The 144,179-nt window shown below is 40.5% G+C and overlaps 2 long non-coding RNA genes and 1 other non-coding gene across 4 annotated transcripts; 1 reads left to right on the top strand and 2 right to left on the bottom strand.

The window, feature by feature from the left end:
* The first annotated feature begins 17,891 nt into the window (after positions 1-17,891).
* On the top strand, positions 17,892-17,964 carry TRNAK-UUU. The gene has a single exon. It is a non-coding gene; the product is annotated as a tRNA-Lys (tRNA).
* Positions 17,965-87,391: 69,427 nt separating this feature from the next.
* LOC123581517 lies at positions 87,392-118,857 on the bottom strand. The gene is made up of 2 exons (XR_006703781.1): positions 118,688-118,857; positions 87,392-87,731 (listed from the first exon to the last, which is right to left on the bottom strand). It is a non-coding gene; the product is annotated as an uncharacterized LOC123581517 (long non-coding RNA).
* A 15,429-nt stretch (positions 118,858-134,286) lies between these two features.
* LOC123581516 lies at positions 134,287-139,776 on the bottom strand. Of its 2 annotated transcripts, none has more exons than XR_006703780.1 (3): positions 138,571-139,776; positions 137,275-137,487; positions 134,287-135,870 (listed from the first exon to the last, which is right to left on the bottom strand). It is a non-coding gene; the product is annotated as an uncharacterized LOC123581516 (long non-coding RNA). The 2 variants fall into 2 exon arrangements; XR_006703779.1 differs by lacking the exon at positions 138,571-139,776 and adding an exon at positions 138,067-138,562.
* Positions 139,777-144,179: the final 4,403 nt, after the last annotated feature.

Raw genomic sequence — 144,179 nt, 5'->3', positions numbered from 1 at the left:
AACCCAGTGCAGAGCACTGCTCTGACAGCATGGGGCCTGCTTGGGATTCTCTCCCTCTCTGTCTCTGCCTCTCTCCCACCGGTGTGCTCTCTCTCTCTCTCTCTCTGTCTCTCTAAATAAATAAACATTTTAAAAAATAAAATAAAAAATGACCAAAACTCACTAAAATTTAACAGTTTAAGATTGGAGAGATAATATAGTATTAATGTAATGATATTAAGTATTGAAAGTAGAAGCTAAATGATAATTTTAAATTTGATAACACAGAAAGCAAATACCAAAACGTACTCTTGAGAGTACATTCACACACACACACACAGACACACACACATGCATGTAACAACAATAATCTGAGTTTACAGTTGCAAAAAATATTAGCCAAACCTCAGGGATTAATCACATGAGTATTTCTTATAATTAATAATAGCTTAACATTAAGTCATGGGAATAACATAAAAATCAAAATCAATAGTTTTCTTGTGTAGAATCACAAATCAGTTTGAAGATGATCTGGGAAATATTTTATTCATATTATTAATAAAAATATCCAGCCCAACAAAAATGTCCAAATCACACAAAAGGACACAATAAAACTTGGATAAGACATTTTAAAACGGCAAAAAGAGGAGAGCCATATTCTGTTCCTAGGTAAAAATATTGGGTTTTATAGATGTCCATTCTTCTTAATTGAATAATAGTAATTGAATATTATTTATTCACCAGAAATAATAAATATGACAACAGTTTGAAGTCCATATAAGTACATATATATAGTTAAAATCCTAACTCATTTTTATATGCTACAATTAATTCTAAACTAATATAAAATGAGAAATTCTGAAGGAACCAGGTTAAAAAAAAAAGAAAGTAGGTACATGATCTGAGGTACATGAGGCCTTTTATGGGAAAAAAAAGAAAGAAACAAAGAAACAAAGAAGGAAAAAAAGAAAGAGAAAAGGGAAAGGGGAAGGGAAGGGAAGGGAAGGGAAGGGAAGGGAAGGGAAGGGAAGGGAAGAAAACGACAACCACAAAGTAAATAAAATAATTATAATAAAATTGAAATATTTTAACCAAAAAACATTATGTTTCACATATATTATAAACTGAATGTAAAACACACAAAAAAAGCTTGGGAAAATATTTGGAACTAATATTAAGCTTAATACTTTAATATTTTATATATTCTTATAAAAAATTTTTAAAGTTTCTTAGGTGAAAATGGGGCAAAAAAAAACAGACATGAAGAACAAATTTTAAATACCCCAAATTCATACAGAAACAAATTTAATCCCATACAAAATGTACACAAATTTAGCAGGTACCATTCTTTGCCTGTCATATTAGTATAGATTAAAAAGACCTGGTATGGTAGACATGCAAGTGAATAAAGAGTCTTGCACACCACCTAAGTGAGTTGCAAATGGTTTATTTGGGGAGCTAATTGACATTGCTCATACAAGGCTTTAAATGTGCTTAGACTGTTGCCCTGGTAATTCTACCAAGAAAAAAAAATCATCCTGACAAATAATCAGAACGATGTAAATATATTCATGTTGCAGAGCAGGTGCTGATGAGTTGGGTCATCATTGTCAGGGGCAATAAGTAAATAAATAAATAAATAAATAGTCATGAGTAATACTGTGCCAGGATCAAGTATTTAAAAAACAACAACAAGTTTTATTGATGTATAATTGATATACAAGTACTGCACATAGTTAATGTATACAATTTGATGAGGTTGAATATAAGCAAATACCCACAATAGCATCACCACAATCAAGAGAGTAGATACATCCAAAGCAACAAAAATCAGGATCTAGAGACATATCAGCACTCCCATGTTCACTGCAAAATTATCTATAATAGCCAAGATATGGGAACAACTCAAGTGTCCATTGACCAGTGAGTAGATAAAGCAAACATCATGCATGTGTATGTGTGTATATATATGAATATATATCATAAATAATATATCATGAATAATATATATTCATATATATGAATATTAATCTATTACTCAGTCTTAAAAAAAGGAAATCCTGCCATTTGTGACAACAGGATTGAACCTGGACAACATTATGCTAAATGAAATAAGCCAGTCACAGGGGCGCCTGGGTGGCTCAGTCGGTTAAGCGGCCGACTTGGGCTCAGGTCGTGATCTCACGGTCCGTGGGTTCGAGCCCTGCGTCAGGCTCTGTGCTGAAAGCTCAGAGCCTGGAGCCTGTTTCAGATTCTGTGTCTCCTTCTCTCTGACCCTCCCCCGTTCATGCTCTGTCTCTGTCTCAAAAATAAATAAATGTTAAAAAAAAAAAAATTTAAAAAAAAAAAAAGAAGCCAGTCACAGAAGGACAAACAGTGCATGATTTCACTTAGATTAAGTATTTAAAATGATCAAATTAATAGAAGCAGAGAATATAATAGTGGCTGTCAGAGCCTGGGAGATGGGGAAATGGGGAGTTGTTCAATGGGTATAAAGTTTCAGCTATGTGAGATGGGTAAGTTCTAGAGATCTGCTGGGCAGCACGGTACCTAGAGTTAACAATACGGTACTATATGATACTGTGAACTCTGAGATCAAGTACTATCCAAGAGGCAATCTCCATTGCTTAAAGAAGAGGATTTTTTGGTGCCCTTGAATGCTGTGTTCAAATGTGAAATCTAAGGAGGAGAAGCAGCGACAGGAGTTTCTCTCCACCCCCACCCCAGTAAGGCAGCATACTAAGTGTTGTACTTGGGGCAACTGAAAAGAGAAGGGAAAAAGGAACCTTGGGGAAGAGTAGGCACTGTCTTTCTTTAAGATGGAGTGTAACTGGAAACAGCCTCTAGCCAAGGTCAAGGTCAAGAGTAATAGAATCCTGGCAAAATGTGCTAGTTTATCTTCCCCCAATGAACTGCTGCCAAACAATATACACAGTGTCGCCCAGCGCCAGAGAGTGTCTGATGCATCTCCAGAGTATTTATGAGGACTTCTGTTTTGAAGATAGTTTCTTAGGTAACAAAGTAAAAACATGTATGGATGAACTCTCATTTATCAGCGCCCTGGCTTCCTGTAAAAACTAAACAGCAAGAATTCTGATATTTTCTCCTGAGCAAAGCAAGTTCTTGAAAGGGACAAATGGGATGGGGGTGAGGGGAGGTCCTTTGAAGATGGTGTATGCCCCACGACTCAGCAAAAGCCTGGCATCTGTGTATTCAGATGCCTTGACCCCCTGTTTCTAGGCCCAGCTCTAGTAAAGAGATTACAGCAGCTGTAGGCCAAGAGGAAGCTGTTTGTTATGGTGCGTGAAGCCCCCTGGTTGGGGAGTGAGCACTATTTTACTGTGCCTACTCAAATCGCCTTTCGATATCCCACCATTACATGCTTCTCAAAACTTCGTTCAGCTGCTCTGATGGCTGGAAGCTGTTAGACTAGAAATTCTAGATGTCAGTTAAACTAGAAATTCTTTGATTTTTAAAACAACCCCTTTCGTTGTGTAACATGAACTGGTCCCATGTTTCCATAGACTGATTTTTGTCAGCAAGGAATGACCAGAAAATTGCCCCAGAATCAATGAGAATGCTTATGGGGAGCAATCCAGAACATGGGGGACTCTGACATGGGCATCCAGGAGGCAGAGTCAGGAGGTGCCAACAGAAGCATTTTCTGGGTGGCTTGAGATATTTAATACAGAGAAATGTTTTCTACTAAGATGCCAAAAATTTTTCGTGTTTTAATGTTTAAAAGTATATGCTTTTATAATAAAGTAATACATCTTTAACCGATAACATGCAATTAGAGTAGAAAGATTCCACTTCATAAAGATACAAAATCCAGTCTAAAAATGTAAAGATAACAGTTATATTTTAGACTATTACTTTTTAGGTGTTTTGAAAGAAATATATGTTCTAGACAAAGAAATTGAGAACATACAAATAGCATTAAAAAATAATTAATCTTAATACCACCACCAAGCAATAAAAGTTGTTATTGCTTTCCTAAATATTGTTTTGGTCTAACACAGACATCCCTCATGATAGAGTGCTTTAATAAAATTGTACGTAATTATTCTATCACTGCCATTTTTATTAGTCACATCCTTAAAATTTTTGAAAACATCATTTTTAAATTCAGTAGTATATTGCATTTTATTAATATTCCATAATACTGTGGGTACCCATGAAACAAACAAAAATGAACAGCTTTGGGCTCCTGACCTCGTTATTCGAAGTGGGAATTCCCAGAGGTTTTGTGGCCATTATGAAAGTGCGGAAAATGAGTCTTAAACGGTCCTTAAAATTAATCCTTAATTTTAAAAATTAAAAATCCTTAAAAATTAATGGATTTTTCTCTAGACAGAAGACCCAAAGGCAGCTAATCAACTACTTCCCCTCCCCCGCCCCACCCCCCCACCCCCCCACCCCCCCACGCCCCCACCCCCCACCCAACCACACCCCTGCCCACCATTCAGGTTGTGCTTAGATACCTTTGTAAAGGGTCCTCAAGGCAACCACTGTGCACAAAATCTGAGAAGGGTCATTCTTGTCTATCGAGCCGACAGGCCAGTTATCTATGGATGGAAAAATAGGGGAGACTGCAGGTGGGTTTCAGGATTAGCAGTCACGGCTTGAACTGCTTGATTCTGTCACACGCTCTGGGCTTAGCATTTCTACCTGCTCCTGTGTTCCTGAGTTGGGCTCTAAGGGACATGCTTGCTGAGAGAAAGTCCACATTTGGAAGCCATTTGCTTTTACAAAATGTTTACTGTTCCTGCCCCTGACAGTTATTGCTGGAGTCATTACTGATGGCATACAGAGAGAGGAGGGTTTCGGGGAACTGACATGTGGAAATGTATTTGTATGAGGGGACAGAGACAGGAAACAAATGTGTATCTGCCACTAGCATTATTTTACCTATTCTGAAATATTGGCTTTCTCATCACATCCCATAATTTGAGTTTTACAAAGAAGCAGCCATAGACAGTACTCTGTTTCCCCAATAAAGATAAAAATGTCCTTTTTTTTCCCCTTCTCTGAGTAGTTCTCCAACTATAACACATTTACAATTGCTAGTAACAATCCCAAACTGATTATTGCTTCTCAGATTGCTCATGATGTGTAAGGTGTTTTGATGATGGGAAACCATTGGTTTATGTACTATCAAGAAAACCAATGACACAGAGCTTTTTAAAAATTCCCTTCTTTTTATTTGTACCATCTAAGTGGACCTCCTTTGAGATATAATTTATGTATCTTTTTAATTAACGTAAAGTAAAACTGACCTTTTTGGATTAGACACTTCTATTGTTTGCCACATTTACATATTTGTGTAACCATTATCACAATCAGGATACAGAACACCTCCATCACCCCAAAAAGCTCCCTCGCGCTGCCCCTTTTCAGTCATTCCGTCCCTCACACACCCAGTCTCTGGCAATCATGATAGTTTTGCCTTTTCTAGAATGTCATATAGATAGAATTATACAGTATGTCTGTCATCTTTGAGACTGACTTCTTTGACTCATCATTATGCCTTTGAAATTCATCCATATTGTTGTGCATATCAATAGTTTGTTCTGTTTTTCTTTTTTCTTTTTTTCTTTGGAAGAGCAGCACTCTGTTGATTGGATATGCTAGAGGTTGTCATCCATTCACTGTAAAGGACATTTCCGGCTTTCTGAGATCATGAAGAAAGCTGCTGTAACATTTATATGCAGATTTTTGTGCGAACATAAGTTTTCAATATTCCCGTGTAAATGCCCTGTGTTGGGATTACAAGTTCACACTAATGCATGTTGATAAAAAAACAAAACAAAACAAAACAAAACAAAACAAAACAAAAACCTGCCAAACTGTTGTCCAGAGTGCATGTACAATTTTGTATTCCTACTAGTAAGATATAAAATTCCAGTTGTTACTCATATTATCCAGCACTTATTCTCAGGTATTTTTAAAATTATTTTAGACATATTCATAGGTGTGTATCTCATCTTTGTTTTAATTTGTATTCCATAATGAGTACTGATGTTAAGTAGCTTTTCTTTTTTAGTGTTTATCTGCCATTGATATAATCTATTTTGTGAAGTCTTGCCCATTTTTTAGTTGGGGAGTTTATTTTCTTAGTGTTGAGTTCTGAGAGTTCTTTGTATGTTATGGATATAAGTCATTGGTTGGATATATGATTCCCAAATATTTTCTCCCAGTCTATGACTTCACTTTTCATTCTCTTAACAGTCTTTCTCAAAGCAACATTTTAAATTTTGATGAAGTCCAACTTGACCAACTGTTTCTTTTATTGATTGTGCTATTTTGTATCATGTTTAAGAGATCTTTACCCAATCCCAGGTATCTAAGATTTTTGCTTATATTGTCATCTAAAAGTTTGAAAGCTGTACATTTTATATTCATTTAGGGTTCATTCTGAGTTAATTTCCACAGAAAAATACCTTGCGTTTTATTTATTTATTTATTTATTTTTTGCATTGGGCTGTTGTTTCAATACCATTTTGTTGAAAAGATTATTCTTTTTTCAATTTAATTTTTGTGGTTTTTTTTCTTGGTCAAAAAGTGAATGAACATATTGGTGAGGCTCTCTTTCTGTACTCTTTATTATATTCCATTGAGTTATATGTCTACACTTTTACCAATTTAGATTATTGCAACATTAGAGTAAATCTTATAATTGGATAACATCAATACTCCAAATTTCTTCTTTTCAAAACTGTTTTGGCTATTGTAATTCTTGTGCCTTACCATATAAATTTTAAAAAATATCAATACAAAAATATTTCTCACTTTTCTTGGAGTAATCATAAAACTATTCCTAAATTTGAAGAGAATTGATGTCTTAACTATATTGGGTCTTTCAATCCACAAATGTCTTCCAAGTATTTAGGTGTTTGATTTCCTTCATCAGTGGTTAGGATTTCTCAGTATGCAGATCTTATTCATGTTTTGTTTAAGTTGTACCTACTTTTTGTTGGTAGTGGTGGTGTGGGGGAAGGCATTGCAAATGATATCACAATTTTTATGTTGAATTCCCATTATTCATTGCTATATATGGAAACAGGATTGATTTTTGTGTGTTGTCCTTGTGCTCTGTGACTTTGTTATACCCACCTATTAGTTATATCAACTGGTTTATTTTATTTTATTTTATTTTTTGGTATATTCCTTGGGATTTCCTATGTAAATAATCACATCTTACACAAAAAAAAACAGTTTTATTTCTTTATTTCCAATATGTAGGATTCTTGTTTTTTTTCTTGCCTTATTACACTGGCTAAGACTTCTAGTACTATTTTCAATACAAAGAGTGAGAGTAATTATTTTTGCCTTTGCTTTCTTCCAATTTTAGTGGGAAAAGCATTCAGTCTTTTACCTTAAATGAGTTATGTTGCTTGTACCTTTTTGGTCTAAGAAGGAGTTTATGTAAGATTTTCAGGCAACAACCAGGATTTTTATTTCTTCAGAAACTTGTCCTTAAATGGTCTTGTAAGTGAGGCAATGAGGCGTGGCAGTCGTTCAGTCATTCTAATGAGAATAACAGCCAAATTCATATATGGGCCAGCAAGAACAACTGCCACTATGGCTGTCTGGCTTACAATGACTGTAAGACACCATGAATTTTAAGATGAATTCTGATTTTAGAAATATTAAAAGATAAATAATGTATATCTTGGAGATGGTAATATGTAGTAGTTTTTATAATATACTTTTTTTTTTTTTAAAGTTTTTATTTATTTTTGGGACAGAGAGAGACAGAGCATGAACGGGGGAGGGGCAGAGAGAGAGGGAGACACAGAATCGGAAACAGGCTCCAGGCTCTGAGCCATCAGCCCAGAGCCCGACGCGGGGCTCGAACTCACGGACCGCGAGATCGTGACCTGGCTGAAGTCGGACGCTTAACCGACTGCGCCACCCAGGTGCCCCTATAATATACTTTTAAAAACTCAACCTTATTTCATGAACAATTTCTCGGATTATAAAAACTGTTTATACTTATATTATTTTAATAGTGCCTAATATTTCCTCATAAAGAGTGATCAAAATTTATTTAATCAGTCTCATCTATTGAAACTTTATTTTGTTTTCAACTTTTACTATTATAAGTGATATACTGATAAGCATTTTTAGCATTTGGATTTTACGTTTACAATTATATGCCTGTGAGATTCAACTACAAGTGGATTTGATCAAAGGATAGTTTGTCTAATTTTTAGCTAATTGTCCTTCCAAGGGTATGGTTTTGTACCAGCAGAGAGTCAAATGATCCCTGAGAAAATGAGTCAGTGTTGATAATATAAACTTGTATTCCAAGGAGAACTTTGGTTGCCACATCATGGGACATGAGGTACAATTTAAATGATCAGAATCATTTTTTGTTCATCTGCTCAAGAGTCAAGTACAGGCAGGGGATTATTCTTTATTTTCAAATAAAACTTGCTGGTAAGATGAGAAAAAAATCAATTTCAAAATAATCTTCTTGTTAAAATATTTCCCCGGAGGGGCTACTGCTTACAAATTGTAAGCTAAAATGGGATGTTTACTGGATGAAGCATGAGGATTTTTATATCTAACACAGAGCAAAGTAATTTAATAGAAAAAAAAAGATGCATTTTTTAGTTATACAACAATTTTAAAATTTGTATTTTTACTCAAATTTGTAAACCAAAATATTCCATTAACTCCATTCCATCACTGTATGGATAACTACAGGAAAATCTGTTAACATGTCTTGGATAAGAATATCAGTTGTATTGAAGTTAGAACAAATATGTGTTGCAATACAATTTGCTCCAATGTTTAGCTTAACTTAGAAACAGAAAATGTTAACACAGTAATTTCAAATTGTTGATACTGGTTTGTATTTTGGGGACCAGCACTGAAATTGATATAAACAAAAAGTACTTACATTGGATTTTTAATTTATTCTGTCTTGTGGTTCAAGCTGCTGACTGTTTAAATGAGGAAGTAAGAGGGAAGAGATTAGGAATAAGTGACAGCCACATTTATGCATTTCGTAGTAAGTATAATTATAAATTACATGGAAATTAAATAAAGAAATGTACACATTTTTAGAACGGGAAACATACACAGATGCAATGTGGTGTAGAGAAAGACTTGGATTGAGTTAGGAATCTGACACTTACAAACTGTGTGACCTAACATGTTTTCCTCTCTGAAACAGGATATCTGGCTAAGTTCCAAATTTGTGAAAATCAATAGATAATTGGTTGGAAAGTCTCTACTTTGAAGTGTTTTTTTTTTATACAATTATAGACAAGTGAAGTATTATTAATGAAGGGCAAGAATATTCATCATTACTACTTACAATGTGACCTTGAGAAAATAATTTAACCTTTACAAGCCCTGTTCTTTTATCTGGAAGATTAATATTTACCCCAGAAAGGTATTTTGAAGGCCAAATGAAATAATTTCGCAAAAGTGTAAATGATGCAGCATATAGAAACAGATTAGGATACTTTCAGACACATTTTCATAAGAGGTACCTTTATTTAGTTGGCCTAGGGTCGTGACTTGCAAATATTGGCTAACCTCTTCTCCATAGCAATTCTGGAAAGCATTTATCAGTTTAGATTTTACAAAGATCACCAAAGGATGATTGGAGAAGATCCAGAACTCTGTTGGGGAATGTGTTCCAAGAACCATGGAAGCAGTCTAAAGAGGTAAAATACATGTATATATACCACATTTATAGATGTTATTCATTCCATGAGGTGACATTAATAGCCAATCTCTCATACCAAGCAGAAATGAAGTTTTTAGAAAAAAGGCTTCAGTTGTGTTTATGTCCTCATCCACATGTAGATAATTTTCTATTACTGAGTACTTCTTTAACATCTAGAGATATTCATAATATTCCATGCTAGTTACTTTATTGGTCATGACTATTCTCTTCATTCTGGATGATCTTGTTTGTACTGATTAAATGATTGGCCAGTTGTCCAAAATTCTGTTTGTAATTGCCCTGCGTCTATTTTTTTTTCAGCGTAGCCTCATTCCCTTATTTCTAAAACTCTCTTTGTTCCCATCCTAATACAATACCCCACAGAACCTACAAATGCAAGCAATGTAATATGCTTCATTCTGCCCTGCTGCAACTGTGTTTGAATGGGTAGCGTGGGTAAGGGGACAGGGGTTTTGTTGACTTCCATGTATTTTGGTTAGAAGAAAAGAAGATGTCTTAGGAACCCTTAGGGCCCTCTCAACTCCAGAGCCCTCTACTTCAGGGTTACATCTAACATCAGACAAATACCCCTGCAGTTATATCTCCTCGTTGCCTCATTTAACCTTTTAATCTCCATGCATAAGTGACTTACAAAAGCACTTTGTAAATTAAAATTCAGTAGACAAGAATGAATTGAGTTGTGATTATAGTTTTAAAATCGGACCCTGTCTCTGTTTCATCTAGGACCTTAAGGTAAAAAATGCCACCTCCATTCTGAAGGAAAATGGGAGGCAACCTAAACAAAACTACCTCTGGGCTACATGAAAGAATGTTAGCCTGAGTTTGACTTTAGTCTTGCCTCAAGAGTCCACCTTTAGGGTAAGGAAGCTCAGCAGACAGAGGCTGGAGGTTTTCTTACAGAGGTTCTTTTGCTATGTATGGTTGGACATTTTAATTAATGAAATAATACAGTTTGGTGACTAGCAGAAAACTGAGAAACTTTCATTAATAGGAAGTGACCAGGAATTCATGGGCTGTGTCATATTTCATGAAAGGTATGAGGAAGAATAACTCTGAAGAGCAGATATGACTGGACCAAGGATGGGTAGAGGTAACACAGTGGTTTCTGATTAGCACATTCATGTCCCACTGGTTCAAAGCCATTGCTTTGAGCACCAAGAGCTCTAAATGATGACTGATGAGCAATAACAAGACACAGACTCAAATGTTCCTGTCTTCTTTCTCCTCCATGGAACAGAGCTCTCATGACCCTAAGACCAATGGTTAATATTGAGCAAGATTGATTAGGATAATTGTGACAAAGATATCTGTGGATGGTACTTCAGCAAATGAGCGACAGGAAATGAACCTATTGCCCTCACCTTCAGGAAATCCTCCTTTGTATGGTTGTCCACATTTGATTTTTAAAAAACTATTTGTTGGTCTCAGAGAAAACATTTCTTTTGAAATGATTTCACAAATACCAAGGTCAAGACCTCGGTTAGACAGAGGAAAAACTTCCCAAACCCCAAGGGAACATTCCTCCTAGGGTTGTGATTTCTGTTGAAGAAAGGGAGGTGTCTGAGATAAGCAGAGCAGACTGTGCTGGAAGAAAACAAACATGTTTGTTGTTCCCCTGGTGAATGTATCTCCTAATATAGTCCTGGACCTTGAGAACTCTGGCTGCCCCTGCCCTGGCAGAGAAACTCAGAGCTCTGTCCTTTGGAGCCCTGATAACTGTGCCCAGTGAGAATCCCCAAGCTGACACAAATCCTCCCAGAGAAGAAGGATGGCTCCAAATGGATTGGTATAGGAGCAGTGCATTGTGGGTTTTAGATGGTTTAGGAACTGTACACTCTCACATCACTGCAGAGGTTGAATTGAATGGATGGTCACCTCACTGCAGACTCTTTACCCCAGGACTCTAAAGAGGAAAAGCTCACGACATTGAGATGCCTTCCTCAAGACTGCTCTTGACTTAAATTAACCATAGGCAGTATTCACCGTCCGTGGACCATTTGCCAAAGGTGAGGCTTTGCTGGGCACTGGTAATGAAAGATCAATACAAACAACCAATGGTATAGCGAGAACAGGGCAGAGATAGCAATAAAAGTGGGCGGAGTCTGTAGAGAATTTAAATACAGTAATAGAACAAATTAAAAAGAGGTCTACTTTTGATGATCACTGTGCACCAACAATTCTAAATAATATCAGTGATAAAATACTCCTCCCTGAAAAAAAGTTTCATTGCTCTAAATTGTAAACAATTGTTGCAAGTACTACAGGATTTTATTTAGATACTGATAGTGAATATATAATAATACATTCATAATGAATTATTATTCATAATATTGATTATTTTACATATTATATATTATATAGGTTTATATAATATATTTATATCTGTTCATATATAAGTATTTGTTTATAAACTATTAATATTAATGTATGTTAACTTAAATATTATATATTCTACAAATAAACATAACATTTTACAGTAAATATATATTAAATAATATATCATATAAAATCTCATATATGTGTATATATCAGCTTCAAATGTGTTCATTTTCATTAGTTTTCCTTTACTAAGCATTCTATATAGATTCACTCAGAGAACTGCCAGTTGTAAGTTGATCCTTACACACATATACTCAGCTACATGTGTTTGTTTCAAAAATGCATGCTTCATGGCTCATAATTGCTAGAACTCATTTTAGGTATAATTTGTGCCCATATACTCTGTGATACTAGGTATTCTTGTGTTTAAATAGTATTTTTGAAATAAACAATGATGACATTATGATTTTTGAAGTCAAAGAAACAGAATTAGAGTGATTTCTGTGACTGCTTGAATTTTTTATTTCTTTTTAAAATATAAGAAATATAAATATTTAAATTTTTCTTTTTTTTTAACTTTTCATTTTTTTATTTTGAGAGTGCATGAGTATGAGCGGGTTAAGGACAGAGGGAGAGAGAGAGAGAGAGAGAGAGAGAATCCCAAGCAGGCTTTGCACTGTCGGCACAGAGCCCAACACAGGGCTTGATCCCACGAACCATGAGATCATGACCTGAGCCAAAATCAAGAGTCTGACACTTAACCAACTGAGCTACCCAGGCGCCCCTAAATTTTGCTTTTTAGTTACTGGACAATTACTTAAGTAAAATGTTCTTATATCAGACTGTAACAAAGAATCAAAGTTCAAATGGCTAGGTAAATTTAATAGCCATTAAATAAACAGTTGTGCATGTTTTTTTTCTTTTTTTGAACTATACCATTAGTTTTATTTTTATGAATTATTATATATGTGAATGAAATATGTTTGTCACTATCTTTTGGTCCTTATTTTTTTTTTTTTTACTGTAAATGAAACTAATTTTCTCATGTAAACAAAATGGGTGTAAAAATATGATCTTCTGGAGGCACCTGGGTGGCTCAGTCAGTTGAGCGTCCAACTTCAGCTCAGGTCACGATCTTGTTGTTCACGAGTTCAAGCACCACGTTGGGCTCTGTGCTGACAGCTCAGAGCCTGGAGCCTATTTCAGATTCTGTGTCTTCCTCTCTCTCTCTGTCCCTCCCCTGCTCACGCTCTATCTCTCTCTCTCTCTCTCTCAAAAAATAAATAAACATTAAAAAAGAAAAAAAATGATTTTCTGTCTGTCTCAAATACACTAGGTATACCAGTGACCACAGTATTATTAACAAAAACAAGTATTTACTAAGCAGCTACTATGTGTCAGGTACTGTTCTAGGGCTACACATAAAGCAGTGAACAAAACAGGGGTTTGCTGAGCTTATATTCTATCAGAGAAAAAATAAACAATAAATAAAATAGCCAAAAATTGTATAATAATGTATGGAAATGATAAGTGCTTTGGAAAACAAGTAAGGCAGGGGAAGTTTGTCAATATCTGCTTTGGGAGATGCTATATTTTTAAACAGGATGGTCAGAGTAACTTCAATGAGAAGCTGTCATTTGCACAAAGACTTGAAAGAGATAACAGTGAGACACATTCTTATCCTCAGGGACTTCATGGGTCAGTGTCTTGGATGTCATCTCATTTGCCAACCTCACCATTGTTTACTATAGAGACAAATTAATTCTGGTCCTTGGATATGGCTTAATTGAACAAAACATAGACCTGTTTAATATAATTTCACTACTTTTTAACTGGAAAATAAGAATGTTTATATTTGAGAAAGTTACAATAATCTGGATCTGTTGTGGTAAATAACAATAAATATTTTATTAGAAAAATATTTAGTGAATACCTACTCTCTACAGCACATTTTGGTAAGCATTGCTTGCATCTAACATGAACAAAATTCAGTCCCTGTTTTCAAATAGTCACACAAAAGGATAAACTCTAACGAAGGTGCTGGGGAAGTAGTGCCATATACCATATAAAAAGTGTTCAAGTACTGTGAGTAGTTGGGGGAAGGCAAGGTTAAGCCTGCCAGCGTGGCATCAGAGAAAGCAATGGTATTTAGACAGACTTGGAAACACATGTAGAATTGGGATAAGCAGAGATAAGTGCTGTGGAGCCCATTTGAGCTAAGGCACAGAGGTCAGAATCTGTAAGACGTTGGGATAATCATCTGTGGGTTTCCATCTGAGATTGAGACACTCAAGTAAGCAAGAAGATTTGAGAGAAGCAAGGACTCTTGCCAGACAGAATGCTGGGGTTAGGACTGGAAAAGGTGGATTAAATCAAAGGAGTGGGGGGGAGGGAGTTGATTACATGGTTTATTACACATAGACATACTTTTGCCTAATGATGAAGCCAGAGCATGGCCATGCTCAAGACTGGCTGAAATAGGCCATGCTTAAGGGCCAGAAGATTTAAGGAGACTGAGAACCAATGGGTGGGAGGAGTGAACCATCAATGTGAGGTCTGATTTAGTGAAGAGGATAGACAGTAGGGGAAGACTGTTCCTGACACTGATGTGGGTGAGAACATTGCAAACATGTACCAATCTTAGTATTAGAGAGTGGTGAGAGTGGGGAAATATTTAACTAATGGCTCCTTATAGTGTAGACTACAGCCCAGCTTCCGTCTCCATTTTTAGTAGGCTATATACTTCTATCGTGTTGACTGGGGTGGGGAGGGAGTTGGGTGAATGGTGACAAATGGGGCAGCATACACTGTTCATGGTGTCAGATTTAGTAAATGTAATATTCAGTTGGGCAGCACCAGCAGTTAAGTGCCAATTGACTAAGTGCAAAAACTACCAAGATGTTGTGTGTGTCTCCTTTATGTACGTATGGTTCAAAGTCAAATGACAAAGGATGTGTTTTATAAAACCAAAATAGAAAACTAGACATTCACAATAAATATGACCCTCTAGGGAAACCCCAGGGGACCTCCAAACAGGGCAGTGTTTACATAAGAGACCATAGAGGCCCTGCCCTACATCTTCTGGAAGGAAGATGTGTAAGAAGGAACTATTTCTGAGCACTCGAACACATTCCCTTGACAACACATGCTAAAAGCTTTCCCCAAACACATTGTTCTTCTTCCAGGGCCATTTAAATTTTGTAATTCTCTTGTCCAGCTGAATAATATCATTTAAGGAAGAAAAAGCAGGGACTTTTGAGCTAAGAACAGATGTACCAACAACCAGACTCTAAGCCAACCCTTTGTAAATTGGTAAGGAAGAACCATCTTATTTGCAAAAAGACCATGTATTGAGAAGTGAATAATCTGGTGAAGCATTCATTTTACTTAATGTTTGGATGCCTCATTATTACTTCTAGGCTCTCTCAAAATAGTTTTTAAAAACAACCACAACCAAGTTAGAAGAAGGTGTCATATTATGAAAAAAAAAATAAAACCACACAGCAGTGACATTGAAAACTAAAACACCAGTTGGCATGTTCAGAGACCTCAGAGTATGTAGTTGAAGGAGAATCCTCTTTGGTGCCAGCTCTTTATCACACACACACACACACACACACACACACACACACACCTGTTTCCCCCTCCTTCCTCCTTCATAAAACATGTACTATAAGTGAACTGTCCTCAGTAGAAGCAGAAATGACTTTTGGAATCTAATAGGGAGTCTCAAAACCTTCTCAATGATTTTTGTCTTTGATGTTGGGATTAACACTCCAAATATTAAAAGTGTAACATTTTCCCTAATGCTGGTTCAGAATAGGAGCGAGCTCCCTAGGGAAGTCCTAAAGATCCATTTTTGGAAGAGAATGTCTGTGTTTATATTTCCAGTGTATAAAACATGTACCAATCACTTGGCCTCAGAACATGTTTACAGAGGAGAAAAACACCCACAAAACAAATAAACTGCTGCTTGCACAGTCTGAGCTGACAATCCTTGGCTCTCCTCCTTCAGGGCACTATTTTTCCCTGCCTGATGGATTCACTGTCCTGGTCAAGGACTTTCTGTGGAACATCCATTCTTATAACCAAACTTTGGTTCAGATTCCCTCCTGTCTGATATGCTGACACCCAGTTGAAATTATGCAAAAAACTGTTCTTACTGATTAGGGCTCCTGACTAATTAACCGACCACAAGTACTTCACCTTGGGGCGGCATCTCACATCCCAGGCAGTATGGACTATTTCCTGAGTCTGTCCTCCAGGGAGAGGTGGAAACACTGGTATCATGATCCCAGTTCTTGACCTGGGCTGCTGTTCAAGTTAGCAGAGACTTGAATTAGCAATTCCTATTCTGATGCAGTTTCTCCAGAGGAACATGGCCTTTGGAAACCAATTTACCTATTTTGTCAATAAACTCCAGTCCTACTTTTTGGGTGCTGAGGAACAGATCATTGAGGGGTGCATTAGCTGGTCCCTTCAGCAGCTAGTTTGTTCATGAAAAACAAAAGAAAACTGAAGTCATGCGTATCGGCATGAAATCTGGTAAGAAAGAGATCAGGAGCCAGAGGACTAAAGGTGTGAATGTGAGGAAGCCAGGTTTGCAGGAAGAGTGTGAGGATGAGTAGCAGAGGGGTCTGAGTCATAAACAGGGAAAAATGAGGAAGCCTGTTCCCTGGGTCACTCCTATGTCTCTAATGCAGCTCTGAACTTTTCATTAACTAAAGCTAGGTTTTGGAGCTCCTAAAATGCAGCAATCAGCAAGTCCCCAAATAATTAGCAAGAAGTTATGCTTTGTGAAAACCTGTCACCTCCATGCTTTGTTTGGAAAACGTCATGTGTGGACTCTACCAGCTAAGTAGTTTCGTGTGAATTCGTATTTCTGCAGCATTTAAGATCATATCTCTTCTCTAGTCGTTGTTGGACATGTCATTAATTTTGAATAATGGCTGTTTAGGACCATTCAAAATCAAGCACATTGACTCATATAGTGGGGACTCCAGAAGTATTTGTTGAATGAATTCATCAATTAAAATACCTTCTGATGCTAGAGAGGAGTCCTGTGTAAATGGTGGGGGCACTCACCAATGTCTTCATGTATTTTCTTCCTATTTTCTATAGAAATATGTAGGTGTACGTGTATATCCTGAGTGTTGGTTTGGCCTATTACGCTCAGGTGTTTGTGAATTTACCATTCATTGCCAACTTGGACTTGCATTCCACGTGGTCCTGCTCAACTGATAAGTTACCCGCAAGAAGTCGTTCCCTAAGGCTCTTTCTTTCCATTTCCATGGGTTCCATTGGAATGTCATCATTCTAAATCAGATAGAAAGGCTTTTAAATCCTAGTCTTCTCCAAAATTCTTCTCCCATTAGAATTTAAGTCCCATGAAGACAAGAGTGATATCTGTCATTTCTATTACTCTACCCTAAACTTAACCTAGTGCTTTACATTTGATAGGTGCTTAATAATTTTTATAATTTAACAGCAGTTAATATATAAATAGTTAATATTATTTGTTGAATGAATAAAGGAATAAATTAATCAATGCCCTTGTCAAACACATCTCAGTTGAACCTTTAAAACTACTTCCCTACACACTAAGGAATTGACATCCTAGATCTTATGTTCATTCCCTTGCTATATTTTTATTGCGTCTCGATATATTTTTTAAACGTCCTTTAAAGACGTCCTAAAAAATATATTAAAGATGTCATTTGCTTTTATTTAATTTTATATTATTAAGGGGAATCCCTACTGTCATATATTGTTGTAGTTCACCTTTTTGGACTACTGTATAAAAGGGCTTTGCCCATACTTTGTCCATTTTTCTGTTGATAGGTATCCAGGATTTTGCTGTTAAAAATAAGGCTGCTGTCATGGCACTTAAGTGGCTCAGTTGGAAGAGCATGAGACTTTTGATCTCAGGGTCATGAGTTCAAGCCCCACGTTGGGTGTAAAGATCGCTTAACCAAATAAACTTAAAAAAAAAGATTGTTTTGAACATTCAATATACGCTTCCTCTTGTACATGTGCAAGAGTGTCGTTAGTGCATATCTGAGACTGAATTTATAGTGCCATAGGATATATGAAGAAGGTAATGCAAAACCATTTTCCAAAGTGGCTGCACCAGTTTATAATCTCATCAGCAAAGTTAAAGAAATTCTATTGATTCATCCTTTCAAACACCTGGAAATGTCACATATGTTTTTAAATGTATCCATTGTAAGAAGTATCTGGCTGCTATATGATACCTCATGGGATCTCGATTAGCATTCCCTTGATCACTAATGATATTGATCACTTCTTCATATGTTTACTGGTCAGGGAATCCATTTCTGTGTTAACATTTCCTGTCAGAATTTCCATGATGTGCAGGGTTGTGGTTCTTTTTTGCTGCTTCTTTTTCAAAAGTTGTCCCATCCCAATTAGTCACTTGTGAGCCAGAGATCATGAAAAGACTCTTTAGTTCCTGTATCATATGTAACAGTCCCTCAGGCCCTGTCACTCTCAGCTTGATATTCTAAGGCTGACGAACAAGCATGTGGTGACTTAACATGTTTCATCTGTAAAATGGGCAGGATTACAAAGCAAGCATGGTCTGTATCGAATGGCATTTCTGTAAGCACTTTGCCTATTTGTAGTTTGCTCTTCCCTCAATGCTAGGCTCTTAGGTTATGTTTCTCTCATCCCTAAGTCTGTCTCTAACTTGGTCTGTATCAAATTCCTTCCGGCTCATTATTTCAAGTTTTGACTGTTAGAAAATAATTAATAATATTATGATAGCTATAATAGTAATACTTCCTAAAAATTACTGGGTATTTAATATGTGCCAAAGATTGTGCTAAGCATGTTGTAGATGTTACTTCATTTAATCCTTATAACCACTCTACACAGTGGATACTGTTACTATTCTTATTTATGTCTATCCTATAGAACAGTGATCAGCAAACTTTATCTGTAAAGGGGCAAATTGTAAGTATTGTAGGCCTTAAGGTTATTGGTCTATACCGTTACTCAATGCTGCCACCGTGGTGTGAAAGCAGACACATATAGTATGAAAATGAATGTTACACTAAAGCTATTCACAAAACCAGGCCATGGCACAGATTTGGCTTGTGGGCCCTAGCTTGTCTACCTCACCTAGAATGCTGTTGTGTATGCAAGAGTGAGAGCCACATCTCAAAATTGCCATCAGAGCTGGAAGCTTACCTCAGGAACTGACATGATTTTGTAGAACCTTTTGCTTCAATAAATACTCTTCCTTCAAATTTAGTGAATATTTGTTAAGTACTCAGGGTGTGCTAAGCATTAAGCCAGGTGTCATAGACACAGAAATCAATTAAGTCATATCCGCTGCCTTCTATGTTCAAAGGCTAGTGACAGGAAGATCAGGTAGACAAACATGGAACCCAGCAAGTCCCAAATAGAAGTGCATAACCAGTGCCATGAGACACAGAATGGTGACTCCATCCGACCACGGCCATCATATGTCATCTACTATGTCCCACATGCTGTGATAACCCCTGGAAATCAAAGTGCAGTACAGAAGACAGACACAGCTTCTACTCTCATGTACTGACAGTCTAGTGACAAAACTCTGTTTAAGCAAATAATTTAATAAATATTTACAAGTGTGCAAAATGCTAAGAAGTACTAAGTACTAGGAGAGCATATGAATATGTGCAATCTGGGAACAGGGAATTTGTCTTGTATGACTGGATTATGAGGTGGTGGGACATGAATGGAAAGGTGAATTGGGGCCAGACCAAAAGAGTTTGAACACCAAGTTAAGGAATATGGACTTCATTCTGGAGCCACCTGGTAGGCATCAAAGGTTATTGAACAGGTGAATGACAAGATTAGTCCTTTTGAAAGAACACTCTGGCAACCATATGTAATGTGCAAGTAGAGAGAGCCAAGGCCAACAGTCTCAGCCTCATCATAGCCTTAGGGGGAAACCATTATTAATGAATGGATAAATGTGGCAGGAAAGAAGACACTGGCAGCAGTAAGGCCATTTAATAAACTCAAAGTGAGAAGTGAATACTCTCTGTACAGGTTTTAAATATTTTTAATTAATAGCATATTAATTTTCTGTGTAATTTTTGATATGGCAGCACATTGTTAGTTATCTGTAAATATTATCATTAGCCAAAATACACTGGGATAAACCTTTAATCTTTCAAATATTAAACACAATACCTGCTATTTATTCACCAGTTATTTTTCTGAGAATCTACTTTCTGTAAGTATCATCCGAGGGCCAAATGATCATAAGTCAATGTGAGAATGGATTGCAAGGAAGTGGCATCCACATGTGTGAGATTTCTCCTATGATACGCCAATTTGTGGCTCTGGGCCAAGTGCTTTAGAAAAAAGATGCCAGTCATGTATTTCCCCTGCTCTGTAAGAATGTATAATCCAAGAGATTCCTAATGGCAGTTTTCTCATTCAGTGGCTTCACCGTAGATTGGATCATCCAGACTCCCCTGGCAGCGACACTGGACTCTTCTTTTTCTACCCATAGTTATCGAGTCCAGTTAAGGCTCTGTTCAACTGTATCTCAGCTTTCATCTTTCCCTTCCTCTGTCATGACTACAGTCCCAAAGGATTAATAAGTTTTGCATGTCAGAAAAAAAGAGATGGTGAGAGATATGATAGTCTTGACAAGGGCAGTGGCTTCCGGATGCAAGGTCTTGGCCCAAGCAACACCAAAGCTGTCATCTGCCTGGTGGCACCAAAGCTTCATTGCTGATCTGTAGCAAAGCAGGAATCCCCTCTGGGAGTCAAAATATTTCACGGGTGGAAAAGCAGATGCAAGAGCTGTGAACAACAGAAAGTCTCGCCGGGCCACATCCAGGAAAGAGATGGTGACTGTGAGTGAGGAGAGGGTTACAGGTCTCCTGGGGCTCTCTCCATGCACACACATACATGAACTGGGTATCCACAGAAACACCTTCCTAACTGAAGGGCACCTGATCACTTCTGCAGCAGACGCTGGTTTTAATATCTGTGTCCTAATTTATTTGACATCTGCAGAACATCCAAAGAAAATATTCAAGTACGGGATGGGCAATCCGGCTGCTTTCTGAGTTCATCAAATATCTCACACTCCTTTTTCAAATGTTTTCAGTTTTGCAAAACTCAAAATGCATTTTGCCAAACATGTTCTCTGTTAATGTTTATTTAGAAGGGAATTTAATCCGTATGCTGCTGATGCATTTACACTTAACTCATCAAAATGTTTTACTAGAGTCATTTGATGTCCAAGAAACCTTTTGAGTCTTTTTTATAAGCCTCTTCAAGCCCATTTCGCTTCGAAACAGGAAGTCGCCTGTTACTAACCATAAACGAATACAATCCCTGGAGGATTTGGTTTCACTTAAGACGCTGAGAGACCACAAGTTCTCAGCCTCCCCCGAACTCTACAGAAAAGATTTTCTCCCAAACTTACTGAGAATGTGCCATGCACAGATGAGGTGCTGTTATTATTTTCCAAAACAAAATCCTTTATGAAGAGGCATCTTTCATGCAGCTCCTGGGAAAGACAGTTAGCAAAGCAGAGCGCTAAATCATTGGCTTTGCAGGCTGCACCTGGTAAATGTAACTGTCTCCTGTGATCCACTTACCATTCAGAGCTCATTTGCTAGTATTAATAGAACAAATAAAATGGAACGGGAGATAAAGATGCCGGGATAGTGATTTCTTGCTTCAGGAAGACCTTCCTGGGTTACAGACCAATACAATGTTCCCAACGATGAGCCAGGGAACCGAAGCTGATATAAACACAGAATCCAAGCCACAGAACATGACTTGTTTAAGGCTTAATTCTGTGAAGTAAGGCAGGAAACAAGATTTATCCTTCTGGGAAACTTTTGGCATTTGCCTCTAGCTGGGTCTGATTACTCTCTGCCGTCCTCACCATCCATTACAGCTATCTGAAGGAAATCAATTTTTTGCCCAAACTAAGGCAAAAGAGAAATGTCTCCATCAGAGTCCCATGGAAATCCTTCTGTTTGACGTGGCATTAAACAACCAAGAGTGAGTGACCCTGTTGCTGAGAGGATCGCCGTTGCTATCTTAGGCCATTTGGCTGTGAAGGGGGGTGAAATTAGTTGGGTGAACGCCATTCTACAAACATAATAAAAGTAAATTACTACACTTAATAATTGAATCTTAAACTTGTCACTATGGCGAACTCTAAATGATTCCAAGAGCCTTCACTGGGACTTGGCAAGAGTGGTGGGTGCTGGAGGTCAGTTTTCATGCATGAAATCCAGCTTAGGTTATAACTGCACGGGCTACAGAGTAAATGTTCAAAGGATGAATGGGCCATTGAGAAGTAAATCAGACTCCTTGAGACTCTGAAATGAGTCCTGGAAGGTTTCAAGCCATCAGTTTGGTAGTCTACCAATAGAATTGGCTGTTAATACAAGAAAATTTGAGGTTGTTAATACTAGGCTTTTTTTTTAAACCCGTGTGTGTGTGTGTGTGTGTGTGTGTGTGTGCACCACACACGCATGCACATGTCTGTTTATGTATCTACAAGAGTTTGGTTTTTTAATGTGTCTTTATTCCATGTTACCTTAATTGTTTTAGGTGTACATTGATTGGGCAGTAAAACTGTGTGACTTGGTCCTTGGCCCACGAGCTGGCACAAGGCTGGAGTGTTGACACTGGGGGGACTGTTCAGACTCTGACCCGACCAGGAGACATTTCATTTAACATCTGGCTTTGCTTACTTGTCCTAAATATTAAATTAGTGGACTGTTAATATCAGACCATTTCATTAGTTCAATTTTTTTTCTCTCTTTAGAATCATATTTAAAGGCCACTTATTTCAAGCCCTCTCTTAGTATCACTGCCTCTGAATTTGATGTGCATAAAAACCTTCAAAAGGACTCAAGCAAAAGAATTACCAAAGCAACAAAGTCACAAACCTAGCAGGGTTTTTTTTTTTCTATTTTTAGTGAGATTGGGAAAAACAAATTAATTCATTATTCAAATTGAAGAGGTAAAAATGTTTATATCCAAATACTAGCTTACTGCTAATAATTCAAAAGGCCCTGAGAAGTTGCCCGATCAGGTAGCTTACGTACCTGAATATGCTGGCCAGAAATAAAAAGTTTACATTTTTTATTCATTCTGCTCTCATGAATTATTTTTCAAACCAGGTCTAAATAGTCATGATTGCCTAACTATTTGAGATAAGATCACTTTTGCTTCAGAGATAGGCATATACATATTTATTGATTCAGTGCCAGTCTACTCTTGCCAGAATAAGTCATGGAGAATCACGCCTCATGAGAGAAATGGCCTCAACTGACAGACTCTGTTACTGTCTTACCCAGCTCATCACCACGCACATACTCATGATACTTCAGTGGATCAGTTTCAGAAAGCATGTAAGTGCCTTGTATCATGGCCTATATGGTATATATTTCATTACTTGAGTATGAATTATTAGAAAATGACGCCTTTATTTTTGGTGTGTCTTCTTTTTTTCTAGAAGAATCCACAGTCCACTATGGACCACTAGCAGTTCACACTTGAACGTGTCATTTTTGTCCCTGTATCCACTATTCCTCCTAAGCCCTCAGTTTTTGTTCATGGTACAAAGATACTATGAACTTCCAAGGCTCCCAATCTGAAAGTGAACAAATAATGCCCATTGCACAGTACCTTGAGTCCAAACATACATGCTATGGCCCATTCGATATTTCCCTTTGTGTAGTGGCTGGAATAACTCAGGCAGAGTTTCTTCTGAATGTCTCACTGGCACTACATGTGCGGGAACTTTAATATGTATTATGATTGTGGATGTACGTGTAGAGATACATGTGTGTAGCATTCTGTACTTCAAGAATAGTGAGTATAAACACACTCAAAGAAGCAAACCAAAGTCATCAACAAAAATAAAAATAATAACCAAGTTTTATTTAGGGCTTTGTGTTTTCACATATTCAGTTCCAATCAGTGCTCATGAAATCCTTATGATTTTTTTTCTCTTTTGTCCTCTCTTCCTTCTCTTCTTTTTTTATTTCTTTTTCTTCTTTTGCTTCTCATCCTTACTATTTTACACTTTGCCAAATACTTGGAGGTGAAGATTACTTAGGCCGTGCAGAGTGAAGCTTGATGCCAAATATGTGCAATTTAGGGTCAAGCTCTTTTCACCAAAGCCACACCCGAAGGTTTTGCCACCATTGTCGAGAAGCCAGTCTAATGAAATTCACCCTTTGTATGCAGGCACACATATAGGTCCTGTGTATAACAGCTGTGAGGGAAAACAAAGTCGGTATCTACTTTGACTGAATAAAGACAGATTCTATAAAGACATTTCATACTACTATGCAACCATGGCAGCTTTTAGGATGAAGTGAAGCATGGAGGGCATGAAGTTTAAGGACACACTCACTCTCAGGGTCGTACAAGAGCAAGGTCCACAAGCGAGGGTAAAAGCCTGCTTAAATTTTCCCTCTGGGCACATCACTTGTTTCATACTAGCCCTGGCCCTGCATGCAGCAATTAACATGTGCTGATCACCTTGCCTTAGTTCCACAGAAATTAAAACAAATCAGTAAGTGACTTATTAAACATTTACCATGTGCTATAAGTTGTGGGGAAGGCGAAAACATTTCCAATTATATTGCAGAATCCTGTACTGGAAGAAAATGTTAATCCAACGATAAAGATAAGAAATACACAGGGGGAACAATCAAATCTGACATATTGTCAACTTTATAAAATATGGTCACATGATGTCACAGATGGTGGCTTCAGTATGGTGGGAAATAGGGGACATTACTGAAGCTGCCCTAAAGGATAAGCTCTTGTGCTATAACTCATATATGAGTGGGTGAGGCAGGGCCCTGCTGGGGAGACCACAGGACTCCGAGCAAAGGCTGATTGATGTTGGCCGTAGGAAGCCATTTATGTGTTTGAACAGGGGAGCAACGTGCAGAAAGCTCTGTGATGGATTATGCATCATTTTGCTGGAGTGGGTCAGGGTGATGGATGAATGGTAGGTCCATCCAAAATAAGAATATTGTTTTAAAATGGGGCATATTAGTTTAAAATTTATTTTAAAGTGATCTCTGCTGCAAAGTGGTTTTTGATCTGTTACAGGGAAATTGAAGTTGGAAGAAAGGAAACAGTAGAAGTTGAAATGTCCAAATCAGGCATCTTATTTATACCATTTTGTCACATTCCTATTTCTCCTGAAGTTGGCTTCATGATGCACTTACCGTTGTTGTTGGCTCCAAACTTCCTATTGTCTGACCCACAACGCTGGCTACTCTATCATGTACTGCCTAGATCACTGAGCAGTCTGTGTGGGTGACTCTGGTCTTCCAGACTAGATTGCAAGCCCTGCAAGGTCAGGGCTCAGAGCTCATTCTGGAATGTTCTGTCTCTGTAGACTCTGGCAGCAACTGGGTACATGGAAAACAGTTAAGAAGGGTTTCACAGCTGTCTGTTTTGGAGGAAAGACGTGGAAAGAAATTGAACTTGATTACCCAATGTGGAAAGGTCTGCATTTGTTGTACTTTGCAATGCTTGGACTGACCTGAATGAAATTTCCAATGGCTAATTTCATTTCTAATCCTTACATGAGCCAGAAAACTCCACCTGCGAGGGAACAGTTTTTCATTGCCTTTCTTTTGAAAATGGTGAGCACCCCATTTCCTGTCAACAGGAGCTGCAGTAATGAGCAGGAATTGGTTACTTCTATGACAGTGGTAGTTGCTTAGGAAGGAGGCCCAGGACTCAGCTTCTGTAAAAGTTCTTGGCTTAGGGTCAAACCAGAATGAGCAATGCAAGACCCACATGTTTCTTGATAGACAGATATCTGAGCTGAGGACGCTGAGGCCCAAGACAAGTTTACCAAGAAGGTAGAATTATGTAACCCTGTCACTCAACAGGGCTTCTTTCCAGTTCAAGGCACCTTGGGACTAAACACTACACATAGCAACAAAACAAACTGACCGTGTACACTCTTTGCATTGTTAAATGGAACACGGTCCCCATATTGATGCATAAATCACCAAAAGTGCAATGGAGTGATGCCTCATTTATTTACCACCACTAGGAAATAGACAATTTATTATAGATGATATTCCAAATACCTAAGGCCTGTGACTTTAAGTGCCAAAACTTTAAAAAAATGCCAACCATGTATGATGAAAATCCTTCTAAACATTCCCTCCTTTTTTTTAATGTTTATTTGTTTATTTTGAGAGAGAGAGAGAGAGAGAAAGGGGGGGGCGCGAGGGGCACAGACAGTGAGAGAGAGAGAAGCTCAAGTAGGCTTCATGCTCAGTGCAGAGCCCAACACAAGGCTCGATCTCACAACTGGGAGACCATGACCTGAGCCAAAATCAAGAGTCAGCCACTTAACTGACTGAGCTACCCAGGTTCCCCTAAACATTCCCTACTGTCTTAAACACTATATTCAGAATATAATTTGACCTTCCGTATGTTTGAAGAAAAATGGTAGAACAAGGAGTGTCCGGGTGCACGGCTAGATCAGATGACTAGCCAGGAGAAACAAAGTGCTTCTAAACTCAGTCTACTTCTTTTTACTTTGAGAGGAATTATTGGTGGACCAAAGGGGTAGCTTAGACATCACTAGGGGGAAACGGAAACCTAGCTGTAGAGCAGGTGATGGGAATATGCTGCTGCTGAATATATTTACATATAAATCACCTGACTCCGATCAGCTATGTGTCGTAGTAATAAGACAATATAAAAATGAGGTGTCTGAAATTCTGTACACGGTCTTTTTTTTTTTTTAATTTTTTTTTCAACGTTTATTTATTTTTGGGACAGAGAGAGACAGAGCATGAACGGGGGAGGGGCAGAGAGAGAGGGAGACACAGAATCGGAAACAGGCTCCAGGCTCTGAGCCATCAGCCCAGAGCCTGACGCGGGGCTCGAACTCACGGACCGCGAGATCGTGACCTGGCTGAAGTCGGACGCTTAACCGACTGCGCCACACGGTCTTTAAGGAGATCGTGGAAGTCAAGAGAAGTGCCAAAACACTGGAAATGGAATAAGTGAGCTTAATATCAATATAAACTGAAATTCTAGAAAGCGATATTTCTAAACACACAGATAAGGAGACTCATCCTTAGTTTTTCTTTTTGTCTCTCATCCCATATCTGACAAACTCATGAATCCTGTCAGCTTTATCTGCATAATATGTTATACAGTTTGGCCACACCCTGCCTCTTCACTAACTCTTCCATTGTCCAAGCCACTACTGTGTTTCAACAGGGGCGGTAGATGGAATTATTGGCCCAAGTCATCACTTCTCTCTGTGTACACACATTTGCCATGGCATCCTGGTGGGAAAAATCGATTTCCCTGCCCCTTGACTTTGATCCCCATTGTATGCTCCCCAAGAATGAAGGCACAGGCTTGAAATGTGCCTGTATAGCAGAGTTTTATTTCTGGTCTTTGCCATCCCATTAAGAATAGCTTCCCCAAGCTCACTGGTGCCTTCTCACCTTGTGGCAGATAAAGCATCCATGGAGCAGACTGAGGAAGGCACTAAGAATAGCCAGACCCACAACTTGAACAGAGCTGCCAACCCCAACACAGTTTAGTCAGCCAAACCCTAGATAACCTGCAGATTCTTGAGAAACAATGCTGTTGTTTCAAGCCATTGCATTGTGGGATTACTTATTACACAGCATTACCATGACCATAGCTTACTGACTCAAGGGGATCATTGCATTGTCCATTAGCATCTTACCTTCCTTCTCCTGCTTTAGTCTTTTGTCAACACAGAAGTCAGAATGACCTGCTAAAATGAAACTCAGATCACATCTTCCTCTGGTCAAAAGTGTCCAGTCATTATAATGCCCTACAATGCCCTGCACAATCTTTCTAATCTCATTTGCTTTTCTCCCTCTTCTGAACATTACTGCAGGGACCCTGGCCTCCTTGTTCTTCCTCCAAAATGCCAGCCTTTAGCAGAGATTGTCTCCACCATAATTCTGTAATTCAGTTCTCACAAACCATTGTTAGTGCAGCCAAATTGAAAAGAAATCATACAAAAGGTATGAGACACCAACTTGACCAATAATTATACACTTCATAAAAAATACATAAGAAAAGGAAAATGTCCTTTTACTGGGAGAAATCCAAAATGCCATGTGGCTCTTTGCCAACAATAACCAAACACAACATACCTCCAACTACACACAAGTTGATTGCATGTCTAGGTGGCTCCTGTGTTCTTTCTCCTATGTGGAAACTACTCTTGGATGCCAATCCAGAATCAAGGTTAACTGTTCTTTATTATTAATTAAGGTTCTTCTGTGGTAAACTTCTTAATCCTTGTACATCTGAAAGTGCCTTTATTTTGCCTTCCCAATAACATCGTAACTTACCTAGTTATAGATTTCTAGGTTCATAATTTTCTATCAGAATTTTAAAGATAACTCTCCATTGAGTTTTGGAAATATAGCGTCTATCTTCTGTATCTTTAAATATTTGATTTATTAACTATTTTTATCCTCTGATATTGTATGAGTATGCTTCTTGGTTGAAACCTAGGTCATTAATTTTTCTCCGCAGTTTATACTTTATATAGGGATTTTAAATTTTAAAATGATATTGTTAATTATTGATAAATGACTTAAATTTTTGGTAACATTATTAAAGCTTTTTTTATTATTTACAGTAAACTGTTCTGCCATGCATGAAGTTTATGCTTTTATTTACAATTATTCTATTTTTGTATTTCTATTCCCCCCTCTGGTCTTAGCTTTTCAGTGATTCTTTTTTTTTTTTTTTTTCCAACGTTTATTTATTTTTGGGACAGAGAGAGACAGAGCATGAACGGGGGAGGGGCAGAGAGAGAGGGAGACACAGAATCGGAAACAAGCTCCAGGCTCTGAGCCATCAGCCCAGAGCCCGACGCGGGGCTCGAACTCACGGACCGCGAGATCGTGTCCTGGCTGAAGTCGGACGCTTAACCGACTGCGCCACCCAGGCGCCCCAGTGATTCTTTTTCATGCTGGTAGTTTCCCACATATATTGGGTGATTCCTGGCTGTATCTTCCTCCTTGTATATGAGAGTCTCTGTTTGCCCAATCGTCTATACTACTGTTTCTGTTTAGTGCCACTGGAATCTGATATGGTCAAGGGAAGACAGGATGTTCTGAAGGAAGGGTGTGTCAGTAGGGCTGCCAGCATAAGGTTCCCATTTGTAATAGATTTCCTGGGAGTTGGGAGTAATGGAGGGAAAATTCAGCACAGCATTGAAACAAACACAATCCCCGAACATTCTTATTTGAAATTTTCAGTTCCTCAGTTGCACAAACACAAATAATGTTTCATAGAATGTCATTCTGCCTGGTCTCTTAGTAGGCACTGATTACTGGACCAGTTGGCCCTATTTCCCTGCTGAGGTCCCATGCCTCCAACCTCCCTCCTCTCGGGTTTCTTATAGCCATTGAGACTTCCTGAACTTCAGAAATTGAAGGGAAATTTCCCCAATCCTGATCATCACACAGAATGATTGATTCCTTTGTTTTCCTGTCTTATGAAGGGACAGGAAAGTAGGTGGGTGAGTGGGTAGCTCACTCTTGATATATAAAAATGTATATTTTAAAGGTGATTTCTAAAAATTGAGTATTCCTAGTAAATGGACTATTTTTTTCATGTTTGAGTCATCTACCTCTTGAATGTATGTATAGAATAGCCTTCTCTGGCTTTCTGTTACAGATTTTAAATCTAAAGGATTTCTCAAACCTTTATCTATTGATGTCCTCAAGTCTCTCTTAGTGATTAAGAACAGCAGCTTTATAGGGCACCTGGGTGTCTTTGGCTCAGGTCATGATCTCATGGTTCGAGGGTTTGAGTCCTGTGTTGGGGTCTGTGCTGACAGCTTGGAGCCTGGAGCCTGCTTCAGATTCTGTGTCTCCCTGTCTCTTTGCCCCTCCCACTTGCGCGCTCTCTCTCTCAAAAATAAACATTTAAAAAATATTTTTAAAAAACTTCAGCTTTAGAGGCAGAGTATAGTGGACTTGAATCTCAGACCTGCCACGAACTAGTTATGTGACCTTGCACAAATGTATGCTTCAGTTTCCTCATCTATGAGTTGAAAAACAAACAAAACCCCCCAAAACCACTATCGTGTCTATTTCAGGCTTTTCGTGAAGACGAAGTATGAAATTGAATGCAAACTTTTAAGTAGTGATTAGAATATGATAATTTTCCACAAAATGTAGTTGTCATTATTTCTTTATGTGACCAAAGGCGGCAGCGGGGGGGTGGGGGGGAAGGAGTATATTACCATCTCAATAAATGCTAAATGATTTTGAATCATTTTAACTTAAGAGAATCAGTACCATAAAACATGAAAAGGAGTACTTTCCTAACCTGACAACCATCACTGCCCCTAATAGTGAAAACCTAGATATCATCTGTTAAACTTAGGACAAAACATGCATACATGTTCTGCTTCCTTATTAGTCTAATGGTTGTAGGGCTCATGGCTATTACTGCAAGATACGGAATAGAAGTGGAAATAAGATTATAATTATTTTCATAAGATATAATTTCACAACTAGAAAAACCCAAAAAGAATATTAAAGGACACCTTTTAATAAAAGTTCAATAAAGTGCTTAGACACTAAAAATAATCAGCAAGAAAATACAATGAAAAAAAATAAAAGCCATTCAAAACCATCAAAAAAATTCAAAATCCAAAACATTTAGAACAAAGATTAAACATAGCTTCAAAACATAGACAATTTTAATAAAGTCCTAAGACTTCTTAGGAAGATTTTTAGACAGCTTAGTGACCTTTAGAGGCAACCCAGAGCCCTAGGGTTCTGAAGATACTGTGGACTAAAGTCAAAGCACGGTTCCATCAACTTACTGCTGAATGATGATGGCAAAGCTGTGTAATTTTTTTTATGCCTGAACTGGAGTCTCTGTGAAAGGGCCATAGGAACAGCATATGCCTCATAAGTTTGTTGTATGGATTAAATGTGATCTATCGGTAAATGCAAAACCTGGCAGCCCATAGGCACTCAAGAGTTATAACTAGAGTTATTTTGTCATTATGATTGCCACTGATATTGTTACAATTACTCTCGACTTCAGGTGTAGATTTTACAGTCCTATGCACAACTCTAGAAGGATTTTTCAAGGAATAGTACTGGAAATTTTATTTAAAATTCATAAAATATCTACTTAAATCGTGGAATCACTGACTACATCATAGCTAATTGAAAACAGAGTAAATAATCAAATTGTAAGAATTTAAATGAAAATGAGATAGGCTTCTCTACAGCTTAATAATTGTGTACTTAACATACAGAATTTAAAACAAAGGTACAACTAGGAAAAATATTTGCAACTCCATATGATAAATAATTTAATGTCTTTATAAATAAAGATTTTGTTCCATTTATATTACTGTACAATGTAAGAAAGTAACTCACACAAGAGACCATATGAATGTCTGAAAAGTAGTTTAATTGTATCAGTTTTACTAACAAACAAAGAAATACAAATCAACAAATAATCCTATTTCCTTCATTCCAAATTAAATAATAACAATGATGAAAAGGAGGAAGAAAAGGAGGAAACTCTGCAGGTGGTGGTGTGATAAAATGGAAGTAATCACATCCTGTTGCTCTGAATAGATATTAATTACAATGATATGTTGTTAAATTTACAACATATAGCAATATTCTTAAATGTTCATTCTGCTCATTTTACTTCTGAGACTATACCCTGTCCCAACATTATAATCAGAATTACAGATGATACAGAGTATACAAAAATAGAAAATAAAGCATTATTTATAGACATAAGAAGAATTTGGATATGGGGATATTACTAAGTAAATTGCAGTTTGTTTACATTATTCAGCCTCTTAAATGTTATTTAGAGAGTTTTAGAAATACTTTCATCATATTTTTGTTATAGAAATAAGGTGCCATAGCATTTATACATTATGATTTCAAATGGATAAGTATTCCAGAAAAAAATAACTGAATGTGTTATCCTTAACACCTCTTCTGCTGTTATGTATATTTTAAAAAATTCAGTTCTTTTATTTATTTATTTTTTACTTAATCGTGGCCAAACAAAACAAAACAAAACAAAACAAAACAAAATAAAACAAAACAGAAAACACTTATAACATCAGATTTACCACTTTAAGCATTTTTAAGCATACAGGTCAGCGGTGTTAAGTATATTCACATTGTTGGGCAGCAGATCTCCAGAATTTTTTCATTCTGCAAAACTGAAACTGTGGCCATTGAGCAGCCACTCCTTGCTTCCCTCCACCCCCCAGCCACTGGTAACCAGCATTCTCCTTTCGGTTTCATGAATTTGACCATGTTAATACCTCATATAAGTGGAATAATGCAGTATTTGTCTTTTGTGACTGACTTACTTTCACTTACATAATGTCCTTAAGATTCATCCATATTGTAGCAGGTGACAGGATTTCTTTCCTTTTTAATGCTGAGAAATATTCCATTGTATGTATAGGCCACATTTTATCTGTTCATTCGTCAGTGGACATTTGGATTGCTTCCACCTAGTGACTCCTATGAATAATGTTTTCCATGAACAGGGTGCACAAATATCTCCCTGGGATATATACCCAGAAGCAGGATTGCTGGATCACATGGTAGTTCTATTTTTTTAATTTTTGAAGCACCACCATACTGTTTCCCATAGAATTCTACTATTTTACAATCCTGCCAGCAATACATAAGGGGTTCCAATCTCTCCACATGTTTGCTAACATTTTCTTTTCTTTTCCTTTCTTCTCTTTTTGTATTAGCTATTCTAATAGATGTGATATGGCATCTCATTGTGGTCTTGATTTGCATTTCTCTACTGAGTTTTCATGTTGAATATATTTTCATAATCTTGTTGACTCCTCTATGTTATTTTTTAACTTGCCTCCACCTTTGTGACATTAGCATGAGCAAAGAATTCTTTTTACAGGTCCCCAAATCGCCATTTGTGAAATAAGGAGGTTAGGTTATCTAATCCCATCGATGACTTTTTTTCATAAAGAAAATAATCTTTTCTCATCTCCTCCAATGTTGTAAAGGTAGTTGCATTTATAGATCTCCTAAATTTTGGAATTATTTTGAGAACAGGTGGATGGGCAAATTAATGATCTGGTGGTGGGTTTTTTTTCCAGCATTTCTTCTTTATGTAACATTTTTAGAGCTCCATCACTATGACAAGCATTGGATCAGGGGTCACAAATACAAAGATAATGCAATCTGGACCTTGCCTTCTTAAGTTACAAGTTTGGAGAGGCAAGCTTATAAATAAATAATTACAATGCAACTGTGAAGTTGATATGATACATGTATAAATAAGGTTCACTGGTGTTACAAAGGAGCAGACATCTGCTTCCAAGATGCTAAAAAAGTGAAGACTCATCTAATAGTGGGAAAAGCGTCATAATAGTTCTCCCCCAGACCTTGGTGTTTACAAAATCCATGGCATTGAAATTTAGTGAGAAGAAATTTAATATTCACTAGCAAAGACAAAGCAGAATTTCCATGAGCATTTAACCATTATATATTTTTTTTAAAACTAACCAATGGCTAAAATGTTTTCCATTCAATCAAATGGTATTTTAGAAATTGTGGTCTACACAAAGGATGTCTCTTGCTGGGCAGAGTAATATAATACATTCTGTGTGGAGTAGGAAACTTTAATGATATATGCAGTTTTGTTATTAAAACTGAGTTATATATTTTGCTCTGCTCTGGAAAATTGTGACCCAGTATAACATATCTTCACATTGTTTATAACTTGAGGAAAATCAACATTTTGGGTTCCCAGTTCACACAGTAGGAATTACATTTGTTTTGGCCAAATATAATTTATATAACTGCAAGGAACAATAAAACATGAACTCTACAGTGTTTTCTTACCTAAAAATAATATAGACCTTGTAAAATTGAAGAGATTATTATTATAAAGGAAAAGACAGTAACTTAAAAGGCCGGAGCTCATTTTACAACACTCTTTAATGCCTGTGCAAATAGGCAGACACCTGTGTCCCCATTTTCCTTGACCCTAGCCACAGGAGTGACATTCCACGCGGTAATAAATAACCTTGCAAGTAACACTTTGAAATATAATTTGCTTGAACAAACCCAGTTCTTCTATGTTCAGAAGTCATTTTTAAAGGGACTTCTTAAAATGACTCAGTATTCTTTGTTCCCCTGTGTACAAACATCTTCCCAATGTAACAAAAACATCTGGTTCATCTTGTTCAAAATGTTCTAGTTAGTGAATGGGGACATTGTGGATTTAAGAACTGGAATTGAGTGACTGAATGAACTGATCAATCAATCAATCAATCAATGATTGGGCATTTATCTTTAAAGTCAACTAGCCTAGACAGAAATTGTATAGGCTAGCTCAATATCCTACTATAAACCATGGTTCCGTTACAGTGTGATTTCCTTTGAGGAGATATGTTCAAGGGTCATATTGAATGTATATTATAAAATTGCTGATTGCCAAAATAAATCAGACAGCTAGAAAAATAATGACATTTGGGGGGCAAGTACTGTGCTCAAGAATCTAGTCCAGTGTATTTTATTTAATCCTCTGAAGTCTAAACAATTCCATGAAGTTGGCAGACTTATCACTATCTTACATGGGAAGAAACGAAGGCTCACAAATCTTAAGTGATGTGTTTCACATGACATAGCCAAGTACATGATAGAGTTGATCCTAGACCATGAGTCTTCTGATTCTGCGTACTGCTGTCTTTCCACTTCACCACTTATGACTCAGCTGGGTGAGGACTCTAGGCTAGTACAAGTCACAGCATAATCAGGTGGCAGATGGGGCTCATTTCCCTACTAAATGACACCTATCTACTCTTGCAATTCTTAACCTGTCCTCGAGGCTCACAACTTTTCTTCTCTTACAGAGCAGATTTTTCTGCCCTGAGATTTGCTTTGATTTCACATTATTTTTAATTTTCAGTGTAACTTTTGACTTTGTCTTTCAAGTCTTAATATCTGTCTCAAACTGGGATTTGAATTGTACTTAATAGTATTAGGGTTTCTAATTCTATTTTTTTCTGAAGCAATTCATTCTTAATGCTTATTTAGTCTTAAGGAATCCTTAATGACAGATACTCAGATTTCTCAGAAGCCAACAGAGAGTCCATTTTCCTTTAAAAAAGTTTGCAGCCTCTGCAGGCATTGAATCATCTGGCTTGAAGCCAGGCACTAGAGGGTGCTTTAGAAATATTATTTGATGATGAACTCGGATGTTGTTCACTTGCTTTTCAGAAATCATTCTTGTAAATCATGGCTTTGAAAACTTGTCAGCATTTCGTTCTTTCTTTTGTGGATTTCTTCAAAGTGAGAAGGAATGCTTGAAAAGTAAACATTCAACAGCCATAACTGCATCCCAAGGAGTGTGGAATAAGAAAATATTATAGATCCTTATAGATACATAAATATTTCTGGGAGATAAAAAGAGAACCCTGTGGATAACCCACAAAGAGCCTACTGGAACTTTATCAGTCAGCTGGGCTTTGTCAGAATGAAGTGGGTTTGTGAGGGGGCCAGGGCAACATGTGTTTCTCTCTATTCCACACCCTTCTATTTTGGAAGCTTGCTGTAAGCATAACCCCTCACATTTGTATGAAACTTCTCTTTCTTTCTCTCTTTTTTCCAACAGACACTTTTACATATATTATCTCTCCCGTGATATTTACAACAACCTGTGTGGTAAGCTTTACTATTTGTATTCTTCAAATTAAAAAACCCGGAAATTTAAGGAAAATAATTAACTTGCTCAGATCCATAAGGCTAAGTGGCAGAATCAGACTTTAATTATAGATTTCTCCCAGCATATACAGGGAGTCAACCCATTCTTCTTCCTTTATACTGTTAACATTACCATATTTCCATATTGTTAACAAAACTGTATTTCTTTCCTTCTTCCTTCAGACTTCGTCAGATGTATTTCCCCCCTCTTCATTCTTTTTATTTCCTTTTTAATGTCTTCATATCTTAAATTAAAATAAAATTCAAAACAATGAAAACCAGAGGTCATGAAATATAAACAAGGACCTGTATACCTCCCCTGCCCTCGAAAACCCATATAAGCTCGTAGGAGAGTTTAAAAAGTCCCGTGGAAGCTACACTATGGAGCATAATGAGGTAGATCCATGAATGTAGTATACTATGTGGTCTTGAACTTCAGAGGAGACAGAACTCTGACTGGGATGTCATAAATAGTTTCTTAGGAAAAAGAGATGTCTTTCTTCTAGACCTTGAAAGAGAGCAGTATTCCCAAAAAGCACTCCAAACCAGGAAATAGCAAACACACAGTTGGCAAACCTCAAGGCTTTTGCAGAAAACAATAATATTCAATTTATTGGAGGATCACTTGCCTGAGGAGGACCAGGGGAAGAGGAGGCTGGCAAGCAAGCTTTTAACCAGGTTCTAGAGCAGTTGTATCCAACAGAACTTTCCTAGATGGTGTAAATGTTTTATAACCAGTGTTGTCTGATAGGGTAGCCATTGGCCACATGTGGCTATTGAGCACTTGAGAAGTGGTTGGTGTGACTAAGAAATTGAAAATTTAGTTTAATTTGATTTTAATTAATTTTTCATTTTAATTTAAAAGCCACATATGACTAACTGGGCTACCATTTTGGACAGAGCAATTCTAGGGGCCTTGAGTGATACACTGAGTTCTAGGTTTACCCAGGCAAAACTGACACTTGCTGACTGAAGGAGAGAGATGGGTTGAGAGAATGTAGAGAGGCTGAGAAAAAAAAAGTAAGAGGTGGAAGAATTGAAAGTTGAGTCAAAGGACACATCAGGTTGTAATTGCTATATCTGTGAGCCACAGAATTCAAAATGCAATTCTTATACTCATTTTGTTTGAATAATAAAATTTTTTCTCCACCAAATTTATAAACTCCTCCAATGTCAAAATTATGGCCATTCTTTAATCTCTTAACAATATCTAGCAGCCTGCACCCTGTCTTACACAAAATATGCTGTGCATGTGATATTTTTTGACAAAACTCAAGCATAGATATGTGTTAATATGATATAGTTAAATTAAATATCCATTATATAAATTGGATGAAAGATAAGAATGGTGGTAGTTAACATACAGTTACTTAAACACAACATATATAACCAGATAAGACTTTAAAAAATGTATTGGCTTGTGTGTGTGTGCATGCGTGCGTGTGCATGCATTGGTTTATTTCTCCCTAATCTTTCTTTATCTCTAAAGCACTTGGAATTTAAAAACCCAAACATGGTTTATCATACTCATTATCTGTATTCTTTTAAACCCCATAGGAAATAATATTCTTGTTTCAGCTTCATTAGATTCTTAAATTATGGATAAATTGCTCTGCAAAACAAACCAGTGTCCATTCCTTCATTCAATGGCTGAAAGGATTATTAAAACAAAAACAGCAAACTGGGCTCTCCAAGGCTGTAAGGAGTTGATCCCCCAAAGATTTAAGATCAAAATATCAAAATCACAAGTAAAAACTGGTGCTAGAGTTGGTAATGGTTTTCCTATAATACTTTGCAAAAAAGAAAAGAACGAAACTAGAGGGCCACAGCGGTGCAACACCATAGACTCAACTACATATATATATATATATATATATATATACTTTTTAAATCACAAATGGACTCATTATGTGGCTGCCTTCTCACATTAGTCTTAAATATTTTTTTGCTGGTGAATCTTCACACGTTGACATTTTGGAGCTGAATGGCCACCAAGTAACCTTCCTGTGCACTGTGTTATGAACCAATGTTCACCAGGTGACCTGGTCTCTCCTATCCAAGGATGTGAGAAAAATGTGCAAAGTTTCAGAAAGAAGGACTGGGAAGTCAGTAAGTTTTTCCTTAAAATTCATCCAAAAGTTTGGGACACCTGGGTGGCTCAGTCAGTTGGGCGTCTGACTTCGGCTCGGGTCATGATCTTGCATTCTGTGAGTTCGGGCCCTGTATCCGGCCCTGGGCTGACAGCTCAGAGCCTGGAGCCTGTTTCAGATTCTGTGTCTCCTCCTCTCTCTCTGCCCCTCCCCCCACTAGTGCTCTGTCTCTCTTGCTCTCAAAAATAAATAAAACATTTTAAAAAATCATTCAGAAGTAGTGTTGGCCAGCCACGCATGATATAGATGGGGTGGGTTTCTCCAATTCTCCAGGGAAGGGCTTCTGTGTTCTGCCTCCCCCAAAGCCTCATTTTGGAGACATTCTTTGCACCTGTGGCTCTTGCCAAACTCTCCTGCCCACCTTTTTAGACCTGAAAGGAGAGTGAGGATCAGCTGATGAGGTCACCAGAGTACCTTGGAGATAGAACTCTGGAGATTGGACTCCTAGGCCTTCTTGTCTCACAATTAAAATACTTGAATCTATAGAGATACTGTTTTCCAGCATCTTAATCTCATCCAAATTTTCTAACGTTTCTTTGGAATTTGGGCAGCAGAAACATTGAAAGGGTTTTAGCCCCCAAATTCTGTTATAATTTTATTGTTTGTGTTTTTAACCTTGTGTTTGAGTTTCTTTACAAAATACATAAATAAATAAAACGGCCAAATGTGGAATCAGTGTCTTTTACTATACATTTACTTGAATTCAGGCCATTTGCTATATAAACCTGAGGAAAACAGTGCAGTTATCAGTAGCAATGTGTTAGTGGATGCTGGCATTGTTCCTCCAGTCACAGAATCCCAAGATCTTAAAATTGAAATTGACCTTAAAGGAAGCCACCTTTTATCATTCTTACAAATGACTGTACTTTTGCAAGTATTAAATGCCTGGAATCAGAAATGGGAAGAATGTTCCTTCATATTCTCCTTTCCCCCGCCCCTACCAAATCTCCCAAGTAGCCAAGTCTCTGGTATGTATCAGAGGAACAAGCAATTTTCAGAGTGAAGTCAAGTGAAAAGTATGCAGATGGCAGTGTAAACGTTAGGAGCGTTTTGGGGAAAATATGCCAACTATGTGCTGTTTTGCTATAGTAAGTATAGAACCATTTCTCTGATGCCATGGACAAGATCCTCGCCAAGTAGAATACCCTATTTATAACCCTATCAAGAAGAGGAAATAGTGCCAGGAACGAGATAAAGCTATTAGCTGTATTAACAAAAATACTTAAAAGCATTTTGTATTTGAAAATAAATGTTAGTGGTGAAGGAAAAAAAATAGAAGTAGTTGTAGATCTGGGTGTTGAAACCTGTTGCAAGACCATTAGTTAGTCATCATCTTATCTTCACTGCCATGTCTGCCAACTTGCCTGTTTGAAGTTGTAAATGGAGCTCATAAATGGACTCTTTGGGAGATATGCAGAAAATAAACAATTCCTCTTATTCAGTAAATAGTTAAGAAATCTCCCTGGACTCACATGGTTTTTTTTTTTTTTTTTCCCTCCTGTTGGCACCATTGATTCAGTGCCCATCTGGGACGTCCTCCTGATCTGTCTTGAAGCTGCCAGTCTTTTCAATGCAAGACTGTAATCCCAGAGGTGGGAAAAATAGATTGAGTCCAAAGGAGTGTCATGAGCATGCAGAGGCTGGTCACAAGGATGTCACACTGGGAAGGGCCTGGTAGCTAACCTGCACCTGCCAGCATCAGGACCTGGGCCATGAGCTGCCACCCCACCTCATTCCCTCCTTCCCAGTACCCTGAGGAACAGCATGTTGAATAAGTGAGAGGCTAAGGGAATGCTTGGGCTGATTCGAGGGCTGGCTTCCTTTGCCTTCTATATTGTATCAGTGAAACTTGGGATATGCCACGCTGTTCTCTATTGTAAGGACCTGACAAGCATTAGGATCCAATTCCTTTTGTTTTGTCACTTTCTCTTCTCCACCTACTCACGTAACTTGGTAAAGTACAAAGGCTGTACGATTTGAATGAAGTTAGGTTTAAATCCTGGCTCTTGTGCTAGGTCTCTGTCTCTGAAGGAAAACCAAAACAAACCATTTAACTTATCTAAGCTTCATTTTTTTTAATTGTTTTTTTTAACGTTTTATTTAATTTTGAGACAGGGAGAGACAGAGCATGAACAGGGGAGGGTCAGAGAGAGGGAGACACAGAATCAGAAGCAGGCTCCAGGCTCTGAGCTGTCAGCACAGAGCCCGACGCGGGGCTCGAACTCACCAACCACGAGATCATGACCCGAGCCGAAGTCGGCTGCTTAACCGACTGAGCCACCCAGGCGCTCCTTCATTTTTTTTTTTTTAATATTTATTTGTTTTTCAGAGAGACAGAGCACAAGTGGGGGAGGGGAAGAGAGGGAGACACAGAATCTGAAGCAGGCTCCAGGCTCTGAGTTGTCAGCACAGAGCCCGACGCGGGGCTCGAACTCACAGACTATGAGATCATGACCTGAGCTAAAGTCAGACACTCAACCGACTGAGCCACCCAGACACCCCTAAGCCTTATTTCTTTTCCACTGATGGCACCCACCTTGCTGGTTTGTTGTGAGGTTTAGCCGAGGCGATATATGGAATGCTTAGCACTGTTTATAACACATGGTAGGCAATAAATGTTAATTTCCCACAGGTAGAGGCAATACTATGGATACTCCAATCTATTAGTGATTTATTAATTTTATTTAATAATATAGTTCAAAGGTGCCTGGGTGGCTCAGTTGATTAAGCATCCGACTCTTGATTTCAGGTCAGGTCATGATCTCAGTGTCATTAGATCAAGCCCCACATTAGGCTCAGCGCTGGGCGTGGAGCCTGCTGAAGATTCTCTCTCTCCCTCTACCCCTCCCCCTCACTCACTCTTGCTCTCTCTAGAAATAAAATAAAAAGTAATAATATAATAATATAATTCATTTATCGTTATATTAGATAGTTATATAAAATATACCCTGTAAGTATCTACTTAGGAAAATAATCTAATTATTAACCCTCTATTTATCAAATTATATAATTTTATAAATAATTATATGTACTTATTTAGATAAAATTGCCACTTATATATTATGTATTATATATTCTATATGTACATTTTACAGATATCACACATTTATTATGTTTTATATGTCATCTATTATATTATGGTTTGTATTATATATTATGAATGGGTATCATGTATATGTCCTATATCATGTCTCATGTTTTATATACTGTATAATATATTAATACGTATTAATTATTAATTTATATTTATATAAATTATATAGTTATATTAAATTTTATCATTTCATTTATATAGACAATTGAATATATAAAATGATACAGTAGTTATATCACTAGTATTTCATATAAAGTATAAAATAGATTATAATAAATGGATTTTATATTATTAAAATGTAAAAGCCTAATTCAAATAATACTCTCTATGTGCTATTATGTAAATATAAATGTAAACATACTCAGACAAAAATAATTATTACATAATTGTCAGTGTACTCGGGCCACAGTTTTCTCATGGTTAAGAATTACCACAAAGGGAAGTCAACTATCAGGGAAAGACATTGTGTTTCAGAGTAAGAAAAGTATAAATCCAGGCCCAGCCAGGTGTGGGAGCCTGGGCATGAAATTAACCTCTCTGCATCCCTGTTTCTCTATTCTCACAAAAAGAAGGGGGCTCACAGACTTAGATCGAAATCATGTATGGAAAGTGCACAACACAGCCTCTAGCACATAAGTAATCAATGTTGGATATCATTCTTCATATCACTGTTGAAATTAATTTTTATTAAAAACTAATGATCATTGTTGTTTTCAATGGAAGTCTTAGAAATACATTTAAGAAACAGCCGCTCACCTACCAGGGTTTCTCCATACAGAGCTGGCTACTGAGTGTTCTGTTTTGCTTGGGCCTCATTTGGAGAGCAGGGCCAGTTGCCCTCACTTTTGAGTGGTTGGAGAATATTCAAACTGATATCCCTTGTGGGGTAAGATCTTGGGGACAAATATTTCTTCTATTTCAAGGTTTCTTAAATTTCACATGTGATTTAAAAAGCAAATAAGCCCCTTAATTGCTTCGTTAAGCTAGTCAACACTAATTAAGAAAAGTCAAGAGTAAAAATATTAGAAACTGCTGTGCTTGACTTTTCGCCTCCTCTCTTTCTTCCAGAATATGTCTTGCTTTGCTGAAGAAAGGGAGTTTGTGCTTTTCCGTGATGGAACCCACTCTGACCTCCTCGGTCAGAGTTTGAAACTGAGCTCTAGTCTTTTGGGGTTCGATTCTGTTTATTACTGGTGAAACATGATTTCCCAATCCCATGAAAAAAAAATGCCTAAAATGCCTTGAAAGTAGTGCAGGGGGGTAACCCGAACTATTTTGATGAGTTAGAATTCAACAGGCTGGAAACCTCCTCTTCTCCTCTGGCACAGCCCGGGGGCTTCAGAACAGGGCCGCTGGGGGTTCTATTAACTCAGTCCTGACTAGTTCCATGATATCAGGAGTGTCCATTCTGCTTGGTGAAGCATGACAGTGAGCCTCTACCTGTGATCAGCGTATTTCTGGGGGTTCAGGGACCTGCCACTCAGGAGGTAGCTCGGGCCGAGACTGGGAGCTCTATGGTGAGTGTGTGAGTGTGTGCACATGTGTCTGCATGTGTATGCACGTATGTGTATCCTATACAGTAAGGATATTCTACTTCTCTGCAAGACAAATGGAACTTGAATCCGGCCTTTTGCTCTTACTCAGACTTTGGGACAGTTACTTCTTTTAGCTCTGCTGAGTCTCAGAAGAAAAGTAATTTTTGTTACGGATTTTTCTAGAACTAACTAGGCCATCTCCCTTGTTACATCAGCTCTTGGAATCTCTCAGATCCAGAGAGAATGATAAAGTAAATCCAGCCATCTACCTTAAATTTTCTTTCTTATAGTAAATAGCTGCTATAAAATGAGCACTTACTCTGTACCAAATTCCATGTAGGCATTTTATAACCTCAGCCATATTTAACTCACAATAACTGCTTGAGGTGCATTTGTTATTCTCATCAATTGATGAAACCATTAGGGCTAAGAGAAATAAAGAAAAGGCTCAAGAGTTGGTAGGCGGTTGAGTGGGGATTAGAACCCAGAGCCACATACTGCAAACTCAAGGTGATTTTACCTTTACCTCATCCTATTCAAAAGGTTCTTGTTGTGATCCTCTGAGTAGACAAGCAATTCTTTCTGGTCTTAAATGAAAAGAACCCAGGTTCCTCCTTGTTCTGAAAATGTTACTTAGCACAGTATCCCTGCTAAGCTTGCTCTGTGTGCAAACATCCCCTGTGGCTCCAAGGTTGACTTTCCCCACAGCCTTCAGGACCTCAGAACATGTGGAACCCTTTAGAGGAATTTGGGCTGCTTACAGGAATCTGCTAGAAGAGCAGAAAGTGTGATGGATTCAGGGATTAGACTCAGAAGGAATTTTACCTATATTCTCCCTTGTGCGAGGGAGACCAGGACTGAGTTATTTAGGATTGCAGGTGAATTCCTCTAGGTGCATCAGCACTCGCAGATGGCTTCTCTCATTGGAACTGAGTGAGTGGAAAGAATAAGGTCTTTGCCTTCCATGGCAAACTCAAGAGATTCAAATTTTTAAGACTCAAATAGCTATTTGTAAGGCACTAAAGGCATTCTGGGAGTCAACTGCATGGGCCCATTGAAGGAACAAAAGCTTCATGAAGAGGCCCTCAGTGAATGTTGTCAGGGGTCTGGTCCACAAGCTCCAAAATGGTTCTATTAGCTCAGTACTGACTTGTTCCATGATATCAGGAGTGTCCATGGGTGTCTGCCTGTGACAGGTGTACTTCTGGGCATTGAGAGACCTGTCATTCAGTAGACTCCTAGATGCTTAATATCCACCCCAGTTTCCTTGAGACCCAGGACTACTGGACAAGGACCAGCTATAGGTTCCCTGCATAGTGAGTATGAGCCAGCTGATAACTCCCTAGGCTTGGACTGAGGAAGACAAAATCTTCAGGATGGGGATGGGGGAAGAGTCTGTAGCTCTGATGCCTCACACAAATGTCCATTCTCTTTAGAAAACAAATTACCTCTGGCCAGGAACTGTATGAAGATAAACTAAGGCACAAAGTGTGCACAATTTAAAAGACTATAACATTTGTGCAACTAATGACTTTAATTAAAACAAGCAAATAAAGGAACAAACAAACCTTACATATTTCCTTCTATTTCTTGATGTTCTGAAGATCTACAGCAACTGATTATAAGCCTAAAAAATTTTATCAAGTAGTTATCAAATTATTCCCATAAAGAGTATGAGCTAGTGTCATGAGATTCTTTCTCAAGAAGATCTTTAATGAGAGTAAAATGAGGCCTTAAAAATAACAAACAGTTTCTGAAATTTCTCTGGGGCCTCCGTTGCTCCAACTACTTACAAATCAAGGACAAAAAAATCAAGCGTAAGCAGAAAGAATGCATGATAAATGTTCAGGGGATGGGAGCATGCCACACGAGTGGACCTAAGGAAATGGGTGTGTGAGGCTGTATTACAGACTTGCTCATAGCTCAGAAGGTGATCTCTGCAATACCATCTACTAGTCAGGTAAAAAATACAGGGTCTGGTAAGTATAAAGCAGAATACCAATACCCCAGATAAATGAACCAAGCTCGTCACAGAGCTAGCTGGCTGTGGTTCGGGGCGGGGGGGGGGGGGGCTGGGACACTGAACAAAATGAGGGTTCATAACTAAGAAGTATGTAAGGGTAGATCTCAGTCCTAAGGACAACTGCAGAGTGGCAGAGATATCAGCAGGATTGAGCCAACCATCTGGGCAGCACCAAGCCTCAGACCTCATTGTGACCAAAATGATTAGAATCTAGTGAGCGTGCCTGGCCACCAAACCAGTCAGTAGATCCCAACAAGGATGCATGATATTCTGAGCTCCGTTGCCCCAAATATTGAAGAGGTTGAAGGCTTCTGACAACCTCTGTCATGAGTAGGACTGGTTTGGGTCCTGGCTATTCTTAAGACCCCTTGAGGTTCAGAGGACTAAATCCTAAGAGTCTGGAGAGTAAAGAAAACCATAGAATGGAAGATTTTCTACATTAGCAGTCTGGAAGGTCATCACTCTCAGAATCTTTTCTTGGAGGCTCTCCCAAAAGGAGAATGACCTCATTCTGCAAGCAGAAGGTGATCAAAATACAGGCCTATGAAGGAGCTAGTGTGAAAAGGAATTTATGTGAGAACACCTGCCAACTGGCCAACTGAAATGAGTGGGTCAAATCTCAGCTACAGCTCTTGATGGGCAGGTGAGACCAGCAGGCACCTGACCAGGAAAGCCAAAGATGTTGACATTTTTGAGTCCAAAAAGGCTTCCACACACTACACTGAAGTGTGTCCCTGGAAGTGCCCTCAGAGATAGCCCCAGAAGACCCCTTCTTTCCCACATGAAGTCCTGGGAAAGCCATCGTGGTTCTCTTCTTGTGTTTCTTCCAACCTGTTCCAATGACTTCACTCTCCCCACAGACTCTCAAATTAGGGCCTATTTTCCACACTTCAGGCCTCTAATCAGAGCCTTCTCTTTGCCTGAAATGCCCTCCACTCTTTCTACTCCCCTCAGGGCTTTGAACTAAAACTTACCTTTCTCCCTATCAGGATTACTTTAGTTTGCAGTGACTTTTCCTGGCTCTAATATCTGAATCATGTATTAAGTAACCACTGTTTAATACAGTTTCCTAGAAATCCCATGGACAAGGGTCAGATTCACATTAAGCTACAGATTAAAGGGCGGGAAGAGCCCCTTACAGATGTCTACCTCGCCCCACCATTTCCCTCTGTAAAGGTGAGCAGGCAGAAGTCCAGAAGGGAGAAGTGATTTCCTCAAGGTCACTGGGGAACTACTAGCAATGGAAGGAAAATCTGTATCTCCTGACTCTCAAGCCAGGATGTCTTCCATGACTTTCTCTTGCCTAAGTAGTTCAACTGGAGATCCAACCCAGCAAATACCACATTTTCAGAGAAATTACAAGGGACGGGTCAGGGCTCTCTCCTGATGTTCTGGCAGCTATGAACCTTGCTAAAGAGCCTTGTTTTTGTAACTCTGACTAAATCATAAAATTTCTGAATAAGGAGGAAGAGGCTAGGGCTGGGTGAGCCTACCTCTAAGGCACTGCAAGCCCTCCCAGGAGGTAAGAGAAGGAGATCCATTATATTAACCTTGAGATTTCCTCCCATGTTCCCTTTATGGCCTCCTTTACCTCATGTCGAGTTCTGGGATATGAATGTGCTCAGGGGTAGGGAAGGCGGTAATCCCCAGGGCCTTGCTCTATAAACTTCATTTCCTCCCTTTATTGCACTTAACTGCCCGTGAACTCTATTAATATTTTGCAAATTGAGATCCCTAAAACACATGTTACTGTTAATTTTAACCTCATGCTAACTAGGATGTGGTCAAATTTTCACAACAAATTCCAAGGATATTTTGATATGCCTTGGAAAATGCATTTAAAGGTGGCCCTGGATTTTTTTTTTTGTAAATCCACACATTTTCTTTCAACTCCTGCTGGAGGCAGGAATAGACTCAGTTACGATGCAGGAGTGGCAGAAAGAAGCATCTACCAGACCAAAAGGCGAGTTAGAGAATCCTATATTTCTGAGTTTGCCATAGTAAAAAATCTGATGTGCCCTTACTCAACAGAATGAGTGCATCCTTTGCACACAGGATCATTTTTCTTATAAACACTTTACCATTCCTAAACACAGTTCTTCCCTTAAGGTTCAGCTATGGAAAATAATACAATGACTTCTATTAATAATTGGATACATTTTTTTCTATTTTTAACAGTTTTTATTTCCCCAAATGATTCCCCATTTTCTCTCAATCATGACCCTGAGTTGAGGTTCATTGAAATCTTACTCAAAATGAGAAGGTGGTGTGTATAGTGACAGCATTATTTATATCCTCACAACCAACTCTGAGACAAGTGAGGGAGAGCAGGGCCACTCAAGAGAAGAATGTCCAACTTTCTCTTCTTCCTGCTCGTCCACAGCGGCCAAGATCACACCTGGGCCTAGAGGAGAGAGCTTCCTCTCTCATACGTATACTACTGACTCATTCTCCACCCTCCTCTGTTCTCTCACTTCCATTTTCCCCCACCCTCTAGCACTAACACAGTGGGTGACATTCTCAATATGTAAGTGCCAACTTCTCCCAATATCTTCAATAAATATTTAGTTATTTAGGGAAGACAGCATCTCCAGAGGAAAAAGGAAATATTCTTCCTGAAGGACCAGTGACTAGTGAGCTAATTAATAAACAGGACAAAAGTGTGGTTACATTCGACCAGGCACCAATGAACATGGCACAGATTTTATTCATCAAATTGTACTTTGCCAAAATGGGAGGGTGGAAGTATTCTGGATTAAAGAATGGAGTCAAGAGTTTGCAAACTTTTCAGTTTCAGAAAGCCTTTATGCACTTAGAAATTATAGAGGACATCAGTTTTTAATTGAAGTATAATTGACATATTATATTAGTTTCAGGTACACACAGGACTTCAAAATTTAATGTAGATCTTATCTATGAATATTTACATATTAGAAACTAAAACTGAGAAAACTTTCAATGTTTATTAGTCTATTTTAAAATAATAATAAACTCATATTTTGATATAAATACCTTTTTATGAAAATTACTATAAGTTTTAAAAAGCAATTAATGAGAATAAGCAAATGTCTTTAATGTTTAGTTTCATAGAAGGCTGATCTAACTGCTTCTGCATTCAATCAGTTGTCATATCACATATCATGTAGCCTATGGAAAACTCTATGTTCATGAAAGACCATACATTACTTAGTATATCTGTGCCTCAGTTTCTTTATCATTTCAATGGATAGAATAATAACACTTACTTGTCTGATAGTATAAGAATTAAATTACTTTGTATTGTAAACTGTTTGGAACAATATGTGGCACATTGCCAACAATACCATTGTTATTAGCATTTACTCTGCTGAACCACTCCCTGAATGAAGAAGGACCTGTGTGGTGACCCTCCAAGTCTGGATGGAGGAACACCTGAGACTTAGTAAGCACTGCACTAGGGGTGAACTCAGCATCCCTCTCTCTGTATCTTCTATAATTTCATAGAGTGGGATAGAGCACTCAGGCTTTTACTTGTTAAGTGTTGATGTAGGTTTGGACCAGTGGTTCTGAGGCTTCTTAGGCTTGAGGCTATCAGACTGATCTATATGGGATTAAGCAATAGAGACATATCCATAGAATCCTTCTCATAATCTTCAAGGTATTGAGTTCGATGAGACCTCAAGGGCAATTTGGTTTTACTTCCCTCCAGCCACAGGAATTTCCTGCGCTCTGTCTCTAGTGTTTATTCTACAGCCTTGGGTAGGGCACTTTCAAGGATTTAGAGGTCACCTAAATCAGATGTTCCCTCAACTGATAGCACATCAGAAGTTTACAGACCTTAGTCTTGCTTCTTGAGAGCCAGTCAAGAGCCATCTCTTCTCTAAATCTCCTCATTTTCCTTATGTGGGCCATTTCTCTAGTAATAGGGTTTACTATTACAGAAGCAGGAATGAATAAGGGTGACAGCCAAGGCTTTGAAAATAGATACTCTCAGACTTGAAGATGAGCTGTATGACTTTAAGCAAGTTACTTAACTACTCTGAGCTTTGGTTTCCTCAGCTTAATCATAAGGGTTAATGGGAATATTATCTCACAGGTTTAACAGAAGGTTGTATGAGATAATGCACTTAAAGGGCCTCCCATGATGCCCAACATAGCAAGTGTGGGCTTGACTTAAGACTAGTACCTACAAACAGAGCCTAAATGGGGATTTGAATGCTTTTAGGGGATAGAGAATGAGGGGAACAGGATTTAACAAGAGGGGAACTGAGCAAGGCCATGGTTTCAACTGGAGTCTACCTTCAGCCTGATCCCACAGTGAAATGTGGGTGAATTGCACCAGAGTCCCATCTTAAGACAATGGAACTTGGTGTATTTGTACTTCTGTATCAACAAGTCATTGGGTGAGGCATGAAAGATGGGGATGAGAGGTGGGTAGGTAGAGGAGATGCATAACATCCTTGAGGACATTATGTCTCCCAGGGAATAGGACATAATTCTCTAAGGAAGGGAGAGGGAATGAAAAATGGGTGCATTGGGCTAGGAAAAGGGATCCTGGTAGGCATTAGCAGCATCGACCTCCCTTCACCCTCCAGCCTGCTCACAAGCCCAGGCTTCTCACGTTATGATCAGTTCTTCCAGGTGTAGCTTCTCTAAGATTCTGGTGGATCACAACTTCCAGAGGAAGCATATTAGAGAGAGTTAGTCGGACTAACTCCAGTTCTTGCACTGCAGTGCGTCCTAGAAATAAGTGAGACTCCATCTCCCTAGAACACAAGGCTTCTGGATCCATCCCCGCCCTTCACTTGGTTAGTACTTACTTATACCTGCCTATGTGGGTTGCCTGGTGTGTTAACCCATCTCTGAGGGTCTGAGTCCTGGATCACCATGCCTTTAAACTTGTACATTTATGAAGCACTGGGAATAGCAGAACCAAGAGTGGCTGGCTAGTGGATGACATGTAGCCACGTGCACCAGCTTCCCCTTTGCGAAACACCAGCCCTTCACCTTAGGTAGGAGTTGGTTACAACTGCCAGTGTATATAACTCCTTTGTTTAATAGCCTACTGGCACAGTGGGCCAAAGTGACTCAGCAGTAGTCATAGCTTTCAGTTAATAAGAGTCCTATGTTTTAGAGTCTAAAGCTTCAGGGACCAGAAGCATCAATTCCCCAAGCAGTTGACTAGGAGCACCACTGAGTGGGCACCCAAAGAGTTCACTACGGGATTCAATAATAATAGTCCCTTTCTCTTTGGAGAGGGCCAGATCCCACCTTGGAGTCCCAGTACAGTGACTGGCCAGTGCACAGAAGCCCGGGGAAGGCTGCTCCAGAGCCGGCTGTGTTAGTGCATGAGGCTCTACTCCCAACTGACAGAGCTCTGTGATAGCCCACGGCTGTGCGGGGCCCTGCACCCTGGGCTCCCTCAGCTGAAGTCAGCAGCCCCAGAGTGTCTCAAACCTGCTGCTGGCCTCAAAGCTCAACTAGCTTGGCCCAGGCCCCACATCCCTGTAGGACACCCAGGGCTTCAAAGGAGCAGCCTCCTCCTCCCAAACGCTTCTTGCCAAAGCACAGCTGAGGCAGGCTCGAAGCTAAATATTTGGATTGAGTGGGAGGGAGAGTCCAGTCCCTCCAAGGGGTATTTTACCCAGGCCATCAGGAGACAACCAGCTCACAGCACAGGCATGCTGGGCCCCACGGCCCTGGAAAGCAATGGGATTGCTGTGCAGTCAGCTGGATGATATGCCTGCAAGCCTGGCAGAAGGAACAGCTCCGCCAAGTGCATAGCACTCCCCAGCCTTCTTCATGTCATTTCACCCCCTTAACAACCTCGGGAAGCTGCAGGGTGGAGTAGCTCTGCCCTCCTGCGTGCAGAAATTGAACACCTGCCAACAAGAGAAAATGACCTTCTCAAGGCTGCACACTGAAGAAGAGCTGGAGACTGGACTCTGCCTTAGGCCTTCAGCAGGCAGGTTCTACCCCTTTCTTAGCAATCAAGGCTGCCTGCTTAGTAATGACAATGTCCAGAGTAAGCACACATAGGAGGTAGAAAGAACATAGAAATTAGAGACAAAAGCGTTCACCCTTTGTCAGTTCTGTGACCCCAGACCTGTTACAATGGACTTTATTGAGCCTCATTGTCATCTGGAAACTGTAGGCAATAATGGAATCCCTCCCCCTCCCCCATCACTGGACCACACTGAGGACCATCTGAGTACATATATGTATATTGTTTCAAATGTTTATTTTTGAGGTAGAGAGGGGGGAGCGGCAGAGAAAAAGGGGGAAAGAGGATCTGAAGCAGGCTCCACACTGATACCAGAGAGCCTGATGCAGGGCTCAAACTCATGGGGCTCAGGGTTCAAACTCACAAACCCTTAGATCATACGCATGAGATCACGGCCTGACCCAAAGTTGGACACTCAACCAACTGAGCCATCCAGGTGCTCCCACCTGAGTGTATTTTACCTTTTGCACATTGCATGGACCCTATACCAAGATGGCAATGATGATTGTGCTGAAGAAAATGGTCATCACAACCTGAAGGAAATTGGAGATGGAAGTTATCTTAGACATCATCTTGTCTATCCCCTTCATTTTATAAATGTAAAAACTAGTTTGCTTAAGTTGACCCAGGAGCATGGTAGCAAAGCCAGGCTTAGATCTTCCAGGCCTGGGTGGTATCATTACTCTTTTTTTTCTCTTAATGTTCCCAAACACTTAGAGACTACAGCATTTGTTCTCTGTCATGTAGATGGAACAGATGATTTGTCCCAAGTTTATGGACAAGGAAATGTGACACCAGGGTTACAGGAATGACCTCAAATGGCATGGCAAATAGCTAGTGGCCTGGGGTCTCACTGTTTATTTGCCCAAAGATATGTCATTAAAAAAACTACTCAATCAAATATTTGCCATCCAAATGTTAGAAGGTCCCTCTGTACAGCTCTCCTACCCATTACATGGACTTCTCATTATAACAATCCTAACTGGTGGGAAACTACCTCTGCCTCATAAGCGTCTGTGTAGCCCTCCTCAGACAAATTATTCAATTGTTAAACATCCCTGACTTCAACTAAAATTTCAAACATCTTACGGTGTGCAGGGTACTAATTGTATTGGTTGTTAGAAAGGTCTCCCGTGGGTTGGAACACAATCTGCCTCTCTGCGGCTGGCAGTCATCTTTTGGTCAGACTGTAATGCAACTTCCCTGTGTGACTTTTTGCTATGGAACTTGGCAAAGTTAACCATTCCCTTTTTCTTGATACTCTGTCTTCCTTGTCTCCTGGTAATCAGGCTCCTGCTTCCTCCATTATACCCCCAGCTGATTATTTTTAGCCTCTTTCACTGGCTAGTCTTCTTCTTTCCTACCTCTTAGATAGCAGTGTTCCAGAGAGTGCTGATTCACAGCCTCAGAGACTCAATTCCCAAATAATAAATTGGCTCAGACCTGCCTGTCTACTGAGCATCAGACCTGTACAGCAAACAGCACGAAGACATCTCCATTTGGATGTCCCACAGGCATCTCAAATTTGGCATATCTAAAGCTGAACTTCTTTCCTCTGATCCCTGGGAAACCTCCTTTCAATCCTGTATGCCTTATAATTCCCTTTCCAAACCAAAACCTTAGACATCATCTTATCCCCCACTTCCTTTGTACATGTTCTACCTCCTCAGTTTTCCAAACCCACACAACCTCTTGAACCTATCTTTCCCTCTACCCCCACTCCTACTTAGTCCTGACCCCATCTTCGTTCCCCTAGAGTATGTGACAGCCCTCCAGCTTCCAGCTCAGCCTCCTTATAATTAACACAACACCACTCAGGTGATCTTTCTAAAATGTGATATGTTTGGTCATGCTTTCCCTGTTAAAAACCAGTCAATGGCATTCCATCATCAAAGGATAGTGTCCAAATTTTATATCATGAGCTAAGGAGCCCTGACAATCTGGCTTTTGCATTTCCATTTGCTCCCCAAAGTCCTCTGGGGCCCTCTTGCACTAAAGTTGGATCATTTCCTTAAATATGCTGTGTTCTGTCTAACCTCTGACCCTTATCAAAGTCCATTTTCCTTCCAAAGGATACATTTAATTATCTTCTGCTTCATGAAGAAGCATCTCCTTTGAGAAGTCAACACCCATCCTCTCTCCTCTGATGACATAGTTCTCCGTGGCACCATCCTATATAATAAGGCTAGTTACCATGTGTCTCCTCTACCTGGTAGATGATGACATCTTCATGGCATACCATTTTTTATTAATCTCTCTGCCTTCTATTGCTTAGGACAGGCTTGGGACAGTGTAGATGCTCAAAGATTATTTGTCAAGTGAATTAGTAAAATGAATAAATGGATGATTGTATCCATTGCCTCTGCATTATTTTAGCCTCTCTAAGCTTACCCCAAAATGCGTAGCCAAAATTGTTCATAGCTACCCAGCCAACTGAACCAGCTCTTTATGATTTAAATCTAACTGGAAAGATCTTTCCATTGACAATAAGCAGTTCAATGAAGATAGGAGTGACAAGGAGAAAATTAAATACAAAAACATTTTTGAAAATAATCATATCTTCTCTTCAATGACCCCCAGCTCCCCAATATGTCATGTCCAGAAGGGATTGCAGTCCCTGCTCTTTCCATCCCTACTGCAAACATAGAAGTTGGTGACAGCATATTTTTCTATCTTTTCCATTCTGCTTCCTGATAGTTCCTTCTCTCTGTGTTGCCTAATTCATCATCAGTGGATGCCACCTGCTTGCAGGAGCTGTTTCTGTCTTTATTGCTATTCAGGGCTTTAGATTTTTTAAAAAAAAATTATGTTTATTTATTTTTGAGAGAGAAAGAAAGAGACAGAGTGTGAATGTGGGAGAGGGAGAGAGGGATGCACAGAATTCAAAGCAGGCTCCAGGCTCTGAGCTGTTAGCACAGAGCCCAACGGGGGGCTCGAACTCACAAACTGCAAGATCATGACCTGAGCCAAAGTCAGCCTCTCAACCGACTGAGCCACCCAGGAGCCCCCAGGGCTTCATATTTATTTCCAAACTAGTTGATAACCAGCTAGAAGTTGGGAGAGAGTGACTTTATGCATTATACTGTTTTCTGGCCTACAGAAATTTTCAGAAAGTATACCAAGGGCGGGGGGAGCTTGAATTACATTTGAATTAGTTTTGGCAGATTTTTCTAGTTGGATTATTTTTATGTTGCCGTAGCTATCTCTGCTGACTATGTACTATAGTACATGTACTATAATACATGTACATAGTATATGTACTATGTACTATATAGTCTGGTATCATAACATAAGATATTCACAATATATTTTTACCTTCCCCCCATCAACCTTCCTGATTTGCCACAGGGACTATTTGTTAGAATAGGATGAGAAGATAGAGAAGCAAGTTCTTAACAGTTAAATTTAACAATCTGGATGTTATGAGTAAGACAAAAATTTAGAAAGCAAATGTGTTTATAAGGATTTACAAGGAAAGGATCCTGTCCTTTCCACCTAGCCTCAGACAATCTGGGAACCCACCAACTGGGAAGGGAAAGAATAGTTAGGGGAAGTCATAGCTCAGATGTTGGTCTATGACTGGGCCATGTCTACTCCCCATGCTGGGTTATCTCCTGAGGGATGAGGGTTAGGGAGGCTAGACCCCTCCATGGCATGTAAGTCTTGGCACATGGAGAGATCTTCATCTTCCCCTCAGAGTAAAGAGCATAGCTGAGAAGAAAGCAAGACTCAGCAAGACGCATGGACAGCCCATGTGCCTGAGTGGCAGGCAGGTGGCTCTAGAAGGCTCACCAGAGACAGGCAAGGGGCAGCCTCAGAGCCCTGCACACCCCAGGGCAGCATGAAGAGAAGAGTTAAGAGCTGCATTTTCTACACCCCAATAAGAAGAGAAAGCAGGAGGGCCACAGATCCAGGGAGTAGAGATATGGGAAAGCCTTGCTGCCAAGAGGCTAGTGGTGGCCCAGGCCATCCCTCAGTGGGCCTCTCTAGTGGGAAAGTTTTGTGCTGTGTTTACTGGTTGTACTAGTAATATTTTGATTCATTAGAGAAAATCATGAGGATATTTATTTTTTAGATAATCCATGAAGAATTAGAAAAGAATGATTTTTGAGAACAAGGTAGAGAGAGAGGAAGAGAGAGAGGGAGAGAGCTGAAGAGACAGAGCAAGGAGGGAGGAAGAACCTTCTCCTGAGCTAAGCCTGCACAGAAACAGATCCTGAGCGGGATTCCTGGGTGAGTGATTTAATAAGAAGTGTTTCTAGAGGGACCAGTAAAGGAGAAGGGGAAATTTTTACATTTACAAAAATGGTGAAAATGCAATCTGAATGGGGTCTGCATGTAGAGTTGCCAGAATTAGCAGCTAAAATACAGGACATCCAGCTAAATCTGATTTTCAGATAAACAAAGAATAATTTCTTAATGTAAGTATGTCCCATGCAGCATTTGTTGTTTATCTAAGTTTGAATTTAACTGGGTGTCCTGCATTTTCTCTGACAACCCGAGATGGGTGGAGCCCTGACAATGTCCACTACAAGCCCCAAGGAGATGGAGTCTGGAGGGGAGAGGCCACAGCTGCTCTCATTCCCTGGCCGCTGAGTTCTGGAATGCGTCGGGAAGTTCAAAGCGATTTGGGGCCAAAACATTAGGATCAGAATGGATGGTGGATTCAACCCATTTCAGTGCCCAGATCTTCAAATCCTTCTTCGGCCGCAGATGATTCTTGAATACATTTGATCGTTTTAAAAAAAAATACACACATGCAATGACATTCTATTCCCTCAGATTTCAAAAGTAATGAATGCCCATTTTAGAAAATTTGGAAAATAGGGTATTCAGAAGAAGAGATAAAAGGTAATCCATTATTAGCCAAATGGTGCATTTCTACTCTTTCTATATATATGTATTTCTGAATTTCTTTTCTTTTGGCTTTTTTTTTTTTTCAAAAATTAGGACAATACTTTAATATTGTTTTAAATCCCACTTTTTTTTTAAAGTTTGTTTATTTTGAGAGGAAGTGAGAGAGAGCGAGAACACACAGGAGGGACAGAGAGAGAATCCCGAGCAGACTCTGTACCATCAGTGCAGAGCCCAATGCGGGGCTCAAACTCACAAACCATGAGATCAGGACCTGAGCCAAAATCAAGAGTCAGATGCTTAACCGACTGAACCACCCAGGCGCCCCTAAATCCCACTTTTAAAAATGACCATGATTTTGAGAATTTTCTATCTTTAGTTATTATTACAAAAACATTAATTTTAATGCATGCATATAATACTGTATGGTCAAATTATACTTTATTAATTCCCTTATTTTAGATACATATTTCCAATTTGTGGATAATATAAATGACATTGCAAATAGTAAATAAATATCAGTATAACTTACAGTTTCCTTGAGATTATTCCTAATGCACTTGATATCCAATATTAGACTTATGTTACCAATAGACCCTGGACAGTTGGCAAATTGTTTAATTATTGAGTCCTCCCATTTTTCTATTGGGCCAAGGCTGCTTCACTAACCACAAAGATAATATTCAGGTGCAATTGATAGAACCAGTTAATATCTTCACATCTCTGGAGGCTGTTAGAAGAAAAAAAAAAGAGGGGGGGGGGTGGGGGGAAACATGTTCTGGATGCTCCTGGGAGTCAGATGAAGACTAAAGTGAGGAGTTGGATACAGGCAGATGTAGCTCAGTATGTGAGGCAATAGAAGTCGCTTCCTTGAATAACAGTGAGGCCGGCTTGCTGAAGGCCTTTATGGTGAGCAGGGGAAGCATCAATCCTCAGAAAAGCAGAGAGCACAGGAACTCCGAGAGGGTTGGAGTTTATTCCCAGTTACACTACTGTCCAGTTATGTGACCTGGAGCAAGTGGTACAACCTCTCTGTGCTTCCATATCTTCATCTGTGAAATGGGAATAAGTCCTAAAGGTTGTTGTGAGCATTAGGTTGATAACTCATGCATAGCACTAGAACTGTGCTAAACCGTCTACAAATGTTTGATAAATATTAACAGGTTGTTTCAGGTGTTGTTACTGCAGACACTTGATTAGGCAGTACAATCGGCTGGCAACTCTCAGAACTTGTGAGTCTATCCCAAGCCGCCGAGTGTTAATGTTCCACCATGGTGACACCAGCATAATGCTCCCTACTAGCGTTCTGCAGGGGACCCTCTGGTTCTATTTGTTTCCAGATGTGTGTGTCACTGTTTACCTTTTCATGAGCGAAACCAACTTTAGGACTCTGTCGCTTTGCAGATGTGATGGAGGCCAACTGTAGCTTTGTAACTTACCCATTCTGGAATCAAATAGCTGCCTTGTAAAAGCAGTGTCGCAATCTTTAAATGCCCATAAATAAGGATTTGAACATTTATCTCCCATCATGTGATTTGGTAAAGTAAACAGAAAGTCTTTTGGTTGAAGACTAGAAGTGATGACTTAGTGAAAGGGTATAAAAGAGAGGAGTTGGGTTCAGCATGTGTGTTGATTGTAAATATACGCAGAGCCAAATGTGGCTGGTACATTTTTGTGTGGCAGGAAAGGCCGTTTCACATGGGTGGGGGCAAGTGGATGCTGCCAGCAGAGGGTGAGCACGCTTGCACCACCTAGGACCCCCTTCCTATTTATGTCACCCCCAGAAACCTTCTCATTTCTTGCCTGCAACCTCCCTTCCTCCCATAAATAGCCAGGAGGATATACTAAAACAAGGAGGTGGCTTCTATTTAGAAGACCAATGCTCAATGGGAACTAGGATTGAGGTCCATGGAACACCATGGGCCACAGCAAGTATGCTCACCTGCTAATTCACTAAGGCTGGACTGGGAAAAGCAAAACACTAGAACCAGTCATCTTTTCAAACTGCCCAGGATTAAGCATAGACACAGGACCATGGCAGAGAGCAGAAAGCGAATGTTAGGAAACCATTTCAAAAGACAGCTCATTATTAGAAATGAAAAATGAAATTGTTGAAATTAAAAGCTCAGAGAGTGCATTAAACAGCAAAGTACACCATGAGGGGGATGCAGATGAGGCTGAGGAGGACAAGAGTAGCAATGATAGGCAGAAGGCATGTCAGAGTGATAGGTGGCCTTCTGAGAACTCCCTCCTGCATCTCCTGGGTGGACCAGGTGTCCCAGGGCTACTTAGAATCAAGAGAAGAGAGTCACATTTGCTTCCAATGACCCATAACCTACTAGAGCTTCTGGAATTCAGGTCTCTTTTGTCCCAGATCCTAGAAATATCCAGCCCAATAATATGGCACATACACAAGGAAACTTGTGGTCTCTCACTTTGTTAGTGTTTAAAATATTGAAATTTCTGAGAAGGACAGGTGACTTTTCCCCCCCTGATTATCCCCCATTGATAGATTTGGCAGAATGTCTGGAGAGGAGACACCATCCCTGGCCACTTAGACTATCAGCTCCCATGACTTAGCACCAACTCATGATAGGACTCTAAAACTTTATTTCATCCTGTATTTTGGTCACAAACATTTATTTGAAAAGGCTTGTAAATTTTTTAAAAATGTAAACTCCAGAACAACATATGTAAGCTTAAAATCCAGGCTGCTTTTAGAGAATGGCTCCTGGGGGATGCCTAAGAGTTAGACCATGAAATCTAATGTGTCCTTCAGTTAAAGACAGCCCTCAATTCCAGGGCAGGCACAGGAAGCCACATGAGGGCAGATGCTCATGGAAGCGTTGAGAGATGGACAACAGGAGACCATGCAATAGTGGAATGGTGCAGGAGACCTGACCAATGGAAAGGTTGAAGAGCTGTTTGCTAGGGTTGGTATTAACATAGAGAAGATGCAGGTGGTTTTGTGGGTGATCCATAAGTGCTCACAGAAAATAAGAGAGAATGACAACAGTAGTCATGTGTTTGTCATCAGTGGCGGTGGTGGTTGCTATCCTCAAATTCCCAGCCTCCTGAGTCAAGCTTGTCTAAATCACATCAGTAACTGCAGTCACTCTTTTGTCTTCTTGTGGGGGCTGATTTACTGCTAATAGGCTCCAGTTAGCCTCCCTCCAACCCTCAAAACTATCAACGATACATTTAGTGGATGCCTTCCTTCTTTAGAGGTGACTCTTGGAACTTTACCCACCAGCAGGAGGAAGCTGAAGATAAATTTTAGAGTGGACATAGAAGGTTCCTAAATGCCTGTGGGTAAGGAGGTTAGGCTTAGACTGTGGTGCTGGTATAAATGCTTTTCAATTTAATTCAACCAACAGTCATTGCCTACCTACCGGTATCCCCAGGCCATGCCAGCATGAAGATGATCCTGACATGAATAACAAGAGCAACAGTCTCATTCGTCACCTCCACGCTCCCAAAGTTCCTGAGGAACACCTGTCCTTCCAAATGTCCTTACTTTTGAGAGGCATCATAGTGTGGCAGGAAGACTATGGCTTTGGAGGCAAATCGAGATTTTGCTACTCTTAGCAGAGCAAGGCTCAGTGTTTTCATTCACAGAATGTGGACCGTATCTATTTTAGACCATAGTTGTGATGGTCAACCATGATACCCATAAGCACCTGGCAACTTGCCAGGTTCAGAGTAAGTTCTCAGGCAATGGCAGCTTTCATGGTTGCTTGTGTCCCTGAGGGCTGCTATGCTGCTCCTCCTGGCTCTAAACCTGCTCCTGTCATTGGGACTACAATTATCTCTGTTGTTTTGACCACCACCCAAAGGTCCCCCAGTTATGGGAATAGTGTCCCCAATAATTAGAGTTGTTCACAAGACTGTTTTAATCTAAATTTTAGTTGGCTAACATACAGTGCAATATTGGTTTCTGGAGTAGAATTTAGTGATTCATCATTTACATAGAACACCTATCGCGCCCATTTCCCACCCACCACCCCCGTCCATCAATCCTCATTTTGTTCTCTATTGTTAAGAGTCTCTTGTGGTTCACAAGACTTTTTGAAAGGTCGTCTAAACTTTTGGATGTTATCATCTTCCATCAGAAAAACTTGAAATGAGTTACCAGGAAGCTACTCGATGAGCAGCCAGGTGAAATTCTTTATTTCATCCCAAGCACATTTTTTCTCTAAAAAACCAATGTCCCAAAATAGGGCCCTTCCCTTTCAAAGCCAGTTTACTAATTAGCGAGGACTTTCCCCCACTTTTGTATTTCTTTTATTACTCCCAATAAGCCTAGCACAATGCCAAGCCCATAGTAAGCACTCAGAGATTTGATGGAACATGTAACAAACCTAACACACTGGACATACTTAAAATAGAAATCAAAACTAAGAATTACATGTATTCATTTCTCTCCTTCTTTTCATATAGCACCCTGTTGGGATGTCCTTATAAGCCCTTACCACACTTTATTTTAGTTGGCTATTTGGATTAGGCCTTTAATAACTGTTTCAGGAACAAAATGATATACTGCAGCTTACGAAATGAAAAAGGTAAAATAAATATGACAAAATATTTAAAAACGAAGAAAGTTCTAACAAAATTTTGACAATTCACCAACATGAAGATGTTTTTACGATTCATCTAGAATTGCAACTCAATATTATATTCAGTTTATTTTGGAATATTATCTCTTTACCTGGAAAGTCAATACCCAAATATTACCAAATATTAATTTTTTAAAAAATTAAGTTTTTTAAATTAAATTTGCACATGTGAAGAAGTTTTGATATCGCTGGAATAATAATTATAAGTAGCATTTTAAGTACCCACTCTGTGCCAGCAGTCTGCAATCTCTATGCATGCCTTGTGCAAGCCTAGGGCATAGGAGTGTGCACTCGGCACTGAATTCCTGGTTTTCATACCTGGCTCTTGGAGAGGATAACAAATGTGATTTACTGGGACTGGAAACTATTATTTATCTATGGGAAATAAAATGAACTCTGAAGCACTATGAGGGTGGATGGGAGCCCAGAGGATTCAAGGTGGCCAAGACTTTAGACTAGGAGAGTCTTGGCTCAGGGGAAACTGGAGAAAGGGAGCAGAACAGGAGGCCAGTAGGAGGAGAACTTTATGCCTGAATAAAGGTGAAAAGAAGAGAAACCCGGTTCTATAGCAATGGTTCTTCCTGGTATGGCCCCCTTTCGAACCGGGACCCTGTCCAGTTTATTGTAGGATAAATCATTTTCAAAACCATCTTAGGAACCTCTCAAGACAGTCCATAGCCCTCCTTTATAGTCATTCCTGGATATTTGGCACAACAAGGTATATCTAGTATCTTGTGTCTTGACTGTCATGATAGATACATAGATCTACACATGTGAGGAAATTGCAGAGAACTAGGCTCACACACACACACACACACACACACGCAAGTACAAGCAAAACTGAGAAATCTAAAAAAGACCAGTGGATTCTACCAATGTCAGCATCCTAGTCATAATATTGTGCTATGGTTCAATAAGACCTTGCAATTGAAACTGAGCACAGAGTGCATAGGATCTGTGCATTATTTCTTACAACTGAATGTGAATCTGCAATGATCTCAAAATAAGTTCATTTTTTTAAATGCATCATGATTGAAAAATGGTTGAAAGCTGTCTTTCTAATATACTTCTTATACTGCAGACGCTGGGTAGTTAAACACATATTCCTTGAGTCTAGGGGTCCAAACATGATATAGATTTTACATCCCAGAGTTTTGAGCAGGTGGGATAGAGTCAGTGTGGTCGTGAGGACATCTGACTATGCCCTCCCACCCCACTGGACTTCACCCCTGATTTGAGCAGACATACCAGTATCCATTCACTAGCTTTGTGGGGATCAAGAGGCAGTGCACGGGCAACAGCTTTTTGGTTTTGTTTTTGTTTTGTCAGTGCAGATGCAGCAGACATGGAGTAGCTCTGAATTTAATAGTTCTAAAGAAAATGTTTGGATTCCTGGATTATGGTTAACACTGGGTGTTCCTAGAGCCATATTCCAGTGTGTTTTTAGCCAATTCTCCATTTTGCCAATGGTAGGAGACACAACAGCTACCCTGACAGGCCTGTTCAGTGATGTTACTCTTGGAGTCTTCCATGGAGGCCTTTCAAGGCCTAAAGCCTTTCAAGGTTTTTCTAAGCATGTATGTCTCTGCAGTATATCCCCTTTGCTTAGAAGAGTGGGTATTTTTTGTTGTTGATTTTTGTTTCTATTTTTTTTCATCTTCAACTGAACTTTGATGCTGATGCCTGTGACTCTAGACCCACCATTCCACCACCGAATTCTCTCCCAAATGAGACATCATTAGTCTAATAGTCAAATTATCCATAAATAGTTAGCTAAAGTCATAGTATGGCCATTGAGATTCTCTAACAGCTAGAATTCTCTGGAGTGTTATCTGAAAGAGAAAAGAGAAAGCAGAAAGAAACAATAAGGGGAAACTGTTGATGTTTTCACCTGTATAGAGACTGGGGTATTGTTGATGGAAGCACAAAGAAAAAGTCCCAGAGAGACCATAAGGAAAGCTAAATGTTGTTTTGACAAAGTTGCGTTTATGCAAGACAAGTAAGTCTTGAGATCTAATATGCAGCATGATGACTGCAGTTAATAATACTGTATTGTACACTGAAAATTTGCTAAGAGAGTAGATTTCAGGTGTGCTTACCACACACACACACACACAAACACACACACACACACACAAGGTCAGGAGAAGATGGATATGTCAATCAGCATGACCATAGTAATCATTTCACTATGTATATGTATCTAAATATACATATATGTATAAGTATCACTATGTATATGTATCTAAATATCATGTTTTACTTAAATATATACAATTTTTATTAAAATATAAAATTTTAAACATTTCTAATCCATTTAAACTCTTTGGAATTTTAATAGATTTGTTTGTTCTTAGTGAAAATCTTGGTGTGATTGTGTTGTGCATCCTACAGGAAATGAAAAGCAGCTGAGATTTTTTTTCAGGCTCCTATCTAGCCCCTTTATGATATTCCTTCTCTCCATCCCTCAAAATTTAAAGAATCCCCCTTCCACAGTAAATAGAGCGACATAGAGGTGTCCTTGAGGCCAAGGTAGAGGGATCCGCTGGGGCTGAAAGGGTCGGGCTAAAAGGCAGTGGCTTTGTGGGGCACTGCAGCTTTCACGTTTAGAAAGGGGAGGCCAAGAGCAGCTGCGCCCTGGAGGAGAGCCGCCTTCTCCATGGCCTTAGCCACCCTGTGTTCTTCCTCCTTTTCCCTTTCTCCCCACCCACCTTTCATCGTCCTCAGAAGCCCATGTGTGTGAAAAGCAAGAGAGGAATGTGGGTGGGTTGACTTGTATAATTAAATCCATGTTGCATCGTGTTCTTTAGAATTAATAAGGAATTCATCCCATTGAAACTCACCATGACATCTTCCCTCTGACTCAGATTTCTTTTGCTTTTCTCTCTTTTTCTTAGCTAAAAGCATTAGACATGGGGCTATGGTTCAAATTAGGATCCTACATTTCTCTTCTTCTTTTTTTAATTGAACTTTTCTGTTCAGTGAAGAATTTAGTTTGTTTATATTTCATTTTTCTTCTACTCCACTTATCTGCCATTGTCTTTTTCCTTCCTTCTCCTAGAAAACTTACTCAGTAAAGGAGAATACAGGAAAGCTCTTCCTCTTACTACTGCAAAGTTGGAGAAAGTACACTGCTGGCCAAACCTTAACAGTCTGAGCATTGGCCTTAGAGGCTCTTCATTCCCTGGGTTGCCACACCTTGCCCTCATGAGTGAGCCCTGCTCCCACGTATGTCCATGGAGGCCATAGGGAGCCGTGTATGTGAGACCAAGAGAAACAGTGAACAAATGGTACTTCTGAATTCCTGGGTCATGTTGCAAAACACCTTTTTTATTGGGGGTAATAATTTGACTTCATTCCCTTATAAAAGTAGATTTATGTGATGGATATGTGATATATATTTTTCTGCCACTGTTCTTGCGGGATAGTGGTTGTATCAGTTAGGATTAAATTCAACTGTGAGTAACATAAACCCGAAATAACAGCAGCTTAAACCTGATAAAAGTTTTTCCTCGCTCATGTAGAAGACCAGCTGTGCGATCTCAGGCTGGCTTGGGGGTTCTGTTCCATGAAGTTCTTCCCTGGCAATCCAGGCCCTGTCCAGCTCAGGGAGTGGCCCTCAGCTTCATGGTCTAGGCAGGGAATTAAGTCATCATCTTAAGAACTATCTTCTGAATGATCCAAAAAAGTCCATCTCCTTCCTTTTGGGGCTCCTGCCTTTTGGCCACAATAGGGTGCTTCAGTTTAGCCTCACGCATGAAATTTGGGGCTAAGGAGTAAGGCCGGCATGGGCTTGAGTCTGAGCTGTGCTGCCTGCCAGATGTGCAAATATGAACACATTCTTTAACCTTTCTGAAGCTGTATTTTCCCATATGTAAGATGGAAGTTGTAATATATATATCTCTTAGAGCCAGGGAAAGACAAAAGAAAACATACGTGAAAGAAGTGGCCCACTGATTATCATGATAGCAAACACCAACTTACGGTGCTTTTAAATTTCTTGTTGGGTGGTTTTTCCTTTCTCAAAGGAAACCAATCGTATGTTTAGGAACTGGACATTTGCTGTTAGTGAGAAACCGCTATATGTTTCTATATGTTCTTGGGCTATATGTTCTTTCCAAGCCCTTCTCCCACTTAGAAAAGAAATCTAATGAGGGGCGCCTGAGTGGCTCAGTCAGTTAAGCATCTAACTTCAGTCAAGTCATGATCTCACAGTTTGTGAGTTTGAGCCCCGCATTGGGCTGTCAGTGCAGAGCACAGTTCCGATCCTCTGTCGCCCTCTCTCTCCGCCCCTCCCCCACTCACTTGTGTGCTCTCTCTCTTTCTCTCAAAAATAAACAAATAAACTTGAAGAAGAAAAGAAACCTAATGTGAAGAAGGCAACCCCATAGCTTGCCCCATCTATTTTTCAGTGGGGGATAACGGTGAGTTAATGGCAAGTATCCCCTAACCCCCCTCCCCACTCCCTTCTCCTGCAATGTTGTTTAAACTGCAAGTTGAAAGACGGGTTGGTGGTCTGTGAAATCAACTTACTGGGTCATGATCAGCACTGTTTAATGAAAGAATGGAATGGAGTAGAATAGGTTAGGAAAGAATCAGAGTACATCACAAATACTATATCATTTTCATGAGATGGGTTTCATATTTATGTGTGTGCCTAGGTTACAGAGTAAAATATATTTCTTAAAATGGATCTTGAATCTTGAAAAAAGGGGAATGAAGTGGAAGGGATCACTCTCCTTGACCTTAAAGCTTACTATAAAGATACAGTAATTAATACAACATGGTGTTTGCATAGATAGGCGCATAGATCAATGGAACAGAATGGAGCAGCCAGAAATACACTTCCATAAATATGCCCAACTGATTTTTGACAAAAGCGGGAAAGCAATTCAAATGGAGGAAAATTCAATTGACCTTTTCCATTTAAATGGCCCAAGTAAATCATCATCATCACATCTGTGTTTTAAGTAGCAGCAAGAAGACAAGAGAAGCAACTGTGTGCCAGCTGTCTAAAAAAAAAAAAAAAAAAAAAAAAAAAAATCTTGGAGCTGCCACCAGGCTTTAGCTGTGTCCCATTGGCTGGAGCTTAGTCACAAGACCACACCAACTGTCAAGAAGGCTGAAAAATGTCATCTTTATTCAGAACAGTCACATAGCCAGTTAAATTTTCTAATTCTTATATATTACTAGAGAAAAATAGACATGGGGGGACAATTTCCTGCCTGTCTGTGCTACACAGAGATATGCAAGTAGAGAATTCTACCTCTCATGGACACCAAAGTGGTGTTTCCACAGCACATGCATGACCCCTGATTGAAAAACTCAGATGTCTCTGTAACATACATGGGGTAAATTCCACACTCGTCTGGGAGGATATTTGGGTTTCTGAGCTCACATTGGCAGCCATCTGCTGCCCACCGCATTCTCTCCAATACTAAGACTCTCCCACATTCGTGCTCCCGCCCGAGCTCTCCCTTCCCCTAAACGGCTCCCTCACATGCACCCTGCCCTGTACATCTGACAGATGTACAAGGATGAGTTCCTTGCAGGCTTAGAGAAATTGTCATTTTCTCTCTTTGATGGCCTTCCTGACCCCTCAAACCCAGAAGAAAATCCCCTTCCCTAGGCTTCCATTAATCCGTAGGTAAGTCAATTATTACGGCTCTTACCTCGTGTCTAACAGGGACTTATTTATCTGTGTTGTTGTAGTTTTGTCTTGTTTTCTTTTTGCTGTGGACTCACTGCTGCTCCAATACAGGGCCTATCTTCCTGAATTCCATTTCTGCAGATCTTGGCTTCTCTCCATGCCTTTAAAATTAGTTGTTGAATTACTGAGAGGTTTCTCAGGGTCAAAAGTAGAAAGAGAGAAAGAAAAATGTATCCATTTACAACAGGTGTGTTTTGAATGGACAAAGTTGTTAACTCACAGGTTTTCATTGTAAAGAAATAATCTGTGCTTAGAACTGATTTAAGAAGCTGAAGTGAAAAGGATGATTCTTTGATATCTTGAGGTTCCCATTTCATTGTCATGAGCAGGTCTCATTCAAACTAGGTCATGGGCAAGTCCCCTCAGACTTCATGGCCCTTTAGTGAGAGCACCTGTCTGCTTTAGGGACAAGGATTTCTTCCGATGTCAGCACATAAAGACAGAGTAGCAAGGGCGACTTCAAAACTATCATGTCTCTTGTTATTTACCTGTAAGAAAATCCTTTTCTTTCTAAGGAAATACTTAAGTTTTATTCTTACAAGCCATGGTTTTTGAACACAAAAAGTACATTTTATTATTATTTATCAATTTTTGCTTGGCATCCTTTACCTCAGTAAAATTTATTATTATTATTATTTGTTTTTTGGTGGTGTAGGGAAGTTCAGTGGAAAAACTTTATACTGTCGAACAACAATTTCCAATTTCCCCCTCTCCCTAACTCCTGGAGATTTCCATCCTATGCTCTTCTTGACTATTTTAGATGCCTCATGTAGATGGAGTCGTGCAGTATTTTTTGCCTTCTGTGACTGGCTTATTTCACTTAGCATAACTTCCTTCAGGCTCATCCAGGTAGTCACATTAGCAAGACTTCCTTCTGTCTTAAAGCTGGGTAATATCCATTGCGTGAACTGCCACATTTTCTTTATCCGTTATCCACGGGATGGACACAGGTTGCTTCCACATCTTGGCCATTGTGAATAATGCATGCCTCTTTTTGGAATGAAATACCCGGTAACATTCTCATCATTGACATTCTTCAAGTGTAATGCTACTGTTAATTGGCTTTCCTGAGCCTCAGTTTCTTAAAGCTGTAAAATTTAGATCCCCTACTGTGTCAAAGACAGTTTGTTTATCAGATCTGCATGTGCTCCTTTGTATTTCCCAGCCTTCCCATTGGATCAGGGCCAGGTGACTTACTTTAACCCACAGGCTGTGAACAGCAGTGTCTTGCCTCAATTCCCACCATGATAGGTAAGAGCCAGTGTCTCCTATCTTTGTTTTCACATGAAGGACATGCATTCCAGATGGCAGTTAGAAGATGGAGGAAGATATTACATGAGTAAAATAAAATGTCAGTGTGTTAAACTACTGAGATTGAGGAGTTTGTGGTAGCAAGTAGGATTAATAACCATGACTAATAGGCTAACAGTGCAAGGTTCTTAGAAGGATTAAACAGGTCATTTACATACCAGCCTGAGCACGGTGTCTGAGAGAAATACACATCAGCCACATGGGTAAAGTAAGGAGGCCATTGCATAATAAAATGGTTGTATTGAAAGAAAAATGTCTAGACCACAGAGAAGCTTGGTTCTAGAGTTGTAGAACTTTAGACCTGGACCTTGAAGTCATTTGATGTAGTGTTTTCCAAACTTGTCTGATTATAAACCTCCGGTTCTGAATAAAAAATACAGATTTCTAGGACTTGCTGAGGTTACAATGAATCAGAATCACTCAGGGAGGTTTTGATCCCAATTGTTTTGTTTAGTTTTATAAGGAAGAAAAGTGAATCATAAGAGGTTAATGACTTTTCTAAGACCACAGAACTAATTATTCAGCATGCTGACACTAGAACCCAGCTTCCATGAAGTCTAATGCTTTGCTTCTGGGCTAACAAAATAATGTTCTAATAGAGTGAGGCCAAGACTGACCCTTTATCCCCCTTTCTCTGATAAATCATGTCAAGACCTGCAAATGATTTTACCCTTTAACAATGAAAAGAAGATGTAATTTTAAAATTACCTTGGATGTACAGTAAAAGCAGCATTCCCATAATCAATCATCCAAAATCATGGGGTTATTTGGAGCTATTTGAAGGAAAGTAAATTGAAAACATGTTGTTAAACAATGCACCAAAGAGTTATCAAATCATAAACATCTAGATTACTTTAACATGTTGATTATTTCACATTTAGGGTCTCCTTACAAAGTAACTCTGGCCATGAAGAGACCTGGAAAATTCAATGAATCCTTTCCTAAGTTGTTAACTGTATTAGGTTCAATCACTTTGCCATGTGGGAACATATGTTAAAGTTAATATATATGTGTGTGTGTGTGTGTGTGTGTGTGTGTGTGTGTGTCTGTGTGTGTGTGTGTGTGTATATATATATATATATATATATATATATATATATAATCTTTTTGGAGCTATTATTCACACTTCTCACTAAGCAGAAGACACGGAGGCCTGTTATTAGGACATGTCTCTGAGGATACAGAAATAGCTTAGGGAGTGCAGTGGTATAACATTGAACACATTAAAACCTATACGGAGCTTTGGAAATCAAATATACAGACATTCCATAATGACCCTTGGGTTTTAGCATAATTCCTGAACCTGAAAATTCATAACTAAATAATGGCAGCACATTTATGACATAAAATGCCTTAAACCATTTGTTTATTATTATATGTGGATTTTAAGTTTTATGTTTAAGAAAATTGAAAGCCTACCCGTTTTTCCCCCCTTGGAGAGGTGGTATACCAATTACCTTTGAGAGTCTTTGTTTTTCTCACTGGAAGAGAGTTAAACCAGGACTGAAATTTACGTCAAGGCATCTATTTGGTTATCAAATATATGATCATACACTCTTGTTAAACTAAACCAAATTAAATTAATCTTTGTTGAAAAATAAATGATGTAATTCCTGAAGGATCCTGTTTTACTCCCAGGATGGTGGCCTGGTTCTTCTAAGTAGCTTGGAAGAAAGGAAATTCTGAAAGAATTCTTAAAACTGAAAAGAGGAAATTGCTATGAGTACAGCAGGTGTCTAGAAGGAGCCACTACCCACAAATGATCTGTGATCTAAGGGGTCATCATTACGAGACTAAATTATATCCGGATTCTTCCTGAGACCAGATTGAAAGACTGAACTCAAAAACGAATCTAGATGTTGTTTCTTCCTTGAGTTCTAAACTGAGCCCAGGGAAGAGTGGAGCCATTCACCTGACTGGGAAAAATCACAGTGCATCCTCTGACTTCTCTTGCAATGGATTCCTCATGTGGACACAATGTGAGTTAGATCACATCTGGTTATTGTTTTCAGAGAATTTTGCTGAAACACAAACTAAGCCTGTGTACCGTGGGCTGACTTATCAGTGCCTGTCCGTGTGAGAACCAGAATGGAACTGAGAGGTGTGACAATAGAAAGTTGCACTGCGGGCCTCTCTCTGTCCAAGCTCTCATGTCCTAGTGGCATGGCCCAAGGTCAGAAAGAGCAAACGCAGTGTATTCCCACACAGAGACACCTGCCTTCTCCTTGGGCTCTGATAACAGCCAAGAGGCAGAGAGAACAATAGCAGCGTGGTGGAAAGAAAACGGCATTTGAAATCAGACTCAGCTGTCTCACCCTGGCTCCACCATGTAGGAGATACCTAATTTTTTAAAACAACTTTTTGTTAATGCTTATTTATTTTTGAGAGAGAGACAGAGCACAAGCAGGGGAGGGGCAGAGGGAGAGAGAGAAAGACAGAGACAGAGAATCCAAAGCAGGCTCCAGGCTCTGAGCTGTCAGCACAGAGCCCAATGTAGGGTTTGACCCAAGAACTGTGAGATCATGACCCAAGCCAAAGTCAGATGCATCACCAACTGAGCCACCTAGGTGCCCCTGAAATACCTAATTTTTGAGTGAGCTCTGTAAACTCTCTGAGCCTCAGGTTTCCTGTTAGTAAAATAGGAGTAACAGTGTCTGCCTCGTGGACTTGTAAGAATTAACCAGAAACTTTCTGCATAGTACCTGGCATCTGGTAGGTCACCAAAAAAAAAAATTGGAAAAATGGTCAGTCTTCTATAATCCCTTCAACAACTAACATATGAACACTTATTATGTGTCCAGGACTTTACTTCCTACTGATGCCTAGCACATGCCTGGCGTTAGTGGAAACTCAATAAACCAGTCATAAAATGACAAAACAAGACTGGATCTCTTCATGGTCACTGCCTTTGGCCACGGAAAGAGACACAGGCAAGTCTAGAGAGGAAATGTATGTGTGCCAGTGCTGTGGAACCCTGGGTTTCTGGGGGGATGGCCCTCTCCTCACCTCAGTCCCCTACTCTTCCATGGATGGCTGTACCCCTAGAACCATTGAGTATTTTGTGGTCTTCCTTCTTCTGAGGCCAGAGGGTGAAAACTGAAACACAAACTAAAAATGTCAAGTTCTATTCTGCTCCAGAAGCTCCCAAGGGCCGGGCAGAGGTTTTGCAGTTTTACCACAAGCATTTACAAGGGCCGCACACTTTGCCAGGACCAAGTCTCCGGATAGCCTAACCTCTGCAGACCCAGAATGCAGCTGAATTTCAGAGGTCGTGAAAGGGGGAGGTTCTGGGGGGTCCTGGAAAAGACTAATTCAACCTTGGTTCATCATCATGCTATGCTCAAACCCCCCGAACCCCCCGTGTAGCCAGGGCTTGCTTGGTGTCTGGTTTCAGAATGACATTTTCACACAGCCCCAATCCCAACCCACCCTAATTTAAAGAAACAGGCACTTGGCATGCAATCCAGATAGATCAGCAGTTGCTCACATACAGCTGCGCACATCTGGCACACAGGTATGTGATTTTGCATGAAGATAAATTGTGTGGGGACCAAATGCACAGTTGTTAAACTAAAAATGAATCGCTTCTTGGAAGCAATCTTCCTGCACAGCAGGGCCTCTGGGTGAGCTTGATCCTTTTCATTAGGCTTTTCTCAGAACGCACAGCCTACTCCAGAAGGTCTGTGGGTGAAGGAAGGGGCATGCCCACACCTGCAGTTGGCTCTCTGCTGCTCCTTTCAAATCAGAACTTGGACACAATCTCTGATAGCCACAGTCAGACAGTCTTCTCAGAAGAGTTACTCAGGGTCTGAGATCAAAGAAGGGGCCAGGTCTTCCCTTGGTGCTGCTTCGCTGTCCAGAAATTATGTTTCATCCACAGCCTATTCCTCGGGGAGAGTCTTTTCGTGGACAGCTACTGAAGGATTAGGGCCCTTTACCAAACTTCATGGGCAAAGAAATCTACCTCCCTTGCAAGCTTCATGGAGTCAATAGCGTCCACCTAGGGGGGACAACTTTCCCAGGGTTCATGTGCTTATGGTAACTCATGGGACAATGTCATGGTCATATGCTCTTCAGATCACAGAGCTTCGCCGTGAGGTACCCCACTGGCATGGAGAAAACAGAAGGAACGAATCCTGAGCTAGGTAGTCTCTGAGATTCCATGAAGTGCTCTTCTGATCCAATGACTAAGGCTTTGACATAAAAAGTTCTATCCCAGGCCCAATTCTACAATTTCAGCAATAGGAAGTTCCTGGGTGTTTGCACAAACGAATCAAAGGTTTTAAAGGAGATTCTCCCCATCTTTGTTCTGCGTGGTGGCAATACAAGCAAGGGTCCAGCAAATTATTCTTCCTGTCTCTCTTTCTCTGTCTCTCTCTCTCCCTCCCTCCATATCTGTTTGTCACTCATAACAAACATCCAATAAGTGTAAAGGAAGTTGCAATGACTTTAGAGGGAAATACAATCGTCATATTATCCCACTGATTACAGAAGTAGATTAGCCATGATATCCATTTCCGCAGTGTCATATATGCTGTGCTTTATGTCTGTAATTTTTTAAGCCCTTTCCTGGCTTGGTGAACCCTGGATCATTCTTTACAGTTCAACGTAGGTCTCAACTGTTTTATTACTCCTTCTCATAAGAGGGATGACTTTATTCTGTACACTACCATTATTCTCCATGCATACCTGTCTATTAGCACCACAACAGTTTTATGATCATCTGTTTATATGTTTGTTCTCCTGCCACACTGCGGGTCTCTGTAGCAGGGACTGTCTAGTTCTTTCTATTTCCAACACGTAGCCCTATTTAAATATACTAATATTTGGTAAATGCATACCAATGCTGTCTTTCCTTCCTTGACATGACTTTGTTAGGCATTCCCAGTTTGTAAATTCTGTGATAGCCCAGTACGAGAATGGAAAGAATCCTCCAAAAACATTATCTGGACCTCACCCAGAAACCAAGCAGAAAACAGCCACATTCTGAGGTATCCTGCAGTTGCCACAATTATCTGGGGGTCTTGACAAGGGATAAAATAAGAAGGAACATGTGAGTGAAAGCAGGACAGCTTTTCTTTGTTCTTATAGAAGAGAGTCCTGGAAAATGCAAGTATTTTTAGGCCTCACTGCTAGAACCAAAATGAGCGTGAGTGCAGAAGTCAAGCCACTGTGGGTGTCACTAAGGGTATTCAAGACCAGCCACTGCAAGAGTTCCCTGAGGGACCCAAGAACCATCAACAGCAAAGCTTCCCAACAGATTGTCCCCATTAGCACTCCCCATGTTTCCCATTTGCCCAAACTTTGCCTTAGATTGGTAGTTTATAGCTCATAGAGAGCAAAAGCCTTGAGAAGTCTTGTGTAGAAAACAACATAAATTCGGCACTCATATGGGAACAGAAAATTGAGAACTGACAGCATATGTGTTTGCTGATAAAAAAAAAAAAAGCCCATTTACCAGCTGTTTTTCCATTCAGTTTTTAGGAATAAAACCTACAAGTGCTCAATAAATTAATGACTGATAAAATTGTCATCCCTCTCTTCCTGGTAGAAAAATTTTATCTCTGGGTCCAATGTGATAATAAAAATCTCATGATTTTGATAGGTCAGAAAAGAGGGCTTCTAAGAGGAGTTTCTTGTGATTTCTTACCCTGACACCTAAAACCCAGGCACTGCCCAAGTTTGCTCCTTTATCCCTGTTCTTTACCTTAGACTTCCTGTTCTCTCCTTTGAGCCTCTATCTCATGATTCCCTAAAGCACCATTGCCTGTCTCCCCTCAGGGTCTGCATGGGGGCCAGGTAGCAACACATCATAAGCACTGTCCTATTCTTTACAATGTGTGGGAAGAGACACAGCCACCTGGAGTTGGGGGGGAGGAAAGGATCAAACCATAGCTCTATTACTGTTCCTATGGAAAAATACATGTTGAAAACATAACCCTCTGAGGAGGTGACCAGATATAACTAGAATGTTTTAGTCATCTAGAAACCTTCTCTACTTGCTGTCATGGTATGCCACCCAATCAAAAACAGCCCATACTCCCAATCGAGGATGTAAAAAGCCCAGATGCCCACATGCAGCCAAATGATGATTTCCTGTATATTTTATCCTGGCTGTTTCAGAGTTGCTGCACAATAAACTAAAAACTATTAAAGGAAGCTCAGAAAAGTAAGAATAAAGTGATTGTTAGGTGGGGAAGGAAAGCAACACTAACCTTGGAACTAAGAAGTTGGAGTCTCACCTAATTTTTCCTTTACCTTATCCCTAAGTTTCTTTCATTACAAAATGAGGAAACTCAGGCAAACAAATCCAGGGTTTTTTTTTCACCTTTTCAGATCTTTATAAAAACTATTTCTTTACAGAACCTAAAATTTATGTTTCTACTGCTATTATTATAGCTTATTTCCTATTTCTTTTCAGGGATTTTGTTTGAAAGACATTTGTGCTGGATTCCCTTTCAATCCAGTTTGCTAGATTCTCTGGAAGCCATCTGAATCTGGGTGGGCCTAGCACTCAGAACCAAGTCTGTTTTCATGTTTGGGTTACTGACCCATTTAGGTGTTCAACAAATACTTGATAACTGAAATAATCGCCCATCTTTTAAAACCAACATTGAGAAATGTTCTCTCTAAAAGTTCAGTCTATACTGAAAAATCCTCCCCATCCCATTGTTAAAAGCAACTGGTCCACTATGAACTATTTTCTGAATTAGTTCAAGGAAGACTTCCACTGTTGATAAGGAGATACCAATTATCAGCCAGCTCTGCTGGGCTGAGAGATCTTTAGGGCATCTGTAAATGTCTCCTCTTCCAGATTTTCCTGGTATTTATGACATTCTTCCATCTTTTCATCCAAAGCACATCGTTCCAGACCTCCAAAACTAGTCTCTTTCTTAGGAAATTGGGTAAACTTTGTAAGCTTCTTGCCTCTCTTTCCAGGAGTATATCACAAACGCGGTACAGCTGAAATCAAGGTATTATGAAAGCCTGCCTTAGATAGGAGTGGAGTCCGCAGTTGTCTGTTCCTAATGCCTAGCAGCTAAAGATAAATACACTTTAAAAGAAAATCCCACGCTGTGAAGTGCTATTGATTTTTCACACTCACTTTCAATTCCAATCACATAGGGTCCTGGTACCTTCTCATGCCTAGAACTCAACTCCCAGCAAACAAGTAGGGACTCTTGCTTATGAATCCTAAAGTGGGCTGATAACATAGTGTTCATCTTTATTTCCCATTATTTCTCTCACCCTGAAAGCATCATCTTTTATCTTCTCTCATCAGCAATCACAATACTCAAGATTATGCCCCACACATCGCTGCCAAAATTGCTTTGGGTGGGGGAGAGGGGAGACTATAAACCCATTTGTGATGAGAGATGGATGACTGAAGGAATCTTAACAGGAGATATGGAGGGAATTGCTTCATGGTAGAGAAAAAATCCTTAAAGTAAAGGGATGGTGAAGTCACAGGAGGTGGCCATTGGCAGAGGGAGGGGCAGAGAGCTTTGGAGCCCTACATCAACTCTGGAAAGGGGTGAAACACTGTCAAGCTTGGCTGAGGAGAAGGTCTGGTGTATTTGAGCCACTCAGTTCTATTAATAAGCCCTCAGTAAGATCCCAATGTGTTTCTTCAGTGAGCCTACTTCCTTGTAACAGAGAGCAATCAGAAAGGTTCTCTGCTGTCCCCACAGTCACTGCTCATGCTCACTTCCTTCAGGGGACATCCTTTTGGTGAGCAACACCACAGCCTTCATGGAGAGATGTGTCATATGTCGCATAGAGAAGGACCAGGGCCACTTGTCCATCTACTTCTGAGATACTCAGGCAGAAGGAGGCCCTCTGTGCTCTACTTTCTGAATGGGGTGCCTGTCTGTAGATGTCTAAACAAACAACGCTGAGTGGAAATGTCTTGGGCGGGGGTGAGGGGGATGGGGCAGGGAGCGTTCTTTAAGAATCTGGCTACCGTTAAGGCACAATCCATCATCTCCTCAAACACAGTTTAAAGTACAGTGTGTGGTCCTATTCCCTTGGGTCTTTCTTGGCCTAGAATTTAATTGAAGTCTTTAGGGGAAAAACTATGATGTGAAACAACTGGTCTGTCCCAAAGTGTACGTTTTAAATGTTTGTAACTGTACAACCCATAAGCTAATTTTTATTTATGAAAAGCCCCAGCGAGAATAAACAAAGCAGAGGGCATAATAAATGGCATCTTCGTTGTAAGTAAACCAGGCAGACTGTGCTGGCCATCTTTCCTTCTGGGACCTTGGATGAGACCGTATGTCTGCCACCCAATTGGCAGTATGTGATCCAGTCAAGCCTGGGCCACCTTCCCATCAGAGTACACAGTTGTACTAATCGTCCCCAATGTTGATGAAGATCAATGTTGACGAAGATACCCTAACCCTAAGCCATTTGCCCAATGATGAGGCCAACATCCCTGAGAATGATAGGACCCATACACTACCATCCTAAAAATCATGAGTTCCAGTGCTTCTTCTAAGTGGCAGCAGCTTCAGTGGAAGAAGACACCTGGCAGAATCAGGGACCCTTGCTGTAGGATGGGGTGCCTTCACACCTGAGAAATGCCAGAAGCGAACTTTGATTTGGGGACTAGAGAAAGCATTTGAAACAATAATTTTATTAAGGACATACTGATTTGAACTTACTTACTTCATTCCTCAGGATTGCCAAACCAGGGAAACGCAGTAGACATCCTTCAATGGTCTATACCCTTGTGGGTGTGAGGGCTCCTATGGCATCAAAACATTTCAAAGCTTATAGCCCCAATTGATGTTGTTTTACTTTTTGTGCATTTATTTATCCCAACAGTGTCTACGTGCATTTTAAGGTTCTCATACATATATGGAAAACATACAGGTTTTTTTTTTTTAATTCATGGATAATATTGGTTTGTGCAAGTGTACGCACAGATCATTTCTATTAATTCTACTGTTCTCAGGGGCCACTGGGAATCAGAAAGGCCTGACGTTAGCTCCAGTATTCAACCAGGCATAACAAAGTTCCTCATGATATATTGTGAAGACTGAAAAAAATAAAGGTTGATGTCAACATAATAGGTGAATACGAGGTAGAATCTACTTCCATAGGTGCTGATAATAATCAGGCAAATGGGCTGGGGTCTCTAATGAGTAACTACAGCTGTATCCCTGGTTCCCTTCTCTCCCACCCTTGATCTCCCACTGACTCAGTGCATGATTTGAGAAATGTCATTTTGCTCTCCGGGCTTCAGGTTATTCATATGGGACATGGTAGGAGGGATGTGAAATACCACAGCAGTTCCAAATCTTTTTGGATTTATAAACCTCATAGAAATTTTTGTGAATGATAAGAGCCATCTTTCTGGAAAATACAGGCACAGTGTTTACATGTAATTCAGGGAACTCATGGATTTTCTGAAGCTGTAAGGAACCCCCGTGGGTGATCACTACTGAGGTACCCACCCAGCACGACACCATGGTTCTAGAGGATCATACTTCTATGACCATCGAACTGTGGTGATTTCAGTTTTATTTCAAGCACCTCCTTTGCAGAGATATAATAGGAGCCGGTTCCAAGGAGGCATCTGGAAAGCATGTAGCATGACCTCCAGCTGTGTTCAGTTTCAGTTTGTTCCAGCTGGTGACCCTGCAGTGCTCTTTTTCTTCCCCGACCCAGACATGCTCTGTCTCTCTGGCTGCCCTGTACCTTCCCTGGCCTTGTAGAAATGATTGTGCCAAAGGCATAATGACTCCACCCAGAAAAGGGGCCTTGGAGCATCGTCTCATATTCGGACGGCTTCTGCAGCCGAGTCAAAGAAGTTCATCCCCTCTTCCTTGATTTGATTCCCCTGGCTTGTGGCTATTGGATTGGACAACACAGATATAGAACATGCCCATCACCGCTGAATGCTCTATTGGACACCAGTATTCTATACATATATCCAGTCAATGCACACTCTGTGCCAGCACCTGAGTTTTGAAAATATAGAAACAAAGAAGACAGGCTCCAGCTCTCAAGGGGCTTGTGTGGAAGAGGCAGACCTTCAATTATACCACTACCCCTGAGGTGGAGCCGGGAGAGTGATAGTCCAAGCATAGGCAACAGCATGTAAAAAGGTACAAAGGCCTAAAAACACTGCATGTTCAGAGCATGGAAAATTCCAGATGATTTGCATGCAGAATAAATGAATCTAGTGAGTAAAGAGTGCTGAGAGGTGCTGATAAATCAAGGTGGGAAGATAGACAAAGGCCACATCTGATGGGTACATAGACAAAGACGAGATCTGTATTCCATGCTTATTTGGTAGTTGCTTTATAAATGGTAATTCTTCAACCACTTGATCTTCAACTAGTTTTGATTTCTTCAAGTGTGTTTTCCTGGAATCACATGGCATTTCCCCCTTCTCTGTCAGAATCTTATTATAGAGGATTATTTCAGAGTCTGGAATCCTGACCTCTGTCCTCTCCGAGGCTTAGCTTGTCCTTCTTCTAGGCACTTCCCCTTGGGTTAACATCTCCCATTATCATATTGTATGGTTGTTGGAACATACAATGTATGGGGTATGTTTGGATTTAACTAAGCATCCGGAAGCCCAGACATATACCTTAAGTTGGCAACAAGGGATGATGCTCACAAAAAATTTGAAACAGAGTGATGCCCAGAAAAAAAACCTTAGCTGGTCACAGAAGGAGGATCAAGGAAAGCCAATGGAAGAGCAAGTGAAAAACAAAATCAACAATAACAAACAAACAAAAGACACTCGAAGAGTACATTCTCCAGGAGGTACTCCAACCGCTCATCATCTCAAAGACTGGGAACTTTCCTTCAAACTATATAAATCCCCCCCACCACCTGTGGTTGAAATTCATTTCTGTATGCCTGCCCTACATGCATCATGATGACCACTGGCCATCACAGGACACCATGAAACCATGGCTGCATTCCAGAAAACATTTATTGAACATCTAATAAGTGTGGAGATCTTGTTGCATTCAGTGGAGACCAACCTCATGGGCCTGTAGGAGGAAGAAAACTCTCATCTCATCCTTATGATCCTGACCTCTGGAATATTCATTACAGACTTAAACCCTTCCACTGCTGTCATCTTCTGTGGTCTCAAAATATCCCTGCTAGGTAGATAAGATCAGGTTTGTTATACTAGTTTTACAGGAGGGCAAAACTGAAGCCCAGAGGTATGAAGTCACTTCCTGATACCACAGCAAACTAGGGAGCGAGAGCCACATCTCTTATTTTCAAATCTAGGCCTTGAAAAGCATTCTCAAAAGGCAAGTTATGTAATTAGATCAAATTCTCCTAAAATCAAATTTCCTAGCACATTGAGATGAAACGTCCAATCTGAGGCAAAAGAAAAAAAATACTATGAGGTCCTTGAGGATTGCATGTGGTTAAAAACAGACACAATATTCAAAGAAGCTCAAAGCCCTAGATACTCCTCTTAATGATCAAAAGAAGCTAGAAACTGATTTCTTCTGAAAGTCATCAAGATTAAACTGTTCAGGTGGCCATAGCTATCAATGGCCTTCCTGTTACATAAGAGTAACAAGAGTTTTGCTGAGTTTTAAATGTTCCTTAAAAATAATGGAAACAAAAGTGCACCTGTATCGCGTCTCTCATCATGTCAATGGATCTTAAAAGTTTGTGGCAAAAATCACAGTGGCTCATGTTGAGCTGGCTGCTGCAAAGCAAACAATAAACAGAGACGTCTGTTTTGAGCCTTCATCAAATTGCAACTGCATAATTGCAAATAAATCCCAGCACATGCTGTTTTAATTAATGGCAAATAATAAGATAACAGTCACAATCATGAGGCTTAACCAACCATACAGTTAAGCATACATTTGTTTTCAATTAGAGTTAAAATGTATTCAGCTGAGTACAGCTTAAGTGGTAATTGCATTCTTTACAAGTTGCTAATAATCCCTGGAATGGCCACTCTAATAAAAATTTGCCTCTAATGGGTACATGTCCTGCTTCCTCACATGTCAAGGCCAGTGAAGTCATTAGGGGCACCGACAACACAGTCATCTATCTGGAGAGTTAGACTTCTGTCCAAAGCCCACACGTGAACTATTCGCTGTGTACTTAACATGGGAAGCAGCATGGTCATTTGATCATGGTTTTATGCTCTTTCCCAGGAATGTCTCCCAGGGGCAATTCTGCTATTAGAGAGTGTGGCTATTTGTCATTTCCTATAAGGTGAGGCCTTCGACAGACTCTACAGAAGAACGCAAAGCGCTCTCTCTACTAAGTTATCCTGGCTACAGGGACTTCACTTCATTTTGAGATAGTCACTGACCTCCTTCCAGGACATCAGTTTGTGTTTAACGGGTGGGTGGTTGTAGGACTGGACTGGCCACAGCATTCCAATCCAGGAAAATATGTCTGGGTGCACACACAGTTTGATAAACTGCTTTTAATGTTAATGAGTCAGGAAAAAAATCTTAGGCTTAACATTATATGCTCCCTTTCTTTTCTCTTCTCCCCATATTTATTTACTGTGTCTTTCTTCCTTTTCTGCCATGCTCCTCTTTCTTCTCTCCTTCTCCCTTCGTGTCTATCCTCCCTAGGGAAGAATTTCAGGGAAAATAACAGACTTTGTCTTAGTTAGAGTGCCTATGCGGGTTGGCTCCGAGCTGTATCATGTCCTCAACTGCCATCTCAACTATTTGTCCAGTGATACAGACCTGGACCTCTGGGTCTGGAGAGCCATTAAAATTTAAGTATTTAGAAGATTATTATTTCTAACATCTACTTGAAATTGAGAGGAAGACCATGAGAGTTATCTATGCCCCTGGAGAAGAGAGTAGACTTGAAAGAGAAGGAGGGATGGCATTTCCCAATTTTAAGAGTTTAAAATAGGAACTTGAGCCTGCTATTAGCTGTGCTTTTCTAAAGGGAAAGGTACAACGCTATGCAATAAACATATTAAACAAATAAATGGGAGTGGAAGCAGTCAAGAAGAACAGCTGTCAGAGAGAGGTGACTGTGCTCGTAACAGATGCGATGCTCTAGTAGCCGTGGCAGTGTTTGGGCAACTGTTAGATTTGCATATAAATTCAGAAGGCAAAGTTGGCCCCTTTTAATTCCTAATAGTTGATATCTTTAAACGAATCCTTCCTCCTTCATTTGTGCATCCCATACCTGAGTGTCTGGTGGTATAAGGGGTGCAGATTGTATCTGGCCTATCATTGAATGACTCTGGGAGATAGGACAATTACTGTCTCCTCTTTGGGTCTCAATTCTTCATCTTTTAATGATTGTAAGAGTACTTCTCATCTCTGACAGTTGTGATTCCATAAAATTACAGCTCAGATTAAGAAAGTCTTCTCATGATTGCTGAGGTTTAACAATCCACTCTTTCCATAGTATTGATCGATTTGTTAGTGGAGTTACTAACTCTACTCATTATAAAAGTAGATAAGGAGAGATGTATTTAAGGCTTCTACTCATCTCCTACTTCTAGAATTCCACGGCAGTTCTGTTTAAATTCACTCCTGCTTTGTGCCTTCTTGTTTTGCTTGTTTTTTGTTTTTGCTTATTTTTGAGAGAGAGAGAGAGAGACAGAGTGTGGGGGGTGGGGAGGAGGTGCAGAGAGAGAGGGAGACATAGAATCCCAGCATCCAAAGCAGGCTCCAGGCTCTGAGCTGTCAAAACAGCCCGATGCAGGGCTTGAACTCATGAACTGGGAGATCTTGACCCGAGCTGAAGTCTGATGCTTAACCTACTAGGCCATCCAGGTGCCCCTGCCTTGTGCCTTCTAATTGCATGTGCTCAGGCCTTTTTTTTTAATTGATATATAATTAACATGTATGTTATATTATTTTTGTGTGTACAACATAGTGATTTGACACATACATTGCAAAGAGAATGGTATAGCCGCAGAATAAGTAATCACAATGGCTGCAAATTGGCAGCCACATTCCAGACAAATGCTGGAAAGATAGTATGGGCTGATTGCTGTCTGCTTCTCTAGCTTATCCTTCCACTTATTCCCCAGACCATGCCACTGTCATTACCACAGAACATGGTGGCTCACACAGCATCCCCCAACATTGTCCCACCTACTGGAATTTAATTTAGTTCTCATTTGAACCAGATTCCGTTCATTGCCTAAATTCTAATTTGGACCAGGCTAAATTATCTCATCCCAAACAATCTTTTGAGCCTTTTTCCCACTGACTCCCAACATGTCCTCAGAGCTTCAGCCACACATGATAGCTTGGACTATTAGTTTTTTTACTGCTGTGTAACAAATTATCACAAACTTAGTGATTTAGAGAACATTCCTTTATTATCTCATCATTTCTGTTGGTCTGGAATCCAGACATGCCTTAGCTGGACCCTCTGCTCAGGGTCTCATAAGACTACAATCTGGTGTCCTCCATGCTGCTTCCCTTTCTCAAGTTCAGGGTCCTTTTCCAAGCTCCGCTATTTGTTGGCAGACTAACGTCCCTTACAGTTGTAGGACTGAGGTCCTGCTTTCTTGTTGACTGCCGGCTGGAAAATGCTCTCAGCTCCTTGAGACCCCATAGTTCCTTGCCAAGCAGAAATCTCACAAATGGCAACTCACTTCTTCAAATGCATGATAATTACTTTATTTACTATATAACATAATCTAATCAGGGAGTGGTATTAACCACCCCTGACATAGTCTATTGGCTAGAAGCACATCACAGGTCCCAGCTGTATTCAGGGACAGGGAGTTATACAAGAGTCAGTTTCACGGGGGATCATCTTAAAATTCTGCCTCCAAAATTATCATTCCCAGAGCGTTTTTCTTACCCCTTTTAGACAAATTTTACTGCTGCTTAGTAAGTGGCTTCACCTTTCTCTGCCAGCCCCTAAATCTGTCACATGCATAGATGATGAAGTTTGTCCACCTTCTCCTCTTGGCTTCCATTGCGTGTATAATCTTCTGAGCTCATTTACTCATTCTGGAGCGCATTATCGTTTACAAGACCTTCTCCCCAGGATGCACACATCTCCTTCAGATGAGGGAAATTAAATGATTGCCTTCAACCCCATCCTCCACCACCACACTCTGCGCAGTGTTTTCTACATAGGCGGTAGCTGGCAAATAACTGTGAGTGGAATTCAATAAATTGAACCAAAGCGTAGAATTACAGTCTCTGCAAGGCTGGAACAGAGCTTCGAGGTCAGCTAGACCAAACTCTTTCCCTTATTGCCCTTGGCTGGAGGTATTGGCATTTCTTCGGGTTTCTATGTCCCATCTGCTATCAAACATTTTTATGACATTTATTTCCTCATTATAGTCCTTATTGTGTTTTTTCAAAATGTATCTGTGAGGCACATGAGAGTTGGAAATTCTCCCTCCCCTTGCAATTCTTCCTTCCCCGAAGTCCCAGCCTCCCTATGCCTGTGGCAGGCCTCCCAAGCTCCCGATGCAGCATCACTCCCTGCTTTCCTGTATGTCTCTTCTGTCTCCTCCACACCTCCATCATCAATTTCAAACTTCCTGTCCTGACATTCAAGGCCTCCTTACACTTTGAGGCTGTCTTTATCGCCTCCCTTATTTTCCCTGTGTCTCCCTCCCTAGCTCCCACTCCAAATTCTGGGCATTCCTCCAAGTTTCTCCATATTCCTGGAACCATCACCCCCACGCTCCCCCTTCCCTATTTCCCCCATCATCTGTCAAGATATCTCTCATTTCTCTTATCTTCCCCCTAAAATTTTTTTGTAGAAACTCTCCTTTGACACAATAAGCAGATGTATATTTAATGTTCTATTAGCAAATGTTCGCCCATGGCTGTTAGACCATTGAAATATACACAGCACAGATGACATAGTACTTTGATGCTTGTCACAGCGAATCACAGGCAGCTTCCAATGTTGGACACGGTGATGTAGGAAGGAAACCCACAGTGGAACAGATTTAAGTTGCCTTGGTTTGTCCATGCGGCTGACTAACTCAGGAAGATGAGAATTATTTGGGGCTTGCTCTATCACTCAGATAGGTCTTTCATCATTTCAGCCAAGGGGCAGGCTAGGCAATGGAGGTATTTTTATTTTTTTTATTTATTTTTTTTTCAACGTTTATTTATTTTTGGGACAGAGAGAGACAGAGCATGAACGGGGGAGGGGCAGAGAGAGAGGGAGACACAGAATCGGAAACAGGCTCCAGGCTCTGAGCCATCAGCCCAGAGCCCGACGCGGGGCTTGAACTCGCGGACCGTGAGATCGTGACCTGGCTGAAGTCGGACGCTTAACCGACTGCGCCACCCAGGCGCCCCTGGAGGTATTTTTAAAGTTAGCTCTCATAGTTACCAGCTGGGGTGAGAGTGGATAAATTATGTAAATCCTGATGTTCATTTCTTTACTTCCAAATGGAAATGACCTTAATGAGAATACCTAAGGATGTCAGTTAAGTAACTTAACATGTAAAAAAATGCAGATATTGTAAAACATACGTACATGGCACACATGTCTGCCTGCAGCTGGTGTCAGGTGGTCAGTTGTGATTAACTATGGGAGAGCCACTTAGTTCCCTTGGGACCTTGATTTCTTCATCTTTAAAACCAGGATAATAAATTCCTGCCTTCTAAATCTCAACAAGCTGTTTTGAAAATACCATAAGAGAAGAGACACAGACATTTTACTTAGGAAATGTGGGAAAATAAAGGTATCGTCTTCATCATAGTTGGAAACATCACTGTCCCCTGAAAAAAGGAGCATGAGCTGCCTACATTTCCTCCCTGTTTTCTCTACCTGGAATGCTCTCCTCCTCCCCACTTCCCCACCTCCCCTGACTCACTAGTAGTCAGATTTCAGGTTCCAGTGGCCCTCTCATCCCCTCCCTTAGCCCCCAGCCCAAGTCAGCAATCTCCGGAGCTCTCATTCATTGTACACCCCAAAGAATTGATGTGGAACCACCACGGTTCCCACCTGGGGACACCCACCCAGAGATTTATTTTTAGAAGCCATCACAACTGGACTTTGCCAGACAGCAGGGAAATGTCTGAACACAATCCTTAACTTCTGTAATAGTCTGAAGTTTTCAAGGCCCTGATTTCATAAATAGCTTCTACTATTCTTTGTACTTGCTAGGCACAGGCCACGAATGTTGCTACACCAACACATTATTATATTCTATAAAAAGAAGTTTGCTTACATAATGACAATTTTTGATACACAAATGATATGCCATTCTGAGACAGATCTATAGAAATGAAAACAGTTAAAAATCACCAAATTGATAAATTTAAGACTTGATTCTTTGACATCTCTAGATCTTTTTCACTGTAGCTGCTTTCCAAATTGAATACTTCCAACTTTATTCATAAACAAAGCATTTGAACTTATATTTTATTGACTTTTTTAGGTAAAATCCTTTTGAGAGTTTCAAAAAGCTTCAGCACAATCTGATGTGGTAGTCTCTTACAGCTAACTTTCTTTTATCTTTAATCTTATTCTTCTTTTAATATGTGTTTGATATTCACAGATGCAAATATCAGAGTAAAAATACAACTTATCTACAGATTCCTAGTTTATCCCTCACTTTGTATGGAGGCAGAAAGGAAAAACATAACATAGAATATTGCCTGGAGATAGTCTAAATACAAATTTTTTTTTCCTCTCCAACCTAATTCCCTTTAGCTCTAAAGGCAGTGGCTATTTTATAAGTAGTTTGAATCAAATTCTCAGAATTTATCCATCAACTTGTCTACAATATTTCTGATTCTGCTCTAGTCTAGCCTCCTTTTACTTTTGCAAATTGTCATTACTCATTTTTATTTACTTTTAAAATTGCATTAGGAGATTCACTTTTGGGGACACCTGGGTGGCTCAATCACCTGACTCTTGATTTCCACTCCGATCATGATTGACACACAACGTTACATTAGTTTCAAGAGTAAAACATAGTGATCCAACTTCTTTGTACCTGTGTTACGTTCACCATAAGTGTAACTACCATCTGTCATCATCCAACACTCTTACAATACTATTGACTGTACTTCCTATGCTATGCCTTTTATTCCTGTGATCTATTCCTTCCGTAACTGGAAACCTATATCCCATAAATTAACATTATCTAAAACATTAATTAGAAGCTTCCCCTAACCTTGGTATTCACGAAATATTATGGTTTGTACAGACTTAACTCAATGAACCCAAAGATCCCGTGTCTGTAGGTACTAGATCCAGAAACAGGAGGAGAGAAGCACCACACAGCACAACAGCTGGGAATATTACTTTTCTCTTGTTGTGTAACAAATTACCACAAATTTTCCAGCTTCAAGCAACACTAATTTATTATATCACAGTTTCAGTAGGTCAGAGTTCTGAGCACAGTGTAACTGGGCTCTCTGCTCGGGGTAGGTAGGTAGGGCCAAGTGGGGGCCTCTGAGGAAGACTGGGCTTCAAAACTCATTCAGGTTGTTGGCCAAATTTAGTTCCTTGTGGTTCTTGGTTGGTAGACAAAGGTCTCCATCTCCTGTTGGCTTGTCTGGCCGCCCACATTCCTCCTCCTGTCCCTTCATCTCCATAGCGGCAGCTGTCGCACTCCAAATCTCTCTGAGCACCCCCTGCCTCTACTTTGAAGGACTCACGTGATTATATCAAGCCCACCTGGATAACCTCATTTTAAGGGCAACTGTGCCATATAGCGTACACAAAATCACAAACATTATCCATCATCATATTCGCAGGTTTGGAAAATTAGGCCAGGACATCTTTGGCAGGAGGAGGCCATTTCAGAAATTTTGCCCCACACCACAGCATGTTTTGTTCTGGTATGAGGAAGCTTCAGAAACCAAGAGATATCACATGGAAAATGACACCTCCTTGAACAAGAAGAAGAAGAAGACCTTGAACAAGAAGTTTCCAGGAATCCAATGGGAAAAATTTTAAACTGCGTTGGTAAATTTTCTGCATTTGTTGCTGGAATCAAACTATAGGAAAAGGCACAGATGATCAAACAAGGAGAGAAAGAAGGGAAAAAGTAAACAAAGTTTTGTTAGAAAGATTCCAGAAATACCAGGCCTGATTTTAAGTATACTGACATGAACATCATGAAACACATGAAAAAAATGAGCCATGAAGGGAAACCGTGCAAGTGAATAATCAGTGAGGGGCCTGGGAGCACAGAGAGCAGGGAGCCAGTGAATATAGAACAGACAGTCCTGGATGAGAATTCTCAGAAGAAGGAAAACACCAAGTAAACAAATACCCAGCTCAGAGCCAACAAGCTGCTTCAAGGCTGAGAAGTCCTAAGATTCAGAAAATAAGGGTGGTGATGGTCAGAGGAACCAGGACGTTTCACTGTAGGTCCATGTAGTCAACTGTAAGGAGAGACTCATATGCTAGCTATGAGTAGTACAGCAAAATGATCCCACTAAAAGGAGATATGGGCAACAAGTCTGAAAATGAGATATCCTAAGCTAGGTATATTTTACTCTTCAGAGACTCATATTCTGTTACTGCAGTTATATGTCTTTACTTTGTACCTAATTCTAGGAAAATGAATTATAAAAATATTAAAGATGATGAGAAGCTTTAGGGGTCATCTAGTTTAACCTATTTCACAACTTGGTAAGTCAAGGACCAAAGAAGGGAATAAACATGTCTGGACCAAACTGTGAACCTCAAGAATAGCCAGTTCTAAGGATCTCAGCCCTCTGCTTTTGCCCAAGGTTGAGTATTTTTTAAGAAATCACTGTGGGTCTTCTTTTAGTAATTTGTATAAGCTTTTACTTCTATGTGCCATGCTATCACTACTCCTCCATAAGAATGGCATTTATTTTTTCATGCAAGGAATTTTGGAATGAAATTTTTATTTTAGTTCAACTATCAATGGCTTTTAAATAATGAGGATGTGTTGGTCAAGGTAGGTCTTAAATTTCATCAAAAAAAAATCTTTAAATAACTTTATATGTTCAAAAAATATTGACCCCCCCATCAAGTGCTATTAGCATGAAATGGGGATTATGGTGAGATTTGGGGTCTATACATGAACTCATACATCCACTCAACAAATAGCTGGTTGTATGAAAATACATAAGAGCTTCCATTGTTGGGCCTCAGTTCTTCATCTGTGAGAGGTGAAAGTAGGAGTAGACTCTCTATACTCTCCCCTTCAGTGCTAATAAACAACGAGTCTAAGAATATACATACCACAGGACGGCTATTGAGCTGTATACTCAAAACACCAAGGGAGTGCCATTCTCACTGCAGTGTGTGTGAATGGACCCCTCTGGAGTATGGGATATGAAAACTGCAATGTTACATATGTTGTTATATGGGAAAAATCCATCTCAAAAGAAAACATCACGAAAAATTGGAGATCGTATTAGACCCTCCAGCCCAATAAAGAATCATCTCATATCAGCTACACTTCTCCAGAATCTCCCGTGTTGGCTGAGAAGAATAGAAGATACTCCTTTCATCCTGGCTGAGAAGGGCCCTGTTGCCCTTGACATACCATCTTAATGTAGTGAGAATCCTGCCGGATAGCTGTCCAGCTTGAAGGCCGGGGCATGGGAAAGAGCCCAATAATAGTTGGAGAAGGAGGAGTGTGGTGATGAGCTCAGATGTCTAAACATAGAAGAAAAGCCAAGAACTGAGTAGTAGATTAGCCATGGAGCAGTCCAGTGAGGCGCTATATATCCTGTAGGCATAGTGACAAAAAAACAAGAATTAAAAATCCTCAAAATTCATCCAGCCAATTTTATTAAAAATAACATTTTCTAACTAAAAAGAACTTGACTTAAAGGCATTTCCATATGCATGTCCTTTGATATTGAGTCTTAGCATGACTAACACTGATTTGAGCTATAATCTATGGAAAGATTCTTTTCAGATTTTGAATTTACCTTGGGCAATCAAAGTGCTAGTGGCAGATACTTGAGGTCTCCATTCTAGGACAGGCAGGGACATTAACAGAGTTATAGGTTGAGGGAGCGGGGGGCAGGGAGGAAGAGAAAGAAGGATCCAGGAAAAAACCCTTCAAGGATTTTTTTCAAATTTTATTTTAATATTCTCTAATTTTAGAATAAACAATCAAATAATAAAGTCCAATGATCTTAAAGTTAAGAAATCAGCACCAGCTTGGCTCACACCCCAATATAATCCATACACTTCACTCAGCCTCAATAGCTCCAGAAATGTCAAATACCTTCCTAGTCAAGGTCTAGACTGGGCCACTGGGGAGCAGGTGTCATGTCCTACTAGGAAGCTACTGATCACAGCAACAAGAATAACAACCCTCCTTTTTGCACTTTGGCACCTGAGACTAAAGGAGCAACACAGAGAGGCAGCCATATAGAAGAAGAAGGTCTTGCTTTGGTTTTGGGAAAGCATCCTCTCTACAGCTCTTTGAAACTATAGAATGATTATTAGAAATTAAGCTGAATTTACACATTTTTCTTTTATGTTTCTCAGAATCAAGCTATTGGGAGAGTGAGAAATCTATCATTGATGTATTCATTCAAAAACACATAATAAGAATGCACATATTATGAGCAAGGTACTAGGAATGAACACAGCATTAGAAATGGAACCACTCTGCTCATAGAATTATTGAAACAAAGGATGAAATTTAATAATTTTTCAGGAAACTTAATAAATGAAAAATAATACAATATTTTTGATGCTGGGGTGCCTTGATGGCTCACTCAGTTAAGCATAGGACTCTTGATTTAGGCTCAGGTCATGATCTTCCAGTCGTGAGACTGAGCCACGCATTGGCCTCTGTGCTGAGTTTGGAATCTACTTGGGATTCAGTCTCTCCCTCTCCGTCTGCCTCTCCCCTGCTCTCTCTCTCTCTCTCTCTCTCAAAACAAAAAAAAAATTTTTTTTGATGACATGAATCCCTGCCTATTGCAGTGGGAGTGATTTTTTAAATGTTTTTCCCATAGCTGATATGTAGCCACATGGGGATTAAATGAAACGAGATAAGAACTGCAAGGTGCAGAGCATGGTCGTTTCCATTATCAAATGGATGTGACTTAGCCCTCCATAACGTTAGTGTGTTAATTCATGGACTCACATAGTTTCAACTGCCCAATTACTTTTATTGGCATTAAGTTCCACTTTCTTACCGGAATCATATATGTTCATGAAGATGCTAAACGATGAATCTGGGTACATCTATGAAACCTCCTGAAATAGATCCAATTTCAGTGAGGCTACCCATTCCCTGCTTCAACCACCAAGATCTAGAGGCAGAAGATGATACCTGAAGTCCCAATGCTGGGACAGGACAAATCACATTAGCCTCCGAACAAAGTCAGTCATAAACGTCTGCTGCTATCTTCTCATGCGGTTATCTTTCCTGTGACTCCTCATCCAAGGCCTCCGCCACCGCACCTACTTGGTCTAAAATGTCAGTGTTTTGGGGTATATTTACTTAGCCATCTACTTCCTGGCTCTAGGATTCTGTTTTGTTAGATGCTGTCGTCACTACCAGGCTGGAGGCCAATGTTTGTACTGGGTGGGAGTTGGAGGGAGGCATAAACAGAATCAACCCTCTTGTGCTTTAAAAAATCAGGCTAGAATTATATACATATTTCATGTCAGAAAAATAAAATGTGTCTTGGCGGCAGATGGGAAGTTGGAGCGCATGGAGGGGGAGTGGAGAATTGGCAGAATTGTTCCCCTTTTCTTTGGCCCCCCGCCTGACAATCATTCAGCCCTTTACTCTTGGAGTCAGCACCTTCTCCTTCTTCTGAGGCCTTCCAAGTGCTACAATTTCCTTGCCGTCATCCCTAGCATGTTGTCAGAACTCCGAATGGCTTGAAAAGGAAGAACACTCTCACAAAATGGTGTCCATTCCCTAAATTATCTAAGACCTGTGTTCCAGTCACTGGAGTGAACCTCAACTTGGCTTAGAAGAGAAAGCAAGGTTCAGATGGCAAGACAAATCCACACAAGGATTTGATGATCTAAATGAGGATACGTTTAGGAATCAAGCTCTTCACCTGGAAAAGAAATTCCACTTCTGAGCTTTATAGGGAACCAAGAGTATTTATTACCTACCTAAAAGGTTTGCTAAATTTCTCTAAGCCCCATCACTTCCCTCCAACTGGAGTGTTTCTGTTTCTCTAATTCCTGGTGCTTTCTAGGACCACCCAGAGCTGCAGTCTCTTCTGAATAATTATCTACACAAAATGTGACCTTCGCCCTAATCCTTTAGCCTCAGCCTTTCATTAAGCAGTTCCCAGTGCTTCCTATCGTGTTCCCAGAAAGGACCGCTCTGTGATAAACAGTGCTCCTAAGTCCTCAAACTTCTCAGAAAGTTCTTCTCCTACCAGTGGTCTCAAAAACCCTGAAGCCTTCCGGTGGCGGCTACTTGTGTCCATGTGATCCCTAGATACTAGTTTTAGGGGGTATAGAATAAATTTGTAAAGACCCACAAGGCTTCTTGGCCACTCCTTTCCTACTCTCCTTGAGAATACCCTCCTCCTTGAGCCTGATGCCACTAATGAGCTCTCTTCACCTTCATGGCTGTCATATGTCAGCCTCTATGTTGGTCATTTCTTCATATTTAACACCTCTTATGACCTGACACAATGTCTTACTCTCCACCTGAAATCCTAAAATGTAGTGCTGACTTCACCAATCACAATCCTAAAACCTTGCTAATTCGAATGGCCTTAGAGTCTCCTCCCCACCTATACAATTCATTCCAAAGACCATCGGCCAGACCCTGGAACTCTTCCTCTCTGAAAGTGCCCTACCCCCCACCGAAATATCACCTTTGGAAGCCCACTCTTCTAGCTTTGTTCAAACAGTGCAACAATATATTTAGTAGAGAATGAGATCTTTCAAATTCAAGTGGTGTATCCAGATATCAAAATGGAAACAAACACCGTAGTTAACCCCAAGCAAAATATTTTGTTTGGAAAGAAGAATAAGCAGTGAGAAGAACAGAAAAAAAATATGGGTGTCAATGGCCTTTCCTCCTGTAAGAAATGCCTACATCTTCTGTACTGGGGAAACAAATTCAGTACTTAATAGCAAATAAATAGGATGCATTCCATTACTTCTTCAGGAGAAGATGGCATTTCTGCTTAGCCTCCATTGACTTGCAAGGAAAAATAACACCGGCATCACCAAAAATCATGATTTCTGGGGTTGTTTGTGGTAAAGAACCCACGTTATGCCAGAGTGCCAGTGACAAGTCTAAGCAGTTCCTGCTCCATGGCCAGCCTACCAAAGGCAAAATCAAGATGAAGTGTTCCATCCCACTAAAAATGTATATGCATGGTCCCAGATTGCTGTACTTTCTTTATGACACAACTGAAATAGGAGGCTGGGAAACTTGCCTTATCTAGAATTGAGTCCCAGATCTTGGCATTGTCCAAAACAATCCTCAACTCAAGTTACACTAATGTAATCTTCCTTCTTGTGCCAAAAACAACTTTTGATGGGTCTTCTACACTTACTCTGCAGGTCACACACTCTCTCCCAAACGTGAGTGTTGAACTAACATCAGCTGATTTCCGAGAACTTTCAGGGCAGGGGAATAGCCCCAAACACTTCTGAATTTGGCTGATTTTTTTTGTTGTTGTTATTGAATGGCTATGCCTCCCTCAGCTCTGTGTTGTCAGCAGAATTAACCTGTCTATATCATCTTTTATAGATTGTGAACAGGGAGGACCTCAAGTCTGACCCCTGTCGGGCCCCAGTAAATCTCGCAGCACACAATTAAAGGCACTCCTCTGGTCTTTGTTTTTCTACCAGTCCATCAGCTCCCATGCACTCTGGATACTCATGAAACTTCTTTTCATCTGAGGCTCACAGTAGGATTTTTTAAAAAACATCTGCTGAAGATCCAAATAGGTTGTTATACTTCCTCTTAAAAACTAACCCATGGGATTGCTTCTCCCAGACAATTTTTTTTTTCTGCTGAAAGTGAACACCCTTCACTTGTTCTTTTATTTCAGTTTGAAACAAAGTTGCCCAAGGTAGGAAATAATGCAATTACCAGCCCTCCTTTTTTTTTTTTATTTTTTATTTTTTTTATTTGTGGACCACTTGGCTTTGTTATCCCTTGGGTTTAAAGACTCTCAGGAGAACTTGGAAATCTCTTGAGAACTTTGTTTCTTATAATGGTCTACTTCTAGGCTCTGCCCAACGATTTTATTGTCATATTAAAACCAACACCTATCTTATAAAATACAATGAGAAAAAAATTCACGTGCATTTTGCAGATAGACCAAGACTTCGTGGATCTTTTCTATTCAGTGCCTACTTAAGCCTCTAACCCCACAAACTCTCAAGTTGTACATTCTGTTTTCTCTTCAGGAGGGAATATAGGAGAAATGCACCTTCCAAAGCCCCTCACAGCAAAGATGAGGAAGCCAAGGGGACAGGAAGGGCCTTGCCAATAATCATGTGCTACTTGGGGGCCCCTTGGGCTTGAGCTCAGAGCTCCTCTCTCTTGTTGTAGAAAATAAAACAAAGTAGAAGACATTGGAAAATACAAAGAAAATGATAATAGCAGTTCATAATCCAGTCATGGATAACTATTATTCATGTTTTGGTCAATATCATTTTTTATTATGAAAAGTTTAGTTTATATAATTTGGATCATAATTATATATAATTTTGTATAGCTTTTTTAACACATAATATAACACAAGTATTTTCCAACATGAATAGAAACTCTAACATATTTTTGATGATCATCTGATATTTTATTAACAAACATACCACAATTCAATTAACTACCTTGATTTTTTAGAGCTTTTGTATTTTAAAGATTCTTTTTTTTTAATTTTTTTTAACGTTTATTTATTTTTGAGACAGAGAGAGACAGAGCATGAATGGGGGAGGGTCAGAGAGAGAGGGAGACACAGAATCTGAAACAGGCTCCAGGGTCTGAGCGGTCAGCACAGAGCCTGACGCGGGGCTTGAACTCACGGACCGCGAGATCATGACCTGAGCTGAAGTCGGACGCTTAACCGACTGAGCCACCCAGGCGCCCCAGAGCTTTTGTATTTTAAATAATCTAACAATATCTTTCAACAAACTTTTTTTCCTCTGTATTTTGTAATTAACTTTTAGGATCAATCCCCAAAACCTAAATTAAGAGTATGGATATTTTAAGGCCCTTGGTATTTGTTGACATTTTTTTTACAGATAGCTTGTGCCAATTTACATTTCCTTCAGGGATATATTAAAGTAACTAATTCATTAGACTGTCATGAACATTAGTTATTCTAATTTTTTAGAATTTTTATTCTTACAAAATTCAAATCTATAAACAACATACAAGAACAGTACAATGAACTGCTGTATGCTCTTTGTCTATATTCACCAATTATTAATATTTTATTATGTGTGCATTAATGACCTCAAACTATTATCACTATTATTATTATTATTATTTGCTGAACCATTTGAGAATAAGTTATAGACATTTTTACCCCTAAATATTTCAATTTTTGTCTTCTAAGAAAAACACTTTTTTATATTGTTGTATTTTCAAATTAAGCACCTTTAACATTGATAAATATTATTATCCAACACACAGCCCTATATTTAAGTTGTCCTAATATTGTCCTTCATAGGATTTTGTTTTCTGATCTAGAAATCAAGCCAGGATGATGTATTGTGTTTTCTTGCCATGTCTTTTTAATTCCTTTAATTCAGAACAGTTTCTCAGCCTTTAGTTTTCATGACTTTGACACATTTGAAGAGTACAGGCAGATTGTTTTGTAAAATGTGCTTCCATCTGGGTTTTTCTGAGTTTTCTCATAATTAGACTCAGGTTATGCATTTTGGGCAAGTATGCCACAGAAGTGATGTTCTGCTCTCAGTGTATATACATCATGATGTCAGTTTGTCCTATTTTTAGTGATGTTCACTTTAATCACTAGGTTAAAATGATTCTACCATGTTTCCCCACTGTAAAGGTAGCTTTCCCTTTTGTAATTAATAAGTAATCTATGGGAAGTTACTTGAGACTGTGTAAATATCCTGGACCTCAACAAACTCTCGCCCATGGGTTTTAGCATCCGTTTTGATATGTGTCCGAAATAGTTATTGCTATGATTGTTGCAAAATACTAATTTTTCTAACTCCAGCATCCCTTCTGCATTTATTATTTGCCATTTTACTTTAACAAAAAGCTTTTGCTTTTTCTTGCTATTTTGCATGTATGTATGTATGTAGTCAGTCAGTCATTTGTTCATATATATTTTTAACAGAATGGATACATGGATTCTTTTTATATTCAGTGTGTTATAATCCACTACACTTATTATTTATTTTGATACTGAAATTGTCCCTGATTTGACTAATGGGAGCCCTTGTTTCTAAGTTCTTTGGACATATCGTCATCATTTTATTAGCACTTTCTTATATCCTGGCTCCCCACTCCCCACACACAGACACACAAACCCCACATTCCAATTACTCTGCTCTCGCAATTATCCTGTTCTCATTCTGGAATTGGCCATTTATCCAAGGACCCCTGATTTCTTTTACTGGAAAATAGAATTAATTCTATTTTTTTAATGCAAAAATGTTTTGGCTTTAATTTACATTTCTTTGGTTATTAGTGAAGTTAAATTTTTTTCAAGTATTTATTCCTTGCTTTCATTTCATCTTTTGTTATTGTCTTTAATTTGCATAGTGTTTTCTTTAGAATACCTAGAATACATACTTAAGAATGACTTTGATTCTAATATTTAGATGAAACCATTTGTTTAGAAGGATAAATTCAATGTGTAATTTCATTGTTCTAAATGGTTAAATCCCCCAAAAGGCTCTTCATAAAACTCTTGTAAACATGTTAAAGGAATCCAGTCCCATTTTAGAGCACCATCCTGATAGCCAAATTCAGAACTTCAGCCTATGGGAGCTGAACCCATTCTCCTGTGCTTTCTACACTACGGTGGCCCTGCCAAGATTTCCTAGGTGGGAGAGTATGTGAAATCTGTGTTGGTGAAAGCAGCAGTGGAGCTTGGGGAGAGGAAGAGCTAAATTTGAGGTCGAAGGAATCTGTGGCAGTGGAAGGACTCATGGTAGGAAAGGAAACGAAAATGGTAAGATTATTACAGAAGCAGCTGCATGGAGAAAGGAAGGGCTCTCAAACAGTAGTGGTTAAAAGAGAAATCATATGGGTGCCTGGGTGGCTCAGTTGGTTAAGTGTCTGACTTCAGCTTTGGTCATGTTCTCATGGTTTGTGAGTTCGAGCCCTGCTTCAGGCTCTGTGCTTACAGCTCGGAGCCTGGAGCCTGCGTCCGATTCTGTGTCTCAGTCTCTATTCCTCCCCTGCTCACACTCTGTCTCTCTTTCTCTCAAAAATAAATAAATATTAAAAAAAATAAAATAGAAATCATAAACCAGAGTGGCAATTTGTAAAGAACTTTACTTTTATGAAGAACTACCAGAAGTTTGAAACACCCTCTAAACACCTACGGGTGGAAGAGATCGTCCCTCTGCTTGTTACAAAATAAGCATACATATCTAAATTACACAGTGATCTATCTTCAAATGAAATTATAATGAAAAAAATAAATAGCAGCTTCTGTTTGGGAGCATGTATATCAACCATAAATTTGCATACGTAACTGGAGATTTCACTTCTCAGATGTCCTGGGTGTTGGACACTCTCTCATCTCACCCACAAAACCGATGGCCTTGCCTGAGATGCAGAAGTAGGAAAACTTCACCGTGCCTCAGTCAACCTGTCATCTCAGCTCTCCACCCCATGGGCCCTTCAGTGGCTACAGCCTCTTGGCTTTCCTTTTCTTGTGAGCTGACAGAACTTCATTGTCCATTTAGCAAATCTCAACCAGAGATACACCTGTTATCCAAATACTCATGAAGGTTTTCAAAGGGGAAGAACATTACTTGATTTTGTCACTGTCACTACTTTGCTTCTCTGTGTCACTTTTCCTTTTGTGACTGGAGTCACTTCCTGTTGCTCCCTGGATCCCCCATGGCCTTTCTCCTCACCAAGTCCTCACAGCCTCCTATTACATTTCTATGCTAGCATCTCCTTAAAAAATGATAAAACTAATTTTGCTCTTTATATAGTCCAGCTGCTTCAGAAAATTTGGAAATGCCAAAAAAAAAAAAGTAAAGAAGACAGTAGAAGCTACGTATAACTCTGGTATCTACCGTTCACCGTTCATTGGGTGTTTTTCCATTCATTCTCTCTCATCCATGTGAGAGAGAATCTTCTCTATGTGTCTTTAAATAATTCTGTCTCTGTCTCACTGTCTGTATATATGTACATATGGAGACAAAATACAAGGAGATACTCATTCCAAAGTGTGTGTGTGTGCCTACACATATGAGCAAGAAATAAGTCTCAGTTTTGTTAAGCCACTGAAATTCCAGGTTTTTTGTAACAATAGGCGGAGATACCCTAACTAATGCAGTTATTTAAAATAAGGTAGCTGACAGGTTCATGCAACTAGAAATGGAGGGGTGGAGGGTAAAAGAGAAAACGTTAAGATAAAATAAGAGGGGGCCATGGACACACCTGTAGTAAGTAGGTAGCCCTTCTCTATGTGCTGCAATCAAAATATATATTTTTAATTTTTTTAACATTTATTTATTTTTTGAGAGACAGAGCATGAGCGGGAAAGGGGCAGAGAGAATGGGAGTCACAGAATCTGAAGCAGGCTCCAGGCTCTGAGCTGTCAGTGCAGAGTCCAACGTGGGGCTTGAACTCATGAACCATGAGATCATGACCTGAACTGAACTGGGACGCTTAACCGACTGAGCCACCCAGGCACCCCCCAAATATATTTTAAAGAATTCACCAAGGATTGAGAAATCAAAGCCAGTCCACCGGTCAATCATTCCATCCATGTATTCTTTCAAAAAGTGTTTGTTAATTCCCATCAGAGAGACACCAGAGATATATCAAGGATTAAGATGTGGTCCTTTCTCTTATAATTGTCAGGAGAAAAATCAGCTTTATAAGTCTGTTATGAAAAATAGCTATTTTCTACCTGTGCCCTCCAGGGAGAAGGAAGAATTAAATGAAGAACTTTATTAGTCTCACATTTCATTAAAGTCTATTCTGACTGTTTTTCCTTCCCCTGATAAACTACTAAGATTTAAAATGGATTGGTCTTAAACCTTTGCCATATTTTTACTTTCAGCTTCTAAGAAAATTCTAAGATTCATAAAACTGATCAAAGCTATCAAAAAAGTAGGGGGAAAAGACAAACAGTCCAGATAAAACAGTGGTCAGAAAATCCACACCCTTGTTTGACTCATCTTGGCTAATTGTATAGAATTAGAAAAGATTCTTTAGAATTTGGAGAAAATGACGTTTTAATCTCAGAAGCTCCAGATCATTGACTGTTTGCCTCTCTGAGCCACTGAGTAGGCTAGTATGTGTGGCACAGAGACAAGGCAGGCCCTCACCATCTAGTGAGAAACACCACTAAAGATAAATGTTCTCTGTGTCACAGAAGGATTCAGATCAGTGCCACCTGCCTAAACAAGAGGAGACATGTTTACCATGGGACTCTGAACAAAGATTAGCAATTTATTCATATTCCCTCCTTTCCTGGGAATTTCTATTCCCTCTTCTGTATGGTGGAAGTGACTCTTCTGCATGAATTCGAGCAGGTGGAACCAGAAACCCTGCTTTTGCCACTCCCAAATGGGCCACATGAGACACCTTCCTGACCATGTCGACACCCAGAAAGCCTGATCCTAGTGCCACTCTTGGCAGTTTGGACTTCTTAGCCCCTGAATCTCATACCAAATGAGAACTTCCCAACTGTATCTTTGTCTTCTTAATATTCAACTTTCAATGAAGAAAAGATTCAGAAAAGAATTATGTATCTCCTTCAAATCTAGAAAACATTAAGATGGCTCTGTCCTCAAAGGGCAAGTGATGTTTTAGAAAGAGGTGTAATATTTTTGTAATGTTACATGTTTTCCTGGGAATAGGGGGACCGGGAACATTGGAATCCTGCCCCAATCTCATTGCTCATTCCCATAAAGTCCCCAAAGGAATTATTTTTAAAAAGGGGAGAACAGCAAACGGGAAATTAAAGTACACTTTATTATTAGCCTGGCCAACGCCAAATAAACAAACGTAGAACTTTCTGGTAATGGGTCTAGGACACATGGCATACTCTCAGATCCTGATCCAGATCCCCAAACTCTAAATTGAGTATCTTATCTTGGAATCTTCACATCCTTGGGCTGTTCACATGGAAGAGGGAACAGAAGTAATAAATGAGGAAAGTACTGCGTGGAAAAAGAAATAAAATTAGTCTGGAGAAATTTCAGAAACAGAATCCTTTATTAAACAAAACAACAAGCAAAAGTACTCCAGCATAAAAAACAGCTCTATCATAAAAAATAATTTCTCATTATCAGGCAGATAGGTATCCTGGACCTAATCCCTAAGTGACAGACACGGAGGGATTGCAGGTTCCAACAACAACCCTGAGAGTAAGAAAAGGAAAAGAGCTCAGCGATGTCGGCCGCCCTCGCTGATCTGGCCATGTGACTGCAGAGAAAGAGGATCGTAGCATACAATGAACTGCCTGCTGGGGAACACGGCCCGGATGGCAGCCGGCATCTGGCACCATTAGTTTAGGACTTTATTCTCCGAGAAAGAAGTGAGACATGGGACAAGAGGGTGAAGACTCCGCTTGCCAACTCCCCCCACAAGTCAGAGATTGGTCAGGAAAGAAAGGTCATCGTTGATTTTGGGTTGCAGCTCGGGGTCAATACTGCCACTGTGAGTCTCTTCGCTCTGCAAGGAGACTTATGTAGGAATTCCCGCAAGCATCACAATTACCTACTGCGCCAGATATCCCAGTCCTCACTGCGTCTATTAGGAAAATGTGCCTCAGAAAGGTCATTTTGACCAAGATCTCACAGCTGTTAAATGTGATCTTGAATTATCTGTATCCAGAGCCTATATGCTATTTGTCATTTTTTTCATCTGAGTTTATTATACCAGAATTGCATTATTAATTAGGACAGGTTTTGGAAATCATTTGATTTTTTTTCTTATTAGTCATTACAATTTGGCCTTAATGGAAATAGTCAAAGTCAGTCCTGAGTTATATTTCGTGTACACAAATGACACAAAGCAGGCACTGTTCACCACGCCCTTTGCAGCATTCTCTAAGGCATCTTGATACTGTCAAGAACAGAAGCTTCTTCACACACAAGTTCTTATACGTCCTTCCAAAGAAAACATTCTTGCTTATAAGTAGTCATAATCACTGTATTCATATGCTTACTCACCCCAGGTAGCTAGGTACCTGAGTTGAAACAACCATTTAGTGCAAACAATCGTAGGAATATGTACATATATTCTGCATTATGTATATGATATATTTACTTCCCATAAGGGAGGTATGACTGACCTCATTAAAAAGTTCCAGAAAAATGAAGGTTTCCTAATTTATGCACAAATTTATATGAATGAATGTGCTTTCCAGCTTTTGCATAATTTCACCATCTAAATATTCAAATATATGTATAAGTGCATATATGTGCATCCTTATTGACACAGTACACACTCTATGGATATCATGGTTATTACTATTAAGAAACATGTAGGGGCGCCTGGGTGGCGCAGTCGGTTAAGCGTCCAACTTCAGCCAGGTCACGATCTCGTGGTCTGTGAGTTCGAGCCCCGCGTCGGGCTCTGGGCTGATGGCTCAGAGCCTGGAGCCTGTTTCCAATTCTGTGTCTCCCTCTCTCTCTGCCCCTCCCCTGTTCATGCTCTGTCTCTCTCTGTCCCAAAAATAAATAAACGTTGAAAAAAAAATTAAAAAAAAAAAAAGAAACATGTAGACACCTGGTTTCTGCTTGGGATGTAAAGAACCAGAAGGGTTATTATTCCCACCCCTACAACAACAACAAAAGCCTTGACTGCATCAGAGAACCAAAGTTGCAGGAAAAGATGGGACAGGAATCATGGCCTACCTGGGGCAAATGCAGTCAGACATCACTTAGGAAATGTCAACTAGTATAGTCACAAAAATTGATGGCTGCCAGGTGTAAGCAGGCAAGAGAGTTTGGACCTCCTTAGACCTGGAGAGATAAGAGGGGTTTGCACCTTCTTCTCCACAGACCCCACTGGGAACTAGCATAAATGATTGACCAATGTCTTGAGAAAGTGTTTTTGTGGTGTAGGTCTGGACCTTTCTCTCTTCTCCTTCACAAAGGGATGCAATCCTTAATCTGTTGGGGAAGGAAGGCACTGGTGAAAATCCATTGCATTTGGTCAAAAGAAACAGGAAGAAAACTTCAGTTTCTGGGTCAGGTGCAGAAATCCTTTCAGGGCTCAGAAGCACAGCTGAGGCAGGGGTGCTGAGAGATAAAGCATGACTAAAGGAACTGGAAGCCCGTGATGCACAAAGAGAAACCACAGTGATAATATGACCAAAGACCCAGCAGTACCCTTGACTAGATCAACTCAAACCCCCACATTAAAAACATAGCAGAAAGGAATGTACATTCATCCCCCTGCATAACAAATGATTTATCTCAGTCTCTGTCCTACACAAAATGTTTAGCTTTAAACAAAAACTTACAAAGTATTTGAAAAGGTAAGGAAAAAATGATATAATGCCAAGAGGTAAATCAATCAATATAAATAGATTCAGATATGACACAGATGTTGGGACTATATGAGAAGGAATTCAAGAAACAACTAGAGGTCACTATTGATTATTTCCAAGCCACCAGGTTTTGATGTTTTTGTGGGATATTGCAGTCTATAAAGCTAAAAAAAATCCAAGCTGGACTACCCAATAAAGCTGGTTCCTAAAGACTCTGTAATGGGTCCTCCAAGAACACCATCATCATTCATTTCATGTATATTTACTCACTATTCATTGTATATGGGACCCAATCCCCAGTCTTTTTTTAATGACAGATATTATTCTCTTTAAATGAACACAATTACATGTTACACTCCAGATCCTTTTGGGCCTCAGGATTATATCAAGCCGTATCATAGATTTTCTTGGATTCATAGCATCATTTGAGGACCTTTCTTGGCCATCTGCATCTTGCACCTTAGTTCCACATAAGTATGTGCATTAGAACATGTTCTCAGCATAGCGTCATCTGCAAATTTACAGATGTGCAGCTGGAACCACAGATGTCCCCTGATGGAACAGCTCCCTCATTTGAGACCAGTTGGAGGTGAAGACCATTACTGTCCCCTGACATTTAATTTGGCCTAGAGCTTTGTTGCTGCATTATCACCTATTTTTCTCTTATAATTCTGTTTAAGCGTAGATTTGGATCATTCATTCATTCATTCATTCAATAAACCAATTCCCAGAGCAATATATGATTGAATCCTTGTATCATGTGATAACCAGTTTTTTGCCAATATCCAATATTGTCAGGGACTGTTTCATGCATTTTCCATGCATTATGCATTTCTCACAATAATGCAACAAGTATTATTAACCCCATTTTACATTTAAGAAAATTATACACAGTGGGTTTGAATAGCATTGTCCAAGGATATGTAGTTAACAACAAATCTGGTTTTAAAAATTTTTTTAATGTTTATTTATTTTTGAGAGAGAGAGAAAGAGACACAGCACGAGTGGGGGAGGGGCAGAGAGAGAGGGAGACACAGAATCTGAAGCAGGCTCCAGGCTCTGACCTGTCAGCACAGGGCCTGACATGGGGCTCAAACTCATGAACTGTGAGATCATGACCTGAGCCAAAGTCGGACACTTAACTGACTGAGCCACCCAGGTAGCCCTGTGGTCAAGATTCTTACTGCAATGTCTATCCATTGGGGTCAGAACATTGTGAGTAGAAAGCAAGATTGCACCTTGGGGAGAACCACATCCCTACAGTCACCCTGAAACAGGGCTGAGGGAATGCTCCTGCTTCCATACAGAGCCAGAGAGAAGTCTGGTGTAGAGTCTTAGGTGCAGAGGTGCCTGCTTCACAGGCATGTTTGGGTTTGGACGTGGACATTATTTGGGGTTCCCCTCAGGCCTTTGATAAAGTCCTGTCAAAGTCTTAGCCTGCTATCAATTGGGCTGTGAGAATCAGAAAGAGTAGTAGTATTGACTCCCTAAGCCCAGAGTAGAGGGGGACTTCGGGGTAGACATGCACAAAGACAACAGTGCCAGGACTAGCAAAGATCTCACACAAGGGGGTTACTAGCAGGAAAGACACTAAGAACATGCCAGCAAAACAGGTCAAAGCATAAAAAGGAAAATTGCTTAAGATAACAAGAAAGTCCTAGGTTTTTGGAGATAACTAGTAAGCTTTAGGGGAAAAATGAATACTCGTTTTTTTTTCTTTTTTAAAGCACATGTCATATTATTTCCTTGGATGACTCCATTAAATGTATATGTCTTCATTCAAGAAAGAACTTATTTTGATTCCTGATAAAGCACTTATTTGCATTCTACAGTACTCTTTGATCTAAAACCATTTGTTTTATTATCATAAAATCCATTTTCATCTGAAAAATACCAAATCACCATATACTAGCCTGACACAGATAGGCTTGGTCTGGACAATCATCTTGTGAAGCTCAAAACCTTCTGGAGCACCACTCCTCTGGACGATTTCATGAATATTTCCCACCTATCTTCATTCTCTGGTGCACCAGCCAGGCATCCTACTCTTACTTCCCGTGTCCCCACCTATCCCCTGGCTGTTTCAAAGCCATTTCCACAGTCTGGTGCTGTATTTGTTTTCTGGGGCTGCTGTAATAAAGTAGTACAAACTACAAGACTTAAACAACAGAAAAGTATTGTCTCATAGTTCTGGGGGCTAGAAATTCAAGATCAAGGTACCAGCATGTCTGGTTTCTTCTGAGGGCCATATGGAGAATCTGTTCCGTGCCTTTCTCCTAGCTTCTGGTGGTTGCTGGAAATTTTTGGTGCTCTTTGGCATCACCGTAGTCTCTGCCTTCATGTTCGCATGGCATTCTTCTCATGTATATAACGCTACTTCCAAATTCTCCCTTTTTAGGATACAGCCATATTGGATTAGGGCTCACCCTAATGACCTCATCTTGATCATCTGCAAAGATTCTTAACAAACACAGTCACATCTATAGGTACTGGAAGTTAGGGCAATAAATCCTTTGGAAGGATATGATTCAATCCATAACAGATGGGGTGAGGGGGAAGAAGGGGTTGGGGAGAAGGCTCTGCCTGAAGGCCCTTCTCCCCCTTTCCACTACACTCATAATGGTTTCCTAAGTTAATTTCCCAGTCTAGTGGTCATGTCTGAAACTTTCTCTTTCCTTCTCAAACTCTACCTTTCCTACTTCAAAATCCAGAATTTTAACCCTGTTGATTAAACATCCCAGATAATTTTGGGGGTGTTTGATTTTCTTCTGAAAAATAAATCAATTTTTCTCCCAACAAAATTCCCACTATTAGAAACTCTGGGTGATCTTTCTCATTCAAAAATTTCAAAGAAAAGCAGTGTTAGAACACAAATGAAATAATGAAGTGGAAAGTTATTTTGTTTTCCATGTTGTTCTTTCTTTTTCCTTTTACAAATTATTCCCATCTTTATAAAATTTACAACTAATTCCCCTATTCACCTTCAGTCACTATCCCTGTAAATCATGTTCCAGCCACATAGGACTTATTAGCAATTCTTGAACCAAAGTGAGATTTTTGATTCTCTTTCCCTCTGTCTGGAGTAACCTAGCCTCACTTATGAATCTGGAAAACTCCAGCCAACCTCCAACACCTGGATTAAGTACCATCTTCCCCAACTTCCTCAGGGATTTGAACTCTACCTGCTTTCCCCCTTCACAAAGATTTATACAAGTTTCTATCATCATAGAAGCCATTGGCCATTTTTCACTGTGGTTTGTTGACAGTGTGGTCCTTCTGATTACCCCATACCTCTGATAGTGTGGACTGTCACTTTCCATTGTATTTGGGCCCTCACTCGCACTTCATAAATGTTTGAGAGACACATAGAAGGAAAGGGTGTACAAGTCACAGAAGAGCTCTTTCCAGGTCTTCACAGGCCTTTTGATTAAGGCCTTTTGAAAACACAATCATTCTCTGCAACTTGCCACTGATATAGGGTCTTGCTAAGAGTATGCTCACTCTAGAACAGAGGAAGACATTGCAGTTCAGTAAGATAAACATGTAAGTTTCATAAGAATTCATTTTGTGTTTTATGGGTGTATAACAGAGAGGAGTTTGGGGGGAAAACTGTTGAGAATGCTGGCTAACCTCAAAAGATTCTGGTCTTTTGTTCACACGAACAAAGCATGAACATGTTCACAAGCCATAAACTGCAATTCAAAAATCAACACCCAAAGTTAACTTAGACAAGAAAAGCATCCAGAAACACTAAGAACCCAGCTCTATTATGCCTTTGCCCCTTCACTATAATACTCTATGATTGCTTGTCACGTGACAAAAGTGTAGTGATCCATTATCTGAGTCTTGAAGGAGAATATGAGTCAGTGGCATCCATTCACTGGGCAGAGATGCACCCAGAATGACCATGTGAGGGCTTCATGCATTCACCATTCGCAGTCCAAGAGGCTGCTACCTCTTGCCTCAAACATTGACGTCTAAACAATCAGCAACTTCTACCAATAAGCTCATTCACTCTCTAAATGTAGCATCTGAAGCCCCATAAACAGGAGTGAACTAGTAGCAGTCTGCAGTTGTCATCATTGACAGCTTATGATTTATCTTAAACTCTCCCTCGCCATTTGGCCATGACTTTAAGTAAACACTTTCCGTCTTCCTCATGTTCTCGTTACTGCCACCTCCCACTAATAAGAGAGACTGCCAAGAAAAGCATCCAGACAGTTCATTTACCTCCCAAACTTGCCTGAAAGTAGCCGCCCCAGTTTAGACAAGGGGCGAAGCAACTACTGCACATTTTCAACAGATGGAACAATGCTTCCCAAATTATTTACATTAACATTATTTGCTCTGAGGATGTGTGTAACGAATGGGTAGCTGAATGAAATATTATGGCACAGACTGAAGACACCAGCAGTTCAGGCAGGCCATTTATGGTGATAGATGGAGATGGGCCGTTTTGCTTTCTAAGAAGCTGAGGAACTTTGGGCAGTCTGTCTTTGCTAAGTTCTTGGCACTGTCTTGTTCTGTTGGGTGGCTGGGGGCTTGGTCCAAATTCACAGGGAAATTCCTCACTTAAAGCATGGTGGCCAGAGGATCCCAAGACTGTCTCCTCACCCATCAGCCTGTGAATGAAATTGGTCTAGAATGTTGGCTGCCGCACAATGCAGCTGGCCACAAGAATGGTAGGTGGTCCTTAGATTTTCTGTGAGTGTCAGGAAGCCATCCCTAGTAGAAGTTGAGAGACCTTCCCTCAGAACTGATGGAACCCACTTTTGATTCAGCCTTCCTGAAATGTTTAATGGCCTGCCCACACCAAATCCAAAGTGGTATTGGGTATAATAGAATAGGCCATCATGAGGACCCTATGCCTGATAATATTCCTTTAGTGCCTTGTAAACCAAACCAGGAGTAGAGTAGAATGGTCACTGGCAGATGATGGGCTACAGTATAGGAAGAGAGTGCGCAGAGTCCTACTGTTTCTTCAGGTGAGCAAGTGGATTAGTAAGGGTTGGAAGGATGCCACAATGAGCCCCCTCAGTGTCAAAGTCAGTCTCATAGCAGGAGTTTCCAAGTTCTATTTGGGTACTCACACAACAATTCTCCACGTGGACTGTTTTAAATGATCATGTATTTATTAAGTATTTATTGAATACATTCAATATCCAAGGCTCTGAAACACAGATGAGGGATATCTTGAAAAATGCCTTTTCAGAAGCTCCCTCTGCAAGTGGATAAGTAGAAGGCCATCATAATACTAAGTGATAGACCTAGAGGGGGACATTTTCTTGAGGCGGCAGCTGAACTACACAGGCACTTGCTTGTCCTTGGTGTTTGTCAGAGGACTAGAAAGGGTGAAACAGGGCGAGAGCTGGGTTGTTCCATTACTACATCCACCATTACGGGGTTGTGTGTTATATGGAAAGATGTGACATCACAGGCTGTGCAAGCCAAGTTGTTAAGAAGTCTACAGAGCAACTTAGATTGTGGGAAAAGGTGTCAAGCTCCTTCTCTGGATTTGTCCTCAGAGTATTATCTGGTGTTTTGTTCTCTTTCTCTCCCTTCCTCTCTCCCTCTTCCTTCTCCCATTTTCTCTCTCTTTCTTCTTCAAGGAATCCTCACAAGTACCTCATTATTCCCTCTAACCTGCTGTTAAATCTTCAGACATCCGCAGTCTCAGAGTCCTGAGCTTCTCATTCACAGTTGAGTTTCTCCTTCTTACATGTTATTTCCCTTTCCCAGAGCAGTGATGGTTTGGCCCAAGTGGAATGATTTTCTCCCCACTGCTCCTCTGCCTGACTGTCACATCTTTAGTCTAAGAAGTATCAGACACCAGCAGTCATCGCCACATGATGGGGAGGGGACCCTAGAGATTGGGCCGTGGTGACCATATGCTGGACTACCAGTCCTCATGATGGAAGTCTGGATTGTTCTGGGGAAGAAAGCACAACAAATGACATTTTGCCCTTATCACTCTGACACATTTTTAAAAATTTATTTTTGGTATCATAAAAAGAAGACACAAAATTTCTGTATCTAGGAAAATGCTTGGAGAAGGTGGCAAATCCTGACACACAACTCTCCTGCCCCCACCCCAACTGCCCAGGCCAATGTCTCTGGCCACCAAACCACAGTGACCATGTCCATGCCTTGTTCTTGGCTCTGCACAAACACTCCTGGACAGCAGGCTTGGCTGTCATAAGAAAGTGCGTGATCCAGGCTGACTATACACTACAGGGCTGGTTCTTTTCAGTGTCCTAAATAGCCCATAGCATAAGGCCTTGCACATACAACGAAGTTTTTAAAACCCTTAAGGATTGCTGCACTTTGACCAAGAAAATTCTACAACAAAGTCAATTATGATTTCATTTTCCAGGGGAAGCACACCCAAACACACAAGTCGACAACACACATAGGCATGAACACAGACATATACGTAGATTCCCAGAACATACACTCGAGAGTCAGGGGGGAAGCACATGAGAGCAGCAGATCACACTCAGATGCAGGGACCCCTGAGCAGACGCCTCGTGGGGCTCTGCACACACCGCACCTCACCCCCGCTGACATCACTGCCATTGCTCAGAATTCCTGGCTCTGCAGTTTGGTCTCAATTCCTTTGGGCTGGAACCAGTGGGGCCTGGCCTGGCCAGGCTAAGCTGAGCTGGACAAGGCAGGGCAAGGCAGGGCCAGCCAGGGCAAAGCCGCAGATGGGTTCAGGTGTCAGTCCCCACCCGATCGGGAGCTCCCTGAGTCCAGAGTGACTCAGGCCCTGCTGTACTCGGGTTACTCTAGCTTAACTGCCCTGAAATGGCCTTGCACCCCCGCTGACCACACCAGCCCCCCTCCCATCTCCCCACTGGCCAGATGTGTGGTATACATTTCAGTCTCGGCTCAAACACACCAGTCTGGCCCCACCGAAAGGCGCAGGAATCTGTGCTTCCCTCAGGGATTCAGAGAAGGGGCTTCAATGTTCTTGCCTTGACCAAAGGCTCCTGGGAAGATGCCTCAAGATTCTTTCAGGTCTAACCCTGTGGGCTGCACTCCTTGTGCTTAACTTCCTAGAAGCTGGGGCTGCTGGCTCCTGAGTGGGTGCTCAGGGAACAACTGTAGGGGATGGTTACTCTAGCACTCTTTATCTCCACAGCAAATAGAGTGGCTCCCACCTTTGTGAATCCCGGTAACACTCTCAGGCATGAGAGGCCATGTTTTGGCCCAGGCAGGTTATTCTCTGATAGTCTGAACTATCTTTGGGTACTTAGAGGCCACTTGCCATGTGGCTGGCTCGGGGCTAGGTGCTGGCAGTGAGAGAAGAGTAAAACCCAGCCTTCATCCTGGGATTATGGTCAGTTTGGGAAATACAGGAGTGGGAATAGCAAGACAGAAAAAATAACAAAGGCCTGGACTTCACACAGACTACAGGTCAGCCCCTGTCTCTGTCTCCGGCTAGATGCATGACTTTGGGAAGTTACCCTATGGCTCACTAAACCTACTTTTTTTATCAGCTATAAAATGGCAAAGTCTATTTAACATAAAATTGTGTAGATTCTGTATATGATAACAATAATGATAGTGACAAAAGCAATTGTTACTTATAGAGTACTTACAACTTAAACTGGACCAAACTTAACTCTCATTTAGTCCTTACAACCACCTTCTTATTTTTAATGTTTTTCTATTTCTAAATTATATTTATTATGTATTTATATATTTATTCATTACATTTATATATTTTATTTATTTATTACATATTTATTTACATATACTATATATAATATTTATATTTATTACATATAGTATTATATATATTATTATATTCTATTTCTATTTCTAAATTATAAAATTTGCCAATAAAATGTGAGAAGATAAAGATAGAACTCCACAAGATATTGAAGTTTTAACAGGGACTCTTGAACATGAAAATACTTATGAATCCTAAAGAATGAATCTCAAGTGGTGGAATTTTCACAACATGGCAGGAAGCAGGGAAGACAATTTTTTTAATGTTTATTTATGTATTTTGAGAGAAAGAGAGTAGGGGAGGGGCAGAGAGATAGAGGGAGAGATATAATCCTAAGCAGGCTCCCTGCTGTCAGCACAGGGCCCAACATGGGGCTCTATCCCACAAACCATGAGATCATGACCTGAGCCAAAATCCAGAGCTGGTTGCTTAACCAACTGAGCCACACAGGCGCCCAATGAGAAGATAATTTTTGGTAATAGATCTCATTAGTTCTTATTGTTTATACCACAAAAGCAAACACTTTACCTTAACACTTTTCTTTAACTTTGGCCAAGATCAATGGTTTAGATAATGCGATAGTTAATTTTATACATCAACTTGGTGAGACCATGATGCCCAAACACTTAATCAGGCATCATTCTTGATGTTTCTATGAGGATGGGTTTTGGATGAGATTGACATTTAAATTGGTAGACTTTGAATAAAGCAGATGGCACTCCATAATGTGGATGAAAGGCATGAATAGAACAAATACTGACTGCCCCTGAGCAAGAAGGAATTCTGCCAGCAGACAGCCTTGAACTTGAACTGCAACATAGGCTCTTCCCTGAGTATCCAGCCTGATGATCCATCCTGTAGATTTTGGACTTTTTAGCCTCCATAGTCACAGGATCCAGTTCCTTAAAATAAATCTGTCCCCCCTCCCTCTGCCTCTCTCTCTCTCTCTCTCTCTCTCTCTCTCTCCCTCTCCACACACACACACACACACCCTGTTGGTTCTGCTTCTCTGGGAAACCCAACAGATACAGACTAGGAGGTTGATATTGGCTCTGGCCCCAACAGAACTCCAGAGTGAATGGGAAGAATTCTGGTATCCTAGACTAGGACAGGGTTCTGCAGATTTTGAGGGGAGAAAAGCCATTCTTATAGGCTCTGGCCTGAATGCTTCAGGTCCCAGGACCTGAAGATGACTAATCCCAGCCTGTGACTAGCAGCTTCACAGGGATTTTGTTACAGAAAGGAGGAAGGGGACTTCAGTCAACATCTTCTTGTTCTTCACTTCTTAAGGCATATACCCCTTTAGGAGTCCCTCAAACACAGGTTCACTGGCATTTCCAAGTTATTAAGCTCCCTTACTGCTCTGCTGTGCCATCTTTTCAGGGCCAGTTTCCCACCTTATCCAGTCAATGAGCCACTCTTATCTTCCCACTTCCTTCTTGTGGTGTCAAAGTGGTGTCTCTTGTTCACATGGGGGCCCCCAAACGTGGGACAACAATTGATATGAAGAAGGTGATGCTGGCAGTGAAAGGACTCACCAGAGGCAAAACAGAGTAGATAGAGGTTTACTGAATACACCATGGGGAGCAGCAGGTGGGAGAGCAGAGGGGAAGCTGTCAACCAGCAGGCGATGGGTACAGGCTATTTTTAAAAAGGGAAGGTGAAGAGGCGTGGCAACATATGGAATTTTTCCTTTTTTGGTAACTGTGCCTAGTTACAAGTAGCCCATTGGTTAGGTAGGCCTTATGGATATTTTGAGGTGGGTCACTTGATGGGCCTGTCTGTATTCAGCCAGGTGGTTGCTGTGGGCTCTTTTGCCTTGATCAAGTTTCCATTGCTCAAGCCAGTTGTCTAAAAGCAGCTTCTACACTTCTGGTCAGAAAACTCTAACAGACTCTCTGTTTAATCTTGCCCAGTTACACCAAGCTTCTTCCCAGGGGAGAAGAAGGGGCTCTGGATATGTGGTCAGAAGACCTCACCCTGACCTACTGATCACTTATTACCTCCATTATAATAGACAAGGCATCTGGATTCATTCATTTATTCGTTCTTTCACTCATTCATTCATCGAAATATTTCACGGAACACTACACCCTCCATGTCAGCATTTTGATTGTCACTAGGGCCACGGTGAATGAAAACAGACCATGCCATTGTAAGCTCCAGTTTTCATTTGACCATTCACTCTCATTTATAATTACAAACTGTGGTCAGAGATTTGGAAACGTAACAGAGGAAACTTACATTTAGCAGACGATCAGGAAACTTTGACATTTAAGTGAATATCTTACACTAACTAGGATAAAGGGCAGTAAACAGCATTTTGTGTTGACAGAACAATAGCATATGGGAGGCCAGAGAGAGAAAAGGTACAATTGACAGAAACTGGCCATAGAGACACAGTGGCTGACAGGAAGGTCAAGGGAAGTGTCCAAGATGACTCCTGGGCTTTCAGCTTTTGGAAAAGATGGATCATAGAGAGGGAATATTGAGGGAGGGGGGTGCGGGGAAGACCAGGTTTGGGAAGAACAGTGTTAGTTCCTATAGTGGTAACTTGTTGCTTTGCCACCCAGAGTCAATTCAACCTTCCTCTGATAGCACAATAACTTGCATTTTCTTGGAGAAACAGCTTTCTCCTCCTTCAGTGTGTGTGGTGTGGGAAATTGCCTCCAATATTCCTGGGGCAAGTACTCATTGGTTGAAGCTGAACAGAGTAACCAATTTCACTGGGAAAAGTGATTCGTTCTGGACTGTATCTATCCCCCTGCCTGGAAGTCAGGCCCTGGGCTGAAGAGTTATGAGGGAAACTTTTTCCTTATGCTATACTTAACAGTGGGGGTATGTACATTTAGAAGCTCCTAATCTTACAATCATTAGAGGAGAGTCAGGCCAAAAAAGGAACAAGCTCACAGGAGCTTATGTTGAGTGGAAATGACAGAAACTGAGTCATAAACATCAGTGAAGCCCATGGTCCAGCCATGTCTGATATTTGACTTTTTAGTCACATTAGGCAATAAATTCCTTTATAAATTTAGATCAGGTTTTCTATTCCTTGAAACCCAAAATTCCCAACTGATAGAATTCTTGGAGGTTTAACATGGACTTCTTGGCTTCTCATACAGTCTATCTGGACTGTTTGAATAAAATAATAGAGGGTAGAAGGATAATTTCAAGAGTGAATGAATGAATGAACGAATGAATGGAAAGTAGGTATTTTTGCTGAATGCTTTCTATATGAGTATCATGTTTGATCTTTTATATGAAGCAGCCACTGTTGTAGAGCAAAAATATAACTTGTTTATGCCCTATAACAATTCTTGAACATGATTGTTAGCATTATTGCCAAGGATGAAGAAATTACAGTTTGAAGAGGGGGAGTGAAAGATGAAGTCAAACAACCGGTGCATACAAAACCTAGGATTGAAGCCCAAGAACTTTCTACAGTGCTTCCTGCTTTTCTGAACCTTAGCTTTCTCATCTGTAAAACGGAGATAATAATACAGTACCTCTTTTCTAAGATTGTTAATTGAACCAAAGGATGTGTGTCTGTATGTGTGTGTGTGTGTGTGTGTGTGTGTTAAATCTCTTTCTAATTCTTTGGCCTGTTTCTCCAGCATTATCAAGTGACATGGACATAGCATTTAAAACAAATGGTTTTATTTTTTTTTTGTCCTTGAAAAATTTTTTTTAAGTTTCCCTAATGTGCACGCTTAAATTTCACGCATCCAAAACTGATTTCACTTTTCACTTTGCATGTTAACTTTGCACCATTGTTCAAGGCTTATGTGCCTGGAAAATTAAGGAAAGTCTATGTCCCCAGAGCCCATGTTAACTGAAGCCTGTTGTCAGACTCTCCATAGAAGTCTGGAGGTCCTCTCTGTGTGACTCAGCAAGTTTCTAACCACCACTGCACTGCTAACGCCACCTTCTCTATCACTTTCACCACTGTCACCACCACCGACACCATCACCAACACCACCACTTACACCAACAACTCCATGAGCGCCATCTACCCACAATAATTCCACCACCATAACCACTACATCTGTGACTACAGCGGCGCCCACACTTATAAAGGTCAGAAGGCACTTATGATCCCTAATCTTATAATCCCTAATCTTCCCTGGAACACTATAAAGAAGGCATTTTATCTTGTTTTGCCTGTGCAGAACCAAAGTCTCAGAAAAGTGAAATAACCATTCCAAAGTCTCATGAACTGTAAATAGTTGAGCAAGGATTTGACACTCAAGGCTACTTGAATTGGGAAAGTGTGGTCTTTTTACTCTAGTTACTATTTCCTTCTCTCGCCCATTCATCTCTATTCTAAAAGGCCAGACTCTGTTTTTTTTTCTCTGGAGTATAGAATGAGATTTCCCCTCTCAGCCTTTGTTGACTGCAGATGTGGCAAAATAAACTTGCCTGACAGTAACTGTCTTAATTACGGATATGATAACAGGAAGTCAAAATCACTACAGAGAAGGTAGAGAGGGAAGGTTGAAAGTGGGGATGGTAAATGTGTACGAATCTCATGTGAGACTTAACATGTCACAACTATGGGCTCTATTGTCTGAAAGGCAACAAAGTCTTTCCAGCTGGTGGGGAAAGTCCAGCTGAGGTGGGGGAGGAAGAGATACCTGGCAGTGAGGCCATCTTCCTGTCAAGATGGGGGTGTAGGGTTGCTGTGACATCGGAAATGAGGGCAGCCTGAAGGCTGGGGTTAGCATTCAATGGGAGGATTGAAGGGCACTTTGAAGTCTAGATAGCATTTCTGAAGAATGCCTGACAAGAATTCCAGACTTTTATAGAGGGATATGGAGATTGGATATGTTTTGCTTTTGAACGCTTTTTATTTGCAACTTTATAGTTTTCTGCCATAAATTTAAACTGAAATGGATATTAAATTGCAAAAACAACACAGTTCATGCCTATTTTTCACACACACCACAAAGACTCTCCGAGTAAACTTTGTCTTGACTAGCACATAGAATGGAGTTTGGATAATGCCTTTACCCAGGTTTTACTACCCCACCGGAACTATTGCCTCCTTTATCCCATTAAAAAGAAAATTGATTTATTAACTGTTGATATTTTCACTTGGGAAATTCATCAGGCCCCTTGGTCAGTAGAACTAGGAATCCTGAACAATGTTTCTGTAGTATAAAGAGAAGGTACCAATAGGATATCATCCATGTGTGTACTTAAGAGTGTTTATGTGTTTGAAATGTTAACACCTCTACCTTGCTTGTCCATCATGGAGAGCATCTTATTTTCTAAGCCAAGCACAACAGGACTCTGTCAATTCTAAAGACGTTAAGCCATTTATTGCCACTTTTATTATAGCTTCTATAAGATTGTTTTGTGAGTGCCCTGAAAACTTATGCCAGTAAGAAGAGACTCAGATGCAGGTATCACATGTTGTTATTACATTGTTGTCCAAAGAAAGGTACTCACAACCTCCACTACGTAAGAATAATTGGGTGAGAAATTCTGATTAGCCACCTCCTTTTATCCAATAAGATAAATTCTAGGATTGATGGCATTCAGACACTCTTAAAACTCTTCCAAGTGTTTTGATCTTCATTACATTTATTAAAATAAATAAATAGCCTCATCAAAGAGTTTATAGAGTTTAGTTCTCTTTGAACCTGTTATACAAATGTATCCTCTGCAAGAGCTGACATGTAAATATATGTAACATTTAAAGTGTAAACATACAGTTAGGACTCACAAATTAGTCCCCATGAAATAGTCCTCAGGGCACTGAGAGCTGCTAAGATCAATGTTTTAGAAACTACATTCTTTTGATGAGTGAGATAAGTTCTCTGATTTGAATCCTGGGAAGGCCACAAAGTGCTGAGAGGAAGGCTCTTGGCTGGGTGAGGGCCTTTATGAAGGGAGGAGGCTAGTCCTTCCTCCAGGGAATATGACGCTACCAATGCAGCCTGAGCTACATAGTCGGCACTTGTGGCCATATTGGCTGCTTTTAATCACTCTGGGTAATAATCTGAAGGTTGCATTCATGGTATTAATGATTAGTAACTCCTGTGCCCATGGTTGGCACCAAAAACAGCATGTTGATGATTACTTCTGGTCTTAAAGAATGAGTAGCACAGGATGCCTGTGTCCCACTCTATATGAGGCCTTCTCTCCCCTGCAGAGTAAGTTGGCATCTTTCTTTGGCTTAATTCAGAGAATGGGTTTCCAAGCCAGCCTTGAGCAGCCTCTGGAGCATTTTCTGAGCCAGCTTCTGGTGGGGTATTGGGCTCTGGTGTATTTTGAAGAGAGTAGTTGGCATACTCAAAGAATGAGTATATTTGTAAACCACAATCACATAAATGTGAAGGGAAACACAGCGTCTGCCAGCAATGTCTCTGGCCTGTATGTGGAACAGACTGGCAAGCAATGGAACAGGCCAGAGCCACGAGTGTCAGAGCTGGAAGGGACCGCAGCATAATAAGGGCCAAGTCCACAATGACAGAGAACAAGCAACTTTCCCAAGGCCACTCCACCACGTCTCTCGGTTGCTTCATTTATAAAAGGGGAACAGCAGTACTTGTCTGGCAGATCACTTGAAACAGGTTAACGTTTAATCTAAATACCTAAATGGGGTAACGTCTATGTGAGTGCCTCACATGGAGATTGGCCCCTGATAAATGTTTACCAGTTGTCTTATTACCAGGGTATTACCCCTTGGAGCCCACACCTCTAACCATTGTCCATTCTTGCCTTGCTGCATGCTGACGCTACACTGCGGCCCCACACGGATAAACCCTGGTGTGATGCCGGATGGTCACACATGCCAGGTATGAGTTCCTCCCACAGAACTCGCCTCTTTGCAGTACAAAACATATAGAAAATTGTCTCCTTTTAAAAATAACTGTATAGGGGAGGGTGGGTGATGGGTATTGAGGAGGGCACCTTTTGGGATGAGCACTGGGTATTGTATGGAAACCAATTTGACAATAAATTTCATCTATCGAAAAAAAAAAAAAAAGAAAAGAAAAAAAATAAATAACTGTATAGAAACTTTTTCACTTCCACGACATGGAAGCACCACAGACAACCCAGGCAGGACAAGCCCAGAGCCTCTTGACTTGGGTTTCCTTGGGATTTAGAGCGTGTCATCGTAGAGCAAACACTCATGAATTCCTACTCTTCTCAGGAGCACATTGGTGACCCTTGTCTCTCTAATTCAAAGAAAAATATGTTCCAAGCTCAAGAACGTCATCTTAACACCCAAGAAAAGAAATCATCTATCCCTTTACCTTTAATAACATCAACAACTAATAGGAAGGTAACCAAATCTTTATAGTTTTTCAAATATCACCTAGATTTGTAATTCTAACCGTGAGAAAACAGCATACACCTGTGACAGTGCAGTGTTCTGTGTCCTCATAAGAGTCAACAGGGAACTTAAAGAATAGCGCACCCATGATGGTGCAAAGAACCTGGAGGCAATTTTCTTGAGCCTAGTTTCCTTTGAACATATGTTATAGGCTCGGGTAGACTGCTGCCACTGAATATTTGGTATTTTGTTCCAAAAGAGAAAACCTCTGCTGGTAATAGGGTATCCCTTGACAGAAATCAGCCAAAGAAGACTATCATAGAATCCACATCACAGAAATTTTACCCAAACCACACTTTATATTTCATATCATGAGAGTTTAACTTCTTCTATAGAAAGTTACAAAAACATCGAAAAATCAAACTCCAAAACCAAATTCCCAGCTGCCTTTTCAAAGAACTCTACACTCAGACCATTGGAAGCAATGCTTGATAAAGTGTATTTAAAAAGAGCTATTGATTGCACAGCTGCAAGTGGAAACAGGGGAGGGTTATAAATTAGGAATCCACCATCCAAGAAAATATCATACAGATAAGAAGAAATCTCATCTTTCTGAAGCAAAGCCACTAAAACCAACAATGGTCAGAAACTCTCTTCTGGGTGCTCAGTGAGGTGCAAGGGGACATTGCTTCTTAAATGAAATACTACTCTGATGGAGAACAGAAGAGATATCCCAGAGTCTTTTTTTAATGCAGTGACCAATTTTTTTAAATGCATCATAAAATTGAATTAATGGCATGAAACGCAAAACTGGAAAGCAGCATCACATGAGGAGGAAGCAGAAGAGATTTCAATAAGGATCGTGACAGATATGGGAAAAGAGGCTGAAAGTCAATATATGAATTCAAGTTCAGAAAAGCAGGGAAGAGAAGAACCAGCATTTATTGTCTATCACGAGCAGTCCCTCTGTTATGTTGTTTTCTGCTTTTGTTCAAGAGCTCAAGGTGTGACTAAGTGGAGGATAAGAAAATATTTCAAATAGAAACAGCAAGTGCCCCCTTTCTGTGGCATTCTTAATGTGGGCATATGATTTATTCATGCAGCACAGGGCTAGACTCTGCATCCTTCATCATGAGTAATTCTCAGAACAATCCTGCTAGATAGGTCTTATTTTTCTGATTTTATAGATGAGGACAGGGGCATAGAGAAATTAAGAAGAAAATACAGCAAATGGTTAGTGTAGTCAGCTCAGGCTGCTGTAAAATATACCATAGTTTGGGTGGCTTCAACAGATTTATTTCTCACACTTCCCGGTCCACCGAAGACCAGGGTCCTGGCAGATCCCAGATCTGGTGAGGACCCACTTCCTGGTTTGTAGATGGTCGGCTCCTTGTGTGCTCACAAGGCAGAGAGCAGAGAGAGGAAACAAGCCTCTGTGTCTCTTCTTAGAAAGGCACTAGTGGCATTTATGAGGGCTGTGCCACCATGACTTCCTCGCCACCATCCTCAACTACCATCATTCTGGGGATTAGTCTCCCACATATGAATTTGGGGAGGAGGGGACACAAATATTCAGTCTATAGCAGACAGAAGCAATAATGAAATGTATTACAAAAATAAACTTCTTTATCTGAAAAGGACCTAAGACAAGAGAGGAGAGGTAATAAGGAAAATTTGTGAAAAGAAATCCTTACTTAGACATCCTTTTTTCAGGGCAATGAAAAAGAATTCTCTAAGCACTGGAAAAAAAAAGTAAATAAACAAAAATTTACATCACCTGCCAATGAATACAAGTCCGCTTTTTGTAAAGCTGACAGGAAATAATGAAGAGGCCTCTGGAGAGGATGAGGGGAAATGGGAGGAGCCCTCAAATCTGTGCCTACTAGAATTCTCATTCTTATGCGATGAAAAATAAATAGTATTTATGCTGCTCAAGGCATCTGAAAAGTGGTTTATACACACTGACCTTTTTCATCATAACAACTCCTTGAGGAAGAAACTATTATCTCTATTTTACAAATGAGGAAACTGAGGCACCAGAAGGCATCTGACGTATCCAAGTTCACACAGCCACCATGCGGTGGAATCTGAATTTCTCTCTGGCAACCTGATTTCCGAGTCCTTGCTCTTCACCAACACGCTGAGAGGAAGTCGGTGGATGACACGAACGGGGTAATTCACACCCACGAATCTTTACGTCACAAAGAAGTCAGGAACAGGATTTGAAATAAGGATGTTTAGAACACTAGAAAAAGCAATCTGAGAGAAGTACTGGATGTTTTGGCAGAAGAAGGATCATCAGAACTGAAAAGGAACCAGTATCAATTCTGAATTTGAAAATCATACTCACAGAATAAAACAAACACCCCCAATTTAGTAGTGTAATGGTCTACTAGACAAAAACCGAATTTGACACTGCATCCCTGCATCTGAACTTGAAACTTGCATTTGAAAATGGAATCTAGAGCTGGAGAAATCTCCCAGAATGAAACAGAGAGAGAGATCAGGATGATGGAGGGAAAAAAGGGAAGGAGATCGGATAGCAGGAAGCAAATGCCAGGAGACAATTCAGTATACAATATACAGTGGCTACTCCAGAAATACAGAAGAAAAAAAGGAGATGAAGAAGAAAAGATCAGATGTAATTTTGACACTTATGCTTTTGTTATTTAGCTTTTGCAATTAATAGTTTCCGATATGATTTCTGCTTTAATCCAAGAGATTTCTCTTCAACCAATTTTCAAACATCTGGGGTTTTGAAAGTCATCTATTTATCGGTTAATGTTCAGTTGCTAATTCTGCCACATTTCATTATTCATTATTCATAATAAAAATATTTAGTTCTTGTCATTGTTGGGTTTTTTTGGTTTCTATTTTCGTACAATTTCAAGAAAGAGATGAGTACTCTGAATAAAAATCAGAGTACCAGCTTGGTTAACAAAAAATCTAAATCACACGCGGCCAAAGATTAAAATCAAAACAAACAAAAAATAAATAAAAAGTGGTGGAAAAAGGAGAATACTTACAAATGAATGCTAATCCAACTAATGGCAGACTTCATATCAGCAACAATGGCTGTAAAAGAACAATGAAAACAATGACCTCAAAGTGCTGAGGGAATAGAGCTCAATCTAGAATTCTAAGCCAGCTGAACCTTCATTCAAGAATAACAAAAGTGGTGCCTGGGTGGCTCAGTTGGTTAAGCATCTGGCTCTTGATTTCGGCTTGGGTCATCATATCATGGTTCCTGAGTTTGAGCCATACATTGGGGCTGCTTGGGATTCTCTCTCTCCCTCTCTCTCTATTCTTCCCTCACTCATGCTCACTCCCTCTCTCTCAAAAATAAATAAATAAATAAAACGTAAAAAAAAAGAATAACAACAAAATAAAGACATTTTTAGAGTATTGCCCAAGGACCTTGGCTGAAAGGCATACACTATAGCTTATATTTCAGCAAGAAACATGCGTTTTCTCTTTTAATTTTTGGAAGTGAGGTCTTATGCTGATATGATTGTTTAAGTATCCATATTTTTTTAGACAAATTCCACTTTGATGTGGTGTAAAATGTTTCTGAAGCACTATTGTCTTTGTCTTCCTAACACTCATCAAAGTCTGGACAGAGATTAAAATGCCAACAATCTGAGTGCTCCCCAGATTCCCTCTCTTCTGGACAGAGCCTGCCTGCCTGCTCCCCCCTTCCTCAGGAGTGACTATGGGGCTGAGGCTGGCTGCACAGAGGTTTCCATGAGGGCCCAGAAGTGGTCTGGTTGGCCCACAGGATGAGCCTTCTGCCTTCCTGTGCCCCTACTGCTTCACAGGCCCTCTGCCTGCCAGGCACCTTTACTGAAGTCACAGAAAAGCAGAGGCAGGCAAAATGTGACAACACACTTAAGGATTCTCAGGGAGGAAGGTGTGAATCTAGAATCTGTTGCACAGGTGAAAGCATTTGAAGAGAGCTTCCCAAATAACGAAACCTGTAAAAGTAAGTCACTTAGAGACCAATTAAAGGTCTTCCGGATCTGAAAATGTTTAACAGATATATGATCGAAAATGTTTAACAGATAACTGAAAAGGGTGCAGGCAGAGCTGAACACGAATTTAGATCTGAAAGATCCAGTGGAAGAATTAGTTCACAATTCAGAGCAAGCACAAGGGGATTGAAGTCCCTAACTCGGTGAGCCAGTCCTCCATATTTTATTGCTGTCTGTAAAAGTGAGGCAACTATAACTAAAATTCACAGCCCCACGTTGTGGCTCAAAAGATGTCAAATCCCAAGGAGACTTCTCTTTTTTTTAATTTATTTATTTTGAGAGGGAGAGGGAATGGGAGGGGCAGAGAGAGGGAGAGAGAGAATCCCAAGCAAGCTGGGCACTCTCAGTGCGGAGCCTGATGTGGGGCTCGAGCTGACAAACTGATCTGAGTTGAAATCAAGAGTCAGACACTTAACCGACTGAGCCACCCAGGCACCCCATGAAAATTCTTGAGGTATGTCCTAGCTTTAGATGCCCAACCAGGTATTCACAAAATAAAAAAAAAAAACATTTTAGTCAATTATTTTATTTTGAAATACATTAATGTGATACACAGAGACTAAATGAACATTGAAGCGAGTTAGTAGTTTGTTGGTGGTGTGTGCATGTGTGAGTGTGTGAGTGTGTGTGTGTGTGTGTGTATTCCATTTTGGATTCCTCCTATTTCAAAGAAATAACTATCTTCCCTAAAGACTTGGAACACAGACAGGACTTTTTACCTTCTCTTTCTTGTTCGTCATACAAAGAAGGTACTTTGGTATTTTATGCAATTGGATTTTTAAGCCTGACTTTCCCTTGGAATAAAATTGGACTCAAGGGAGTGAATGCTCCATGCTGTGAGCAGGGTTAAACCACTGTTTTCAAAAGCTGGCAAACAGGTGAAAGGTTGGAGGTGCATCTAAAGAGATAATCCAGGAATGCTTGGGGCAAACCCTATTGAGAAGCTCATGACAGACTAGGGTTTCAGGAGTTGGGCCAGAGAGGCAGCGGTGATATTGAGAATCACCTTTTGGCTACGCCAAAATACATCCACCTGTCACCAGAAAGGCCATGAAGCAACTGCTCAAAGAGGCACATGAAAGTCTATGTGAAACCAGACTCAACAAAAGGTGGAGAAATAAATGAGGAAACCAAGGCTGAGTATTACGTTTGGCTCTGAGACTTCTGGCAACACAAATAAAAGGTGAAACATGGTGAGCTATGTGGTTCTTGTCCGAAAGGATGAAGGGGACCCATGTTTTTCTTGGTACTTAACTATAAACTAATTTTTCCAATGCATCCTTATATGGGAGCGATGAACAAGCATATCAACATGCAAAATAAATTATTTAAAGTGGTTCTTCTGAAGCGCTGGAATCACAGTCGTTACCAGGACTTTGCAAATACTTTTTTCTTGCGTTTTTAAAGAAAATTTGATTTACAATAGCTCTTTTCCCTCCTGGTTTGAAAATCAGATTGATATTGGCTGAAGTGTGCCCTCCCCCCCATTCATATGCTGAAGTGTTAACCCTCAGGACCTCAGAATGTGACCTTACTTGGAGGTAAGCTTTTACACAGTTAATCAGGTTAAAATAAGGTCATTAGTATGGGCTTAATCTAATATGATGGTGTTCTTACAAGAAGGGGAAATTTGGACACAGACAAGCATGTATCGTCACATAAAGATGAAGCCAGAGATAAGGATGATGCTTCTATAAGCCAAGGAATGCCAAAGATTGCCAACAAACTAGCACCAGCTACACGGGAGCCAAGGAACAACTTCTCCCTGACACCCCTCGGCAGGAACCAAGCCTGCTCAGACTTCTAGCATCCATTCTTGTTAGATGATAAATGTCTGCTGTTTGAGCCCCTCAAGCTGTGGTACTTCATCAAGGAAGCCCTTAGGAAACCCATGCACATGTCATTGTATTTTTCTAGGCTGAGGGATCCTCCAATGCAGCTTTGCCTGGCAGTGAACATTTCCGATCAGGGCCTGAATCAAAGATTCTAGTGATTCAATTACAAACAAAATAATTGAGAGAAAAATGCAGTCAGGATAATTCCAAGAACAGTCCATGACTGAGAGCATTTTCCCCGTACCCAACGTCCCCAGCAACGATGAGCTCACATCAGGTCTGATCGTACCATGAAAAGTTCACATTTCTACAATGTTTTGGTCTCGTTCTAAATTATATTGGTTTTCTTTGGTCTCGTCCTAATTTATATTGGTTCCCTTTTATGACAGGAGTCCAGGGACCAGAAAGAACTGGCCCAGGACCAAATGTAAATAAAACTTGAAATCTCTGTCATTTACCTGATCCCTAATTAGGAGAAGGGCAGCCCCTCACCCAAGCCTTTGCCAGTGCAGGTAATGCTGCTGGAGGGTCCCAACAGCTCCTTTTATGACTTGGGTGAATTTTGCCAAGTATTTGCTTGGTGTCACATTTATGAGCTTACTTAAGAATCTTTTGTACAAACGTTTTGAAGACTTACTTTGTGGACTTGCTCCAGGACTAGATTCCTGGGGCCCACTGCACAGTATTTTAACGAGGCCAAGAGGTAAGCTTTGCCTTCTGGGTATTTTCTCCTATTTTCTTTCCTGCCTCTTCTCCCTTCCTCCAGGAGTTCCTGTTCCTATAACAAACAAGTCAGCTACTACCTATGGGCAACATTCCCTTAAGCACCAACCATTGTTCTGCATCTTCCTGGGCATGGGCCTGATCTCTATGGGGAAGCTTACTATCTTAGAGCACCTGTGAATGTTCATGTGTGCATGCATGTGTGTGCACGCGTGCATACACTTGCAATTGAGGGAGAGCTTCTTGAAGGAGAACTGCCCACCTATTTGTAGAATCCAAGTATCTTGGCATTGCAAGAAAACTTTTAAAATGTCTGATGCAACTTCGACTCCAGCAACCTTTGCTCCAATGAAAATTTGCTATATATCTTTGCCAGCTGGTCATACAAGTTCTGATGGAACTTTTCCAGGATTAAGTCATCTCTGCATTTCATGGAGCCCACAAAATCCCAAAGACTTTTCATTGTTCTTGGAAAGTCTTCCACCTATTGAGATAGAACTTCTTTCTTGGCTCTAACCCACTGCAGCTCTTCCCCTAGACAGTCTCACTGACATGGGCATGGACTTACGACAAAGTTAAATTGGGAGGGGAGCAAACTCTTAGTAATTCAGATATAAAGCACTGCCAGTTCTTCTCTCAAATGTCTGGGCCATCTTGGTGAAAGTACCCTCACACATCTGTATAATTTGTGACAGGATCCCATCTCCTCCTTCACTCTCCAGATTATAGACTCCCCTGGCACAGGGCTGGACTGGGCTGGACAGCTTCGCCTGAGTCGTATGTCTGTGAATGGTAGAATAAAGGGAAACAAGCAATATACCCTGGAAGTTCTAGAGATGGTGCCCCCTTGGGAGGATTTGGAAGACAGAAGTCAGGATCAGTGGGATGAAGGCATGCCACACAGGAAGGGGAAAAACTTAGCCAAGAAGACTGACCCTCGGCAGCCCTGGCGTAGGGAAAGGGGCCTTCAAGGACTGGCATCTTGCTCCACTGGGGCTTTTCTGCTTCCTTATGTGATTTTTGGACTGTAAAGATTCTTCTGTTTTCTATTATTGAAAGGTATCTTCCCGTAACATTCTGAGAAAGCTCCTGATAAGAGGTATCTGCTCCAGAAATGTGGAGATGTGGCAAGGATGGCTGGGAGAGGGGCTGGGGGCAGGAGGCCTATGGCAGCAAAGGAAGTGCTTTGTGATACCAACTCCAGAGAAATTGCTGGATAGGCCTGCTGACCCAGGGAGAGGTTACCCACGTCTGGCCTGGCTCAGAATGCTCTGCAGAACTCTGCCTATCCACCCAATCACCATTGCTTTACACACTGCTTCCTTACACCTTAACAGAATTATATTATTTGAACAACTCAGAAGACAGCTTTTTGATAGATGAGAGAATTGAGAAGTTGAGTGATTTCCTCCAAACCACATAGGGAGTTAATAGTAGAGAGTTTTCCCTTGACCTTTTGATCTTTCTGTTTCTACTGATACAAGTGAATGAGGGGAGTGAATTTCGCCTCTTGAATTGTCTTGGCAATTGTCCCACTGACCCTTTGGCTCCATACCATATGACTGTGACCAAGGGGACCGCATCCAGAGGGAGGAGGCCTGCCATCTCTCTCTGAGGCACTTGGTTTCTCTAGCTCCATCATAGGTGTTTTGAAAGACTGAGCTAGGGTCCCATTCTTTGAGTAATTTGTTCAGAATATTTTTGCATTTTTTTCCATAAGGGTGAAAATAGACTTTAGCCATCAGAGAATAATATCAAGTATTCATGCAAGGGTAAAATCAGTGTCCAGAATAAGAGTTGAATCCTCCTTGTTCTATTTATACGTGTAAATTATTTAACCACACTGGTTACATTACCAGTTGGGAATACCTCCACCTGACTAAATATATATTCGTACACGTTGGCATCAATCTCCATTAACATAATATTCGCCATTATGGGAGCATTACACCATCATCCTACTCACAGATGTGACACAGAGCAGTGTCACAGACACCTCAATGCACGGGCCCTTAAGTCAAAATGGAAAGTTAAAAACACCTTCTGCAGGCAGCCACTGGCATTACTTCATATTTACATTAGTTTTGCTAATCTAGTAGAGTGAACTTTTTCCCTAAGAAAATGTAATAGGAATATTTTATTTGAAAATTTTATGTGGTAAGCAGCTGTCTAAAGTCTTAATTCCTGTTTTCAGTAGGGTAAGTGGCAAACGCAACCAGGAAGGAAAAAAAAAATGCAGTTTCCCGAGTGCTAGCGAGGGCAGCAGGCAGTGGAAAATCCGTGCAAAGTCTTTCCAGGAAAACGTTCCTATATAGATCACTGTGCAAGTACTTAAATGTTGGTGTAGAAAAATATATCCACATTTCTTAATGAGATTGAGCAAAAAAGCTGGAAAGGCTCCCAGCAATCAGGAACCGGGCAGAGAGAGAGCCAGCAGATTGCAAAAGTCACACAGAAGGCGAGTGATCACAGGCACCCAGGCCCTGGCAGAGTGGCAATCTGCATCCTTTGTACCCATTGCTGCGCCTGCTACTGATCTCAGGGGTGTTACAGTTAGGACAGCAGGAGGGGAGCTCCGTGGACCCCCGCCATCACTCCAGCCATGGTGAGTCACATACCCATGACATCTGCCATGCCCTGTCGTTCCTCTCACCTCTCTGATCAATTACTAAGCAAACACAGGGCCATGTTGCAGTCTCTGCCTTTTTCTGTCATAGAAATTCAAGCAGGAGCAAGAGCACAGTTTGTACTTACCTACATCTTGCATGAGTTAAATGAGTTGAATTGGTATAGTAAAAAGAGGAGTTTAAGGGATAGTCAGATGAGAGTTCCTGTCTTTGTTCAGGTATAACTTTGGAGAAATCGCCCAATCTCTGAGCCTCTTAAACTAGGACAACAATATTTTTCTCATAATCTTTCCTAAGAATTAAATGGTGTACTGTATAAAAAGTTCATCCTAAAGGAGTTACCCAGTAAATGTTAATTTATAATTATATACAATTATATTAAAATTTTGTATAGAAAGATATATGTAACCTATATAATATATAGATAAAATATAGCATATATCATAGAATAATAACAACATGCAATAATCTCATCAGTGCCATGTTTTGAGGCAACATGGACTTTGAGACAGAAGAAGTGATGATCCCAGGAGCAGAGTATAGGCCTTAAAAAGAAGTAGAACATACAGAGGACACCAGTGTCCCTGGTGGACAGAGCTTTGCCTGCCCTTCCATCTTTGTTGTAACTGTGTGGAGGTTCTAGCAGAGTCTGATTCAGAAAAGTCTAGAACTCACTACAGATGAGGGCTTTTCTTCCCTGCTCTCTAGTTTACATTGTTTTTCTAAATATGTGTAAGACTGATGCCTACCTCACAGGACAGTCTTGTGGATTAATTACAATAATGTATGTAAAAGTTCTCCAAATATAAGGCATTACTATGCTTAATAAATGGATGGTGTTGGACCATTGATGAGTAAGATGGTACCTGAAGATATTGAGAGAGCAGTGTAACGAGAATAATATTAAGGGAGACAACCCTAGGTAAAATATACCAATACATTAGGTTGAGAAAAAGACTGAAGTCAAGTTTGAAGTCTTGGTTTGATTTGGTTTTTCAGGACAGTCTTTTGGTTGGTTGTTTGTTTTAAGATAGAAACGCATGTTATTATCTTAGAAGTAGAGAAGGAAGGAGAGATTAAGAATTTGAAATATGGGCAAGTTTTGCATTATTTCAGAGATGGTCAGTCAGGTGTGGCCACAAGAGTTGACACAGGAAAGTCACAGGAAAACACATTGTATTATACTTACACATCCTAGGGATATAGGGATACCAAAAGCCATGAGGGAGCCACATGGAGGGGGAGCATAAAAGAAAGGGGGTCAACCAAGCAGGTGGGGAGCCAAGAGAGAGTGAGGGCCTGTGGACTAGTGTCTTTATTGGGAATCAGGCATGAGGGGATTTTACCACTGTGTATGATTATCACTAGGTCACAATCAGGGGACGGCAAGAAGGGAACTTGTGGCAAGGAAGGACCAGCCTTATCATACTGGTACTCCTGGTCAGCTGGGTGGCATGTTCACAGATTGGTTGCGGGGAGGCTGAGGCATGTGAAAATGTGAAGTTTCAACATTTATAGTACAGGACTTAGTTGTTTAATCTACACTATGTCTCCAGTAGGAAGAAAAGTATGCAAATCCTCCACTTGACACATCCAAGTTAAAAGACAGGAAGTGATCCTAAAAATAAAAGCCCTCCCCAGATTACACTGCACCAAAAGAAGATTACAGAAAAGTTGTAGAGAAATTAAAACCAAGATATCCTTTGGAAATGTTTTTGTTTTGTACACTGGGTCTAAGAGGCATGAAAGAACTGAGAATTTTTGTATATGAATTATAGGTGACTTAGTTCACACCTGTACTCATATACACATCTTCATACACACACACACACACACACACACACACACACACACACACAAGCATTGGGTCATTTGTTGATAAATTCCAAAGGGATTGCCACAGTACTTGGCACAGAGTATGTACTCAATAAATACTGCTAGAAAACTTGTGGAGTAAGTTAAACAGATGAATGAATGAATGAATGAATGATATATATATAGAGAGAGAGGGCGGGAAGAAGACAGACAGACAGACACAGAGACACAGAGAGAGAAAGAGAAATGTTAATCCCTGACTTCAGAACTAGGATTCAGACGTGCAGAATGTAAGCCCCACTGACCATTCAATGGGCTTTTAGTTTGGCTTAAGAGGAAGTTCTTCAAGGCTTTGGATAAAGGGTGATATGTGTATATGAAACAAGAAACCTGGACTCAACGGACCTTAAACTAGCAAGTCCAAGGAAAATCAAAGGGCTATAGAGCCAAAATGTCTACATCATTGTGATGCATTTAATTTTCGTTACAAAAAAAAAAAAAAGGTAAAACCTATATGTTGCAAGGGTACCAAAAATCTGTCTGTGGAGCAATGGAATGTTGCATGTGGTTATAAGCAAGTCATTTTATATCCCTATGACACAATTTGGCCATCTGTAAAATAAGATGAAATCACCCACTCACAATTCTTTTTATTTTTTCATGTTTTTGTTGATTGATTGATTGATTGAGCATAAGTGGGGGAGGAGTAGAGAGAAAAGGAGAGAGAATCCCAAGCAGGTTCCACACTGTCAGTGTGGAGCCTGATGCAGGACTCGATTTCACAAACTGTGAGATCATGAGCCAAAATCAAGAGTCAGATGCTTAACTGAGCCACCCAGGCACCCCCACCCACTCACACTTCTTACGCATATCATTGAAAGGTTGAGAAGCACAGGCAGGAGCTTGGAAGAAAATGTCCACTGGGGAAAACCTGAAGGGCTGTCACTAGGTGACATTGTCCCCTTTGGTAATAAGGGTTTCTAATCATAGACATCATCCAGATATGCCAAAGAGTGGGCTGAGTCCACCTCTCCTTGGAGGAATACTTCAAGGAGATAAATAAAAAGCAGTATTAGCTTGTCATTAAATTGGGGCCCCCACTGACTAATCCTACTTGAGCTAAATGCCAATTATTGAAGGGAGTGAATAGTGGAACATGTAGCTTATTGAAAGTCTGTGGGCTTCAGGTCAGAAGACTCAGGTTTAGGTACAAGTTGTACCACTTAGAAGTTGTATGATCCTGGTCAAGTTACTTAATCTCTCTCCCCAGTTAATCCCACAAACCCCTTGCCAGGCACACAACACACTTGCCGTGTGTGTGTTGTGTGTGTCATCCTATGAATGAATGGGAGAATAATGTTGTGCAGATCAAACAAGATTGTGCATGTGCACATACTGTGCAACACTACACGGAGGTATGACTACTATTTTCCTAATAATAGACATTCTATAACTCAATATGAATCCCCGAAACTGGATTGATTGGCTTAACAGGACCATGTGGGCAGAACTTGGGGTGTAAGCTGACTTATTCTGTCATATAGATTTTCCCAGCTAGGAGCTCAAGCAGTTGAAGCCAAAGAGACCCTTTCTTGGAGTCCTTGTGGTGCATGCATGTGTGTGTGTGTGTGTGTGTGTGTGTGTGTGTGATATAAATGTGATTTGTGACTATGAACAGGACAGTAATGGTAGCACAATTTGTTGCACTGCTCAAATACATTAACAAATGAAATCTTTCTTCTCATTGCCTGTTCAGTTTATTTTTTTCCCCCAACCGGCTCATTTGAGCCAAAAGAGAGGCAAGAATTTTCCACCTTGCTGCTTAATTGGCAGTCTGACATTTGGCCTCTTGCACCTCTCAGAAGTTTGGCCACAATGACTAGCCTTCTTCATGCCAAGCAGCATTAGCGCTCTGTTAACACTAGGCAGCGGCACAAGCAAGAAGTCCCCTTGTGGGAACAATGTGACTTCATGTAGCTGACATCTGAGCAAAGAAAACACCAAATAAGTCTGGACAGTTTCTTTATGAACAAACAGGAAGCAAAGAGAGAGCTAACTCATGGTCTAGTGTAAGAAGGTAGTGAGTCGCTGTGGATACCTCAGTGATAGAATTTGTAGGAACTGATAGGGATGTACACAAGTTTAAACATCAACCGTGCATGTTTGAGAGGGGACGTGTGTTGGTGGTTGATGGGGAAAAGCAAGCCTGCAATATAATGTGCCACCCTTTCAGCACCTTCTCTACATGCTTCACAGTCTGGCTTTCCACAGCCTTCTCTAATGCCCTTTTATCACAGAGTAGCCAACAACTGCCATGTTCAAGTCTTTGTTGGAAATTATTGAATACGCACCACTTTTGGAGAATTTGCCTGGGAAAAATGACTACTCTCCATGATTTGCCCATTGTTACCTTTTGGAGAGGCCTGTCTGTGGGTATCTGAGGGTTCCAAATCTATCATCCCACTACCTGCCGCAGGTGTGCAATTTCATTCCCAACTGACTGGATAATACTGATCAGTGTATTTTTGCAAAGATGGAAAACCCAACTAATTAGGGGAAGCAGTTCACTATGTCCATCTTTCTCAATGGAAATTGCCAGATCCCCACGGGGGTTGATCCAGGCTGTTCATCTAGATCCTGCATTCTGTATTCTCTAGGGGACTTCTTCTTTTCATGCTCCTCTTTTCCACCAGCCATGAGTAAAGCCTAGGGACATTCTACTTTTTTGTTTCATTTCAGTCTGAACTCTTAACTATAGCAACAAATCCTAACAACCATGCCTTTCTAGCATAGATTCAGGGTAACCCTCAGCGAAATGAAAAGTTTGCCATTATGTGTTCCTCTCTGTGCTGATGGCTTCCAACTCCCCACACAAAGGGCCTTTCCCCATTCTGCTTCCCTCTCCCCCTTTTCATAGCCTCTTTTATTTATATTAAGGCAGGATTTCTCCACTTCGGCATTATTGACATCTGGGGCTGATCAATTCTTTGTTGTGGGGGGGGGGGGCTACCTTGTACACTGGAGGATGCTTAGCAGCATCCCTGGCTTCTACCCATTAGATGCCGGTAGCACCCTGTCTCTCTCCAGTTATAACAACTAAAAATGTCTTCAGACTTTGACAGATGTCTCCTTGGGGACACCATCATCCTAGATGGAGAACCACTGCACCAAAAGGACCTCAACGTGACCCTTTCCTAGGAAATTGACAATGAGCTGTCTTATAATGATGAAATTTGGAGCATTCACCAGCTTAATGCCCTTCCTGGGGATCCTGAGGTCACTTAATGAAGGCAGGCTCTTCTTGAGGGTAAGGCATCCCATGCAGTCATTAGCATTTGTCAGAATTATATAATTGAGACCTATAATAAAGTGATCACAAGCATTTGGCCCAAAGCAGTAGCAGTTTCAGGTGTAAAACCTCCGATTCATTGGACTTCTGGGCCAGTGCACTCCCTTAAGATCCCAGAACAACACTCAGCTAGGCAGAAGCGATGCTCTCCATTCCTCAGATGATGTGTTTTCAAGCTCAGAACATACACCTATAAAATCCAGCACTTAGGAGCCAGTATCTGTATGCATAGTCTCACACAATTTACGGCCCTGACCAGAAGGTGATGTCATCAAATGAGGCACATATTCTACACCTCGTTTTCCCGTGGTAGGATTTACACTTTCTTGGAGAATGTGGAGTTGGCAAAGAATGTCAAAAGCGAGCAGCAAAGACCCAAGGCAGGCACAAACTATTCTTTAAGAGTAAAGTCCTATTCCTGTGTGGTTTGTGATCAGCCAAAATGTGAGCACTTCAGCACATTTTGTGCAGTGTAAAATCATTTACCATGGTATGAGTGAGGGTTGCTTTAAATAGAATGAAAGAAAATTACTATTGCAGTAAGGAAGCTGGCTAATGAGCATTTGCTTGTGGCAGAACCCTTTCAGGGACCTGGCAAACTTAGACAACTGACTGAAACCCAATATTAGGTCTACTGATTAGCTTGGATGACTCCAATCACTCAGCAAACAAGGGATGTGAGCACAGATTCTGAGTCTGTGAACTCTTGTGAAGTTAAAACAAAGATTCTAACTTTTTTCTCTTTGAAAATAAAAAGGACTTTACCACCAATTCTTAAGGAGAATTATATATTTATATATTTGGCCAATTATCTGTCTTAATAGAACATTTATAATTCATTCATTTGGACTTTAAGATTTTTCAAGTCTATTAAATTTACATAGCAAATCCCCTGATATTCATATTGATTCCACTGCTACTGATGAAATTAAAAATATTGAATGATGTGTCCTAAATCCTCAAAGGTTACTTCCAATATGGATTTAATTTTTTAAAACTCAAACACTTACTATCTGAAGACTGAGTTTTTCCCCCATTTGAAGACAGCTCACAAAGCAAAGCTTTAACCTGGCACTTGGCAACTCCAAATGCACTTCATTCTTCTGGCAATGTGATCTTTCTGCTAGAAAAAAATTAACTCGTAGTATGATTTTTGAAAATCTATGGCTTTGGGATTATTGCCTATGCAACTGGGTTGGAGGCAGAACATTCTTTCTTGGCCATTGAGCTGCATATTAATCATACCGAGTAGAGTTTATGCAAGACCAAAACATGAAGCCAAAGCCCAACACTTTTCACCAAAAAGGAGAGGAGTACATCATGGAAGACGTAACATCATATTCTGTTGCTCAAATTTAAAAAAAAAGTGTTATGTCTTTGGGGAAATGGGCAGTCACTAGCTCATCTTTTGAGGCATGGCCATCAGACAGCCCTGCGTGTGCCCAGCACATGGCACTGTGCTTCTGGCTGATTCTGTCAGCAACCCACGTCAGAGTGTTAATGAATGCAGATGGAGAAGGTTTGGCTCCTAAGAACACCATGTTAAAATTTAAATTAGTCATGTGCTTAGGCATTTTTTTCTTTTAGAATATAATAAACAGTCATGGTTTGTGGATGAGATAGTCTGATCAACTCTGCTCTGTGCTCCTCAGATTTTCTCTATTGCCCAAACATGCTCACTGCCTGCTATAAATATGTTTTTCTCCCCATCAATAATATCTTTCCATCCTTCATTCTTTGAGGGACTTGTGCCAGGACTGGAATCAAGCATCAACTCCACTAGAAGCCCATCTCTGGCCTCCCAGATGGTAATAATGCTTCTTTTCTCCCTACTCCCCATCACATTGTACATATCCCCATTACGGTGCTTCTTGTGTTGTGCTATGATCATCCATGAGCATTTTTGTCTTCTTTTTCATTGCATAAGCCCTTCCAGGATAGCACTGTGTCGTACCCACCTCTATGTCTGCGGGGCAGGCACACAGTCACTTTCTACACACTTCTGATAAAAGGATGAATGAATAAGTGGCAATGAATGGGCATAAGAATTGCACTGACTACTTTCCGTCTGAAGTTGACAAGAATTCCAGGAACATCTGTAATATTATCCACCTGTTAGGTCAGAAGGCAATGGACACGACTTGGCTTTCCTGTCTTGTGGACAAAGGAGCTCAGTTAGGTAAGAAATGTAAAATCTTAGAGCAGAACCTGGTATTCCCATCCCCTAGTTGTTGTTTAACTCTTTATTTTTCTAGTTTTAAAAAGTTACTGTTTTTGGTAATTTTCCAAGGAAACTTTGAATCTAATCAGAGAAACTATAAGTAGAGAGAGAAGGCAAATCTGCCCCAAAGGTCACCAGACAACTCAAGGCAATAGAGACATGTGCAGGATATTGGGGCTGTCAGTCAAGCAGCCCATGGAATGACCCTTTGAAACTCATTGCCGTCCTGACCACTCCATAGATATCATGGGAATAGTATTAATTAAATTAGTGATCTATTTCTGAGGGGTCTAGGGAAGATAACTTTAAGATACGCTTTTCATTTAGTTTTTCTTGAAGATACAGTGCATCGTAACCAATCACTATTTCTTCTGCCATTGGCTCCTGGCAGGTTTAGAATCCAACAAGTAGCTCATCTCTTCTCTAGCAAGTGTCTCAGACTTACAATCTACACTTTTGTAGTGGTCTCATTCCTGCGTAAATTTATCTTTCTATCCTTTTATTACTTTTTGCTTCTTTACCTAGTTCTGATAGATGTTATCTTATTGTTGTCTACTTTTATTAAAAAATTTTTTAATGTTTATTTTTGAGAGAGAGACAGAGTGCGAGCAGGGGAGGGGCAGAGAGAGAGGGAGACACAGAATCCAAAGCAGGCTCCAGGCTCTGAGCTGTCAGTGCAGAGCCCGACGCTGGGCTCGAATTCACAAGCTATAAGATCATGACCGGAGCCTAAGTGAGATGCCCAACCGACTGAGCCACCCAGGGGCACCTACTGTTATCTACTTCTGACAGATGCTATCCTACTGGTTTGTGGTATTTTTATAAACAGCCATAAATCCTTTTCGAATTAAAGTAATGTAGTAGAAATATTACATATTTATATAAAAACAGAAGCAATAATCAAAATATTTAATAACTACTACGACATTGCCATCAACCAATCAGAAAGGTGCTATCCATTAATGAACAAAAATGTCACACTGGTGCAAGCAAGCAGAACACCATCCTTGCTGATCAACAAACTAAGCAGCATCATTTCAGGTGGAAGAGAGCATTTGGCTTGGATTCAAAGGACTAGGAAAAGCACTGCCAGCAAGGAGAAGTACTGAAGAAAAGTCAAACAGATTTGATTTGGAAAGCCTGGCTCTGTTAGTCACTTTCTGAGTGTCAGATTTCTCACCTGCAAAAAAGGAAAAGAATACTTAACTGCTTCGCTGGGCTGGTAGAGAAAAGAAGATATATGAGTTCTCTGCCAAAAAAAAAAAAAAAAAAAAAAAAATATATATATATATATATATATGAACTAATGTAGAAATGTTGCACCCCAAATGATTATTTGGGCCTTTCAGCAAAATTTTTCAATGAATCACATCTCCTTCCAGTTTTTCTCATAGCAGGGAACCTTTTCACACATTAGCAATGTCTCAACTTTGGTCTTCTTGGATAATTTTACAGATTGTTACTCAAATTAGTGGATTCTGTAATGGAGCAAAGTAGATACACGAGGTGGCCAGGAGCTACAACTCTGTGCACAGACTACTCTATAGTGGCCTTGGGATTGGGCCACATGGCCACAGGAGCAGCCAGAAAAGAGGAAGGGGCAGGTGAAGCCCAAATTCAAGCCAGGCATTTCAACTTCAGCCCTGAGCCAACGAGGTCATTTTCCACGTGTTCTTGGCTTCCACTGGATTAAATGTCTCCTAAATGTTGAACACACTAATCTAAGCCCATTTGATGAGCCAGCCAGGCCAGCACAATGGTACTTGCCATCCTGGTTGTGTCATCTGGAGCTGGATCTTTGCGAGCACAGCTACCAAGCCAGGGCTTGAGGTTATAATTTGTCCTTTATGTCCATGAGTTGCTTGTCCTCAGAGGGGATAACCTCCGTTTCTGGGGAGCTCACTCCATCATATCTCTTAGAGGCAGAAGGGTATGGTGGTTAAAACTTTCTGACATGGACTATCTGTGTGGCTTTGGCCTTCAGTTTATTCATATATCATGTGGAAATAATAAGAGTAGCCAAGTCAGAGTGGTAGCAAATATGTAATGAGATCATTCACATAAAGCAGACTGCTTACTGCTCACAGAATCATTCTATGTGTGTAAAGTATAATTACTATCCATGCCCCCACAAGAGAATAATATAGTTTCAAACTCATTAACACAGCAAGGCTGCTACTGATTGTTCAAGCTCATTCCCACCCTCTTACAGAAATTCGTTATTATAGCCACACCTCACATTTTTTTTCACACCTGCTCTGCTTTAATTGCTCTGCCCCGTCTGCATGGAAAGCTGTGATACTGTAATATAATAAGAAGTGTATACTTGATCTTTGTTCCCAATTCCTGGCACAGAACTGCCAAACTCTTGGAGTTTCCTGAGTGATAGAGGAGAAAGGAACATCTTTTATTTTTCATAATATATCCCTTTCAACCATACGTGAGTTTATACTAATGGGGTGACTTGTGGAAAGCTCCAAAAGATGGAGGGATGCTTCCAGGAGAGCCAGCCATGTGATTACAGGGTTGTAACTTTCAGTCCCTTCCCCAACCCTCCTCAGGAAGGGGAGAGGGGCTGGAGATTTTCAATTACCGGTGGCCAATGATTTAAGCAACCATGCCTATGTAACGAATCCCCCACAAAAGCCCCAAACAACAGGGTAGAGAGAGTTTCCTGGTTAGTGAACACATTGAGGTGTTGGGAGGGTGGTGAACCCAGAGAAGGCATGGAAGCTCCATGAACCCCTTCCCACCTTGCCCTATGCTTGCTTCTCTTCCTTCTTGCTGTTCCTGAGTTGCATCCTTTTATAATAAACTGGTACACTAGTAAGTAAACTGTTTTCCCAAGTTCTGTGACCTGTTCTAGCAAATGTGCCAATCCAAGGAGGAGTTGTGGGAACCCCCATTTATGGCCAGTCAGTTAGAAGTACAGGTGACAACCCAGGCCTTGCAATTGGTTTATGAAGTGGGGGACAGTCTTGTGGACTAAGCTCTTAACCTGTGCGGTCTGTCCAGTTAGTGTAGCAATTTAAATTGTAGGACACTCAACTGGTGACTGCCGAGAACTAGAGAATTGCTTCGTGTGGAAAAACCCACCCATCTGCTGTCAGAAATGTTGGTGTGAATATAGAAAAAAACAGTGTTGCTGTGGTTGTTGCTTAATGCCTTTAAGGATTTTTATTTCTTACTACATCCTTGTAGCAACTCAAAGCCATCCCACTCAGGAAGTCTTCTCATAGATATCCCTCAGGTGAGATAAGTGTCCATTCCTTGCTATCTTGCTTTCTGCATGAAACTCAAGTCTTCTCCCACCTGGATTGTTGAGACAGAGACTACATTTTTTCATTCTGCTATCTTCCCCAGCATGACCTAACAGAAAGTTGGTGCTCAGTAAACATCGAATGAAATTGTAAATGGACAAATAAGTTTAACATATTGGGATACTTGCATTGTGTCCAGGCTTATGAGGTGTCAGCCAACATGGTATGACTTCATAGATGCAAGGAAAGTGGCCTGATGTCCTCAAGCGCCCGTCCACAAGGGGCCTCATCTCTCAGAGCTCCACTCATTCATCTATCCTTGCATAGGCACAACACTGTGCTGGATTCCTGTAGTATAAAACACAATCAGACCTGGATGCTACTCCACAACAGTCTTCCCCTGTGCTGATGGTTTTAAATCCCTATTTTGAGTTTGGACAGTGTGTGCACAGGAAGCTCTTCTCTAAATGTCCTTTATGCCTTTGGAACATGAATGAAGGATCTCAGATACATTCTGGCTAGGGCACTGAGGGAGAAATAGGGAGAACCTGAGGCCTCGGGGCATTTAGAGAGGGCCAGGGAAATAATTGTCAGGGAGGAAAGGAAAGAGCTAGAGGGGGCCACGTCAGAATGTCTCTGCTTAAGACACATCACTGAAGGAGCTGGCCCAGGAGGAAGGCTTATTAATAATTAGTCTCAGCGGGAAAGGGATCTGAAAATAATGATGCTCTAAAAGAAAGAGTCTATCTTGGAGCTAAATAGACCATAGTTTGAATCTCATCTCTCCACTTAGTGGCTAGAAAGACCTGGGCAAACTTCATAGTCTCTGATCTTCAATTTCCTCATCTGTGCAAATGGAGATGGCCTCATGGTGTTTGTTGTGATGTTTAAATAAAATTTAGTGGGGCACCTGGGTGGCTCAGCCGGTTAAGCGTCCGACTTCGGCTCAGGTCATGATCTTGCGGTTCGTGAGTTCGAGCCCCGCGTCGGGCTCTGTGCTGACAGCTCAAAGCCTGGAGCCTGTTTCAGATTCTGTGTCTCCCTCTCTCTCTGACCCTCCCCTGTTCATGTTCTGTCTCTCTCTGTCTTAAAAATAAATAAACGTGAAAAAAATTTTTTTAAATAAATAAATAAAATTTATTACCAAACAGCCAGTTAGATTGTATGTGCTCAATAAATGCCACTGTTTTCTCCTCTCCTACTAAGTACAAAGCAATCCCTGTGCTTTGATGTGCTTTCAAGCCACATGGCTAAATATCTCTTCACATACAAATCAAGAAAGCAGGTAGGGCACCTGGGTGGCTCAGTCGGTTAAGCGTCCGACTTCGCCTCAGGTCATGATCTCACACTTGGTGAGTTCGAGCCCCACATCAAGCTCTGTGCTGACGGCTCAGAGCCTGGAGCCCGCTTCGGATTCTGTGTGTCTCCCTCTATCTCTGCCCCTCCCCTGCTCACCTCTGCATCTCTCTCTCTCTCTCAAAAATAAACTTAAAAAAAGTTCAAATCAGGAAAGCAGGGGCTGCAGGCAAAGCAGATGCTGTGCTGACTTCAGGCACGACGTGGCTAGGGCTGCTTGGGTCTACATCAGGTAAGACAGCCTAACCAGGATTCAGAAGAGACTTAGATGGATTCCCTCAAGATGAGCCCAGTCCCTCCTTAAGATAGAGCTGCTGGAAGTGCTATCCTTGTAGCTCCAGACACTAGGAGAGCTGACTGGCGGGGCAGCACCGGCCCCCTAGCTCTAGCTCTTACCTGTTGGTAGCCAGAAGCTGGTCCCACTGCTCTCCCAGAGTCTGACTGATACTGTGGGCAGGCACACAGGGTGAGAGGTGGGGTGGGGCTGTGCTTCATTCAAACATGCAACTTCAAAGTCTCTGGGGATGTCGTCTGGCATGGACGAGAGTCAGGGGCAGCTGGAACCGTGGAATTTCCAGTTACAAAAGGTCCCATTCAGAGCTGCATGCCCTGTTGCACAACAAGGGAACAAGGAGACATTTTATGGCATTAAAAAGCCCTTGAGCTCAAAACAAAGGGACGCAACTCTCTGTGCGTTGTCTTCTGAGCTTTAGACCTGGCTTGTGTGATGGGAGGTTATAAAAACAGGTGACATCTTATCTCAGTCTGCCTTGACAGAGAGCTAGCTTCTGGACACAGACCTGGAGGCAGTTCCCTCTGACGTGGGTCCCCCCAAAGGCTCTAGCATCCATTTAATCTTGGCAGTAAAGGAGCTGGGTCAAAGACCCAGTCAGCTGGTACATAAATACGAACTCTCGGAGACTCATCTCCCTCATTCTGGTAACCAATCCATTCCCCCATTGCTTCCTGCACCACTCCCATATCCATCCCTATTATACTGTCCATTTAGCCCACGAGTTCTGAAAGTGACCTGAGAGGCACAATCTCTAAAACCATGTCTAAAAACGTCCTCAACAGTCCCAAATCATAGTGTCACCCTGAGCTGAAATTCATATTTAAGAGGTTACTCCAATAAGCTGTATGTGCAAGGGCATCTTATATACATAGTTCATGATTTATTCCTTATACCTGGATGAGGGAACAGAAGCTCAGAGAAGTTGTCCTCGGCCCAGTACTAGTTAGTGACAGAACTGTGGATTTTCACCCATCGGCATCATCATGACATCTGCGTCGGCCCCTCACATACAGCATTTGCCATTGTAAGAGAGTCCACCTCCCCCAGTGGTGATCATGCAACGGACAAGAGCCATGGTAGACATTGGTGGATACTGCTGGAATCTTCTGGAGTGCCTTTAAAAGAGCTTAGCACGGAGCTTTTAAAAAATTGATTCTAAAAATAATCTAATTATTTATGCTGAGTATATATGTACACTGATCAGTATCTGATTTTGCTAATTTCTCCATGCACGAGTGGCTCATATCCCATTTCTAAATTAGAAATTTCATAAATCGCTGTAAGTGTGCCCCTTCAGAAGCATAATTATAAGCAGCACAATGTATATTTTAAAGTGTGAAACACTTAAGTTTCAGGAACACGGTATCCCTGCGCAGACAGAAAAGGTAATTACTTACATGCCAACTCACGACTGGGAAAATGAGGTCACCAAAGAGACCTTAACAATGGAAATCTTGTGTTTCTGGGGCACATGTTCAGTCAGAGACGTGAAATTTTAAAGAATCTTCATCTGCAGGAATGATGCCAGCTCCTCTCTCCTGCACATCCTCTCTGTGGATTAATCATCGGGCCCCCGGTAACCACAATGTGACCGCTATGTGAGGCGCCTTCTTCCCTGAAACAATGAAGTTCTGTCCGTTTGTCTTTGGGAGGCATTTACAGCTCGAGGACATCGCTCTGTTTTATTTCAAGTGCTCAGCGCTGGCTTCTTGGGACATGGCTGGAAGGGGTGTTGAGCTGGATTGGGCAATAACAAATGTTCCAGTGGGACACTGAGACATTCTTACCATGGGGCACCCAGCAGGGACACATTTTGAAAGGTGAGGAAGGCAAGAGTGTGTTTCATAAAGCCCAGTGTGAACACGTTTCCCCAGTACTCTGGTGAAGCTGTGAGTGTCCTGGTCTCAAGGCCTTAGTGGGGTCTTCCTCATGTAAAGGTTATATGACAGGGAGGAACACAATTGCTAGAGCCCTGACTTTGTCTCGATAACTGGTGAGATGAAATAGTCTCTGTTCATCTGGCTGGGAAGAGCTCCGGAATGCGGTAGCTCTGCCTGAGGGGCCCCCGTGGAGTATACAGAGCAACATTGTCATTCCCAGAAGAAGGTGGCAGCCGCCTTGCACAGTAGGCTGCCCTCCCACCCCCATGCATAAAGGCAGCAACCCAGAGTTTTTAAAATAATAAACAGCTGGCCATGGGCTCCCAACACAAACTGCAGAATACCAGTACAATTCGACTTGACTGAACAGGTTTTAGACCACAACACAGGAAACCCAGAGTCCAAAGGCTTCCCACTCTACACACTGTGCTTCGGAATCCATTAGAATGATCATCTTGAAGCTTCGTGTCTGGGAGAGAATCTCCTACATAGCAGCCAAGGAGGGGGAGATTCAAAGGTCTTGAGTTAAGCCATCTTGCTTCCCGTCTTTGGGATATGCAAATGCAAAAGCCACTGGGGTTCTGAGCGTCATGTGGACATGACTCCTTCTCCCCAGGTCTGAGTGGGTCTCTCTACTTAAGAGTGATTTGCAGGGCATCTGGGTAGCTCAGTCAGTTGAGTGTCTGACTTCAGCTCAGGTCATGATCTTGTGGTTCAGTTTGTGACTTCAAGCCCCACATCAGGCTCGCTGCTGTCAGTGCAGAGCCCACGTCAGTTCCTCTGTCCCCCTCTCTCTCTGCTCCTCCCTTGCTTGTGCTCTCTCAAAAATAAAAACATGTTTAAAAAAGTAACTCTCTAACCTCCCTCCTCTAACTCAGAGCTGGACGCAGGGAAAGCACAGGCTGGGAGATGAGGAAGGACAAGATCTCAATCAAGTTCATAAAAAAGACCTCTTTAGCAACCCTGTTCTGAACTTCTAGAGTGATGTTGGTGCAAGAATGGCAGTAGTAACTCCTCTGCAGTCTGAAAAAAGTGGAAACAACCAAAGACTGGGAATCGGAGAAACTGGATTTTCTTTCTGGCTCTATTACCTGAAGATCATGTGACTTTGGATAGATTATTTACCTTTCCTGGGACTCAGTTTCCCCATCTACACCTATAAAATAAAGGTAATAACAAACTTGCCCTGGGGTCATGCCATAGTAGATAACTAATATCAATTATGTAATTAACTACTGATTGAAGGCTTAATAGCTACCTCAAAGTTGCTATATTAACTGAGATGGTCTCTGACACTTGTCTCATAAATGATAAACATGTGCAACTTAGAAAGTCTGATAAGGAAGCCTACCTCTCCAAGAAGCCTGGAGAAAGCTTCTCAAGATGTGGGGATTCACAAAATGTGGGCTGCAGAACACTTATTCTGTGACATATTAACAGGTATTCTGTGCAGGGAAATTTTCATGGGGAAATAGTCAGGAAATTCTGAGTTAAACAAATGTAAATAGGTTTCTGTGCTGTAGATTTTTCTAGGGTGTGTTGTAAATTTGTGAGAGACATCCAAGGCTACTTTTTCCAAGTTCACCTAGTCATTGAGCCCCTTTCCACGTGGTTCTCCAGAATCTTGTCTTCTTGAGTGATATACTAAAGACCAAAGTCAGGAAAATAACTGCTTTAGACATATCCTTGCGAAGGAGTTTCCATGGAGCCCCTCCTAGGCAATAAACCTTTTGGTTTCAGTGGCTGAATATGTATTTATTCCCTTGCCAAGTATTTCACAAGACTGTGCCCACTTCAGGTTATTTCAGGCTATCAGCATGCTTTCATAATAAATTGTTTTCATCTGCAAAGTGGAAATAAATATTGGTAAAGAGAACGGAGCAGCCAGCAATTTGAGTTCCTATCTCACCAGTGTCTAGATACTTCCTGGTGATGGCATATGAGCTGCACCCTTTAAACCCTGAGCAGGAGCCACATCCACAGAGGTTAAAGTGAAGGAGCTGGGTGACAGAAACAGCCCCACAACTTCCAGACTGAAGGAATGAGGTAAAGGAACCCTATTGTCTCCTAAGGGTCTGAGATACTCAAGAAGCCACCAAAGGCCCCTGCAGGAATCATGAGTATGTGCCATAGAAGAGCCTAGAAAACAAAGGACTAGCTTCTCCAAAATAACCCATATGCCTAGGTCAATCCAGTGATACCAAGATCTTCATTGATGGTTATCTTCATGTGTATGAACAGAAACAATTAGCCCATGACAGAGTTTTGGAGCCCCTCAACGGAAACCAGATGATATCTGGCATTGGTGTTTTCTCACCATCTTAGAAAACAAGCTTCCCTTTTGGGGAGATGAACTTGATAGTCTGGGGGTTGGGGAATATCAGAAAACTGGTCTACCACCTCAAAGAGGGGAGCTGTTTTTCCAGGTTGCTGGGACAACTCAGTGACAAGCTTAAGGAAGCCCCTTTGTGAGGAGCTTGAGGCACAAGTCCTACCTGGGATCAGCAATTCTGAGACTGTCCCCAGGGTCCTGTCACTCCACAGTTAACACTCCTGAATTTACAGTCTCCGCAGTCATCTTCAAACTTGCCTGGATGAGAAGGGGGGAAAAAAAGAAAAAAAGGCAAAAATATTCAGAGAAAATACATTTATTCATTAATGATTACTAAAAAGCTTCAAAATGCTGAGTTTAAAAAATATATTTTGTGTATTCATTGATGTATTCACTCAGAACCAATCATCAAGACTCTCCTGTGCTAGAGATTGGTGATCAAAGAATGAATGACGCTAGTTGATGCCCTCGAGGAGTCCACAGTCAGTTGTGGGAGGGGAAAAACTCAGTCTCACAGCCCACAACGTGGAATATTCCATAGAAGACACAGGGAACTGTAGGAGAACTGAGGTAAGGTTCTGAATCAAGTCCGAAGGGAGGCTCTGCTATAACACATCCTCGGCTAAGGTTGAGCATGACAGCAGTTGGTCAACCAAAGAAAGGGGCTGAAGACAGAAGGTTTCCAGACCAAGGAAGCAGATAGAAGGGATGTCCTTGTCTCAGTTTTTCCTATTCCCTGCATCTGCTTTCTGTTGCTGCTATAACAAGCTACCACAAGTGTAGTAGCTTACAACAATACAGACTTATGACTATAAAGTTCTAGAGATCAAAAGTCTGAAATGGGTCCCATGGAGCTGCAGTCAAGGTGCCCGCAGGGAGGCTCTAGGGGAGAATTCATTTCCTTAGCTCTTCAAGATTCTAGAGGATGCCCACATTCCTTGGCAGGTGACTCCCAGCCAGCAATTACATCACCCTGACCTTTACTTCCATGTTCAGTTCTCTTCAAACTCTCACTCGCCTGCCTCCCTCTTCCCCTTATAAGGACCCTGTGATTACACTGGGCAACATGGATAATCCAGGATAATCTCCCCACCTCAAGATCCCTAACTTTATTCTATATTCACTCATATCTACAGAGACGCTTTTACCATGTAAGGTAGCATATTCACAAGTTCTGGGATTAGAACATGGACATTTTTGGGAGGGCCACCATTCTGACTACCATACCATTTATGGCACTAAGTTTCTCCACTCATAAAATGGGCTGGATCTCATGGCCTCTAAGAACCTGTCCAGTTCTGTCTACCAGTGGGTAGCAGATAGTTATCCAAAGATTAGAGCCTGGCAGACCATATCAGGAGACTGATATGACTTTCCATTCTAGGTGCCTAAACAATTGAAACAGCTTTAGATTCCTGGTCTTTGGTATGAGACAAAAGCCCGAGAGTATCTCCACTACACATGCTCTGCCCATGGTTCTGCAGTCACCTGATAGAGACATCAGGAGATTGACCCATCCATACCTGGAACAAAGGGAAGGCAAAATAAGATTCTCTTCCTTTACTAGAAGGAAAACCTTGTTCTAAAAGTCCTCAGGTCTCTAGGATAAAGGACCTTTTTTAAATTTTTAAAACATTTTTATGTTTATTTTATTTTTGAGAGAGAGAAAGAGAACACAAGGGGGAGGGGCAAAGAGAGAAAGGGAAACACAGAATCCAAAGCAGGCTCCAGGCTCTGAGCTGTCAGCACAGAGCCCGATGCAGGGTTCAAACTCACAGACTGTGAGATCATGACCTGAGATGAAGTCGGCGCTCAACCCACTGAGTCACCCAGGTGCCCAAAGGACCCTTTTTTTTTTTTAAATCACAAACTAATTCATTTTTAACTGCTCCTTTACCGAATTCATTGAAGAGTTAATTAAAACCCTGCACAAATCATCATAGCAAACATGAGAATAAAGTAACGCTTCAAGTGCAGAATGAGACTGAGTGAGCAATCATTTTCACTGGAAGGATGCCTAATCTCCAGCGGTCATGGAGGAGGATTAAATGACAGAGGGAATAGCATGGCCTGGTGGGGGGAATAGAAATAAAAAAACCTTAAAATGAGAGTCCAAAACTGGGTACAAGATTTCACTTGGCTGCTACATTATAGGTCACTGTAAACAAGTCCCTCTCTTTTCATGTTCTTGGTTCTTCTTCCTCAAGAAAAAAAGACAAGTGTTGGGGCTGGGGCTCTCTGAACTCAGCATTCCAGAACCAGGGGCAGGGAGTGGACGATATGTCTCCTAACAGTGATTTTTGGATACATTTTTCTTTCTGTTTCTGTAGGTCAGAAGAAAACCAGTGATGTGAACTATCCAGCGAACTCCTGAGAAATAGTGTCTCTATCCACAAGGTAGAAGATGTTATCAGTATAGAACTTTCCACCTTTACTGACATTTCTTATCTTCTGTCATCTGCACAGTGACTGTGAAAAATGCTCTCCATTGGGTGTTTCTGATTCATTTTTGTGATGGTTCCATGATGTCTGAAGAAGTTAAAGTTTAAACTCTTTCCCTTCCCTGTTGGCCTTTACAGCTCTGTGGATTCTGCTCATAACTGGGGTGATTCCTAAGTCCTGAGCCTTCTAGAAAGGCAGATGGCTTGACCAGAGTAAGTGGCTGTATTTGCTGAGGAGGAAAACTCCACCAGCTTTTAAATGGTTCTCTTATACAGCAGCAATAAATGTGAGCCAGTCTGTCAATGCCTCCATTTTCAGCTGGTGTTTGAAGATCTCTATCTAGGAATAAACT

Source organism: Leopardus geoffroyi, chromosome A3 (genome assembly GCF_018350155.1).
Source record: "Leopardus geoffroyi isolate Oge1 chromosome A3, O.geoffroyi_Oge1_pat1.0, whole genome shotgun sequence".
Lineage (NCBI taxonomy): Eukaryota > Metazoa > Chordata > Mammalia > Carnivora > Felidae > Leopardus > Leopardus geoffroyi.
This window is presented reverse-complemented; position numbering and strand designations above follow the sequence as displayed.